We start from the raw sequence: 144,179 nt of genomic DNA, 5'->3' as shown, positions 1-144,179 counted from the left end.
CTCCGACCTGCAGCAGCACGGTCACTAATACCAGCAGCGCCTTACCTCATTACGCCACCCCCAACGTACCCGGTGTGTCTCCACGCATGCAGCATCCAACAGCCTACTACCCCATGACTCAAGCGTCCCTTCAGGAGCAGCAGTCTGTGTTTGTGCCTCCGGGAGCCTCCCAGGAACTCCTCAAACAGCAACAGCCTCCACCTCAGCCCAGCCTGGCTTAGACAGGCATGCCCCCTCCCTCTCTTCCAATGTCCTCCACTATGGGCATGATAAATGGCTCTCAAATGCACCTGCACAGTGGAAAAGCGCAACTGCCCCCTAACTTTGGCCCTGCGGCTATCTTCAGTCACTTTAGCAGCATCTTTGACAGCAACCAGGTGGGCAACAACCAGGTTTGGGGTGCCTGCCATCTACCTGCACGTACCCATCCGGAGCAGCCCTACAGTGCCCCGAATAATGCATACATAAGTGGAATGGGGCAGATTGAAAATGTCATACCTCCTCCTGATGGCTCAAAAGCTCCTGGATATCGCTGTTCCTCGCAGCGAATTGTCTCCAGTCCGATTGGTGAGTGCAGTCTTTACATCAAGGGTGTCATGTCTTGCTCCTGGAGTGCCACCTTCGTGCATCATCCTGCTTCATCACACCTGTCTGAAAAATTTCTAGGGCTGAAGACCTTGATTAGCTGGTTCAGGTGTGTTTAATTAGGGTTGGAGCTAAACTGTGTAGGAGCGTGGCCCTTCAGGAGCAGGATTGGACACCCTTGCTTTAAATAACATGCATTATTGCAGATGTTCTTGCTTCTTTGTTTTGTGATTGGGGTCAATTTTTTAATGTTCACCTTGTATCACAGGAATACACCCGATGGACAACTCTATGTGCTCGTCCACTGCGCTCCCCAGCTTCACCACAAGCATATCTGCCAGCCCTGTGTTCCTACCAGGTCCTGCTAATGTGGGCACACCCTCCTTCAGCCGCCAGCACTTCTCTCCCCATCCCTGGAGTGCCTCCACCTCTTGTACGTGAACGAGTATTTATGATGCAGATGCACCACGGACAGCATAATTTTTTTTATTGCTCATGTGTTCTTTCTGATGTTCCCTTCATTTCTCATTAATTTTAGGTGAGTCTCCAGTGCCCTCCGTGTCTTCCGGGGCATCCTCACCTCTTTGCACATCTACAGTGACTCCCGCTCTGATCCAGGCAAAACCTAGTAGCTCCAACCAGCAGGATCGTAAAGTGCCCCCTCCAATTGGTACAGAGCGCCTGGCCCGTATTCGACAAACTGGCTCAGTCAACCACACCATGCTGCCCACCAGCTATACCCCACCGGTTGGACAGGGTGGCATCTGGTCTTTTGGAGTGGGCAGTGCCACTGGTGCGTCTGTGACTGAGATGTAGTCAACATTTACAAATTGTTCTACATTTTAATAAATAAACATATTTACATATGCAGTAACAATTGTTTTTATGTAACTCATTGCACTAAATGTGAAGTGTTGGGTTTAGAAGTAAATAAATACGTCTCTGTTCTTCACAGAGACAATGTCAGGCTGGTCTCAGCCCCTGATGGGAGGGCCAGTGATGCACCAGCAGATGCAGGAGTCATCAGCCTTCTCTCAGCACCAGGCTATGGAACGAGATGATACTGGGATTGTTGCTCCTTCTAACACTTTCCACCAACCTCTGCCCACCAACTTCATGGATTTTCCAAAGGTACGTACAGTGCAGTTTCATGGATTTTCCAAAGGTACGTACAGTGCAGTGACTCTTCAAAAATAGAATTTCTGTCGTTATATTTTTTTTTTTGTTTGAATTTTTGTTTTTTTTGTTTTGTTATTGGGGAATTTGAATTTGTAGATCTCCTCTCAAATTTTTGGTTTTCTGGACTCTGTAGGGGCTGCCAATGTCAATGTACGGTGGCACGATGATCCCTCCTCACCCGCAGATGGCGGAGGGTCCTGGAGGCCCTGTGTACAATGGTCTTCACACTTCTGACCCTGCCTGGAATCCCATCCTAAAGGTTGTTCCCAACACTGCTGAGAATTCAGACCCACAGCAGGTAATTGCTCTTAGTGAACCCCACCTGAAAGTGTTACAGAAAATTACAGCCCCTTTTGCTATCTAATTCTTTGAATCTTTGTTGCAGGTATGGCCAGGCACTTGGGCCCCACATGTGGGAAATGTGCATCTGAATCATGTCAACTAAACTGATCGAGAGGCCTAGGAGCAGTAACAAGAAACACGTTAAAAAGAACAAGATAATTACCTAATTACTGAGACGTGGTATTAACCTAGATGTGTCCCCCAAAAAATGTTAAACAAGTTAAGAAATTTGAGATGGACACCCTTGATGTGCCTAACTAAAAAGAAAGAATCCAGTGTGGATTTAACGTGTTTACCACTGTCTATGAACAAATCGATTGCCTGTTCAACAGGATACATTCTGAGTAGTATAGCCATTTTGACATTTAAGCCCCACGTATAAGTGATCTTGGTCGGCAGGGCTCAATAGGACAGTGCGCTATTTATACTTGGCCAAGACCTAGATGATTGCTTAAAGAACGAAATCAGACCTTTTAGAGTGGTAAATACCTGTATAATTGTTTACATACTGAAAAAGGGTTAAAAATGAGAGTAAATTTCATGTCGTATAGTGGCTCTACTTTATGTAGCCTGTATTAATGTGAAATATTTACCTTAATATTCAATAAAAAGTTGGAAATGTATCTGGTGTGTGCATTATTTTGATCAGTTTTTTACATGGGTGATGACTCACAATCCAAGTTCTGTATAAAGTTTTGTTTAAAATGTGTGACTTTTTGGTAAGGGTAAATTTAAGGTAGTGCACTTGATGTTATGGTGTTTTGTGTTTTCTTGTTTTGAGTATGTGTTTTTGGTGAGAAAATCTTAAAATAGGAATTAAAATTGTCTTAGGATATGGGCAGCATAACTTGTATGACAAAAAAAAATAAAGGACTGTTGGGATATAGAGCAACACTAATCTTGTCATGCATGAAATGAGAAAATGTACTGCAAATATGGGGAGCCATATGTAAGCAGGTTTTTTTATCATGAGAGGTATATTTGGTCTTTTGGGGTAGATTGTGTTTTGTTTTGTTATATTTCATTTTATTTATTCATATGAATGATTGGTAATATTTAGAGTTGGATTCAGATCCAACTCCTCCCACCTTACATAGACCCGTCTCCACCCATGGTTCAAAAACCCACCCATCTCCACCCCTAGCTAGGGCCACCACGCCCCCTGGATCAGTGTGTTCTGCAGAGAGGGGTAATAGAGGGCCTCAACGCTGCGCGTCAGTGGTGCAATCGTCTGTCCGATTGTCTGGTTTTCAAGGTTTGCGATTTTGGGGCTCGTCGGTGCTACTCTTCGGTGGATTGATCTATTATATTTGCGGGGGTTCGTTAATGTCTGGAGCTTAGATTCAGGTTCATCATGTCAACCAGCTGCGAAGCCTCGTCGACCTGCCCGATTCCAAGCCGCTTTAACCGGTCTCCACTCCTTGACAGCTACAGTCAAACTCCTGGAGGAACCGTGTTTTCAACAACTCCTGGAGGTAAGATGACCTGGTGTGCTTATTCTTAATCGCTGGATGTATTTTAGAGCTAGTAATAGTTATGTGCGAGTTTTTCCCATATGGTATCCGAGCGCACTTTGTTTTTGTGTGACACGAGTTGATCGTTTGCATTACGCGGTCATGACGCCGGAGGCAATGCGATGTTTACAAGCGGCCCTTTGCCTTTTAAGCGATTCCGTGATTTACTCTTGTCAGCGGCAGTTGGATTTAAAGGAGTGTGTGTTTGTTTTAATCATGCTCACATTTGGCCCAGTGGATCTGTACGAAGTTAATTTAAAGCACATTTTACAATATTTTATTTTATTTGTTTTGTTTTGTATGTTGAAAGAGGTTGAAAGTGAATGAAAGGTGCATTTCTGTGAGAATTGTTTTTATTGTTGTTGTTTTTGAAGGGGTTGTGTGATTTTCCACCACATCTCACATCATGTATGATAAGACTAATTCAATAATTCAATGCGAATAGGATATAATATTTTAGTTTTTTAGTTTTCAGCTTTTTTGAATTGTTAAATTGTACACATGTATTTTTTTTTATAAATATAGGTGTTTATCTAACTTAAAATAAATTTATATATATTAATTTATATATTATAGTTTTTTAAACTGTCATATCTATTTTATATATATTTTATATAATGTTTTTGTTTTATTTTTATGTTTTGATAGTTTGTTTATGGTTGGGGTATGGGAGAAAGTAGATAAATATATAAGATTTTTTAAAATAGTAAACTAAATGAAGGCATGATATAACATTGAAAAAAGTTACAATTGAAACGTGCAGTTAATATAAACTTGTACAAAATATAACTAATATAATGTTATATAAACACCTATCCGCAAACTACATTATACCACAACTGTCAACATTGATCACATGATTATTAAAGCTCACATGAAGAAATGTGACTTGCTTCAGTTTTTGAAACCAAGCCAGTGGCTGTTATATCAATCAACCTTTAGTTACAGCACATTATCCATAAAAACCATCCTGTTTTGACTAATATCTCGAAAATATATATGCGTTTGAATGACCAGAGGAGATGTAACACATCATATTGAATTAAAAAGATAATATATCATATATATATATATAAGAACTAATTTCTTAAACTTGCTTATTTCAATTCACGTTTTAGATCTTCTTAATTAAGTCAGACCTCAGTCAGTCCAATCACACTGGGTCCTTGTGCAGTAATGGATGATGTTGCTAAATTTTTGGGTTACTACAGGACATCTATACAGGGGCACCTTGTTTTTGAGTGTTTTTGCCTGCATGCATTTAGAAAGCACCCTAGTCAGCTCTTCACCCTGTTTCCATTACTCTAACATGAGCTAAACTACACTACAGGCTTTCACTCGGGTGACACAACATGTTTTTCTGAATTCTTACATAGAGCAGAACTCAGCAGGAAGAAAGTCCCCTGAAGCAAAAATGCTATGAACCTGTGCCAGCTTTATGTGAGGCTGAACCTCTTAAACTAATATTGATATTTTCCCTGCAGGAACTCGGATCATCTATGATCGAAAGTTTCTTTTGGAATGTCGAAACTCGCCGATCGCGCGCACCCCACCCTGCTGCCTCCCCCACATACCAGGGGTCACCAGACCCTCACTGCAACCAGCAGAGCAGGAGAACGGCAACAAAGATCTCACTGGTAAGTGACTCCTCATCATTTCCATCTTTTTAAAAAAATATATATATATATTTTTTTTGCACTAGCTTTTTGTTTTTTGTTCTTCATCTTAATCCCATTTGAAGTCTCTAACATGTAATGTATTGTATACAGTTTTCAATTTCCAAATCAACAGCCTCAAGCAAAACCTGATGAACTGGTTTAAACATGTTCATAATTGATTGTGTCCATTCTGTCTGCTGTAAGTTGACAAATACACTTACACGGCACATTGCGGTTGTCTACTGGAATACAGTACGTCACCGAGAAAGTCTCATTTGCAAGTTTTATGTATAGTGTGTCAGTGACAAAAGCGATAATAATGAAAAGAATGTCTTATAAAAATCTGTTTTTAGAAATGTACTCATGCTGGTTTCATTTGGTTTTGAAAAACATAATTTTCAAAAATGGTTTTTTTTTTATTTTATTTAATTTTGTAGTGTGGTGTGATGTAGTATTGTATTTAATTTTTTTTTTTGCACCATGAATAACATTTGTACATTTTATTTTAATATTTAATAAATTATTAGGTTATTTTAAGTATTATTTAATAATAAATTATTAAATGTATTTTTTTGAAAAGATCTAAAAACATGTTAATTCAGAAGTTAAAAACATACTCATCATAGAAGAGGAATTCAAGTCACTTTATGTATTTCAAATTAATACATCCAGACACAAAACTAACCCAAATGCATGTATTAAAATACAATTTAAGTGTTTCTAAGTAGAGTAAAAACTGACTATACTGATTTAAAAAAAATGAATTTAACTGAAAAAATTTGCCCTAGGCTGCCGCCTCTACCCCCCCCCCTTCATTCTAAGCTCAAGGTCACATTTTGGTGTGTCTGATGTCAGTTCATGAGAAAAGCAAATAAAAATGCATCTGACCTGCTCAGAGTTTGGCAAGTCTGATTTCCGTGTCAGGGGAATATCCTCAGGGTGTACCGTGCTTCATGTGAAAGGATTGATGTTTTTCAGGTGTGTTTTTTTTGTAAGGGGTATGTGAAGAGGGAGTTTGAACCCTCTAACCCTTCTGTCTCTCATTCTTTTTCTCTGCAGTTGATGACAACCAGTTTGTGATGGATATGTGATGGATGTCTCCAGCTCGTGTGGAAAAATGGACTGACTCGTACTGTTCTACCAGTGCTCATGTTCTGAGGGATGATCACAGCAGCTGTGGATTCATTCATTATTGCCTCCATGCTTTATTTTTACTTTATCTAAATGATGAAATGCTCAGGTCAAGTGTTTCTGTTGTGGGGAGGAGCGTTTTGAGTTTGGTGGATGTTATGGTGAAAGTGCAGCTTCTGCTGCTGTTTGATTCAGTGCCTTCCTTACTCTTTATTTACAACCATTCTGAAGGTAACTATGTGATCTACATTTTTACTATCTGAGGATAGTTCAAATGCAGCTATTTTATTTTTGTAATGGAACTATGACCCTTTAAAGGGCATTTAAGTCATATTTTCTAGAAATAAACCGTTGGGATGATGATTTTTGTACTGTTTGCTGTTCATTCTCTGGATGTAATATGACATTTTGGAATAAAACTAAATCAAAAAAGTATATGTTTTGGACTTGTCTCTTCAAGTTTTTTTTTAAATCGCAGACTTTTAAATTAAATGTTCCCTCTGGTGGAATGACCTGCCCAACTCAATCAAGAGTCCTTAGCCATCTTCAAGAATTGGCTAAAAACACATTTCTTCCATCTTTATTTGTCCCTCTAACTCTAGCACTCTCTATTCTAATTCTATTCTTTAAAAAAAAACACTTGCCCCTTTTAGACTTGCACTCTATTCATCTACTATCTGCTTGTTTCCCATTTAAATTTTTTATTCTCTAAAAAAAAGGCCTCTAACACTAGCTTGCTCTATTCTTTTTCTATTCTATGTTTCCTTTTTTATTTATTATAAAATTTAAAAAAAATTGTAAATAAAACAAATGTTTTTTTTAGCTGTTACAGTTTTTCTAATTCAAAGTTGTTTAATTCATGTGTAATTTTGAAATTTACTAGCAATTTCTGACTAAAATTTGTTTCTAAATTATTTTTATGTAGAGTTAATGTACTCAGATTATTTAAAAAAATATTTCCAGTTCAATACAAATTGCCATCATAATGTTGATTATTATTATTTTTTTAAAGAGGCTGAAAAAGAGAAAAATCGGGATTACAATGAAATTCAATGGAAGTGAAAGAGCCAAATTTTTGGAGAATGTGAAAGAAATGTGGAGCTTATTTTATAAAACCGCTGTGAAATTAAATTTTTTATTCCATTTTTATGGTCATTTTAGGGTTTTTAGGTATCATGCAAAATTGGGTATAACCGGACACAGAAAAGGTTAGCAAGCAAATATTGTTTACTACTTGTTGCTGTTCTGTTGCAACAAATTGACTCCATTCACTTCTATTGTAAGTGCCTCTGTAACCCATTTTAGCATAATTTTAGAGAATGCCACAAAAATTTGAGCCACAAATGTTATAGTCTTGAGTTTAATTTGTATTGCACGATTATTCCTTTAATTTTAATGATGCTTTCCATTTGTAGGATGAATATTGTAAATATGACTTCTTTACCTTCCAGCCTAGATCCATAGTGTTCTCATCAGATCAGTGTAGCAGCAACAATAGATGGTGTTGTGTATGGCGTGTCCTGTCTGATGTCACATGGTGGAAGTTATTGAGAACTGGTACTGTGTAGTAGTGTAATGTAGTCTTTTATTAAAGATTTTTGTTACATGATCAGTGAACTGGACACCTTCACGTCACTGTAATATCAGGAGCATGTTTGTTTGTGGTCAGGATAGCATTTTGCATTTAACCTAGTTTTGGATAAAGCAATATATCCAAACCTTACTAAGATCTGTTTTCTTTTGAAGTGCCACCCATTCAATTAGCTAGTTTAGTGTATGTCATTTTAGTCTTTCCACCTTCAATCCAGAAAGTCAGAAGCATGCACATGATAAGAGAGAGAGAGAGGGAATGTGGCCACACACACCCTGTCATGTTCCTAGAAAGCAACTTTGTTGATACTGAGAAATAAAGTGCTGCCAGGTCAATGCACATTGCACATCCATTCTGTCCCTGAACGATGACCAGTACTGGCCAGGCCTTCTGATAGCAGTTAGTTTCTCATTCTAACTGTGTGCCATTAAAAATGTGACCGAGAATGATACTTAGATGATTGTTTTCTCTAAATGGATTAATGACATGACAAAGAAAATTATTTTCAATATTTTAAAATTCTAATTTAAAAATGTACCAAGGCCACAGAAATGTGCTCCATATAATTTTGAAACAAAACAAAAACTGATACCAACAAATCACAAATGTTTACATTTTATGATCTAAACTAACCAGACTCAAATTATCTGCTATTTTGAGAGACTTCTTTACCCTGACACACAGTTATGAGGCTCTGCTGATTAATGTTTCTCTAGGATGTGTCTTTGTTGGTCACATCACATGATTTTCGATTAAAAATATTAATAAGCAATGAAGCAGCTATGTTAAAATATTTATGTCCAGGAAAAATAATAAAACACTATTACAATATGTTATATCTATTAATTAATATTTATAAACTCCCTAGACATTTTTTGGTTCACAGTCAGATTATTATTGATAATGCTTGATTTGGAAAGTTGGCATGGCTCAGTGCCAGTTTGGCTGAAACAGAGTGATGTGAACTCACTGATAGCGTCTTTGGTACACAAACCACCTGTTATTTTGTTTAACACTCGCCTTATCGCATTCTTCTCGTCATCAACCTTGAGACTCAGTCCTGCAGTTCTTTGTTTCTTGGTCTAACCGGCATGACGTAATGTTTACACCAGCTGGGGCCAGCCTCATTTTCTCATCTTTTTATTTTTTATTTTTTATTGATTTTTTCTGATGTTTTTTTTGATTGTTTATTATTTAGGATTTTATTTTGAATGTTCCTTTTTTGTTTACAAACTGAATGCATCTATCTCCAGATGTGACTTTGTTTATTAATGTAAAGCCTTGCGTATTAAAACAAACTGTAATGTAGGCTACTCATGTTTCAGTCATGTAGCCTATTGTTATATGTCGGTGTGTCAAAAGTAGGAACACATTAAATTGAAATTGAAGTTTTACTCAGCATTTAGACTCAGCATAACAACATTCAACAATATGTCTTGCAATCTGTCCACGCAGAAAGGTCATATAGAGCTATATTATATTATAATATATAAAATACATTTTGTATTAATATAATGTAAGACCTCCAGCATCCTCTCGACCCTACAGAAGACAAGCAGTTTGAAGTATGGATGGATTTATAATGTAGGATTATAGACGTGCTACGGGAATGCATGCAGACCTATTCTAAACACAGCTAATTTAAAACAAAGCTAAAGTGCCTGACAAAACTTGTCCAGTTATTATTTTAATATTTAATATTAATTGCATTATAGTTTTATAGTTATAAATTAACAAGCTACAGTTAGGATGCATGGCAGCGAACGGAAGTTCTACAGTGCCATCTAGTGGTAAAATCAAAGTCTCTTCTATAGTCTATGGCAAAATGAAGTGATCAGGAGTTCTGAATGCTCTATTTTAATAATAAAATAATAATAAATAGTAGGCCTATATTAATTTGTATTGTAGACGCGTTATTACCAAGAATTTAAGACGTCGTTGCTGATGTCTTGTGTGAACATCCACTGCGAAATACAACGCGATGCAAACTTAAAAAAAAACAGTGAATTTTATTGAACGCATGTGATTTACCTCTTTACGTGTTTTGAATGTTTGTTGCGTAAATTATAACCATATAACACTAGATCCCGAGGAGGGTGGGATTCGAGCACATCGCCTTAATGTTAGGACTTGTGTTAGGAACTGCTTCGGATGTGTTAGGACTTGCTTAGAATATGTTAGGACTTGTTTCGAATGTGTTAGGACTTGTTTAGAATTCGTTAGGACTTGTTTAGAATTCGTTAGGACTTGTTATAAATGGTTAGGAATATGCTGGCAGTCGTCATACCGTTAATACATTTGAATGATCAGCTGGCCCCACTGGATAAAATAGATTCGAGGAAATTTCGTATATTTCTTTTTATTTAGTTCTCTAACAAACAAACAAACAGAGCTATGAAACAAATGACACATCAGTTACTGGTTCAATTCCTCCCAAAGTCCCTCTCCTGTTGATCTCAGTCAGTCACTTCCCTCTACTGTGTGTGAGAGCGGTTAATGGCAGCATTCAAGGCGTGGACTCGCCCTGCCTCTCCTGTTCAATAGCTGCAGGGGAACAAGAAGACAGGCTTCGAGAAGTGTTTTAAGTGAATAAAAAGTTAATTGATTTTATTCTGCTTCGAGAAGTGTTTTAAGTGAATAAAAAATTTAATTGATTTTATTCTGCTTCATGAAAAAAAATAACGTTGCATATGGTTCATTAAAAAAATAGGTTTGCATTTTAAAAAAACAGTATATTTACGTTATTACGTATATTTCAAGAGGAATTTTTAAACAGATTACTTTCCAAATCAAATTATAGGAAGGAATTGATGATTCACACCCTGAAATATTTATTTCATTTCATATGCAATTGGTTTCCTGAATTTAATTACTGTCAATTAAACATTTTTTAATTGAGAAATTACCAATATATTAAAAACAAAACAAAATATTGATCATAACATAATCACAACGAGATCCTTAGCCACTGTTTCAGGATCAGATACTCACTTTCTTTGGTTGGCAAGGGATTCTTTTCTTGGGTCTCTGTCTTCCTGAGTTTAGTTTTATCAAATGATGTGATTTCCGTCATGTTGGGTTTGTCAGCCATGTTTCTGCACTATAGACCAAACAAGATGCAAGTTAAATATATGTGATTTTACTCACACAAATAAATTAATATTTGTTCATCAAGCTTAAACAGAACAAAAATGAACGAAAACATCTTCAGGGGAGTTTAGTGAGGGCATCATTTGACCAATGTCTCACCCATTCTTTTTCATTTAAATTGTGTAACACTATAATAATTAATTCTATCTATAAAAAATTACCTAGCTGCTGCTCCCATTTAGGAATGTGTTCCTTAAAATCATTTCCATTCTGCAAAGTCAGATGACTGTTGGCCATCCTGTCTTTATGGGAAATGGGAATGTCTCGCTTCTGTCTTTGTTCTGTGCCCTGCTTCTCAGAGTAATTTCTCTGCTTCTTACTTCAAATCTCTAGACATGTCATACTATCTCTCTGAAAATAAGTAGAAAGAACACAGAGCCACCTCTAAAAGCATCCAGAATATTGGAGTGTAGAAAGTCTTACCGTGATGCAGTGTATGGACACGAGAGCTGTATCAGTCTGTCTGTGTGTGTGGGTGGGTGGAGCAGCAGGTTCTGCCTTATCTGTGTGTATGTGCTGATGAGGAAGGGGTTACACCGCCTGTCCCCTGGGTTATTTGATTGGCCACACCCCCCTTTGTCTTTCTTTTTTCCTCACACAACATGAAATATTCATGATCCTGGAATTAAGGGAGGGGCAGATTTGAGTGTACATCTGCTGACCTTGCATTGCAGAGGAGTGTACCAGATTTTATTCAGTTTGGGAAGTGAGACCCAGTTATGTGAAAGATTCAGGGAGCAGAGCAGGATTCAGCCTTAAGAACAGAAGAAGAAAATTAAAAATTGTGAAATATTATTTCAGTTTAAAATAACTGTTTTCTATTTTAATATATTTTTAATATATGTAATTTAATCCTGTGATGGCAAAGTTGAATTTTCAGCATCCATCTTCAGTGTCACATGATCCTTCTGAATTAATTCTGATATGCTGACTTGGGGCTCAGGAAGCAGTTCTTATCAATTATTATCAATATTGCAAACAGCTATGCTGCTTAATATTTTTTTCTCATTATTTTTATATTTGTGGAAATACACACACACACACACACGTATACAAACTTATATGCACTATATACACATATTTGTCTTATTTCCTTATAATGTGCTCTGTGTAATTTCCAGACAAAAGATTTCTCGACATGCATGACTCTCTGCATGTGGGCAAACATAAGTTTTAGTGTGTACATACATGAACCAACTGCTTGAGACCACAGGGTGGTGTGTGCCCCGGCTCAGCTGCTGTGTCCCATACTCACAGAGTCATCCAACACCAGACACATGGTGCCTCAGAGCAGCTGTATCTGAGCTGATCCATATGGGGAGGAAGTGACCAGAGATCTATAAACACCACACAGCTGTCCCTCTCTAGGCCAAGAGACAGACCTTTGAGCTTCAGAAGGAATAGAGAAAACAAATCTCTTTCAGCATTGTTGTCTGCATTTTTCTGTATTTCAAAATTATAATATTTCCAGCATTAGTTGGGGAGAGTGAGACAGTTTTTACTTATGTTGTGTTTAAAGCGAGCACACGACAGTAACAGGTCCAACTTAACTATGTACATCAATTTCATTTACATTTACATTTAATCATTTAGCAGAACAAAGCAAAGTTCAAACTGAAGGAAAAAAAAAAAAATCAGACTGCAATTAACCTTTCAGCTCAAATGACCCCTCCTACCATTTTAACAAACTTGTATCATCTAGCAGTTTAGAGTTAACATCATGCTAACAGTATAGCCTCATATCATAATTTCTTAAAGCACAATCATGTGCGATATTTTTTCAGTTTTGTCTGTAATTGTTCAGACACAAGAAGCATGTCCTTCAACATACACAAAACACTTTGAACAGCAAACAACATTTTTTAAACCTTAATATAGTTACCAATTATTCCATGTGCTTCTCTCTATCACAGGGTTAGTTAAATTATTAACTCTTCATATAATTGAGGTCATGTCACCAATGTTGTTTAAGGTTGTCTAGAAACAAGGGGTGACTCAATTTCTCCACAGGCTCAAATCACCCCACTCTCTCCTATATTTTACATTTATATTTAATTGATCAAAAGGGACAGTCAAATGTTTATAATATTACAAAACATTTCTATTATATATAACTGCACTTTTTAAAAAAACATTCTATTTGTCAAAAAATCCTGAAAAAACGTTTCCACAAAATATTAAGTGGCAAAAACTGTTTTAACAATAATAATAATAATAAAAATAATAACCATTATTAATAAATGAGCACCAGTATTAAATTGGCATCAAATCAGCATATTATGATGATTTCTGAAGGATCATGTGACACTGAAGACTAATGCTGAAAATTCAACTTTGCAACACATGAATAAATTACATTTTAATGTAAATTCAAATAGAAAACCGTTATTTCAGATTTTATAAAAGATTTTAGATCAGATTTTATTTTATTAAGATCAGATTTTATTTTCAGGTTTTTGAACTTTTGACTGGTAGTATATAAAATTAATTTATATATATATATATATATATATATATATATATATATATATATATATATATATATATATATATATATATATATATATATATATATATATATATATATATATATTATAACTGATCAATTTATAATTCTAGGATGGTTCTTTCTATTTTCTAGACTGATTCCCAAGAAGTATTTTTCTATTCTCACCACCAGATGGACCCAGAGATACACAAAAGTAAGGTTCTCTGTGCTAAACGATGCACAAGCGCCACAAAATATTTTCCAGAAATAATGCATTAGAACATGTGGACAGGATTTAACGCGAAAGATTTTTTAATTGCAGTTTCAATCTTTCTTGATACCTTTGCCCTTCATGATTAAAAGCCCTTTTAGCTTCTGATATTGAAAGACTAAATCTGAGAAAACTGTCTAGTTGAGCCAGTTTGTGTGTGTGTGTTGGGGGAGTAACGTTATAATTTGTGTGTTGTTACTAAGCGCGTGCATCATCTGTACTGAGATCCTCTTCGCCATTCCCATATCAAGGGTATCATTTACTGTTTATGAAACAGAATCAGTTAGTACTGCACGTGCCTTTGGTCTTCAAATGACAGGTGTGGGTGAAGCCCTTGGGAACCATCTGTGTGAAAACAGCCCGTCAGTAGAGGGAGACGAGATGGCAGAGTGATTAAGGTGATGGACTCTAATCTGTTGAGCACTGAATGTGATTGTTTAGCTTTATTCACTGAAAATCTTGAGCTTGCACATTCACATTGACACAATTCACTCCTCATTTATCATCCTGGAACATGCTTCTCGTGTACAAACAAAAATCCAAGCAATATAATCTGCTTTGTGGACAGCTGGTCCAACTGAATAATAGCAACCCTGACTTTTAGTCACAATTAATGAGCTGAATTGAGAAGAGACTGTTTATTCATAACCTTTGAATAACCCCCAAAAGCCCTGGGGCTGCTTTATTTGTCCTCACATTTGCAGAAAAATCACCCCTTTCCTCTCGTCTTTCCTCTCGCTCTCCTTCAAGCAGACTGCGCTCGATGTGCCGCAGCTGTGCTCATCAGAGCAAAGCAATGTTCACCCTTTTTAAAGTCTACTTCCCACATGAACCTGCCTCCACTCATGCACCTTTTCATCCTTACAACATCAAACATCGTCATTGAGAGGGTCAACTGCAGCATGTCTTAAAATTTGATTTATATCCCTTAAACTCCTAAAGCAACAACTTCATACACTGCGAGTCCACGAATCACCTTTCATTGCCAGCGGTAGTCTATAAAAGAAGTGGCATGTGAAACAAGGCTTAATATAACTAACACAGAAACCACCTGTACCTGGAGCAGCTGCAGGATATATGCTTCACACCTGAAATCAGATGGTTTATTTTTTGGGGTATGCTTTTATCCATTGGTTTGACCTCTTCTGTCCACTTTTGTTGAGAATGTCACTTCATCCTCAAGGTTGTTTGTAAATGAGATTGTTTTAAGACCCAAAATAAGTTCATAAATTCATTCTGGGAGTTTAAAGTGTTTGGTCATCATCAAAGAATAATGAAAGAACCATAAGAACAGATAAAAGATTGAAGTTATAAAAGAAACAAACCGACAACAGACATAAATAAAGAGTGCTGAATAGAAATAAACTTTCGAAGCAAACGAAGCAGGAAGCAGTGAAGTGCCTATTAACCGTCAGCTCTCTGCCGCGAACATTTCAATTGCTTATTTCAGCTAAACCAATAAAAAAAGAATGGAAGAGGTTTTCATGCTAGAAGGATTGGGTTCCGGAACAATTACAATTTCATCACAGTAAGTGTTTCATGGACATCAAAATAACTATATTTATTTGTGCAACTATTGTAGTACAATACAATAAGATATTTTGGTAACCACATGTTTATAACTGTTTTGGTTATAATTGAGAAACACTGAGACATTTCTCAAAATGTATTCTTTTGTGTTCTGCAGAAGATTGTCAGTTATACAGATTTGGAACAAAATCAGGGTTAATAAATGATAACATAATTTATATTTTTGGGTGAACTAGAGCTTAAAGCCAATCAGTCTCACTTGTGGCATATTGTTGACCACAAAATTAATTTCAGCTTGAACCTCAAAAAGCAAAAATCTGGGTAACTTTGAGGAACTTGACAGATTGGCCCCATTAACAATGAAAGTTAATGATGTCAGTCAGTAAATGGTAAAATACTCACGTTTCAATAGTACAGCAGTCATAACAACATAATAAAACTAAAGTTATAAGTGCCCTAGATTTTTTTAAAAAAGAAAACAAAGGATGAAAGTATTCAAAAGTATTTTTTTATTGTAATCACCTCATGCCACAAATGCCTTAATTTTTACTGAACCTGGAATGTTCCGTTAACCCCTGTTCTTGTCTATTTTGTACTTGTCACTCAGCATTAAAACTCTCCTAACCTTATACTGCTGAAACAGACCATCAGAAACAGCCAACAGGTGTGAATCACAAAGCGTTCCGCTGCTTAAACTAATCTAGGGCAGCACTGACGTGCGAGTCAGTCTGCGCCAAAATGCTTCGTTTAAATCTCAAAAGAGCCAATAGAACATCCATCCTTGGAAACCGTGGAGAGCTTTCATAAGAGCCAGTTGTCATGGCAACTGTGTACTAATGGAAGTCATGACAAAGGGATTGCACACGCCGCCCAGGTCTGACAGAGTCACAGGCAAGCGGCTATGATTGCGCAAGGACAAAAGCCAAGCGGGGATGGTGAAGAAGCTGGTTTTTGCAAGTCTTGACTGTGTCAAAGGTTGGATGTGTTTGTAACAGTATTGAACGCCCAGATGTGTACAGATGGGGTCTATAGTGGCAGAATGGAGACAAGAATGCATGAGAAACCGTCTGCATCGCAGGGTGTCTGATGGTGCATTCAGTTACATAAACGCGCTGTGGATGTGAAGGAGGTTTACATAAGTGCTTTAGTGCAATGCTCCATTACAATGCTGCATTGTGCCTGATAAATCACACCATGTTCCCTCTGCTTATGAGATGCATACTGTCTCTTCGTCTTCTGTCAGCTGGAGTTACGGCAGTGAGTTGCCTGCCAGAGTATAAGTCAGAGGAGGAACGGTCTACATTTGTTAGGAAACGACTCGTGACTGGCTCAAAGGAGAAAAAGAACTCACCTGCAAATCTCTCCAGGGGTTCAATCTGGCTCCCTGGTCACCTGACTTTTCTTGCTCCCCATGGCAACATTCAATCAGAACATGGGGTTATAGACACATATCTTGGTTAAATAAAGGCAAAAAAATTATCCAGTGTTAAAATAGTAAAATACTACTCTCAGATCTGAATCTGAAATGGAAGCTTAAAACACAAGAAAGTGCTTTGTAATCTCTATGCAATAGTTTTTCTTTTGCAAGCACTTTTTCTATGAATATACACTTTGGTACATTTTAACTGTATTATGGCATTTTTATTTTATTTTATTTTTTATTTTATTCAGTTGGGATGTTTATTTAATATTTATTCCTAGGTTAAACTGTATAAAACACCTTGTTTCATGGGTCATTTGTTAAAAAAGAATTTTTTTTTATTTTTAATGGCAGATTTTGTACTGTACGTGAAAATGCCTTCAAGATGTGATGGATGAGGTGTTTGTTCTGACAGTGTATTTTGCGGTCAGCTATAAGGTCCTTTGGTTGTGTAAACTGACTTTGGCTAATACACTTACACAGATACATCTGTTCCAAGAAAATACCCATAGGGAAACTTGTGTGGCAACATCACAAACACAAGGTCCCAAGAGTTTTATCTTTGTTTCCCCAAGAGAGCCTTATGGTCTGATGGCAAATATGTTCAGGGACTGAGAAAGACAGAGAGGGAGAGCTACCCTGATATCCAATTCAAATCTCCCTGGAGTTCACGTTATTTTACAATTCTAAAGAATAACAACAGAAATATTGCCATCACATACGTAAATACTAGTAGTTGGGCTTGGTTAGTTTGGATTAGATAAACTTGCATGACGGATTAAATGAAGGGAATAAATTAGTGTTGTACAGGATGCTTTTGTTTCAGAAAGCTTTCTGTGCCTTTCAATCCTGATCATTTATAAGCACAGCTAACTTGAATGGCGGCAGGAAAAGGCCACCCTTTTTAAAGAAAGATAAAACAAAAGCATTCAAAAGCACAAATGTGTGACTCACAATAAAGACGCCCACTTCGTAAAGAATCTATGGTTGTTATTATCAAATCAAAATGACTCAGCGTCACAGCTCTCTGGGAGGCCCTACAGGGACTGTGATGAAGAAACATAACAGCCCATCGCTCAATACCTTTCAGCTGCGTTTTTGTGAGATATGCATAATCACTGGTTATAGCATCAGGGTCCTTTGAGAGAAGACAAAGGGAAACTGCGGAAATTGTGACTGCAAAAACAGATTTTTATCCCCCCCACTCAAAAATCACAGTTGTGAACTTCTTGCCACCTACTGCTCCACATTTTTCATTTGACTTCCACAATGGACTATAATCTCAGAAAGAAGGCAATTCTTTTGAAAAATGACAGGAAGAAGTGTGGGTGTGTGAAATATAGACCTCATATTTTATTGTGAAATATGTTGACAGGTGTATGATAAAGCAGCTGTACATCAGTTAACTCAAAAGGTGTGTGTGGTTGCAGGTGCCGTTCACCAAGAATGTGCCTTTGCATTTAAAAATGCACTTGTATCGCTATGGAATGGAAAAGATTGCAGGGTCTAGATTTGAAGGTCTATATGCATCCAAATATTCATACCTCCCTACTCTACAATAGTATGAGAAGAGTAGTATGTATGAATTTACAGTATTTATAAAAAGTAGGTAAAAAGTGCCAGAATGACTTACTACATTCAGCAAGATTCTGAAGTGTCCGTCTAGTGGACACTTGGTTTACTTCTACTATCCCATGAGGCCACGGGAGAGGAGTTGTGAATGGAATGAAGCTAGTATGTCACATGACAACAACACACGACAAATGTAGTATGTCCAGATTACATTTATACTACACACACATTCCTATCCAAATTATTTTGCAACGTGAAGATACGATTTTTGCACTCGATAACGTCCATTATGATTTTGGACACCATTACAAATGACTGTCCCCTCAAATAGTGCCCTATTTCCGGATATTGGTGGCAATTTCGGACACAGCCAAGACATATAGTTTTTAAAAGCTGCTAAGTAATTACTTATCCAAAAGAAGTACCTACTCAGAAAGTATGCAATTTGGATGTAAAATGCTCTGTTAATGCACAGTACGCTGAAAAAGCGGAGAACGCAGTGCAACAGTTAAATGTGTGCATGTAGTGCATATTTACACAGAAAAACTATTCAGACAGAGTGCGATTCAATAATGCATTGTGTGTAACAGTTATTTGTCTTTTATTTTGCCTTTTTGTTTTTTTAACAGAGGCAAGAAATTGATTGATTTGTAGTATATTTTCAAACCTACATTTTTTCATCTTGCCTAATCTTATTTCAATCCGGGCTACTTGGTGTTTAAGTGCTGTGGTTTTCTGGTACAGATCTGTTGGACAGAGGTGAATGGAAGCAGATGAATTGGGGTTCTGAATTGCTTAGCCTCCCTCTGCCCTAAATCGCATGTACCCAATTACCAGACCCATTGAAGCCTGACCTCCAGATTACGAGCAATTGGAAGGACATTTTGTTGCAATTTGGAATGAGGGAGGCCAATTTAGTGATATTTTTCAGAAAGCCGTCACACTTAGAGGTGCCACTGTCTGTCTGCCCTTCATATCCCTCACCATATAAGGCTTGCTTTTCTTTAATATAGATGGAAGTGTTTGTGTTAGGTATATTTATAATATGCAGTGAGCTCCAAAAAGTCTGAGACCACTGGTCAATTTGCTTCTGTGTTTTTTCCCTGTTTTCTCATTTAATACGAAAATGTTTTACAAAGTATATTAGCAGCATAAAGGTGCAAGAATTACATAATATATATTTGTATTTTTGCTTTAATGACAAGTTGTATAAAACCTAATAATCATGTTCTCTAGCATGATTTGGGAAAGATCCAAAGAAAACCTCTGAGTGTCTGTACAACTTGACTAGTAGACAACAGACTTGATGGAGAACCATTGACAAGTCGGTAACCTGCCAGTGGGAATTGCTTGGTAATCCTATTGTGGTGAGTGACAGAGGAATTAACTTAATACCAGAGACTGGAACATGGTAACGTATGGAGCTCACATAATTTGGTTATAGGGACTGAATCACAGGGGTTTATTAGATTTAAGTTAAATACAATACTTTTTCTTCCATCTGCCTTTCACTTTCTGTCACTCTGTCTCATTTTATGTATAAATGACCTCATTTTGTGAAATGTTCTGATGAAGCCATTTGTTGAGGTTCTTTTGGTAGCCTTTGGTATTCTGTGTGCTTCTGTGTTTTTTTTTTTTTTTTGTGCTGCTGTTGTTGCTGAAGGAGGAGAATGCTGAATAAAGATGTTCCCTCATGCCTGCAGATGGGCTATGATGCACTTCTGAGAAGAGCATATGCTTTTCCTTTGCAGAGTCTGTAGCTCAAGGACTGCTGGGGTTTGATTGTAGCAATATTTTCTTAAAGGGAATATATAAATACCTGTATGCATAAAATGACTGGAGTCAAAATAGCAGTTTTTGTCAAGCATTACCTTTTCGTATGACATATTTTATCTTTCACATATGTTTTGTACAGTTCTTTAATTCCAACATGTTTGATAGACAGTTATGCTCTCACCCCAAGATGAGTTGCACATATGTTTCATGAGCATTTAAACTAGAGAATCAAAAGTGAAGAACTATCACATTGATTTAACAACAAAAAAGTATTCCACCGATAAGCTAATGAATCCTGAATGACTGACCCATATTTCCTCTTATTTACACTGTAAATAAAAGTCACCTTTCATTTACTTCTATGGGTCAAGCCATCATTTATCTTTTTTTTTTTTCCCTGGACCTAAGACGTCCCGCAGTAGATCTTCATCACACTGTGTGCTTGTATGTTTTTTTTTTATGACTGACAACTCAAGTAACATTGATTATTCAATTATTAATTATTTAAATATTTATTATATACAAAGACATGTCATTTAAACCAAGTCCTGAGACCTTCCTTTCTGTTACTACAGATTTTTTTTTTTACTGAAATCCGTGAACGTGAAACATGAAATTTCCTGCCAAGCCAAACCCGACTACACAAAAACAAACCATTATTGTTAGCATATTTAATTAGGGTACGAAAAGAACACAGTTTTATGTACTTGTTCAAAAACAGAAACAGAACTTCCATAGTGTACTTTTAAAAGCAATTCTCTTTGCAATTCTTATTTTATTTGGGACACTTTAATTCATTGTCATCTGGGGATTATGCCTTATTTTCTTCTGCTTAGTAATGGAATGTGCATGATTAATTTAAGCTGCCTACCTTCTTTTTAAAAGCATATTATAAATTGGTACTGTGATTAATATAAAAACAGGAAACACTTTGAAAAGAATGATGCCTCTCAACAACTGTCAACAAGAAATATTTATTTAGCCCCACCTTCCTCGTAAATCTATTTCAAATAGTTTGCCATTATGTGCAGTTAATCTGGTTGTGCCTTTTGCGATACTTTGTATTTGCGTGTACCACCATATATTATTTTCAGCTGAGATGAATGAGGGCCATTTGGCACCGCATTGATTTGGTGATTAAGGTAATGAAAATAAATGGCTCTGTTGGTGCAGAGAAGACTATTTCTCACAGATTTACTGAGAGTCTGCAAAGTAGAAGTCATTTTGTTTAGACAATATTTGGATGAGTCATTAAAGTTGTAGGCACCAATTTCAGCGCCGAGTACAAGCAGCCATTCTTCTTTTTTATTGCATTTTCATGGCTGGGTTAACTATTATAATCTTAAATCATATGGTTTACAAAGGGGAGTCTAGACATTTTTCTTTAACATTCCCACAGATCGATGACGAGAGGGTCAGCAGCAATTACATATTGTACTGCGAAAGGACAGACGTTGAATTTACCAATTACTTTGTGAGCAAATTCATTGGATGATGCTATGATGCTTTTTTATTTAGCTTTGGAATTAGCAACAACCAAAAGTGGTGCAGAAAGTACTTTTTGGTGTTGATGCAGAGCTACACAAGAGTTTGCGTGATCTCATGAGCACCTTACAGGCAGTATTCCTGCTACAAATCTGCACGGTGTCTTTTCTTTCCAACTTTGCTTTGAGAGGATCAATTTTGATGGTATAAATGGACTGCGGTGAAATAACTGAGTCATGCTGAAAGCTGCAGAAATATTTTTTAGAGGAATAGATTATATGGGGCCATTTTGATCTCACTCCCCAAACAGTATGCTCCCAGTGAGATATGAATAAAGGAGGAGGAAGAATCAGAATGTTGCATTTCATTTGTCATCTGCATGCTTGTGGGTGAGACTGAACTCTTGTAAATTGAAGCACAGGTATATTGGAGCTCGCTTATTTCTTTTCAAAAACTATTTATTCCTGCATGCTTCTGGTGTGTAGATTTGATTTGCATTTGCTAAGGACAACATTTCATACAGCTGATTGGAGATAAACAGATGGTTTAAACTTTTGGAAAAAAAGAAGTTTGGATTGGACTGTAAAAAACAAAGCAAAACAAAACAAAACAAAACAAAACAAAACAAAACAAAACAAAACAAAACAAAACAAAACAAACAAACAAACAAAACATCATGCAATATTGTGGGATAATAGTGTAAACAGTTGTATTTCATTTGTAGTCACCATTATAGTGATTAGTGTTTAACACATTTTGGTGAAGTCACAGTATAGTACACAGTTGTCCTTTTTAATTTGAATTAGAATAAATTACTATACTGTGAAAGTATGGCAAGATATAGACAAGAATTTTCTGTAAATGTTCACTCACGGTGAACTTCTTCAGATGATATCTACTATATATATAAAAATTCAGAAACTATTCAGAATATTGAGAAGAAGCATGAAAACAACTTTATCTTATGGCAACCACTGAGATGTGTCATCTTATATTTATAAATGTAAGGAAGTATTGAGTCTGAAAGAATAAGACTGACTGTAGCAAAGCCAAGACCTTACAGGCAGTAAGTATTGAAAGTATTTTTGCCAAAGTGATGGAATTTGATTTTGTTAGCATGCTTAGAATGAAGTAACACTCTACTTCATCCAGCTAGCAACTTAGCAATGTGTAAACATGTTATTTAATGCAATTTCATAAGAATAGTTTCCCTAAAATAGCTAAATAAGTGAAATTGTTACTTAAAATGTTCCTAGACTCTCACGTTCCAAAATGCTGCTCTCACTATCTCTCATTATACATTCAGTGTATTAAGCTGCTCTGAAGTTTTCATACTCTGTTCTCTTAACACCCAATGACAGCTGCAAAAGTTTGAAAAGTCACACGGTCAGGTTTGTGTTGTGCCTAAGAGGCTGTTCATTTCACTTTCTGTTATCTCTCTCAAGGGAAAAATGCTCAAAACACTGCCGTACTGCTTAAATCAGCAAAACATTTCCCACAGCTCCCCGTCACCATTTCTGCTTTGATTGTGTGGAACTTGCAAACACAACAAAATAGTGGTTCAGAAAGTGAAATTTGACAACAGACACAAAACCTGAATAGTAATTGCAAATTCTTCCAAAACTTTCTCTCTACCTGCCTTGTCATAAAAGTTGTCAGATAATCTGAATTGAGAGGAACAACCGTTGAAGCTTTCAGAGGCCTCGTCTCTCCCAGTTTCCAGCAGGTTCTCCTTGTTATGTCAGAAGAGGAACAGTATTGTTTGTGTTACAGTGACTGACTTCCTCTTAATATGCAACCTTTATGCATTTTTGTTGTGGTCTCAATATTCTATTTAGTCATGAACCATAATTTGAAACAAATATGTAAAATTTGTATGGATTTGCCCTTGAAGTTCATTGATTGTTATATTTGATAAAAGATTGTGGGAAAGATGCTGGAGTTCAGAATTAAAAAAGATAAGCCTTGTGAAACAGAGAAAAACTGATATTTTCAAAATTATTTGGTGTATTTTGCACAGGATCTAGTTTTGCAGATTTAGCATAGGGGCTACGATTGTACATATCTAAAGGTTTTTTTTTTTTTTTTTAAATGTCAACTGACAATGTACATTATACACTTGTATAGCATATATGGCATGCTTTTGATGACATGCTTTTGACAAGTTTGACAAGTATGAAATGCTTCTCTGAAAATAACTTCTCAGCAGGGTGTTTTGTGGTATAACAGCAGTGTTTCAGCGTAAATCTACACTTTATACTAAACCATTGCTGTCTTTTTGATTCCTCATTTGTTCTAAGGTCACATGTAGGGCATCAGCCTCTGTAGAGTGGAAATAATCAATGACGGCAAATGTCCTCGTGCTTCCTCTTTGCTCAGTCACGCATGTCTTGCTTGTGCATTAACCACACATATTCTTTACGAACACATTTCAAGACCGAGAAATAGGTCCCAGTGGGACTTTCTGATCATAAATGTGGGCTGTGGTCCCAGCATGCCTCTCTATTTTATGCTCTGTTATATGTGTATCAACTAGATATAATTTCTCAATGGTGTCATTGACTTTGTATTGCTTGGTTTTATTTCAGTGTGGGCTCAAGAGCTGGTGACATTATAGGAAAGATGCTAAAGACATGCAGTGATGGCTGTGCATTTCAGCAATGGTTGGTGTTTATTTATTTATATATTTTTTTTTTGCTTTGCAGTTATGCAGTGAACATGGTTTGCTAGAGTATGGATAGATCAATCCTATTAGAGTGTATTTTATATTAATAAACTGTCAATTATTAACATGTTTATATGTTTTAATATTTAAAAAATATTTTATTTAAAAATATATTTTTAAATATATCATTAAAGTGAACATGGTTTGCTAGAGTATGGGTAGATACAATCTTATTAATACATATTTAATCTTGTATTTAATATTAATATTGTAACAAGTATTAATGTTAGGATGATACATTTTTAAATATTTCACATTTTTACAAATTTAATTTTATTTTATTTTATATATGTATATATATGTGTGTGTGTGTGTGTGTATGTGTGTGTGTGTGTGTGTATGTATATGTGTGTGTGTGTGTGTGTTTATGTATATCATTAAAGTGAATGTTATTTTGAATAGATCAAACCATTAATAAGTATTTATATATTATTTAATATTACAGTAATAATATAGCAATTATTAATATGATAATACATGTTAATATATTTCTAATATTTACATTTATTTTGTTTGTAATTTTTTTATATATCATTAAATTAATATAGAATTGCTATGGGCAGTGATGATGATTTTAAGAACTGGAGTAATTATGTGTATTAATTAATAAAATGTCAATTATTATTTGTATATTTAATATTAATATTTTTGATATGTATTATATTGATATTTTTTATTTTATTATTTTTTATTTTATAAATATTTTATTATTATGAAATTTCTTCATTGTGTCCCATTTTCATGTATTTATTTTTACAGTGTAGCTGAGTTAATATTTACCTTAGGCAAACAGTTAGTGTCCACCTTTTAGTTGCCTTCAGATTCTGTTGTAATAATCATACAGTACATACCTATTTCCCTCACTGAAGTGTGGGCTGAAACAAACCTAGAAGGCAAGATGATGACCTGAAAACGACTGTCTGTGATTTCATTTGGGACTGGAATATTTTGCTGCAGGTTTCACTGGAGCTATTTTTCCTTATGCACCCCAGAGAAGTGGTTTTAGATGCTCTGACACACAAGTTCTCCAGTGCTGAAGCTGCTACAGATGTTGCAGGGCTCTGGTCCTCTCAGAGGGCAGCCTACTATCACATTCCAGGCAGGCGGCTAGTGAACAGAAGCTCTGTGAGGGCAGTGTGTGGCCCTGAGGTAGAGCAGAGGATCACAGAGCTACCAGTGTTCATACTGCTCAGTAAATAGAGCATGACTGCTTTTCTGGACCGAAGTCAATGTAAAAACACAATAAGTGGCTTATAAACAGAGAAAATTTAAAGATCTGCTGGGAAAGTCAGAGAGGGATGTCATGAGATTAAACAGCCCGTATCATCCTCATGACTGAGCAGAATGTGCTTTTTGCTTTGTTGTGCTGATCAAAGAAGTGCCAACTTACCCATTCTATACATTGCTTCTGGTTTCCAGTGACTGTAATATCTCTGCGGAGCAGGATCTGGTGCAAATCGACACATTAGAATTGTAAATTCAACTCTTCCCTATGTATTAATGGCAGCACCTAGTGTGGATTAACTTTCACATTTCTCTTCTGTGACAAGTGCTGCAAAATGCAGAGAAAGAGAGAGAAATAAACAGAGACAGGCCTGGTACTGCTACTCCTGAAATATATATGTGAGTCACATCCCTGTGCATAAATATTAAGCACTATGTATCATAATGTGTGTGTGTGCCACTTGCACATCACTGTGTTCCACATGTCCTCATGCAGAATTACACCTTTTATGTTACAGATATATAATATATTTAATGCTTAATATACTTAATATATAAGAACTGTTTTTAATTTGTCTGTTTTTAAACATATATTTGGCCCACTGCAGTCTCAAATGTTTGGATGTTTTTTTACATCGTTGGTAGCACAGTAGAATATTCTATGGTAATTTGCAGTAGGGATATATTTTATTTCTGTACAGGACTTTAATTTTCTTGAGAAATATCTCAATGATCAGTGCCTTTCTTGGTGCTCATAGTCTCACAGCTTGACAAAGATTTCATTTTTTGGGAGGGAATTCAGCCATGTTGAAATCTGCAGGCCTCCATTGGTTTGATTGCGTGATGAAGTCCCTGAATGAACCTGCTGTCTGTTTCCTCATTCCTTTTGTTCCTTCACAAACTATTTACTTAGCACCAGTTCTCAAATCCCCCTCTGATAGCTTATTCTCGTCCTAATGTATAGTAGCCTAATGCAAATCTTTCCATTCCCAGTATTGGGAGATGAGAATTATTCATTGGCTTGAGTCCTTTTTTTTTCTTTTACTCACAATTATTTTCTTTAGAACTACAGTGTGAGATTATTTAATTTCTCGCTCCTTTGATTGCATTTATGTTTACTGGACTGATTCTAACCAACCTGCCCTACCAGACCTCTATATTTGGGGGTTGTGTTAAGTGTAGAAGAATAGACGAGAAAGTGGTAAAAAAGGCCAGTTCGTTTTTATGTGCCTGGGGAAATTGTAGATTTATAAGCTACAAGCTACTCGTAATTTAAAGTAATTAAACTGTTCTTTTAAGTAGCTACACTGCAGGCCACTAAACAACACACTGAAGCAACTAAACACACTGAAGCAACTAAACACACCGAAGCAACTAAACACACTGAAGCAACTAAACACACTAAAGCAACTAAATACACTGAAGCAACTAAACACACTGAAGCAACTTAACACACTGAATCTATTTCAGGGATAAATATCTTTTTAGATTATATGCTCTTTTGTAATCAGAACTGTGTTATTTTAGTGTTATTTCAATACTATTATATTATTTATTAATATTTTCAACTTGTTTTTATTTTTATATTTTCAGTTTTCATTTTAATTTTTAGTTTAATTAATTTACTTTTTTATTTATTTTATTTAAAGATTAATTTTTTTTTTTTTTTTTAAATTTAGGTTAAGTTCTTCATTAATATTTATATTCAAAAGATCAGCTTTAATTCAATTAGAAAAGACAATTTTTGATAGTTTTAGTTTTAGTTAACAATGCTGATTGGATAAGTATTCATCTGACACAAAAACAATACAACTTAAACATTTAGACTAAATACAACTTGTAAATTATAAAAACTTCTCTCTTTGAATTGAGAACATAAACTGCAGCTTTTATCTTCAAAGACAGGACTTCAAACAGATTTCAGTGCTGGGACATGCAATGAATCCATAAATCAGCTTTTATCTCCAAAGACAAGACTTCTAAATTAATTCACATAAAAAAAAAAAACATATAATAATAATAATAATAATAATAATAATAATAATAATAATCTTTAAATATATATTGACATTGCTGAGGTACTTTTACACTATATATAATTGCGCTATAATTTGGAATTGTTGCACTGCTTTATTGACAGCTTCTGTTTTAACCTATGCAGTGTTACATTTTGAGAAAAAAAAATGCTGTGTTTATAATTCTATTAAATCATGAGAAATGATTTGCAGTCCAAATGGAACCATTCCAAAGTTTGGATCTGGACAGGTGACCTCTGAACTCTGATATATGTATAGTTCAGGGCCACAGGAATCTACAGTACAGCAGAACATACTGTGCAGGTGGATTCCCAGTGGCTCACAGCTGTCATTCTGTTTAAATTGCCCTCATAGATTCTGCATAGTTTGTATTAATACTTAATGAATGTCATATGAAGCTTTCACATTCCTCATCGTTCTAAGCACCGCGGCCACCGCCTCTATGACTTGACAAGCATGATTAATGCCTGCTACAGTCACACGACTTAAACGGCACAGATAAATCAGCCGTCAGTCTTCCTCCTCGCCTGAGCTTTGAAAAGCGTCTCTGAATTAGAAGCATGCTTTGAATTTCAGTGAGGGGAGAGGAAATCGTTTGTGCCCTCAATTAAGTCCTAAATGAGTTCTTAAGGAGCCATTTGCAAAATCTCTATGAAGTTTTTAATAGATGCTTTAAAGGAACGGATGTGCCTTTGCTGCCCTCAATTATGAATAGGTTTACATTAGCTTTGATGTCCTCTGTGCATGACCTATGATCTACTGTCACTGATCCTCACAAATGTCAGCTTACGTAAATGCCTGCCAGAGAGGGTTTATTTATATCCAAATCAATACTGTGTTATAAACGACCTCAGGTGGGAGTGGGACTTGTGAAGCAAATGTCTTTCAAATGCGACTTGTGTGTCTTGTTGACTGTGCCTGGAGGACTGCAAACTGAAATCCCATTCAGGCTTTGTCAACAAACTTACCTTACTTAAAATGGTTAACAGAAAAAAAAAAAAAAAAACTATTGTCCTGTGGTGTTGTGGTCAAAAATGGTGAATGGAAGGTTGCTGGTTTGATCTGGTTTGGTTACCAATGTGCCCTTGAGCGGGGCTGTTCCAGAGGGACTGTCAGGTCATGGTGATATTTTTTGGCAACATCTTGTGAAATACACAGAGACTCACTGTCTCACTGTCATGTGGTGTTATTCTATTCTATTCTATTCTATTCTATTCTATTCTATTCTATTCTATTCTATTTTTCCAGGTGTTGTAACGGACAGACGGACAGACAGACAGACAGACAGACAGACAGACAGATAGATAGATAGATAGATAGATGTTTGAATCGCCACCTGTCTAAATATATATTCAGTTTCATTTCTTCAGGTTTGATAAATTATGGTTTGTTGACCAGGGTGTACAATTCAGTAAATTTCTTTTCCTGTTATTCCAAGTCAAATCCCTTTTCAACTTCCTGTGGGGTGTGAATAATTCAATTAAAATTTACACTCTGTATGAATTATAAAGGATCTGAATCTTAACTTCTCAGTTCTATATAACCTTGCTATTCTCTGCCTTGTATCAACTCCAGCTCCCAGAGGAGCAGTGTGGTGGTATCAGAAGTGTGTTATCGGCTTCCTGACACAAAGAGCCTTTTTTATGTGGAGAATAACTGCAGCGTGCAGCTCCGCTAGTCATGTTATGGACTGCTAAATCTCTTTTGAACACACTATTACCACCTGTTGCCAATTCTATGTACTCATCTCCACCGTTTGACCACTGTAGGAGTTCATCTATCCATTCAAACATCTAAAATAGGCTTGAATGTGAACGTCTTCTCAACTCTGCTCAATTATTGGGTTGCAGCTGGTGATGTTGGTGATGGCTGTTTAATTTAATGACCACTGAAGGGCTATCCACACTCTCTGCTCAGATGCTTATTATTCACTCGTTTAGATGCAGCACTGTTTTTTCCTGTTGGCACAATCCAGCAAGCTTTCTGAATATCTTCATTCCTATTTGTGTGGCAGAACATCTTTGACAGTGATGTCTTATCTGGCTGAGGCAGAGGTGTCGCATTTCAAACCATAAGCACTAATGTCTATTTCATCTCGGACTCGACTATAATGCTCTTTTTTCCCGCTTCTCTTCAATATTTTATTTACTTCAGTGTACTTGACAGACACACTATAAAGGATTATAGAAAGAGGCTAAGGGTAGCAAAACACTAAAAAACATGATACAAGCAATAATAGAGAAAAGGAAAAGAGGGATTTTTGCATCAGTACATTTCTGTATTCGTGTGTTAATGGAGTGAGTGGGTGGACAAATGAGTTTTCAGTCACTCTTTAAGTGGCAAGTTTGAAAAGCATTATAACATTAGACAAAGGAAGGCGAAGAAAGGCATTATTAAAATTGAATTATTAATTTGTGATAATGATTGCCTGACTGTGCATTAAGGAAATAGTTCAAACAAAAATTAAAATTCTGTCATCATATAGGCTACTGTATTTACTCTCATGTCATTCCAGCCCAGACTTTCTTTTTTCTGTGGAACATAAGAAACGTTTGGACCTCACTGACTTTCATTTTACGGACACACAACAGAGACAAAACACAAATGCACATTTTCCAAAATATCTTTTTGTGTGTGTGTTTGTCCTACCGAAGATAAAAGTCATACAGGAGACTTTTGAGAATCAACGACTGGCTGACAATTTGAATGTGTTTCACTTCCGGTTTGAAAAGCCCAGTCTCACACCACACATCTGCTCTGATCTGCACTCAACACATACACCTACTCCCCTGCAAACCCCTCCCTCCCTCTCCTACCATTCAACCTGCGCTTAAGGTCTGTGCACAAGAAGTGAACTAGGTCTTCAGAAAACAGAAGACTAAGAAAGCTTCAGGCCCAGGTGGTGTTTCACCTGCCTGTCTAGTAGTCTGCACTGACCAACTGGCCCCGATCTTCACACAGATCTTCAACAGATCACTGGAGCTGTGTGCAGTCCCCTCCTGCTTCAAATGCTCACTATATCATTCCAGTCCCCAAAAAACCCAAAATCAGTGGACTTAAAGACTACAGACCTAGCACGCTCACATCTGTGGTCATAAAGTCGTTTGAGAGACTGGTGTTGTCCTATCTGAAAGACATCACTGGACCCTTGCTGGATCCTCTTCAGTTTGCGTACAGGGCTGGAAGCTCCTTTTCGCCAAGACTAATTCCTTTTGTGTGTAAACATACTTGGCAGTAAAGCTCTTTCTTTCTTCATAAATACCAAGAATATACTTTTGAATGTGTGCCAATTTCATCTGCACATGATGTATCAGCTCAATATCAAACCTGGCTAAATTAGTAAGAATGAATGATAAAAAAAAAAAATTCAGGGCAGTGAAACAATGAATGTAATTTTTTTATGCTTTAATCAACAATTTAAAAGTTGAACTATTTATTTACTTCAGGCATGCTTGTGGTCAGCATAGGTCAGATTTCTGTGAGATAGAGTGCTTTCCTCTGATGATATACATTAAGAGTGCTTAGATTTTCAGCTCTGAGACCCATCTTTGGATGCTTGTTGCTATGGTTACCGTTCTCCATGAAACATGTCTTTTTGCTTCTGCATTGACCCACCAAATTTCCTAATTTTTGCCAAGACTCACAGCTTAGCATTTTGTTGGCCCTTATGGCCTATGACAAGTAATTTTATTAAGTCAATAAATTGACTTTTAAACCCTGTTCCAAACACATAAGCATTTTCTCCCATAAATGCTAGCCTATAATGTTTTTGAGATGCACAGATAAAAATTTAATATTCCTCTGGGAAAAGAGTGAAGTTGAAGCTTGAATCTTGAGTAAGTCAAATATTTATGCGGTTTAACGAGAGGAGTGGTTGTTTGCAAAAACGGTGAATGGTGAATTAATTAAGGATTTGCAATATTTAATAAATCAGTGATATTTGTCCTGATTACTTGTATTGTGTAATCCCATAAATATGTATATGAGTATGTGCATGTGACTCAGTCAGGAGGAGTTCTTGCTTAATATGTCCAACTAGTCTTCATTTCCTGTCAGCTTACTGTTTGAACAGCCATGCCTGTCTTTGGAAAGTTTTTCACTGGCCTATATCGAATGCAATGCGACATCTCAACAGAAACCAGCTTTTCTCTTTCCACCTTAGAGTTGGAGAGGAGTATTAAAAATGTTGCAGATGGAGCTCCTTCTTCTATGCAATTAATTAGAGAGGTGAGGTTTTTGGTTTTGCAAAGAAAAAAATTAATTAAATGAAAATTGCAGAGAACAACAACAACTTTAGTATGGGGAGAAAAGTAATCTAACTATGGAGAGAAAATAACTTTTCCTATTAGAAGAAAAAAACACAAATAAATGGAAATTACGCCTTCCTTGGCCAAAAACAGGAAAAACATGAAGTTGCTAAAAAAGAAAAATGCACCCAGCCTCCAAATTGCACCCCTACGGCCACCTTTTATCTCTATTTACAACAATCTCAATAAAGGTTTTAAAGAAAAACAAATGAGAATTATTATGGAGTGTTTCCAATCTATGGCACCATGCCATTACAAACAAAAGGGTAAACACTTACAACAATAACTACAACACCAGATTCAATCAAAGGGGGAGGTTAGTTGCAATGCAGGTTTAGTGTCTACTGGGTGTTTATCCAGAGACTCATTCTCCCATTGACCAATCACACCAGTCATGTCATCACTGATGTTCAGCAGTGTTATTTAACAGAACCTGCCAGAGGAAAGTGAAATAAGAACCAGAAAAGAGAACAAGCAAGTTGATGCCATAACAATTGCACACATTAAAAACATATAAAGGTATTTGCAAAATTTATTTGTGCAAACAAATAAATAAGAAAATAAAATGAGCACACACAAATTGTAAACTACATCAATTTACTCACTGATACATACACAATAGAATTAAAGGAACAGTTCAACCAAAAATGAAAATTTGCTGAAAACTGACTCATCCTTAGGACACCCAAAATGTAGATGAGCTCTCTTTCATAGGTTTACTCAATGCTGTGTAGCTATGATGCAGTGGGAACACCCCTTGGGTGTGCCGATTGTCTAAACCCTGCATGGAATCACTGATGTCACTACATCATCCACTCTGGTCAACGCGTCATCCACTCCTCAGATTTCCTCCATTCAGAAGAGGCCATCTTCTTTGGTCCCCTCATGGAAGTCCTGCCCTCTCTTCCCAACTAAGCCGTGTAGGACCACTTCTGCTCTCATCGGAAAGTCCTACATCGTGGCTGGTCAGACAGACATGGCGCTTCACACCATAGCCGTCCTTCAGGCTTATCAAGCTGATGTCCTGAAGGAAATGGAATGGGGGGGTGGGGGAGCAGACTCCAGATGTGGTCAAAGATCTCCGTAAGGCTACAGACCTGGCGCTAACTAGGCACAATACATGCGCTGTTGGGCGTACAGTGGCAGGGTTGGTGGCTGCTGAGCACCACCTCTTGCTAAATCTCATGGAAATATGTGAAAAGGATAAAGTTTTTCTCCTTTACGCCCCTATCCCAGTCGGGATTGTTCGGTGTGGCAGTTAGCTTGGTGGTGGACAAATTCCTTGTCCACGTCAATTTGGTCCCAGGTGGTTATGCTTCACTCCATCTGTCCTCCTCCTTTTGCTTCTGCTGAAGACGAGAGGCTTCACCTGCTCTGCCCTTTATGAGCTTTGAAGCTCCATGTGGACCACTCTAGCCAATGGCGCAAGTCCTCCCAACTGTTGGTGTGTTTTGGTGCTAGCCGCAGAGGGCTAGCCACATCAAAACGCTGGATTTCTCATTGGGTAATGTATATGAGGTATGAGGTCTGTATTCACTGCTAGGCATTCATGCACATTCTGCCAGGAGTGAACCTATGAAAGAGAATGTCTCAGGTTACCCTTGTAACCTGTGTTTTCTGAAAAGGGAACAGGATGCAGCATTCCCTGCCAAACTCCTTGCGCTGCTGACAGGGATTCTTCAGCAGAAAACTGAGGAGTTGATGGTGCGTTCACCAGTATTAGAGTGAATGACGTAGTGACGTCAGGGTGTCCCCAATGAATTGGCGGGATTCCATACGAGCTTCAGACAATCGGCACACTTAAGGGGGGTGTTCCCACTGTGTCCATCAAGGAATTTTAACTTTAAACCATAGCCAAAATATGAATCATTAATCCATATTAATGTGCTCCATCCCTTGTTGTTCTCTCACATCAAATTCCACCAACATATTTGTTTAGAACTGTTTTAGACCATTTTTGCTTGTAAATGGTGCTTGATCTGTGCATATTTCTCTCCTGATTCAGATGACACAATTTTTTTAATGGAGAAAGCAATATTATGGAAAGACGACTAATATTTTAGCTGGAAGCAACGGTTTAAAAAACAAACAAACAAACAAACAAAAAAAAACTCTTGATTTTTTTTAATAGAAGCCCACAGTCTTTTGCTTCACTGAAGTTGTGTGGATTACATGTGAATTATTGTGATTTTATCAGCTGTTTGAATTCTCATTTTGACGGCACCCATTCAGTGCAGAGAATCAATTGTTGAGCAAGTGATATAATGATGTAAATTTCTCCAAATCTGTTCTGATGAAGAAACAAACTTATCTACATTTTGGATGGCCTGAGGGTGAGTACATTTTCTGAACATTTTCATTTTTATCCCTTACTATGGTCACATTTGGGACCTTTTCAGAGGAAATATTACAATTTTATTCATATGAGTAACATCTGCTTTTATAATTTTAAGACATTTTAAAAATTCCTCAAAATATGCATTTAAATTCCCAAAGTGATATAAATCTGAGCATAAATTGAAAACAGGACACTGGTGGGACAGTGATTAGAAGGTTTAGTGTAAAAAAGTTTGGGTATTGGTTTTTATGTTTGAACAAAGACTAATGGGTTGTATTTATTTATTCCCAAACAAACACAGGATAATGTGAGTGCGTCTGCAGACTCTCCTTTTGAGGCTGACAGCAAAAATGCCTGAGTCATCACAAAAGACTTCAGCAGAACTGATGTTCAAGGTAGGACGACTCGGAAGAGCTCGGTGCTTCCAGAGAGAGGCAGTGTGAGCTTCTGTCAAAGACTGGTCAGAACGCACTGACAGAACTGCTGCGTGTCTCCCTCCTGCTGTCTATAAAGGGCAGGGAAAACCTAAAGGTAAAGAAGACTATAGCAGGCAACACTGCAAAGGTTTGCATGTTCAATTCAAAGTGGAGGTGATCCAGGAACTGTTATATAAAATTAACTCAAGTTTCTTTAGTAGAAATATGTGAAATATTATTACAGTCTAAAATATTTTTTTTTCTATTTGAATATATCTTAAAATTGCCATTTATTTCTTTGATGGCAGCTTAATTTTCAGCAGCCAATACTTCAGTGCAAGATTATTCAGAAATCATTCTAATACACTGATTTTTGTTCAACAAACATTTCTTTTTATCATTTATTTATTTTTACCTGCCATCAGAGGAATAAATTACATTTTACATTAAAATAGAAAACAGTTCTTTTAAATTGCAATATTTTACAGTATTACTGTTTCTACTGTATTTTTGTCAAATAAATGCAGTCTTGGTGATGTTTCCTTCAAAAGCATTAACATTAACAATCTTTGATCGCTTGAAACTTTTGATCGCCAATGTACTTATTAAAATATTTGTAATATATAGGCTTGTTTAATTGCTGCTGATGTTATGTCTGTACATGACTTGCAGTTTCACTCGTACCTCAACATTCTTTTTCAGTCCAACGAGACAGGTGTACCTTTCGGGTTAACGTTCTTATTGCATATCGATAAGGTCAATAAAGTTGATTAGAAAAAGGGAATTCACGACGGGGAAGCAAGTTGTTCTAAAAATTTGTCTGTCTGTGAAAATATTGCTATATAAATCCGCTGTGAATATCAGTCAGAAACATACTACAAAATAACAATAGTCTTAATGGCTTCATCACCACAGTTTATCACGTTTACAGCCGTTGTTCAAACGGATTTCCTCAGACGCTGGGAGTTTAGTTTCTTTGGTTTTCTGTTACTATTTTCGTGAATTTCCTATGAGGTAAGTAGGCCTACTGGGGCAGCATATGATTGTCTGTCTGTCTTTCCTGGGTAAATACAAGCCACACAAACAATATTACCTTGGAGAAAAGCAATGTCCTCTCCAATCACTACCACTGTTTATAAAATTTGTCAATGCAGTTTATCAATATAATAAAAGCAAGCAATTAGGACAAACAGAATGTTTTTTTTTTCTTTTGGATGAGTTGAAAACAAGCAATGCATCTGTTTGTTATTTTTTAAGTTTTTTTTTATGTTTTAGAATAACTGCATATTACACCATCATTATGTCCCAAATGTCCCATTAACTGGATAACTAACCTTGAGCAATAATTAAGCATGTCTGAAATGGCCTGATCTCCATATTTCTCAGTTCTTGATTACAGTCATTAGAGAACAGGGATGAAATTGCATTCCCTCTGTCAATAGTGCATAAATTTGCCCTCCCTTACATCGTCCTCCCACTTGTGTGACTAAAGTTGTTTAATGAGTGGGATCCAACAAAACCTGAGCATCAAATGAACTAAAATAAAAAGGGGATTACATTTTAAAGTCAAACAAGTTTGCAGTTTGTCCAATGTCAAGATAACATCAGTTACCTTCCCCACATTCTAGATAATTAATGATAAAAAAACAAAAACAAAACCCTGTCACAATCCATTGGCTTTCATCCATCATGGACTCTGTTGCATTATCTTTCTTATGAAATAAAAGAACAAACAGAGCAGATTGATCAAATTTGGAGGGTTTGATATAAGATTCAGATTGGATTGCTGGATATCTGTTTCTTAAGTGTGTTTGTGACTGTTGACTGATGCAAAACGAAAAAGCTCCCTTTTTTGACTCTTTTAAACTGAGTCTTTCTGATTTTGGAGTGCAGAAAGGACATACTGCAGCATATATTGTTGTTGGATATTAGTATAATAGAACAGAGATCAAGTTAAGTAATTCTTCTGTGTCTGTACATTTACCCTCTCTGTTTTTCTTAAAAAAGAGCCAAAGCTTGAAAAAATACTGTCAAGAAGGATATATTTATGATGAATTTTCATAATGTCCATGTGACACTACAATGTTGTTTACCATTTGAATTAAACTTTTGGTTTGTGACTTCACAGTATACGATTATATTCGGTCTTCAAGGTGTATTTTGCTTCATGGCTTCAGGAAGTGTGTTAATAGGGTTTTCTGTTAAGCAATTTGTGCCGCTAACTTAACCCACCTGCCTGCTTGACTCCTTGTGGCACATATGGTGTAGGCTAAAATGTTAAATAATTCAGACGTCAAATTGTCACACTCCCTCTTCAGCTCTCTTTTAAAGTTGAGAGATAATTTTTATAGACCATGCAAAATGTAGGGATGCACAATATGTTGGCACCATATTGGTTATTGTTTTTTTATAGGTTTATATAGGTATAGGTTTCTGATTTTTATTGGATAATGTAGGAATTGTTCACCCAAAACTCATCTACATCTTGGATGGAGTATATTTTTAGATAATTTTCCTTTTTGGGGTGAACCATTCCTTTAATTATGTGTGCTCATTTACAATGTTTGTACATTAAAATTACCTTTGTCATCATAACATTTTCAATTAAGCTAATCTTTAAAAATATGAATACTTTAATAACACTGTTAAATGAATTCATAAAATGAATATCCCATTTCATACTGTACATTATGATGTTGTGGTGCCTAAATTCACTTGTATTTTTCAAAATGTTTTAATTTATTTTTTACAAAATAGTAAAGAATTATATTCACTATCATTTATCAGTTTTTGTCCAAATCATGAAAATAAGTATGGGCTCATTGTATCAATGCATAACACTGTCAGTGTAATTGTAATGAATGAAAAAAAAATAAAAAATACAAATGAATCCATTATTCATACTGAACATTACGATGTTGTGATGTTTAAAGTCACTTTATTTAAAATGATTGATTTGAGGTTTTAGTCTTTTAAAAAAAAATTTTCATTCTGATAAAATAGTGTATGATTTTTATATTAACTATTTAGCAGTTATCATCCATAACATGAAAATAATCATCAGCTTGAATTTTAATATCAGTGCTTCTCTAGACGTATAGCTAGGACATAAAATGCCGTGATTCTTTAGTCACATAAATTTAGCAGTCCGTTTGCAGGTGGCAGTGTCCCAGGGGGTTTATATGAGCATTAACTGTGAAAGCGAACAGCACTGTGGAATATAGTCTCCAAATGTAAGGCTAAATATGGATTAAAGGAATGGGCAGCACAGGGACCTATTACTCATTCTGTCATGTCAGGAAATGTTGCTGAGTGACATCACGTCTCTTGACACACACAAAAAAACATAGGGAGATTCTCTCCATCTGTGAGCAGTGCTGTAACACTTCTAAAATAAAATGTGGGAAAGCCATCAGAACGCCGCCTTGGGGGCTATTTGTCTTTTTTCATCAAATATAGCATTTGGATGGTTTTTGGCAGCCTTTGGACTTCATCTTTCCATCTCTTTTCTGTGATCTTTTTGGCTGGCGAGAGTATCGCTGTCCTCTTTATAGTTCTCACTTCTCCATGGACAGATTTTCTGAGGGTTGGTGATGAAGATGTGTCATGCTGTCAGCAGATGTTCCATTTCCTGTTATGATTCCACTATTTCTGAGTTTCTATCATTGGCTTGACGTGAGGGACAGAGAGCTGACTCGGCTCCAGGAACTGAGGACCCTCTGAACTTCTTAATCAAATTTACGTTTGGCTTATGTGGTGAGAATGCTAACGGCATAAGAATAGCATGTGCCAGAAGCCCAAACCGTGAAACCATTTCATGTGTCTCTAATACTTAGCCCACTCTAGGAGCTAATGGACTTTTACTTTCTTTAAATAATTTTTACATTTGCCAGATGGTTTTATCCAAAAAATCTTTCAGTGTAATTGACGTGTGAGAGATTTGGAACTGTGTACTGTTAAATATAGTGAGAGTAATATGCTAGTAGGGCCTATGTGGTTTCAAAAATGATAATACACTTGATCAATTCATGTGTGTAGCATTGTTAGCAGCATGCTAGTTGAGCTAAAAGAATCTAAGGTAAGATGCAATGATGACCGTCAGAGATAATCTAATCAATTCTAAATAGTTCTGAATTTTATTTATTTATTTATTTTACTAAATGAAATGTTTTTGTAGCTAATATTGCCAGCCTAGGGTGTTTCCAAAACATACTTATTATTGTTAACTAAAACAAAAATTAAAACCTAAAAAGAAAAAAGTTTTGTTAGCTGAAAAAAACAACAACAACAAAAAAACTAACTTTCAACTAACTGCCCAAGGCAACATTTCTCATTTTCATTCAGTTTAACTTGATGTGCTAAAATATCTAAAACTGAAATAAAAATAAATAAAAAATTATATAGACAGTTAAAATAAAACTCAAAAGCTACTAAAATGGCTCCACCACTTTTCCACCAAAAATTAATAAACTTTTTTTTTTTTTTTTATTAAAGTGAAAGTGAAGTGACATACAGCCAAGTATGGTGACTCATACTCGGAATTCGTGCTCTGTTTTTAACCCATCCAAAGTGCACACACACAGCAGTGAACACACACACACACACACACACACACACACACACACACCGTGAACACACACCCGGAGCAGTGGGCAGCCATTTATGCTGCGGCGCCCGGAGAGCAGTTGGGGGTAAATTCAATGCACACAGACTGAAGTAGTATAAGTCTTTGGTTCTTTTAATTGTGATGATTTTGGCTCACATTTAACAAAAACCCACATCTCAACAAATTGGAGATGCAAGAGAGAAAAAAAGATGAAAATAAAATTCTAAACTATGTTGAGGTGAGGTTTGGTTTGGATGAGGGTTGAGTTGAATTAAGAAATTATTTATTAATTGTTTGGTTTATTCATCGTCAGGTGCATTTTGAAAAAATTCTCCATCTTATGTAAGTAAGAAAAGTGTCTCTATTTTCTCAAAGAGTTGTTGTGTGGCATCTTGATGTTGTATTGCTTTTACCTAAGGCTTTTTTTTACTAGTCAAGACTGGTTGAAACACAATGCAATGCTGGCAGGACGACTCATAGCTGTTTTTTCATGTTTGAGTGTTTAGAGCTCCATGGGGCTCCCAGTGGGTTTATGAGGTAGTGGTGTTCTGCATGTGCGGCACTTTCTTGGCATGGAAATACTTTCCAAGACAGTTTCTCGATTATGATTCCTTACATTTCTCCTGAAGGAGAAATGCACACACATCAGCTTTGGACAGACTCTGAAATCCTGTTAGTCAACTGAGCATTGATGCTCTGTGGAGAATATAGAGCACATTGATGTACAAACAGAGAAAGTGGAGGGGGACAATAGGTTAAAAACGTCTGGTGAGTCAGAATAGGAAGCTCCAACCTTACCTTACTCCATCTCTTCATAATGTAAACAGATAAGCACATAGGTTGAAAAGAAACTATTTTAGTGTCATTATGTCATGTGGCATTTACATGATGTTTAGGAAACTACCATGAGTTGTTGGTAGTACGATAATGTAGTAGTACTATATGTAGTATGGTATACTATGCTGTAAATACACATTTTCTTTTCAGTTTCTATGCTTAGATTATATTTGTTGTCATCTAATGTTCACTAAAAGTCAGTGTTATTTTAGTATTATTTATATACAATTATAGTATTTATTAGCATTTAAATGAGCTTTAATTTTTAAATTTTATTTTAGTATATTTTTTTGTTAATTTTGTTGTGCTTTTGTCTTTTTTTTCAAATAGTTATTATTTGTTATTTCATTATACTTATTTCAGTTTTATTATTTTAGTTTATTTTAGTTAGTATTAAATAAGGCAACATTCCTTGCAATTTTTTCTGAGTTTAAGTTTTTCATCTAATATTCAATTTTATTTTACCAAAAGCAGTTTTAATAGTTATAACAATAACAACACTGCTTAAAATCCTTAAACACTGATCAATTAATAACTTTTGAATATAATCTTTATAGGATATTAAAATGAATATAAATTTTTCATACTATATGCTATGTTGTGATACCTAAATTCAGTTTAATTTAATGATTGTTTAAATTTTTTTTAGTATTTGACTTTTATTTTATTTAGACAAAATAGTGAAGAATTTTAATATTGTGAATTAATCAGCTATTGGCCATAGCATGAAAATAATTATGGGCTTATCTGTATATCAGCCAGAATTTTAATACCCATGTATCGCTAATAAAGGTTAACCAGTGATCATTCGATTAAAATGGCATTAACTCCTTAATGTTATTTTAAAGTGTTTAAATAAACACATTAGCATGCAGTCTTCATGAATTAATGTGGACTGTTTACAGACGCATTCAACATTTCAGATTCATTGTAGTCAGATATTTGTATTTTGTAGATCTGGATGACACAAGTTCTCATTTCTGTCTGAGAAAATCTTTTTTGTCAAGTCTCACCTTGGAGTATGGAAAAGTTATATATCAATTTGGAATTGACCCTCTAATAAGAAGAATGAAACCTACCTGTATATAACGTCAACATGTTTTTGACATAAGAGACTTTTTCCAGTCAAAATCCTATATATACTGATGGATCAAAAATGGATAACCATGTATCTGCAGCAATAGTAAGCAGTCATCATCACTATGAATTTCGTATCCCAGACTAATGTTCCGTCTTTATAGCAGAAGCCCAAGCTCTATTACTTGCTCTAGATCATATTGAAAATGCAAAAGAAAGAAACTTCATAGAGTTCACTGACTCAAAATCCTGTTTGCAAGCACTGGAGTCTTTGAAAACAAATCATCCAGTGATTGTTGACATATTCATCAAAGCAAATCAGTTGCAGAGACTCAATTATGATATTGTTTTCTGCTGGATTCCAGGACATTGTGGAATTATTGGAAATGAACAAGCTGCAAAACAAGGTCTTACAGAAAATTTAAATGAATGCCAAATTCCACCTTCTGATGTGAAGCTAGTAATCAACAGATGAATATTGGACAAATGGCAAGCGCAATGCATGGGAAGAATGTCAAAATAACAAACTTTTTGAAATAAATTCTGTTGTAGGAACAATATATATTTATTCTTTTAAAGCCAGACATGACTAAGTTGTGTATAAAAGGTGTCGTATTGGACATACTAGATTAACTCATGGACAGTTATTGATTGGTGAAGAAGCACCAAAATGTCAATATTGCACGACTCACTTTTCTTAAAATTCTTGAAATGTCCCACACACATCATTCTGCACAGGTTATAATTTTACAAAAGAACAATTTGGTCTCAGGCTTTGAGGAATAAATACAGCATCAAGAGAGGACAGCGACTCATTCCTTCCATCTGGTAGCTAAAAAAAATATTTCTTATTGCTTGACTTCCTCAACACAGGCTTTGCTGCACTATATTCACATCAAAGGCACTTTAAACAATCTGTTTTGCCATTTTATATGCATGACAATTAATATTTTTTTTCGTCAAATGTAATTGTTTTGAGTCTTTTGTTTAGAGCGGTCTGAATTCCTCAGTTTGGAAGTGTCCATCACTGCATAGAAAATGCATGCTGGGAATGGCTGAGCTTTGAAGTTGTGTACCTTTGTTCTCTGCTGAACGTTTCCTCACTTAATGTGAATAATACATTGGGTGAATAATGCATTTGCTTGTGATTGCATAAAGTACACAGTGCCACAACAATTGTGGACACAACATAATATCTGGAAAACATTCATCATACATAGTCTGTTCATCATACAAAAATGATACAACAAAGAAACTGACCTTTACTTTAATATGCAATGACCCGCAAAAATGAATATAATCGTTATTAGATGTCCTCATTGAACATTTTTATTTTTCCTAAAAATTCAGAACAGTTATTTTTAATTACATGACTTGTTAAGATCAGAGATGCTCATCATCTGTTCATCCTGTTTCCCCAAAAAGGGACTCATGGCTCTCTCATGGGTCAACATTGATGAAGATGAAAAGACTCTTCTATGGTGTGAGATTCATAATGAAGGACGGTAAACAGCTCAGCTGGGTGATTATTTTTTTTATAGAAACTCCAATTACATGTGGTCACAAGAAAATGTGCACTATATTAGTGAATGGAGAGCCATATAAACAACTCATTAAAATTTACCGGACAAAATGAGTTGATTCATCACTGTGATGACTTCATCCATCTCAAAGTATCTAAAGCATGAAGTCTGTCCAAATACCTTTCTGTGCGTGTATCCGTTCAAAGGTTTGGGGTCTGTAAGATTTTTTAATATTTTTGATATGATGTTTCAAATGCTCACCAAGACTACATTTGTTTCAAAAATGCAGTCAAAAATACAGTAACGAGTAATAGTTTAAAATATTATTAGAAATAAAAATAGCTATATTCTATTTTAATATATTTCCATATGTATTTTTTTTTCTGTGATAAAAAGCTGAATTTTCAGCATCATTACTCCAGTCTTCAGTGTCACATGATTCTTCAGAAATAATTCTAATATGCTGATATGGTTTTTTTATTTTTGCCATGAATATATCATTTGATGCTAATATGGCTTATACTGAAGTTATTATATATCTATATAAAGTATTTATATATACAGTGTGGGTTGAGACGATTCCGGAAGTAACGAACAAATATGAAGGGTTTCCTATTTTTTGACAGTAACATGATCAGCTTTGAACCAATAATCTGAACAGAATTGCTCTGAGCGTCACAACATGGCACTTCCTTGTAGCTCTTCTATTAAGCCAACTTTAGAAATAGCTGTTTCATTGGCATGCTTCTACCTGCAGATGGGAAAAGACAGAAGCAGAATGGAAAGATTTGTTATGATATTTTTGGGCCTCTATCCAAGTTCTGAATGGTGCTATTAGTGATAATGACATAATTATTGGCTCTAGTTGGTAAAACAGATACCTTTGTGAACACACACTGTGAACAAATTATCACCCTTCCTACACATCTTTAAAAATGTATAAGGGTCTCAGGCTGCAGGGCCAACAACTTGATAAATTCAGTTTCTTTTTAGCATATCTTAGAGTATGTGTTGAAAGAAATGATGTTGAAAGAATATACTTGCAGTCTTTCAAGACATTGGATGTCTTGAATACTTTTCATACATATGACTATATCCATTAAATATATTTAATAAACTTAAATATTTAATAATTAAATGTGTTCTCTGTAAGCAGCAAGTGTTTGTGGATCAAAACAAATAAGACATCCTTTGTAGTTGTTTTACTGTCTGACTCCTTATTACATGTGTGATAGCAGAACTCATATGGCAATTAATCACACTGTTTAAAAAAATTGGACTGACTGGCATTTCTAGCATGCCAGAAGCTTTTTTTTTTTTTTTTTTTTTTTTTTTTATTTTTGGGCTGACTGGCATTTTTTGCGTGGCTGAATATTTCTATCTGAGAGCATTTCTCAGCAGCCGTCTGTGTAGTTCTGGGAAGGCCCCCATAAGGAACTGATGGACCATTACATCACAACAGCCTCTGACTGTCAGCACTTACAATAAAACATATTTTTGTCCAATCGAGTTTCTAGACGTGATATTAGTCCCCTGCTATGTTTGTATCGTGACTGATTGGTGTCCAAAATTCTTTAGTTTTCTTTAATATCTTTCTGTCTTTCATTTTTGAAGTTTTGCACGCCTGCTACTTTCTGGATATATATACACACACCAAAAAAGGAAAAAAAAAGAAAAAAAAAGTAAATATCACATATGTGGAGAATATTTTACAGTAAAGCTGAAAATTTGTCAAATTATGCAAAAAGTGTAAAAATATTATAATTGAATTGTATGTTATTTAGCAATGAAACTAGCAATGAAATTAGACAAACAAGTCCAATAATTTTATTTCCATTACAGATTTTTGAGATGTGGTGTACATTTTCATTCATATTCATATTCATAATCATAATCTTCAATCATAATTCTGTTTCACCTTTCTCTAGTACAAAAAGTGGCAATTGTGCAATATTTTTTAAATGTATTTATTTACTAATTCATTTTTATTTATTTGTTTATTTTGTATTAATGAATTTATTTAGCAGTTATAATAAACTCATTTTACTAATTGTTCTATTATGATGGAACATACCTAATAATATATGTATAGTATGCTTACTTTCAAGCATATTTTTTATTTATTACTTATTATTACTTATTTTTATTACAGTAGAGAAAGGTCATGCAGAATTGTGATTGAATATATATATATATATATATATATATATATATATATATATATATATATATATATATATATAGTGAAAAAGTCAAAGTGATGTGACTTGTGGCTAAGTATGGTGTCCCATACTTGGAATTTGTGCTCTGCATTTAACCCATCCAAGTGCAAAGACACACACACACACACACACACACACACACACACACACACACACACACAACACACACACACACACACCAACACACACACACACACACACCAACACACACCAACACACACACACACACACACACACACCATGAACACTCACCTGGAGCAGTGGGCAGCCTTTTTTGCTGCGGTGCCCAAAAAGCAGGTTTGGTGCTTGCTCAAGGGTCTCAACCCAGTCATGGTATTGAGGGTGGAAGAGAACTACAGAGAGCTACATTCACTTCCCTCACCTACAATCCCTGCTGGTAACGAGACTTGAACCTGTGACCTTTGGATTACAAGACTCTCTCTTTCTCTCTATAAAATTATTATATACATACAGTAAATTATAGAAAAAAGATACATATCATTTTTGTTTATTTATTTTGCTGTTTTAAGAAACACATTGTTCTTAATTATGTACTATTTTGATTACTCTTTATAATAATATGTGTATAATATGCTTATTTTTAAGAGAACAAATATAGTATAAGCAAGACTGTGCAAGTGCCTATTTATCAGGCCCATATTACATCAGGACAGAACCCAAAAGGGTTCTCCCTTTATAATAATGCAAAATTATGACAAATCCGTTTATTGCAGCTTCTCATAATTTATCATTAGTTCCCAGCTTTTGCAAGCTTATTATCCAATCTATGAGCACAAGTTCTTTGTTACACCAAAAGTGACAAACTATGGTTTTGCATTACCAAAAGTGACAAACTATGGTTTTGCATTTGAATCCCAGTTCACCAGTTTAGGCTTGTGCAACCAAGTATGACCCAAAGCTATCAGAAGCATCAACATTTGTTCTTTGTCTGCATATAATGTATTTGCCAGTTTACTTGTGAACTCACGTGCAGTGGAAATTGTTTGGAGAACATCCTCTTTGGAATTGTTTTGTCTGTAGACAATTTCACACAGGCTTGATTCTGCTCCAGCAAAGCTATAATCTCGTTGTGATCATGCTGTCTTTTGGTGTTTTTTTGTCTTTTTTGTATTGCTATGATGTATGTATTATATGTGTGATTTGAGGTGGGGGAGATGGTGGCAGAAGGAAATGGGGGATCAAAGTAGGATGCCGTCCTAAAAAAAATCCAGCGGGAAATGCGCACACTTTTGATCTTAACAACAGACGCGTAATGCTAACATGACTGAGTGTTTGAGTGTGAAAGGTCAGTCTAGAGACATTCATTGAAAGACAATAAAGTTGCTCAGCCCCTCTCGGTTTTGTGCCTAAAGGGGCCCTTAATCCATCTTCCATCGGGCCAGAAGCCCCCCCCAACGGGGAACCCAGGGGGAAACCCCATGATCACGACTCCTCCCCCCTAAAAACCTTTTAAGGGGGGGCCCCCTTACCCAAGGGGGCTGTGTTTTATCTGTGGCGAGGCCACTCCCTGACCCACCCGCCCAGTCCGTCCGCCCCCCCCAATGGTGAGTACAGTTAATTTACCCCATCAGTTTTCTCAAACCTAAATAAACCCCAGATAACAATTAACCCCGGAAAAAATCTTTCCACCCTTTGTCCTGGTGGTTTCCCGGACCCCCAACAAATTCATCTCATCTCATTTAGAAACCAAGCACCGTTTTCCCATCATCCAGAATGAGATTTTCCCGTTTCCGCCCTTTGGGGTTTCCCCTTTGGGGGTGGCAAAATAACTAAAAAGGGGAAACGAGCTAAAACCTTTTCTGCCCCGCGGACAGGGGAACAATGGCCCTCCTCGTTTCCCTGCTTCCTTTGGGGCCGTCATCCTGGGTGGGGCCTTGGTGGCCCAACATAACCCACAAATCAACGGGCACAGGGGAAATCCAGGCAGGGGGAACCGGAATGCCAGGTCATTCGGGGGTTGAAAGGCCCGGATTCACACCCCAACCGCCTCTTCGGGGGGCCTCCACCCCCGGTGGGAAAAGACCTTGCCCTTTACTCCTCCTTTTCCCATGTTTTCAGCAAGGAACAAGCCCCCCCGGGTTACCCCCTCATGGGCCCGGGGGTTGTGGGTTCGACCTGCCCAGGTGCCAAACTCCATGGGAAAATATATCCACTCCCCCGTCCTGGGCAGGTGGCGATGGGGGGAATAAATCCAGGGGGCTCTGGGATCGGGGGTTCTCGGGACCCCCCCACCCAAAGCTGCATCCAGTTTTTTTTTCCCGCCCCAAAAAGGATGGGGACCAAACCATGCCCGACCCCCTTTTGAACCCTTTTCTTGCCCAAGTTGCCTCCCCCGGTACCCCTCGTTCGGGGCTCTGGGGGGAACCGGCAAAACCCAAGGTTCCCAAATCGCCCTCCCCCCGGTGCCTCCCTGATCCGTATCCGGGGAGGGGCAGGGGAGAGGGCCCTTCATCACCCCTGCTGGGCACTCCCCAATATAGGTGACCCCTTATGGCCTTCCTAACAGTCCATCCATTTTCCCCGAGTTTCTAAACCCCGGAAATTTTCCCGTGATTATTTTCCCACCAACCGTCATTGTCTCCTTAAAATACCCTGACCCCTACCCGGAACATAGAAAACCAAACCCAGTCTGCCGGTTTTTCCGACCCCGAGCCATCACCTCAAACCTAAAAGCTGAAAGTCGAGTTTCACTGAAATACTGTCTCCTCCTGGAAACTGATCTCTCGGAGGGGTTCATATGGAGTCGGCAGGGGAGCTGGGGCCCCAATGGGGGACCCCCAAAACGGGAAAAAAAACTCCAGGGCGTTTCCCGGTTCCCCAAATTTTCTCCCGGGAAGTTTTTATCAAAAATCCCAGCCTGCATTTCGGTTTCCCTCTAACCCCCTCCAAAAAGGGAGGCCCGGGCCCCAACTGGCTGGACACCCCAAAATACGGTTATTTAACCCTCTTCACCTCAAAAATTTTGACATCCTAAACCCCGTCCAACCCCCTTTGGAAAAGGGGGTTGATGCAAAAACCACGGCTTTGGACCCGTGTTATCCCAATGGTCTGGTAAACCCCTGCTCCTCCACCCGGTGGTTTCTCTGGAAACTCTTCTGGGGAGGGAAATTATGGTGGGGGGGCCGGGGGAGTTATTAGCCATTAAATTCCCCCCCGAGGAGGGGGCCACGGCCCTAGGGGGACCCCAGTTTCCTTAAATTTTGCCCCGACCAAAAAAATCCCCAATATCTCCCAAAAAGCCAAAGCCCAAAAATCCCGTCAGGCTCGTTGGTAAACTCTTCTTTGCTGGGTTTAAATTTTTTCCAGATCCCGTACCCCCCCGGGGCACAAAAAACATAAAGAGATCCCCTTTTTCCCGTGTGGCCTCACCAGAACCAGACCCCAAAGAGCCTGATTGTTTTCTGCCACCCTCCGTTTTCCTGGCCCACCCTCTCCCCAAAATCGGGGGGAAAACCCCCGAGCCGCCACCTCGGGGAGCCTGCACCCCCGGAGGTTCCAATCTTATATTTTTCCCCCAAAACAAATAGCGACTCCCCTCTACGGGGAAAGTCGCCCGCCCAACCTGGCTCAGGACCCCCCCTGGCAGCACCCCCAAACCCCCCGCTCACCCAAGCAGAAGAAATGGGGGCCCCGAACAGGGTTTAGGGGCGTTCCCCGGTACTCCTCGGGGGCTCGGGTTTTTCCCGCCCCACCCACCACACCTCGTAAAAATTCCCCGTAGAAAATTACAACCACCCCACCTAAACCCTGGACCATCTGGGGTGGTTTTTCCCACTAAACCTTCCCCCCCCGGGGGTTTTCCAAATTCTGGTTTTTTGTAGACGTTTTCTAAATCCTGAAAAACTAACCCCCAAAAAAGGTCTTTGGGTTGGGGACCGCGAAGCCCTCCCCCCCCGTTTTCGGAATTATATCGGAGGACATTTTGGGGCCCGAGGTCCTCAGTTTTTTCGGGGTCGGGGGAAAAGGGGTTTTTCCAAACTTCCGGGACATCCGTCATTTTATCTTCTGGATTCATCCCAGCCCAACGGCCGGGCCGAGGGGGTTCAAGAAAACTCCGGTACCTCCTTTTTTCCCCCTTTTTAAAAGGGTTTCCGGGCCAGTATCCGGGCGGAGTATCCCCAAAAACTCCCGCCAAAACCACTCAGGCAACCCCCTTTTTCCAATGTGTTTTGGGGCTATAAACCCCCGCTTTTTCCCCCTGGTCAGGGAAGTCTCTAAAGGGTGCCCGCGGTAAAATCACGGGTTTCCAAGGAGGCGAGGGGGTGGGACTCAGTCACATCCATCCCCAGGGGGTTTCCGGGGCACCCCCAAAAACCCCAACCCCGGCAGTCGCCTAATCCCGTCTATCTACGGGGGAAAACCCAAGGTTTGGTTTCCCCACTCGGGATATCCGCCCCCGATTTGCCCTGAAAAAAGCTGGTCCCCTTCATAGGGCCCTTCCCCATCCATTCCCAGATAAATCCCCTCACCACCCCGGTACCACCCCCACCTTCCCCGGTTTTACCCCGTTTCACGTCTCACTTAAAAGCTCACCTGATCCGTTTCCTCTTCCTCCCCAGGGGAAAAGCCCCCCCCCTCCGACCAACCCCAGATCCTGGGGGGACAGCAAAATTTCCAGGTCCCAAAGGCCCCGACTTGTGGGCCGGCGGGCCCCCTGGAGTCCCCCCCTGGGGGAGGGGGTTGGGTCCCCAGGAGAGGTCGTGGGTACCCCAAAGGGCATCCCGGACCCGGTCTCCCCGGGTGAGTTCCCCCCGACAACACCCCCGGGCCCCCCGGCTCCCCGGGCCTTGGGCATCCCCTCGCCCCCTCTAAAGGGGGCCTGGAGCACCCCGGGGGGGGTGGATGTCCCCACCCCCGGCTCGTTCCCTCAGTCCCCGTTTACCATTGCCCGTCACCATCCCTCAATCTCCCCTGCACCGGCCCCCCTGAACTTCACCTTTTAATATAATTACCTGCCCTGCCGAATCACCACACCTTTTAAAGGGGTCCCTCCCCTCCCTCCCCTCCCGGCTGGGGGAAACAAGGGTTTCATGGACATTCTTTTTGGATCTTCTGCCTGTCTTGGTGGACCCTGGTTGGGTCTGTGGGATTCAACCCCCTCGGGTTGGGGAAAAAACTCTTTGTTGTACCCGGCAAGCTCTGCTTGAACTCACCGTTGATCAGTGCTTGAAAATTCAACCCTCCTTGACCACACTTTCCCGCTCGGTTTTTGGGCTATGCTAATAAAGCTTCCCCGAAAATACTTCCCCCTTTTTCCTCTCCTTGGGGTGGGTGTTTACAGTGTGGGGCTGTTATTTTAGATATCATGGCTATGGTGTTAATTTTTGCCTTACATTGAGCATCAGGCATTTCCCAAAATCAAATGGCTGTTTTGGTGATGTCAAAAATTATTTTCCCTCAGCTTTTGAGCTATTTTTGGATTTATTTTTTGGGTTGTCCTCTTTTTATTATTTTTTTTCTATGTTTTGTCTGAAAATAACCTTTTTCATTCTTTTGAATAAAAAATGGGTTGGGTAACAAATTTAAATGTCAAAATTTTAACTTTTAAACCCGGGTTCAAGACTGCAGAAGGGGGCATGCCAACCCCAAACAAGTCTCGCGTGGCCCGACCTTTGGCGGAGGGTCCCCAGACTCCCTAGCAGCTTTTTTTTGGCCCAAAGGGCGGGCCCCCCGGGGCCCCTTTTTGACATGTTTATTTTAAAAGGCTGTTTTAGAAATCCTTTCCCAAAACTAAAAAACACTTTTTAATGTTGCGGGAAAGTCTTTTGTTTTACCTGGGGAAAAAAGTCATGCAAATTTTATTTAAAAGAAAAAAGCATGGTAAAATTTTTTTATTTATTTTTTTGGGGGGAAAATTATTTTCCCCCCCAAAACATAAAAAAATAAAATAAAGACAAAATAAAGAAAAAAAAGGGGAAAAGATTCTCTTTTTCTTTTTGGAAAAAAAAAAAAACAAAAACTTTTCAATTTCCAAAAAAAAATTAATAATAATAATAAAAAAAATAAATAAGTGAAGGAACCAAACAGGGGGGGTTCTTTTTTTTCACTTGTTTTCTTCTCACTTTAGGATGCAAATTGAAATTGGGAAACAACAAACCATTAGGCGTGCTCTGAAAGTAACTTTATCATTTTTTTTGTTTAGATTTTATTTTTGATAGTAGACTAGCGTTGTGAGAACTTGAACTTTATCTCAGATTGTCTAGACTCCATAGCAGCTTTTATTGGCCAAGGACTGCCCAAGAGGCCATCTGATTGACATGTGTTTATTTAAAAGGCTGTTGCAGAAATAACACTTTCACAAATCTAAACACACTTTTGAATGTTGCTGCAAAGTCATATAGCTTTTACCTGGGAACAAAATGTCATGCAATATTTCATTAAATGAAAATGCATGGTAATATTTATTTATTTATTTATTTGAGGGAAAATTATTTTCCCCTCAAACATAATAAATAAAATAAAGACAAAATAAAGAAAAAAAGGTGAAAAGATTCTCTTTTTCTTGAGCAAAAAAACAAAACAAAAACATTGCAATGCCAAAATAAATTAATAATAATAATAATAAAAAAACTAAATAAGTGAAGGAACCAGAGCTTATGGTGTGTTGCTCTTGTTTCTACTCTGTTTGCATTCTGCACTGTTGAGCATGCAAATTGAATTGTATTAAACACAAACCATTAGGACACACGGATGCTCCTTGTTTTCCTAAAAGTTCTAAAACAGCACTTGTACACATAATATTTTCACTTTTATGCTCTCTTTAATGGAATAAAGGCCTGTTTCAGAACAGTGTGTTTAGTTAAATGGTACAAATGTTGAGGCCAAAAGTATATTTTCCTCTTTTTTTTCTATTAATAAGCTATTATAAAGGATGTAACATGATACAGGATCTAAAATGTGGTCTGTGTCTGAATCTGCTGTGCATATACAGCTACTATTCATTGTATGTGAATTCTAATGCATTATGCATTCACACACTTGCATTATCTGTTTTGTAAGCTCCGCCACAGATGTTTTTGTGGCACCGCAGATGCATGAAGAAAGCTCTTCAAGACACACTTCACCCATAATGTGTACTACCTCCCCAACAGACTGGATGGCAATGTTGCTCTGCATTTTTTATTGTTATGAAAGTTTCTCGTTGGTCTCTCTCCTTTTTGTTTGCGCAACTCTGCATTTTGTTGCTTCGTGAATAAAATAACATTAAAAAAACATCACCTCAACATGGCCTTCATCCTCTGGTTTCAGCCGAGAAACACATTACTAATTGTCAGATTACAAATTATTTATCACATTATTTAATGCATTATGCATTAGATATGCAAGCTTAGCAGAAGTTGACTGAGTGGGGGATTTGGAGCTTTGACTATAGGTGTGCCTGAGCACATCTCTCACATGGACAGGGCTGACAGCTTCGTTGAAGGAGGCTGGAGAACTAAGCATAAAAACACTCTCAGTAGTGCCATTGCTGGCTTTCTAATTGGCCTTACTGACGGATCCTGAAAGTTGTAGCCGTCCCATGAGCAAAGCCGCCTGCTTGTCAATGGCCTCCCATCAACTAATAAAGCTAGAAATAGCCAAGCCCTTTCACCTTTATAAATGCCCTTCTGTCTAAGTGGTAACACGTCTTTAATTGAATCTGAAATATACATGACTCTCCGCATAAAACTCTCCAATTACATGTCATAAAAGATGTGTTGCAGAATGTCTTTAAAAATGGTTGTCATGTGATCTTTTGATCCCCTGATTGTTGGAGCTAGTAAAGCCTGTAACACTGCCTGTTTTCCAATGTTCTCTTAAAATGCCATGCTTTTTGCTAATGGTCAAGAAATATTATTTTGACCTTTATAAAACTGTACCACACTATATATGTAAGTAAAAAGCCCATTTTTCAGTGTGAGTTAATAGAGCTTAAAAAACATTTATGGGTAAGCCTCATAAAGCCTGTCAACATAACCTACTGAGTATTTAATTTAACCTACTGAATATTTCATTTCATTTTATTTTATAATTTGAAGGTACATATGATTAATTGTCATGAAAAAAATACATTAATACAAAGAATCTTAATGGTCTTAAAACAAGCATCCATTCATCCATCCATTCATTGTAGGGACAAAAAGTTGAGACACTGTACAAATTGTGAAAAAAAAAAAAACAGAATGCAATGATGGGGAAGTTTCAAATTTCAATATTTTATTCAGAATACAACATAGATGACATATCAAATGTTTAAACTGAAAAAAAAATTATAATTTTAAGGGAAAAATAAGTTAATTTTAAATTTCATGGCATCAACACATCTCAAAAAAGTTGGGACAAGGCCATGTTTACCACTGTGTGGCATCCCCTCTTCTTTTTATAACAGTCTGCAAACGTCTGGGGACTGAGGAGACATGTTGCTCAAGTTTAGGAATAGGAATGTTGTCCCATTCTTGTCTAATACAGACTTCTAGTTGCTCAACTGTCTTAGGTCTACTGTGTCGCATCTTCCTCTTTATGATGCGCCAAATGTTTTCTATGGGTGAAAGATCTGGACTGCAGGCTGGCCATTTCAGTACCCGGATCCTTCTTCTACGCAGCCATAATGTTGTAAATGATGCAGTATGTGGTCTGGCATTGTCATGTTGGAAAATGCAAGGTCTTCCCTGAAAGAGACGACGTCTGGATGGGAGCATTTGTTGTTCTAGAACTTGGATATACCTTTCAGCATTGATGGTGCCTTTCCAGATGTGTAAGCTGACCATGCCACACGCACTCATGCAACCCCATACCATCAGAGATGCAGGCTTCTGAACTGAGTGCTGATAACAACTTGGGTTGTCCTTGTCCTCTTTAGTCCGGATGACATGGCGTCCCAGTTTTCCAAAAAGAACTTCAAATTTTTGATTCGTCTGACCACAGAACAGTTTTCCACTTTGCCACAGTCCATTTTAAATGAGCCTTGGCCCAGAGAAAACACCTGCGCTTCTGGATCATGTTTAGATATGGCTTCTTTTTTGACCTATAGGGTTTTAGCCGGCAACGGCGAATGGCACGGTGGATTGTGTTCACCGACAATGTTTTCTGGAAGTATTCCTGAGCCCATGTTGTGATTTCCATTCCAGTAGCATTCCTGTATGTGATGCAGTGCCCTCTAAGGGCCCGAAGATCACGGGCATCCAGTATGGTTTTCCGGCCTTGACCCTTACGCACAGAGGTTGTTCCAGATTCTCTGAATCTTTGGATGATATTATGCACTGTAGATGATGATAACTTCAAACTCTTTGCAATTTTTCTCTGAGAAACTCCTCTTGCTCCACTATTTTTCGCCACAGCATTGGGGGAATTGGTGATCCTCTGCCCATCTTGACTTCTGAGAGACACTGCCACTCTGAGAGGCTTTTTTTTATACCCAATCATGTTGCCAGTTGACCTAATAAGTTGCAAATTATTCCTCCAGCTGTTCCTTAAATGTACATTTAACTTTTCCGGCCTCTTATTGCTACTTGTCCCAAATTTTTGGAATGTGTAGCTCTCATGAAATCCAAAATGAGACAGTATTTGGCATGACATTTCAAAATGTCTCACTTTCAACATTTGATATGTTATCTATATTCTATTGTGAATAAAATATAAGTTTATGAGATTTGTAAATTATTCCATTCCTTTTTTACTCACAATTTTTACAGTGTCCCAACTTTTTTGGAATCGGGTTTGTAAATTAAACTAACTAAAAAAATAAAATAAATTATGATTAAATTAATTGTTTTATTATTTTATTCTATTTTTGTTATGTTATTTTATTTTGTTGGATGGAACACATGCTTAATTGTCATGAAAATAATACACAGTGGAAGTCAATGACTACCATCAAATGTTTGGTTACCCACATTCTTCAAAATTCAAAACCTTCTTTTGTGTTCAACAGAAGAAAGAAACTCAAACAAAGTTTGGAATAAGTGGAGAGTGAGTAAATTAATTTTAATTTTAATTTTCAGTTGAACTATCCCTTTTAGTCTGAATGGTCTGAAAAATAAGCATAATTTTCTCCATTCATCCATTGATTGTAAGGCTTTCTTCATGTAATAAACAAAATTATATAAAAGATGTATAATAGATTATATAATAGTATGATGATGGTTAATAAAACTTGTTCCCCCTTGTTTTTTTTTTGTTTTTTTTTGACAGGCATTGGGATATTCACCCTAATGTTGTCATGTTCTTCAGGGACACAGTGGGGATAAAAGTCATCACTTTTCTTTTTTCTTCCATTGCTGATACGATTCTATTCCCGACTGCACTAACAAATGTTGGTCCATCCTTGAAATTAAACAAAAATAATGCAAGTTTGTGGAGGGCTTCTCTCAAAACCAAGTAAAATCGCTTCTGTCCTCACATTCCTCCACATGCAGCAGTTCTTCTGCACGAATCTCTCGGCCCCTGATGTGCTGTGCTTGTGTTCCTGCACTTCACAGTATGTTTGTGGACCCATAAAGCTGAGAGTCATTACAACCCCACCCTACCCAACCACCAAACCCACAAAAGAGTTGCTCAGTTGCTATGACAACTGAAATAAAGGCAATTAAGGATGATTTAAGTAAGAAAGGCAGATCCAAGTTTGCACATAGCCCTCTCAGTTCTGATAGGCATTTGTGTGATCCTTTATCCACGCTTATCTCTTTGTGTGTTATCCTGTTTAATAAGACTAAAGTGCTGACAAATGAACAAGCCTAGTGCTTTAGGGTGCCTAGAGCAATGATAAAAGCAGAGTGTAATGACTTAATGAAGAATTAAATGATATATATGAAAATAATGCTGACTGTCTGCTTTTTCTTTCTGCTAAACCTCACTTGCTAGTCTTGTTATTTTGCCAAACCACGATATCCAATGAAACATTCTAAAACTGATATTCAGGTTTGCTGTTATCAGACATGTATTATGAGGGTGTGGCTTAGATGTCATATGATTGAAAGGATGTAAGGAGGTCTAATACAGTTTTGGAAGTTTGCAAAATGACAGAAATGGCTTACGGTATCTTTAGGCCTGTGCAGTCAGCCCAGATTCATTCCTCATGTTACATGTAATGACACCTGCTGGAATAATGCTGACAAAGCTGCATCTGTCTCATTCCATCAGCCACATAATTTGATGTTCTTACTCCACTGTTAAGTACACTGTCATCCCTGCTCGCTTGTAAAGATTAACAGAATATTTCTGCGGATGTGCAGTATGGACAGGAAAATCCAGTGGGAAACGAGAGCATTTAACTCCTGGTTTGGCCAGAAAAATGCTGTGTTGACTGACAAACATGACCTATTTCAGTTAATGCACTTAAAGGAGTAGTTTGCGTCCAGATTGAAAATCCTGTCATCATTTACTCACCCTCCGCTTGTTCCAAACCTGTTTCTTCTCCATAGTAGGAAAAAAATACTATGGAAGTCAATGGTGCTCATCAACTGTTTGGATAAGAACATTTTTCAAAATATCTTCTTTTGTGTTCAACAAAAGAAAGAAACTCATACAGGTTTGGAACAAGTGGAGGTTGAGTAAATGATGGAATTTTCATTCTGGAAGTGAAAATGAGCTAATACACTCCATTTATATTAGTACAATTTTTTACTACAATTTACAAAATTTTACCAAAGTTAACTACATAGTTTTCTGTTGTTAGTGTAACATTGTTAAAACTATGATTAGGCATGCTTTGCATGAGATTGGGTGGGAAGGGAAAAAGTAGAAAAAATAAAAGTAATCATGAAATTAAAATGGACAATTCTTATTTAATAAAATGTTGCAGTGTTTATTATAAATAATTTGTATGTGCACATGATCTCATAAAAACTAACTATTTTACAAATGACTACAAATGCCCCCCCCCAAACCTAACTCCTAATAGGACGTAAGCAGATTGTGTAAAAATGTACCAATGAAATTGTACAAATTCATACGAATTTGTTATGTTGCAACTCTGAAGAACTGAGCCGACAAAGAGAGGATCCGTCACTCATTTGGTGATACAAACTGCACGAGAATGAAGGAGATCAACGAGAAGTCTTTTAATCAGATAAGTCCAGGAGAACATGCACTGAAACCAACTTAACAGACTGAGAATGGACAAAGACTAAGGGAGAACTGAGGACTTATAAGCATGAACCAAACAAAGGAACTAGGTGAACTGAATGACATAATAGGCAACTCAGGAAAACTAGGTCACAACGGAGAGAACAGAAAACAAGGCATACATATAACAGGATCCAAGTGCAGGTGATATCAATAAATGATAATAAAAACAACAATAATAACAATGATAAACAAAATACAAGAACCAAGAAACACAGGAACAGAACTAAGTAATCTCAGACATGGAAAAATAAGTAAATAAACAATAGAGAAACAGTGGCTTAAATACACTCAGGCTAAAAAAGGTAACAAGACACAGGTAAGAGCAATCATGTTAATCAACAAAGAAAGTAATACAGACTAAGACTAGGACAGGCAAAAATTAGAAGACCAAAGCTTCAACATAGTAGTCTAACACAAGAAATAAAATTGGGAATATGTGACATTATCATTGTGTGGGTGAAGCTTCAGCTAAGCTTAAGAATGGGTACAAAAAGTTAACTTGTTAGCTTGTTTTACTCGTAAAACAGTTCCTATCAGAATGTGACCAGTCTTCCTTGCGCTTCTTTCCTTTATCATATAGGCTACTGTGTTTACTTATGGTCAATTAAAGTAACCTTTAGCATGTATTTTATTATTTTCTGTTTTGCTTGGTATTTTTTCATTTTTCATAGTTTAATTTAATGTTAAGAAAACCCATTTCCAGTGCTCAGCCAACTGAATTAACTTCAGCCAAAGAATTATTTTTGAGTGCAGAGAACAAAACACAAAATCAAAACCTGTTTCTCATAGTCCTAATTCAAAAAAGAACTCGCTCTGGTCTTTTTGGGTCAAACACTTGGCTCTTTCCTTGACTTTTATGAAAACAGGGCATGACAGTTAAGACCCTGGATGAATTAATATGAAAGGAATGACGTCTTTTTGGTTGAGTTGTTTTTTTTGGAATGGTCTATCCACATATATTTGTTTTATGGTTTAGTTGTGTTTTTGTTGCTTCCTTTTGTTTTGTTTTCCTGTTTGTTTTTTAAAGGTGAAAAGCTTTTAAGGTATAATGGAGACGCAAATGTTACTTCCAGTGCTGCTGAATTAGCTATGCCTCATCAAAACGGCCTGGACTGAGGGCTCTACCTGTGCTCAAATGGGCCTTTCTTTGAGAGCACTCTCCTTTAAGAACACAACTGCACAATCAAGGCTTCTGTAATAGTAACAGTCAACTAACCTGAGGTTTAGCTGCATTATTCACTCACTAAATATTTTATTCACTTGTACCTTTATGTCAAAGAATGACTGTGATGTTTTTTGGGAATTGTTGTTATTGGTGGCGTGTATGTGGAATATTTTTTTATGTTTTTTTTCTCGTGTATTATAATATAGCTGTGAGGCTGTCTTATTCATTAGCATTACATTCCTTAGGATCAGTTTATTTGATTACTTTGTCAGGTTAATTTGATTCAGATGACTTTTCAGAAGACGTTTGACTGCTTAAAGATGGAAACCAAATAATGCTCTTTTCTAGACAGCCAGGAGATAGGGATGCTGTCAGGAAAATGTTGATTGTGCATTTCTCTCTTCTAACTCTGGTTCAAAGGTATTTGAATGGAGATTAGCAGAATCAAAAAGCATGGTGGATTTAAGCTCTCTGACTGTACATATTCTAAGCTGATTTTCTAAGATGTGAAGTGTCCTCAGATTTTCTCTGAGGGGAAAATCAAAGAGCAGCAGTAAAATTTGTGCCAGCTCTTACAAGAATAACCAGAAGATTGATCCTCTTGTAACCAGGATGTATGTGTGCTGTTCTGATATTGCGTAGATCCACCAGAGTCAGATTTATGTGACCATGTAGTGTTGCCTGGTTCTGCCTACTATATGTTGTAGCAGACTAACAGCACAGTGTAGCCAGGATGTATGTGTTCTTTTTGACGCAAGTCATGTTTAATATTGATATCATATTGAAGTATTCATACTTCCTCATACATACATTTAACCTGTATTTCTGGGGCTGTATAACAGAAACATCCTAACTCAGAATCTTATCCTGTATGCTTAGGAAACAGCTGATTTTTCTGATTTTTATTCTGTGTTTTTGGGAATTCTTTAGTTTATGTTTAAGTATTTTCAAAAAAAAAAAAAAAAAATGCTACAGTTAAACTTGTTGACTTGATAATGTAAGACAATATGTGTACTTTAAAATATGAACATAAACATGAAAAATGTTTTTACGTAAAAAATTTTGAATTGCTTGACTAATTTTAAATTTACAAAACTAATACGTTTTTTACAGTAAAATATTGTAATATACATATGTAAAAAAAAAATACACACACATACAGTATATAAACACACACACACACACACACACACATATATATATATACAGTGTATGTATATATATATATATATATATATATATATATATTATTTAGTGATAATATAATAATATTATAATATTATTTAGTGACATATACAGTAGTGTTACATACAGGGGGAAGTCGTGTCCTAATGGTTCGAGCTCGGGCTCGCAATACCACGACTGAGGTGCCCTTGAGCAAGGCACCGAACCCCCAACTGCTCCCCAGGCGCCGCAGCATAAATGGCTGCCCACTGCTCCGGGTGTGTGTTCACGGTGTGTGTGTGTTCACTGCTGTGTGTGTGCACTTTGGATGGGTTAAGTGCAGAACACGAATTCTGAGTATGGGTCACCATACTCGGCTGTATGTCAAGTCACTTTCACCAAAAATTTTAATTGTCATTGTATTTTTATGGTAAAGTTCTGACAACTTCTGCTATACAGTATTTAATATTTTTTATATTCTATAAATTTTGCAAAAATAAAATAATATAAAATAAAAATAAATAATTAATAATGCAATCTGTGTGTATAATTGTATAATAATACCAACTCAAAAACCCCAAAGAAGACATAAGATGATTATCCCTTTTTTGTTGTAGTGGACATTTTCCTCAAACAAAGCTAATTAAATTCTGAAGCCACCCAGTTTAGAAACTGCATAACATGTGCTCAAGCAAACCTCACTTATTTTAGTTACAATATTAATGTTTTATTTATGGATGCTCAATAATTCATTCTTTTTTTCTTTTCTTTTTTTCAGATAACTTGCAGTAACTCATGTTCCTGATTCCATAAGGCATTTTCTTGGCACTTGCTAGTGCAACACAATAAACCATGGGAATATTAGTGGAGTTCCTCCTTCTGTTGGTATGCCAAGGGGGACTGGAGCTCCACCACACTGTAATTGGCCATGTCATGGATGTTAATGTCATTACATCCTGAAGTTGATGAAGCCATTTGTGCCGTCTTAATTATAAAGGGCTATGTCACTGTTAATGTAATCTAATCTCAGTGGACAGCACTCATCTTCAACCCAGTGTTATGATTATATTGAACCGCTGTAGTTTAAAGAGTATACTTGGATAACTGAATAGATTAATATAGGTTAGATGAGTGGTGTATTATTTAATTTGATGTGATCATTGATTGTCATAACCAAAATAAAATGTATTTAGCCTAGATAAGTTCATGGAATGTATTGTATTACTCATGCATTTCACTATAGAGCATAAAAAGCCTTAATTCAGAAAGTGCTGACAGTTTCAGTTTGCAATGCATTACAGTACATGTAATATAGATGTGAATACAATGTGCATTTATCATTTATTAATTCATGGAATAGAATCTGTGCAATGCTCTGCTATATTGTTTGCAATGCAATTATTGATTCAAACCTTAGATTTGTAGGTTTCATATCATCTTTTCATTTCACAAGTGTTTTATGGACTCCGCTATGTGATTTCATTCTAAAAGAGAATGAGTTTCATGAAAAGAAATGTTGGGTCAGGGTTATTATTCAAGGCTCAGAGTGAGTATGAACCTTAAAACAATTGTCTTCTTTTACATAGTTATATTGGATAGAATTTGGGTTTTTTTGTTTTAGTTTAGTTTGGAATTGGGATTGGTTTTGTTTGAGTTTGGTATGATGTGATGTGATGACTTATGTTGTGTTTTTTTTGTTTTAATGTTAACTTAGTTAAGTTAAAAGATTGAATTTTTTTATACTCTAGAATGCAAATGTCAATTAGTTAAACTAGATTTTTTTAAAAATGTATCATCATTTGACTATAAGATGCATAATATTAGGCTAATCCCATGTTAGTGTAATTAATTTCTGTAACAAAGAATTACAGAAATATGTTGAAATACAAAAATATGTTGACAAAAACTGATTATGTTGTTTAAAATCATTTTATTTTGATGGCTACTACTTGACATTGACATGATAGTCAAATCAACGTTTTTTGTAATGAAAATATTATAAACTTTTTTTTATATATGATTTTTATATGTGATGTATTTTTTGTTTTTTATTTTTTTTTTTAAGATTTTTGTATTTGTTATTTATATTTGTCATTAAAAAGATGAGGTGTTTAATTTTTTTATATATTATTCTTGTTTGTTTATGTGTTTTTGCACCAACCGTCTCACTTAATTTTCTGTTGCTCATAAACTGTTTATCACACTTAAGGCTTCCATTTAATGCTCCTAATATATATATATATATATTCAATATATATATATATTTATATATATATATATATATATATATATATATGTATATATATATATATATATATATATTATGTAGGTACATTTTATAGCTAGATAGCATAACAATTGGAGAAATCAAGATGTTATAAAATGGTACAGTCTGCGCACAGCTTCAAGTTTACCCAGTCATTTGCTCTTCTACTCTGAGTAGAGTAACGACCTACCGGGAGCGCGCGGTGATGGTGTTAAGAAAGCGATCAAGATCCGCGTTTTCTTTCTTCTGCTGACACTACAGAGAGTGTGTTCATTTGTAAGTAGGGCTGTCAGAGACACGCTTATTCAGTCACCCACCGCTATTACCAACAGGACTGACTGGGATTCACTGCGCTCTGCTGAAGAGACAAAGACTTTGGGATATATATGTTTGGCATTTGGCTTTTTGTCAGTTTCTCAAATGCAAACGGAAATATGTGGCAAAGCTTCGTCTTACTCTTAACCGGTTTGCTTGGGTTGTGTTCATGTTCAAGTTTCCCAAGTAACATCAACATAGGTGAGTACTCAGCGGCTATTGTTTATAACCGTGTCCTGACAGTTATTTAAAGTTTCCGTCGCACAGGATGAGGTACAGTTAGCCATTTGGGTTTAAATATTCCATGTACGTGTTATTGTTCCTGAATGACTTTATTGTAATCTCGACAGGAGGTTTGTTTCCAACCGACTCCCATGAATACGACGTGTTCCGTTTCGCGCTCTCTCAACACAATGATGTTCCTAAACTGGTACCACAAGTGGACATGGTGGACACGGGGAGCAGCTTTGCCATGACATACGCCTGTAAGTTCTGTATTAATGTATCTCTCACAGGTCTGTTACTCTTCGCAAACCAAACATCTGCAGTGCGCACGACCTGTTTCCATCCCGCTTGTTGCTTTGATGAATTTCTGTACGACTCTGCACATGGTGATTTATGTCAGTGAAACAAGTGTAGGCTAAGCGAAGTAGGAGAACCTCTGACATTTTGTTGCTGTAAATGTGTTTTCATTTATACAGTCTTAAACCCAGCTGGATTACTGTCAATAACGTCAAGATGTCAGGTGGAACTGCAAAGCTGGCAAAATTGTCCTGGAATAACTGAGGTTGAATTTGACACAAGCCAGTGGTGGGTTTTCACATTTACAAATGCTTCTTTTGCCAAAGTGGTTTGTGTAATTTCACTCTCATGACCACTTGCCTGTTTTCAAAATAGATTATGCATCCTTCTGAAATAAATACACTTTAAATTATAATGAAAAAAAGTAAATTTGCACCTTAAGTTACCTTACCATATACAGTTAAAATACATTAGATTGAAAAGGACAGTGCATGTAATTGTTTTTTTTTTTGCATGAAGTATAATATTATTTATATTTTGCAAGTCAATACATTTACTTTTAAAATAAAATATAATAGTTTTTAGAAGTCACTAGAAGTCCCTGTGTAGTGCATTACATTTGATTATTTTATTCAAATATTTATTCTTCGTTATCAGTTATGTAAGGATTTGCATTTTATGTTGTTTATTGCCACCTTATTATTTTAGTCGGTTTAGGGTTTTTTTCTGTTGTGTTGTTGAATGGTTGACTGTAGCAATTTCACATCATTTTCTGCAAATTTATGGCACCACAGTTGTTACATTTATCATGTTTTTTTCACAGTGTATTTACAGATTTGACAGCATATTTTCTATCATGAGATAGAATATGAAATGCATCCTTTACATTGCTAATATGAACATTTTTTGTTGATTGGTATGAACATTTTTAGATTAGTCGTATATAGATAAGATGGTTGTTAGTATCTCAGGCAGCTGCCTGTCAGTCACGAATGTTGCCCTTTGATGTCTGAGATTGACACAGGCAACCTTTCCATGTTTGTGTTCAACCCTGCCAGCAACGTGCAACACTGTATAATGCTTAGCATGAAAACAGCTTCTGTTGAAGAGAAGATATTTCAGATGTTTGTGATATTTCGACACAAGCACAGTAGACTGATCATCCTGAAAAGTTCATATGTGCTATAGTCTTTCCCAGATGAGTGTGTGTGACAAACCTCTTTCATGTACACATTAGTGGTGCCCTTTTAAGTGAGTTTCAGTGCTTCAAAGCAGAGTATGCTGTTTACTGGAGGCTGAGCAGAGAAACTGGGGCTGGAGCGATGTTTTCCATTTTAGGGGACTCCTTAGGGCATTTTTATAGGGTGACACCAGAGAGGGTCTTATTAGAGAGAGGTTATCAAAGGAAAGTTTAACACACAAAGTAAGGGCTGAGTCTGTATGTTCTTGTCACAGGGAAGTGTGAAAGTAATTATGTGGAGCTAATTACATCTGCAGAGAGTTCGCCCATCAGGGTGATTGTGCATTGCTGTCTTATCCTCTAATCACTTCATAAATGTTCCCAGAACAAAACCTGAGATCACTAGAGCAGTTTGTGTGCCAGGAGGTGTAACAAAATTCAGTCTGATTATAATTTGATCATTTTCCTTTTTTGCTGCAAGAACAAACCGGAACTAGAGAACAATGAATGGGGCTTTAAGAAACATAACAAAAGAAAATCAGTGTTTTTGTTACTTAATTGATATGTTCAGGAGAACTGTCTTAAACAGTTCTAAATTTCGAAGCGAGAAAACAACAAGGGATGGACCTTTTTAACTGGAGAAAGCATTGTTATGGGCTATGGATTGGTATATTGCCTTAATGATAAATTTGTTTCTGACAAACACACAGATTTTCACTTCACAAGGCGATATTTGATAGACTGGAGTTATGTGGATTACTTATGTGTTTGGGCTCTCATTCTTCACTTCAGAGGATTCAATGGTGAGCAAGTGATGAAAGCAAAATGTATCCAAATAGGCTACAATGAAGAAACAAACTCTTCTACATCCTATATGGTGTGAGGAAGAGTATATTTTCAGCAAATTTTCAATTTTTTTTAACTATTCCCTTTTTAAAAAAATGCCATTTATATTAAAATACTTAAAAAAACAGCATGTTTATAGTGTGCTTATTTCCACAGTTATGCTGTCTTAAATTTCTTTAAACCAGGTATTTCCGTCTTGAATGATCTGATCATAAGTGGTCAGCTGAGACTGAAAACTGTTTACACTTGGTATTAACATGCATCTCAGATGAGTCTCCTGTGAGTCACTTGTGATTGGATTTCAAAGAGGTCAGATGGTCGGTTTCCTTTAAAGTGCCTCTAACTAACACTTTTAATACATTGGCTCTCAACCCTGTTCCTGTAGCCCCCTCCATTTTACACCCACAGCCATTTCCAGGAACATGGGGTGACAACCACTGTTTTTGTGCAATAGTTGATTGACCGATGGATGTTTAGATGTTCACTTCATATGTTATAGCATTTCTCACTTTTTTATAATGTCAGATAATCTGAAAAGAGCAAAGAAAAAATACAGCCTTTGTCATGTTTTACTCATGAATTATGTATATCTTTGTATAACACATGTAAAGGCTTCATCTTTTTTGAATAAGACATTCAGACGTGTTCCCATTACTGTGAATCATTATCTGTTATCATGTTTATAATACTTTGTAAAATAGATGACATGTATGGCAGAAATGGCACACACACCAGTACAGACTCTTATTTTCTTAGATATGTGCCTGAAATGGTTACTGAAGTTGCCTTGACTCTGAAGAGCTACAGTAACCGTTTAGCACGACTCAAATAGATTCATTTAATCTATTATTCATTGCATCATAGCCAAAGTGATTATTTTTCAGGGGTTTTGATGTATGCATGTGGGAGCAGAGCCACAAAGTGAGTTATAGTGGAAAATCTACTTGTGTAGGAGGGAAGCAGGGAACTGACAATATTTAGTTGGAGTAGGACAGGTGTTCTTCTGAGAAGGGAAATTGTTCCCCAAATTACCACATGAAGGAGAGTTTAAACTTCTCTGATAAGTGTGGGCTTTAACTGACATGGCAAGACACTGTACAGTGTTATATCGAGAGGAATGGAGTGTTAAGATTAGACTGCAGTGGACAGATCGTAGAATATGGTCCCCATTATAGTGATAGTTTCTTCAGGAAAGGGAAGTTTGAAATGCGTCACAGTATTTGAAAGTAAACAGTTTATGAGAAGTGGCCCTTAAATTTTTTCAAATGCAATATCAGCCCACATGAAAATGGCTATACAATATTAATGCTGAAGAATTGCATGCACCTTTGATTTAATGTTGAAGTTGAAGTTGTCAGTTGCACTGATGAATAGTGAGCTACATGCAGAAGTTTTGAAGTTGAAGTTGTCACATGGTGAGAGTTGAAAATACCAGTTGGTGTTTTGTAAAGAATGGTGATGAGTGTTTCTCCTCATGCCTTTCTAGTTGAATAAAACCCCATCATCACATCATTTTAAACCTGGCAAACAGTTTTTTGTCTTTTGTGAATAGGACAGATTCATTTTCTTCCATACATGAATTATTTTAAGAATCTGTTTCTGCTTTTGCCCATATCACAAGCCTTTATGACAATATTTTCTTGGCATTAGTCCCATTCGGCCCTGTGGTCCTCCTTTCAGCACGTATCAGTCCTTTCATCACATTGACATGCAGTCAGGCCAAATGTCCACAGCATGTCAATCAGGCGGGCTCCAAAGACCCACTGAAGCACACGTCAGAGCGAGTTCAGGAACAAACACTGTTTTGTGTGTCTTCCCTGTGGAAGTCACATAGACCGCTGAAGAGCTTTTACCTGTGTGGTTGCCTTAATTCGAAGCTTTCTATACAAGTGATGGAAGACTTCAAAGACAGCGAATGCCTTGATGGGATAGCTGGCCTGAATATCCGACGAAGACTGCCAAGGATACCTCATGCAGCTACATTAGCTTCATCTGCAAAGCCATTAGCAAGAACTTCCAGCAATTAGGCATATTTAAAATGAAGCATTGTGAAATATGGATGGCTTTTTTGATACCAGTAAGCTATGGATGCTTCATCGTTGATTATAGATGACAGGTATGTCATTAGCATCATTAGCTGTTAGGAGCTGGACGCAGTTCAGAGTGCAGCTGCACAGGCGGGCTGAGGTTAGCTATGGTGATTTCAGGATATGTGCCTGTGGGGCTACATGCTCCCCGACCTTCACTGGGCTGGAGTGATACAGTGATAAAAATGTACCTTATCATATATTTCATCTTGCAAAGACTGAGGCTACAAGCCGCTTAGAGGACACCAGGGACAAAATCTGATTCTGTTAGGTGACAAAAAGAGCTGGCTGTAATCTCTGAATTTTCTATTTTCTCTCTAAAACGCTAGGCCCTAATGCTGGGCTGTTTGTGGTCTCTGGGTTTTATATTTTATTTCTAAAACGCTAGGCCCTAATGCTACAGGATTCGGCGATTATTATTGACATTTGATTTTTTGGATCAATATTACATTTCCATTTTGTCATTTTCAACACTATTATAATGGAATAATGTGAGCTTTTCTTTGTGAAGCATGGGTAGAAATCTTAACAGATATAGAATCTTCTACAAGCATCTGTGAATGCTGCTGCATTCTGATTTCCATACACTTAAAACATTACATAAAAGTGGGTAATGATTAGGTGCCTATTCCTTATGTGATATTGAGTGACAATATGAAAAATATATTTGACTTTTTTCTGGATAAAAATACAGTGTCATTTTTGATTCACAATTTTAAGATAGTATTTCATTAAACACTTAACATTAATGAATGCATTTTGGAAAACTAATTCGAGCTTTATCAAAAGGATTTAACATCATGCCAAAACAATATGAATATGGGTAAACACCAAATAATGAAAAACAACTCAACTCATAACAGAAACTAGAACAGTGACAATAAGGCTTCTATATTTTCTTATGCATCTTGAATGCTGTGTTTCTATATTTTCTTATGCATCTTGACTTCATTTCAGTTCAGGAAAGAGAGCGTAAGGATGGCTGAAGCCCTTGGCCACGAGACACCTACCACCACCACCACCCGCTACATCACTACAGTGAATATCGGCAGACAACTCCACTTCATTGAACTTTTCTCTTTGGATTGGTAAGTAAGAAAACATTACAGTATTTTTTTTGCCTAGGCTGTTTCTTTAGGGTGTTTGTAGCTAGCTATAACTTACCCACAGATCCGATCCGGTTTTCACCTGTTTTACCAAATCTAAGAAGCTTGAAATGTCCTTCGATGATTTTTTTTTCAGCCAAGTGAGCAATGTGATCACGGTGAATGCTTTCGTAGATACTGGCAATTGATGTTTTGGAAAGATGCAAACTTTGTGTTATACAACTCAAAATGTAATATGAATGCCCATAACTGGTAAGCAAGTGAGCAATATGATCTTCGTAGATACTGGCAATTATGTTGGAAAGATGCAAACTTTGTTTCTGATATTTAATGACTTTAATGATAAACAATGATTTAAACACTTAATTCAGCAGAAATGCACACACTTTTAAAAACTCAAGACAGATGTCATACCTGCTGAACATCTCTGAGCCCTTGGCTGTTATCTACACTTTTTCCACACAAGCGTGAAGCTCAGCTCCCATAGAAATTAAATGCAAATGCTCATTTGCTCTTCGCCAGTCGCATGCACCGTGAGGGGGGTGGCGGAGAAATGGTGCTTTCTGTGGTTTAAAAAAATCACTCACATCGTGATTTTATTACATTCATTCATTTTCTGTGAAGCTGCTTTGCAACAATGTACATTGTGAATTAAGATTTCGATTAATCTCACAGTCCTAATACTGATTTTTATTGCCAAGAGCAAAAAGCAGTCCTCTGCTTTTGCCACTATCATTCAAAAGTTTTTTTAAAGAAAAAAATGCAGTTCTTTTCCATGCATCAAATCAGCATAGAGTGATTTCTGAAGGATCATGTGACACTAAAAACTGGAGTAATAGCTTTGCCATCACAGGAATAAACAACATTGGATAAACTGTAACAATATTTCACAGTATTACTGTTTTTAATGGATTACTATTTATTTTTTAATATTCTTCAGAAGACATACAGTAGTTTTGTGTAAGAAATCAACCAGCTGATAATCTTCTCTGCCGTAGCTTTTGAGACAATTATTTTTTTTTTGTGATTAATCATGAAGCTGATAGTTTTTTTTGCATTTTAATTTTTTGCAGTTTTAATTTATATGGTGTTTCTCACATGAACCTGCTGTAAAAACTGTAAAAAATGTATTGTCTGGTAAAAAAAAAAAAATGTGGAAGTAATAAAACTGGTTTTATTTATTTGATATTATTATCACAGAATCAACCTGACTACAACAACCAAGTATTTTTTAAGAATCAGGTCAGGTAGAAAAAAGGTAACAATTGCCCGTTTCACTTTTTGAGAGTGTATGCAGTAGTATGCCTTTGGCAGACTTGGGATACAGTGCATGAGTCATATGGACCACTTACAGTGAGTATAGAAAAGAATCACCCCCTCCTTTAAAATAATCACATTTTGTTGCTTTGCAGCCTCTAATGAAGACTGACAAAGTTTTGTTTTATCCAGCTGTATTTACTCAACTTATAACATCCAAGTGAAAGATATAACACCAACATGTCAGAAAAAAAAATAAAAAAAATAAATTGGAATCACTGAGTTGGAAAAAGGATCACCCTCTTGTGTTGATGTGTATTTGTTGTGGGACTCGAAACACCTTTTGCTTTAATCCCACGGCTACATCCAGGAAAGATATAACACCAACATGTTTGCTTTAATTACATCCTTTAGACTGTCAGGATATATCTCTACTAACTTTGCACGTCTAGACTTTGCAATATTTAATTTCGAGCTCAAGTTCAGTTAAATTTGATGGTGACCTTTTTTGGACTGCAGTTTTCAAGTCATTCCACAGATTTTCAGTTTGGTTTAGGTCTGGGCTCTGACTAGGCCATGCAAGGGCACTCATCTTTTTCTCTTTCAACCATTGTGTGGTCAGTTTTGCTGTGTGTTGGAAGGTAAACCTTCTTTCCATTGACAACATTCTGGTAGAGGGCAGCAGATTTTCCTTAAGAATTTGAATATATTTTGCCCCATCCATTTCTCCTTCTGTCCTGACAAGTGCTCCAGTCCCTGCTGCAGAGAAACCCCCCCATAACAGGATATTACCACCTCCATGCTTCACTGTAGGAATGCTGTTATTTGGATGGTAAGTTGTATTGGATTTCCGCCAGACAAATCGATTTTTTTCCTTCTGGTGCCTGAAATGGAGGAATTTTGGTCAATATTTTGCTAAATGTGTTTTTGTGCTGGTAGTGCTGGCGCCTTGTCTGGTTTAGGCCTGTCATGGATAAATAATGATGACAATAAAACCGCCAGTAGGTGGCAGCAAGTCCATGTTTTTATAAATGATTTATTGAATCATTCAAATCAAACGATTTGTTCAAAACAGCTGATTCAATTAGAAGAGAAACAAGTGAGTCCATCTGAATGGACTGTTGAATCACTGGCTCACTCGATTCGTTCAAAATCTGATTCATTCAAGGAACGAAACACCATGATGCTGTGCACTGTTGTATAAAATTAATAGCACATTTGTGCTTGTGCACATGTGCTGATATTCAGAAAAGTACTTGTCCAGTGAATATAAAAACGTAAAAACTCATAGATGGGTATTTTTTCTTTCATTGCTTGAATTATAAGGGCATTCTAACTGAATTCTAACAGGCTATCAGTGAAAGCTTTTGGACTCTCAAAACATGTTTTTGTTTGGTTTTTGCAAAGTCTGTGACTCAATAATGTTAGGTGTATTGATGTTAGTTTTTCTATCGTTTATAGTTACACATACAGCACAATGACATAATGTCGGGGAATGTCTTTAAATTGTAATCAAGGAAAAATCATAGGCTTTTCTGTTGCGCCAATCGCCGCTATTTAGTTTGGTGAATTATTTAAAGAATTTTCACAAATTTGCATGATAGGTTGAACCATACTACACATTTTGTCCAAGAGGGAAATGACCAAAAACATTTTTTGCTTCCGCTGCCACCCCCCAGCTCAATTTGATCTTTTCAGTAACGAGTTCTGCATTGATAAAGCCAATCGCCGCTTTTTACCATCTCCTGACTTGTGCCTGTTCACATATAAGTCCCAGAGATTTTTGACAGTTTAATTTGCATGATGAGGTTTGCTTCAGTTTACTACACCAAGGGACTGAAAGCTCCAGGAAAGCTCTTTTCATGTTGGCCTGATTTAACCAAGCTGGGAGCTTTTTGTCATGACTTTTTTTCATTCAGGGCTCATCCCTATGCCCACCCCCCCTCCGGATTTGAGCTTTGAAGGGTTAAGGGTGTAGGGGACGGTTTCTTGAAGTATTCTGCATCTAGGCATTGATACAAGCCAGTTCATGCATTTTTTTTAAACCATCTGGGAGCCTGAGTCTATGTTTGCTTCGAAAATCCTTCACATCTTTATCCCAGAGATCTTTTGACCTTTGGAGCTTGTCAGTAAAATAAGTAAAGAAACCGTAGGTGCCTTGTGCTTTTATTGTCCTTTTGGAGCTTGTCCCTTGTTTTTCTAAAGAACCCATAGGTGAAGGATTGTTTGCTCATCAGTCTCTTTGCTCTACCAAGGACTGAAACTGTTCCAGGTAAAGATCTTTTCAGCATGCTGAGCTGATCAAAAATACCAGCACAAATCCACAGCTGATTAGAGCTTTATGTCAAATGACTTTCCCTGCGTTCCATTCAGAAGGGCTCATCCCTATGCCCTGCACATCCCTTCAAAACACGCTTTTACCCCTCCTGCTCAATAACCAAAGGCAAGTGAGAGGCTGCTGGAACGGACTGACGCAGGGCTCTTCTCATCTTCACTGCAGTGACTGGACAGACACTCCACAACGGATCCACCTTTCTTGCAAGATGAAAAAACCTTGTTTTCTGCATCATCATCAACTGTACATTCTGGTCCGTTTCTCTAGACAACGAACACAGAGATTCAAACCCTGATACTCCTTCCAACCGGCACTGCATGATTGAGTGATTCCTTTTCGTTTCCCTCCTGTTTTTTATCTGCGGAGACCACGTGATAAAGAAGAAGTGCAGGTGTCGCTTGCGTTATCTTTCCAAATGATTGAGATAAATACATTGTGTAGCCTTGCATTGTTTATTTTTTGTCTGTTTTTTTTAAAATATATATATATGTGAGAGAAAGTGTATTTGCATTGACTCTTTATCGCCTGTTTTAAAAGATAAATATCTATGAGCGACAGTGTATTTGCCATGCACTGTAGTAGATGAGAAGCAGTAAAGCATCTGCTATCAGTTTGGATAAAGTTTGCTCTCCTGAAGGGAAGATTTGGAGCTGAAGTATGTCCCACAACTGTGATCGACCGATATGAGTTTTTTTAACCGATAACCGATACCGATTATTTGCATGTTTATGTACCCCGATAAGCAGAACCGATATTTACACTGTTATACTTCTGTTTTTGACAATTATTACACACAAATGGGCTGAACAAACCATTTTATTTATAAACAGAAGGGGTCAATCCAAAAAACTGAATGTTGGCTAAGTGTTTTTTTTAAATAAAAAGCTTTGAGGGGAGCTTGTCGGGGGTAAAAATAACCATCCCCTTGTGTTTTCTCCCAGTTAAGCAAAACAGTAGGTAGTGTAAAAACAGGTGTGAATATGGTGTTTTTTTTATTCTTTTTGGAGATTGTCTGTTATGGTTTTCATACAATTGTTTTTTGAGGTTTGATGTTGTTGCTAAATGGTTTTTTTTGTTTTTTTTTCATTTACTAACACTGTAATAACGAATCATAACAGTCGGCAGGATACAGCTAAAATGCATCACAGTCAAAACATACATTAGCACAAATCCAGTGCTGTAACTCATCTCTGATTGACCACAAAACTATAAAATTGGGCGATGGTGTGGAGACTAATAAATTCTTTCATACAGCTACAGTATAATGCATCGCAGTCAAAACATCACTAGTACAAATCCGCATCTTCAAACACGCTTTTTACCTCAGCTGCTCAATAACCAAAGGCAAGGAGAACAGAGGCTGCTGGAACAGATTGATGCGGTGGAGCTCTTCTCATCTTCAATGGAGTGACTGAAGATCAGACGAGATCACTCACACTGGATCCACCTGTCACAAAAATCTTTCAGCATTGTGGAGATCACCGCAGGCAGGAAACTTGTTTTCTCCTCCCCCAACTATACATTCATACACACGCTGTCTATACCCCAAGACAGAGATTCAAACCCTGATACTCCTTCCAGCCAGCACCGCATAAAAATTATTTGCCGTTTCCCTCCTCCTTTTATCTGCGGTAGGCATGAAGAACGCTGATAAAGAAGATGTGCATGCAGAAATCTTGCATTATTTTTGCGTTTTATTTAGATATGTTTGTTGTGTATGCATTGTGTAGCCTTGCATCGACTCTTTATCGCCTGTTTTAAAAGATAAACATCTACGAGCGACAGTACATTTGTCAATCCTCACTATCAGTGCTGTGGAGGGGACAATGAGGGTGATTATTAAGACTTAAATAGTGCCGACCGTATAGATGAGAAGTGGAGAAAACAATCTGCTATCGGAGTGGTTTTCTGAGGCTGGTTCGAAAGTTTGCTCGCCTGAAGGGAAGATTTGGAGCTGAAGTATGTCACAACTGTGGCACATCCCTCATTCACATGCTCAAAGCCCCAGGGAACCAACATGTCTGAATGCAAATGGTACAAATCTCCCCTGGAATTATACATTAGCTGGAACGAATGGAAGGTCTAGCTTGAAAACACTTTAGAATTTTAGCCGCTGAGATTGAAATTTATGGTAAATGAGGCTCTCGTGTGGTGTTTTATTACAAATGCGCTATAATTGTGTATAAAAACCCTTGCATTACTATTAATGCATGAATTGTGGTAGGGTTTAAAAAAGACAGTGGAGCAGTGAAATGTCCCAGAGGGACATTTATATAATTACAGAATAAAAGCAAGTGGAAGGTGATGTGGTATAGGGTTTGGTTTTGGGGTTAAGGTGTAGGTGTAGGAAACTCATTACCTCAGTGTTTCTAGTGTTTTGGAGTTTTCTCCTTGAGGAGACCCAGATTTGACACTGTCTGCAAAAAAGGACTGGCAAATGCATGAAACAGGCCCCCTTCTGGAGTACTGCAATAAAAATCAATTGCCATGTGCTTCTTAAGCACATGGGGTTTAGCCGGCTGTGAGGGGGCTGGAGCAGAGATGATTGGTGGGTGGAGGTTTTACTGTCACTGTAATTACAAAGAAGAATGCAGGGCAAGACATATTGAGGTCTTGTTTTTCAGGAGGAAGTGCTTTGGGGGTGATCATGACAGAATTTTATATAAACTATTTACTACCCAGCACTTGCTTGCTTCTGTAATGCCTGGGAGTGTTCCACAAGTTTTATATTGATGATGAGCTGATGTTTTATTTTGGAAGTTGCAGTTGCATCAGTGCTTAAAAAAAAGAATATACTTATATATATATATATATATATATATATATATATATATATATATAATATATATATATATATATATATATATAGATATATGCATTTTTTTAAAGTAAAAATATATATATTGTCCTTAAAACAAGATCCATTTTCTTTTTTTTCGGGGGTTTTCAGCCGTTCTGATGCCAAGCACCCTAAATTTGACCATCCTTTTTGTGAAGGACCTTCCTATAAATCTTTTATTATTATTATTATTATTATTATTTAAGATTTACAATAAAAATTAAAGTATAAAGATTTATAATGTGTAAGAAAAATGTAATGCATGTTTTACAATAATTAGATTTTATGTTGTTACTGTAAATCCAGAGCAAGTTATTAAAATATGATCTTCAAAATATTTACAATTGTGTTAAGTATCTTTTTTGTATTTTTATAAATGTAAACATTTTCATTTCAGTTTAAATGTATTGCATATTGTTTATCACAACAAATATTTTTATATTAAATAAATATCCTAAATTACCACATTAAACTTAAATATCTAATCTTTTTTTTTTTTTTTTTTTTAAAATCTAATTTTTTTATTGTAAATAGTTTTGTAAAATCTGATTTTAGATGTACCATAGTTTGAATATTTCTATTTGTTTTATTAGTTAATTTTAAATTTTTTTTTTTTTTTGCAATTTTATTGTAATTTACGTTCGTTTTAAATTTCTGCTTCTGTACTCTTCCCAGTTTGTTCCCAGTTCTCCAAAGGAGTCTACGCCATCATCGGCCTGTATGACAGGAAGACCATGAACATGCTGATGTCGTTCTGTGGCGCTCTGCATGTGTGCTTCGTCACGCCCAGCTTCCCCATCGATACCAACAACCAGTTTGTGATCCAGCTGAGACCTGAGCTCCAGGATGCTCTGATCGCCCTTGTCGAGCACTACAAGTGGACCAAGTTCGTCTACATGTACAGCTCGGATGCAGGTTGGCTTTTTATCCTGATAACGTGTTGTTTCAAAAGTGCAATGATGGAAACTAAATTTATGAGTAGTTCTACGATTACTTTTTCAGGGTGAGGTGAATAATTTCATTCTTTGTTTTTTTCCTGCATCTGCATTGCCACTGCAGCTGCAGTTGTGATAAAATGTTGTAATACTTTGTAAGGTTGCTCAGGATGCCACGAAGATAAACTGCAGATAATTTAGTGATTTGTGATTTAGGAGCTTAAGAAGATATTGCTGGGAAAGTTTGAAAAACGTGATGATTTGGTGTAATCCTGTTGAGGTGCTCTGCTTGGCTTATAATAGGGTTATACTTTGACATTTCCAGTGCCTCGGGTGTAGTAATTTTACTTATGGCTCCCTGATTCCTGCAGGATTGTTCTGATAATCTGTTTGAAGTTCACTGAAAGATCTTTATTTGTGATTTGAGTATGGATGAGCACTGGCTGCACCATGTAAGTGGAGACACGTGTGTGGCTTTCCATCATATTTGCCATATCCAATCATTATCAGACTGTCATTAGAGAATAACTCCAGATCATTATGGCACTCATATACGGATCTTATGACCAGAACAGAGCAAGCGAGTGAATTCATTTAACATCTGTGCCAATGTTGTGCACAGTATTTTCTGCACAAAAACTGTTCTAATTGTTAACCGCCCATAGTCCAGTTTAACCTGGTGCTAAATGCATTAGTATAGTGTTGAGCCATATTTAAATAAAGTCATTGTCATTATTTTCAGTACAAACATGCCTAATTTCTATGTAAATTAGGCTCATTATTGATTGAACCCTATTCATAAAACTCAGTTCTGTAGAACTGTTCAGTCATGAAATCAATTTGTAGACCAACCCGGAAGACTAATTCACCATGGCTTCCCTTGGGAATTTCCTAAAGGAGTTCTAGAATAGCAGTCTTCGATTTGTGATTAAAATAAGGTCTGTGGTTCAGGTTACTTGAAGAGACTTTAATGTTTTGTTCTTCAACATAAATTATACATGGTCGGACCACACTTGTGAATTCCGAAGCCTCTGTATTAGGACTACAACAGTTATCAATTTGTTAAGCATGTAAAGCCATCGGCACTTCTTGCAGACTGGGTTGTCTAAGACCTCATCTTTTTTATAGAATCCAAAAAACATCCACACTAGTGGGTGACCTTTTTTGGGTGCAGGTACAGTGTCCTGCTTTTGTCTGTCAACTCCTCCGGCATGATTTTGTATGGCAGCATTAGCTACACATGGTTTTGTGTTTGGTAGCATTAGCTATTATTTTTTTTTTTATTTGATACTGTTAATCTTATTTTACTCTTTATGTGAAATTACTAATGTAACCCATGGCAAGATAATTCATTTTCAAGGGAATTTTTTGAGATTTGAAACTGAGAAGTGATGTTTGTTTTTTGTATTGTAATTTGAATTTTTAATCATTACCGCTCACAGAAAGCAGTTGGTAAAAAGAACTACACAACAACACAAGAGGTTTCACGAGTTCGCCTTGCAGATAATAAAGCGAGTAGAATAGTATGCGTATTTGTCGTGCTGTCTGAGAAGAGGGCTTGATTATCTGCGCATGCTCCTCTTGAAATTTGTTAATAAAACATCACATCTGTGTACATTTCCTATTGATTATAGTAGGATTTACTCATCAAATAATGGAGAAGATCATAATAACTATATTTCCAGATGAGTGGTATAGTCTAAAGATCTGATTCAGGTGTCTGGATTGCAGTGGTGGAAAGATGCTGCACAATGATGTACAGATTTTGTGACAGCATTTTTGCTGTTACCTGATTTGCATAATTCCTTTAGTGAATTGGCGCTAAAACAACACAAATAGAGAATTTTATATTAATAGCATATTAGAGCTGTGTACATGGTCATTTTTTTCTTTGTGAATCCCCCACCATGTTACACAACATTACATTTGTCTAAACCCCTCCCCCCACTCTTGATTATACAAAGGTAAGGGAAATTAAAACCTCAATCAAAAAACACACATTATTGATTCACATATCATGCAGATGTGAGCCAGTGCTAACTTAGTAGCACAAGGTCACTGAGTGTTTTATCCACACACAAATACAACAACTACCTCTGCTCTCCTGTTGCCTAGATACAAGAGTACTCAGTCTCTAGGTTATTTTAAACCTTTTAAGTAACTCCTGTGTGTGCATACGTGTGTGTGTGTGTGTTTGTTTGTGTGTGTGTGTGTGTGTGTGTGTGTGAAATGTTTATGTCATGTCATGTAGCACATTAAACCCAGAGCTCACAGGTAAAAAACATGGCAGATGTAATCATAACTATCCTCAGTCTAAGCTGACACAAAATCTGAAAGAATGTTTGTTTGTTTCCTTGTTTAAATCAGATTATATAGGTATGCAGATTAGTTGTATTTACAGTATATCGGCATATACTGTAGACTTTTTTTATTTTCCATTATTTAATTGTGCATGTTCATTTCCCCTATTTTCACATTTAGATTATGTTTGCAATCATCTGACGCTCATTGAAAGTTAATTTAATATGACTGTTAAATGTAATTTCAAAATTAATATCCATTATTCATACTGTACATTATAATGTTGTGAAGCCTAAATTGACTTGTAATATATAAAAGACTGATTTTAGTTTTTAGTGATTTATTTCTAATTAATTTAGACAAAATAGAACTGAAATTTAATTTCAGCCATTTATTAGTTTTTCATACTGTACATTATAATGTTGTGAATAAATTCACAAATTTTAGTGATTTATTTCAAATTTATTTAGACAAAAATAGAAATTTATTTAGACAAAATAGTTTAGAATTTTAATACCAGCCAATCGGTAAGAATTTTAATGTCATGCATTACCAATTTTGTCATATTTTTTAATATCCATATACATCAGATGGACATCTTTGTTCACGACATATGCAACAGTTTTTTTTTTGTCATCTTGCACCATTTTCTTTTCTTTTTTCTTACAATTGTTTAGGTTGACATGTTTATCTAGATTTTTTAAAATTTCATTTATTTATTTATTTTACAGTGGCAATTTAATTACCATGCTGCATTTTTTATATTAAGGCAATGTGTCATGTTAAATATAGTCCAACCTTTAGAATGCATCAAATCCCTAATGGATATTTAAAGATAAAGCACAAAAAAGTGTTTCAGGCGAGGTGTTATGGTTTTCTCTACTACCATGCAAAACTACTGCTACAATAACCTGGTCTCACACTAATGATTACTGCGCCATTTGTCAGGTGCTCAGAGATGACATCTCAAAGCCATTGCAGATGGCACGAGCATCATCTGTGGAGCTTACAGCAGTTTAGTGATCACAACCCCCCAAATCTGTCCTTGCCAGCTCACACAGATGTTTACTGAGCTGAAGCATGATGAGCCTGGCGCATGTGCGCTATCTCCTCAAAGACCCAGATAATAGAGTTAGGGCCTGTAAACACACAGCCGGCTTTGTTGAAGGAGGGGAGGAAAACACACTGTGTTGGACTCTAAAGGAGACAGACAGAAATTCAATTTGTTCCTGTGCATGCGATATTTGGAGAAGCACGGCAAGAGTGGGTGATAGCAAGCCGATTCTGCTCTTCCAAGACAATCCCTACACTCATCTGCTTCCCTTTTCCTGCCTTATCACCAGCGGCACAGTCGCGCTAGGCAACACTAACGCACTGTCCATCTCTCCCTCCGTCTTATCTGCGGGTTAATGCTGCTCGGTGGGAGATAAAGCTGGTTTGCTCTGTGGCACGAGACAATTTTACAGCTGCTAAGACGCAGGCGTCAGGAGAGGTTAGAGCGTTGGTATGGCCAAGGCTGTAGAGACGTTTCGAAAGGCAATCTGACACAGTCTTTTAATGAATGCCAGTGAATGCACTGGTTGCCTCACCGTTCTTTCAATGACAAACCTAATTCTGGCTTCTGTTGCATAATAATCCAAGTACTTATTCCATATTTAGCAAATCTCCTTTTAATTTGTTATTTTACAGAGAGATGTTAAATGAAAGCCTTTCAGATGATGGCTCATATCGACAGCAGTGAAAAAAGAGTGCAGGTAGTATGCAAATTATGCAGAATTATGCACAATTTCACCCTAGTGTGACAAAAGTTTCAATGAATACCCAGCAGAAAGCAGTATTTATGTGGACAATTGAACCCAAGAGTCTCTTTGTAAACTACAGTCCAGATTGTAGTCTTGTTTTTAGTTAATGATATGCATTGTTAACGTATTATGCTAATAGTATGCAGTGGGCCAAGATCAGTGTCTATTTTTATAATGTTTCTATCTGCTCATCTCTAGATATAGTTGAATCTCTGCCAAAAGCAATCTCTTGCCTCATTTGGAAAAAAATCATGCAACAGCTTCTTAAGTCATGGCTTTTACAAAAATGGACAAATTTTGATACATATTTTGAGCAACTGTGATGACAGCACCAATTATGAGCCAAATCCATGACTGAAAGTGCAACCAAGCATTCACAACAAATGCAAATTATTTAAATACATAAATTGGCTTATTAATTTTGTCTCTGATTAATTTCTTTGAGTTTATGTCGCTTTCCTGACCCATTTAAATGTGCCAGCAAGTTTGTGCTGAAACATCTCACTTGCTTAACTTTGCATGGCCTAATTTTCCACCAAATCTGTTTTCAGGCTTTATGAGGAGGTTGGTGGTTTGTATTTTTGTACATTTGTGCTGGTTGCAAACACTGATATGTGTGCTATTATAGGTGTCAGTATTGATCTAGCTTTTGCTTTGAAGGCACTTGCCTCTGGTTGAATTGGAGATTTGATGTCTTTGATGTTGAAATTCTGCTGCCTGCAGAATGCGTCTTTCATATTGACCAGTAAGCTTATCGTGACCGAGCACAAGCCAACACTGATCGCTGTATTAAGGCATCATAATTTGGATTTTAAAAATGCACAGGCTTTGATCCTGTTCCTCTGGGTAAAGGCTGACAGGGAACTTATAATTCAGTCAGCATGACTAAAAGAGATTGTCTTTTGAAGTTGGTAAGTGCTGCATGACCACCCAGATCTCATTTTAAACACAGTTCAGCCCTTTTAATCAACTTTTATTTAAACTACTTATTATAATCTTTTTTCTTTGAGTAATAATTATTTTTTTTTTATTTAGTTTTTGTTTTATGCTTTTTCTTGTAATGTTATTTTATATGTATTCTTTTGTCAAAAATGGCTTACATGTTTAACAAAACCATATAAAACCAAAAATGTTTACTAAATATTAAACTAAAGAATACATTTAAATTTATTGTTTTAGAGGTTGCATTTACATTTAATGATTTAGCAGATGCTTTTAACCCATCAAAACTAACAAAAGAGAAACAATATTTAAGTACAAATGACAAGTCTTTGTTAGCCTAATGCAGTACACATAGCAAGGTATTTTATATATGAAGAGTTTGGTTCCAAAACGCTATAAACGCCATTTTAAAAAAAAATTCTGCCAAAATCAGTATTGTATCTGGTCGGTATTGAAATATAAATTTGTAATTTTACGCAAAACGCGATATCCTCCGCGTTATTCTGTCATGTTTTCTCACTTTTTTTTCCAAACCGCGACAAACGCCAGTCTCCTTTCTTTACAGAATGCGATATATCCACTCAACCAATCATAGCACACCATTCCATGCACTCTAGACAATAATGCGGGCGCTTTGAATTAGTGATGGGAAGTTCGGATCATTTTACCGACTTAGATCGATTCTTTTTTTGACTAATTTCATTCATTTTCGTTCATTTTAGCAAAATGTAATTAAAATGTTTTGTTACTTCTCTAACACATCTACTACTTACGCAAACGTTGATCACAATACAAACAATACAAAACTATAATTCTATAAGAAACAGAAAAGATTCATTCATTATTTATCTGGGTCTTTAGCCTATGATTAGTTCACCTCACCTCTTATCTGACAAGGCTTCGGGTTTGAGTAGTTTATCACGTGACAGCCCCGAGAATTGATGTGATTGTCATGCGCATGTCATCAGTAAAGCCGGTTCTGTGATAAATCTCCATCGCGTGCTTTCAGATGGAGCGGCATTTAATACACAGAGCAGTAGATCACTGACAAATTCTGCAATATTGTGTTCATAATCGTAGATGAGTCATATTCGATTATAAACACGATATTGCGTAGCTTGTCAGTGAAAGTGTTTTTATTAATGCCATTAATATTTTGGTTAATACAGCGTATAGCACTAGTCAACTAAATGAATGTAACATGGCAAAGATGAATGCACTTTTGATAGTTAGTTGAATGTAAGGGAAATATCATTTTGGAATTTCTTTGGTCTAATGTGATATTGTTCATGTACAGTATGTTCATGATGATTTTTTTTTGTTGTTGTAATTAATTTATAGCATTAACAAGATGACCTGTTGAATTTATTTTGGGAGCGATGACTGATTGAATGTATTTTTAGTCCAGTACCTGTATATAATATTAGTATTGAGTTCAGAGTTCAGTAAGTTCAGAGCCTGTCATATGTGGATCAACTTATTATGTTGTGTATTTTCAACAGTTTCAATATGAAAAAATAACTTTTATATTGATTCATTGGAAAAAACAAACCATCAAACAAAATGTGTCATGGATTTATTGCATTTTGGAGAAAAAAATAGTAAAAATTTTATTATAAATCTTTGAAAATCAAATCTGGATTTGAATTTTTAATGTTATTATAACCTAAAGATGCTATGTGAAAGTTTGAAACAGAAAATTGGTGGTTTTCATCTTGCCACTTTCTTGGTAAAAAAAACACATTTTTACTCAAATTGATCAAAATGGATTTATTGCATTTTGGAACCAAACTATTCATATATATATACACACACACACACACACACACACACACACACACACACACACACACACACACACACACACACACACACACACAATGAGATAGAATAGAAAAAATAGAAAGCTAGTGTTTTTTTGTAATAAAAAAGATGATGCCTAAGGACTCAGCTGCTCGGATTGAGTTGGTCAGGTCATTCCACCAGGAGGGAACAGATAATGAAAAAGTCAGTGAAAGTGATTTTGTGCTTCTCTGAGATGGCACAATAATGTGTTGTTCACTTTCAGAATGCAAGCTTCTAGAGAGCACATAACTATGAAGTAATGAATTTAGGTAAAGGGGTGCAGAGCCAGGGGTGGTTTTGTAGGCAAACATGCCTTGAATGCCATATTGTCAATGCTTTGAATTGTATTTTTAAGCTTGACACGTATAACAATTTTTCATTTTCTCTATCTGGAAGACTTTTATTTGTCATTTACCCAGCTAAGGTAATGGTCAAATAAATAGAGGAATTTGATTAATAACATTCAATTCATATTCAATAGATTATAGGAGGCTAGGAAATCACTCTCCTTAAAAATACAGATGCTACTAAGGAGCGAATCATCTTTCATTAAACTAATTATATCAGTGCATCTGCTACACAGGAAACAAGCTGTCAGTGTCGGCAGATAGTTCCTGTTTGAAGAACAATCAGCCGTTCTTTCTTTTATTAGTTTCTCTCCATATGCAAGAAACCATCACATGACCAAACCACATGCAGGTAACCAGAAGAAGTCGAATGATCTGAAACGATGCGTGCTTAGTCATACATCGTGTCTCTGCATGGCGAGAGAGGTCCAATAAAATAGTTTGTCAGTTCTAATGAAATTCACAGCAAGGCATCCAAATGTTGGCCATTAATATCACATTATTTAATTTCCTCTAAGAAAAGTATAGCTACAGTATACAGTTCATACAATTGCCGGTAGTGGCTTTTGATCTACTGGATAACAAAAGGCAGTTCCTCAACGTGAGGTTCTAAGATAATAAGCACTAGAGGAAAAAAAAAATCTGAGAATTTATAATGTGTTGTGGTGTTTGGTGTTGGGAGTAAGTAGTAAAGAGCAAGCTAGAAGTAATGAAAGAGCACTGTTTAGTGAAGAAATAAATGTTGCATATCCAAATATTTAATTTAACCATGATTGCTCAAGGTTTTTCTAAAATGTGTCCAGACTAAACAACTTCAAACACGACTCCTTACAAAAACACCCAGAATTTTCCCTAAGATGAAGAAAATAGGAACATTTGAAGTTCAGTGTTTAGCTGTCCATAATTCTAAGCAGGAGATTCTAAGTGATATGAAAGCAGATGTTGATTAGAGCTGGAGCAGAACAGTGGAGACCCCCTGCTGAATGTGGAGACAGAGCTTCTCCTCAGGAGTACGTGACTGAGCATGTGTTTTTTTTCCAAATCAAGACTTTACTTCCCAGAATGTTACAGTACATCACTAAAGTGATATTCACAGAGTTGCATCACTGTCTTAAAATACTGATGCTTTGAAGAGGTACAGATGCTTCAACATATTGTGCTGAAACAAATGTGTATCCATGCAAGCAGCTGCCTATTAAGAATATTCAGTTATAGCCATGTAAGTCTTCTAACTGAGACTTTTTTTTTTTTTTTTTTTTTTTAGGTCTGACTGTGCTACAAAAGATCTTGGACACTGCTGCTGAGAAGACATGGCAGGTGACATCCATAAACTTTGACACCCTGACAGAAGCAGCGTTCTTGAAAACCATCCAAGATCTGGATAATAAGAAGGAGTACAGGGTCATTCTTGACTGTGAGCTAGTCAGACTCAACTCCATCTTAAACTTGGTGAATGCTTCATACGTTACTATGATTGAGAACATGTTTTTCATTTTTTTTTTTTTATTTTGTATAGTGCTTGTTTTTTTGTGTGTTGTATGTTTTTTAGTTTGTTGGTCCATAACCAAAATGTTGATATTTTTTGAGTTTTTTTTTTTGGTTTTTATGTGGAATTAAGTGGAATGGATTGTAAAATGTGTTAGACTGAGCTGAAAGTATTAAGCTAAGCATTCCAATAGTCATACATTGTTATTTACAGGCCTATATTTACACATTATAATTTAAAATTATGTAACAAATAATATAAAAAAATGAGTTTTGCTAGATATTGGTTAGATATTTTTCTTTGTGAGGGATTCAGTATAGTCTTAACACACATAAAAAGTCTTGGTAACAATTAACTTAAAGCCTTTATATATAATGCATTATAAAATTAATTTTAATGTGGTAATTATGCTTTATAATGGACCTTATAATGCATTGAATGAGCTCATGAATAATTACAACCACCTCTGTAATGCATTACCATTCTTATCTATTCATTGTTACACCTTTAGAAAGTAATGCAATAAAACACATCACAAACAAACATTTAAATATTGGTTGCAATTATTTATAAAATGATATAATGCAGTATCAGTTAACATTATCATTATCATTATTAAATAACATTATCAATACCTTTATAATGCATTATACATAAAGGCTTTAAGTATATTGTTACCTACGTTCTAAGTACAACACAAATTTATACCTTTGTTAATCATTTATTTTATCTACAGTTTCCCCAGTTCATTTCTTAGTTTCTAAAGGAATTCCAAGTATTGTCAAAAAGCTCTGTATTTATGTTTCATAATTCACTGTGTATTCTCTTAACTTAATAGCCTATAGACACTAAATAAGTTGCTCTGGGACATCTGCCTTCATTTTTAGAAATTTTATGTTGACTTCATTATGGAACATTACATGTCTTCTTGGATAGCAGATAATTTCTCAGTACACATTAAAGTTATGTCATGTCTTTCGCGGAATGATTTGAGAAACAATGAATTCCTCCTTCAGGCACACCGAGGCAATTACTTTTCTCACCGTTCACCATCCAGACAAGATCTCAAAGAAACCACTGCCAAACCCAATGATCAGAAATCAGCATCTGATACAAGTAACCCTGATGGTGTGCTTCCAGAGGCCCGCTGCTGTTCACAGGTGTTACTGTGGTCTTCATGCACATGTAGTCATTAAGTCCTATAATTGGACTTCCTGTGGTGACAGATGCCAAATCCTTCTTTCCTCCTTTCCATCTCGTGTAGTTCCGACTGCCCCTTCTGATCACAGATATTCCACACCCAGTGAACTTAGGAGGGTGTGCAATTAAGTCCTGAATGATGGGACCTATTCATCACTATTTAGAGAGCAAGGCTAAAAATGATATTTTAATTGGAGTCGAATGAAAGAGGCCTGCCATTAGCTGTGGCGAAAGAGAGAGGGTTGTGCTTTTATGCTCTCATGTGCGTTGCATTTGTCTTTTAGATTGCGGCACAAAAAAAGAACTTGAAGAACTACCATTACATACTAGCAAACCTGGTAAGTGAAGAATCCTGTATCCTTCAGTCCTCTTTGGTCTGCATGAATGAACTATGAGCCTTGAGGCTACTTAAGATGTATTGTCGGTTAACCTCTTGAAAATTGACTGGAATCGCAAGGGAGCGCTCAGACGAATTGATGGTGGTGTTTTACATTGCTTGGCTACTTTTTCTCCCTTTTTTCTGTGTGACTGGGGAGTGTGCATGATTTTAAATCTGACACACAATGTAGACAGATTGCAGATTGCCCTCAGAGCTGACAGAATTAGCATTTGTACCCTTTCTTGAAGGCATTAGATGCCCTTTTTTTGCAGGTGTTATTGTTAGCTCGTTTTGAACTGCAACATAAAATATGGGTCAAACACCATTGTTCAATCAAAACAAAATATTTTATTGTTGATTTGGCTATATATTTTTGTTACCCCAAATAACAAACATAAGTCTAGGGAAAAATAAGAACAAAAAGGAAAAAATAAATCAAAAATAATTCTAACAAAATCTCTGCACTACATGACATAAAGGTACAAGAAAAGTGATCAGTAAGAGGTATGTTTATTATTAAAGGTTTTTTATGATGTGTCTGAAATCTGTGAAATAATACAGCATTTTTGGACTTTGGATATTGTTTTGTTTTAATTTTTTTTTTAGATTTTATTTTGAATCAATTTTTTTTTTCCATTTTATTTTAGCTATGGTACATTAGAATGTTTCATTAATATTTTAGTTTCTAATTTTCATTTTTCTAGTTTCTATGTTTTTAGGATGGGTTTATTAACTTCATATTACAAAATAATAGATATAATTGGCCGACTAAAGAAACTGTAATGCAGCACTGAACTGTGACTTCACAGGAAGCATTGTAAATGTATAATTGGGTTCTGTGATGGGTAGAAAAGAAAATCCTCCATACAAGACAAGTACATAATCCAATTCAGTGATGATGAGAAAAGATGTCATCCCATAACCAATTATGATGAAAGTAGCAGGGATGCAACACTTTGTGTTATAGAGTCTCCTGGGGTTCATCGCCACATGGGTCTGTCACCCAGATGTGCAAACATACACGTAAACACAGATACAGTACAATTAGCTGTTATCACACAGATCCTGTGATATTTACCCAGCATGCATATCTGTGTATGTCTATGCATATCACTGTATCATTAGCTCTAACACTGACTCTCATGTTTTATTTTGTATTGATATATTTTTATGTCTTTGTATTTGTATGTATAATTTGTTTTGTCAATTATTACCATAACTGTGCCATAAAGTGTTGGTTTCTAATAGGTAGTTTTCTAAGATAGTCAAAGTGTTCTAACTTTGAGTATGGGTTTATATTATGTTCTATTTGACTGAATACTATTTTCTGTTCAATTTAACTTATTGCTTCAATAGAAAGTGTAATAGATTTTTAACTCATTTTATTACTCTGAAATCTAACACAATTCTGATATTAAAAAATTATTGCATTTGCTTCTTCTTTTTGCATTAGAGTACACTAAGTGCTGAAACTTGTTATGTTAAATGTTGGTCTGTGTATCAATGCAGAATTGAGAGATGTATGAATAATTGGATATTTTGATGTTTTTGCCTTCAGGGATTTCTGGATCTTAATCTCACAGAGTTTAGGAAGGGAGGTGCCAATGTGACAGGCTTCCAGCTCATGAACTACACAAACCCTACTGTCAGCAGGACGATACAGGACTGGCTGGAGTTTGACAGTAAAGACTTGAAAAGTCCCAAAAGGAGGCTCAAGGTAAAGCAAGGTCTTAGTAATAAAAATATGATTTTAAATGCTCTCATGATGGACTTAAAAAGGTGTGTGCCCTGCTGAAAAGACCTTGAATTTCCATTTTGATCCTGCCTGGTTAATGCATTTAAGAGGTGAATTAAATCTTGCTACTTAAACTTGCTACGAAACATATCCATGTATGCTGGTGACCCTCTATGCTGGTCTTTTCAGCAGGGCAAGTGAAAGCCAAAGGTTGGGAATTAAGTCTTTTGTCCTTTTCCCCTTTTAATTTGGGACGTGTCTGTGGAACATCTCAGTACACTGGAGCGCTCACATATGACGGGGTGACTGTCATGGCCACTGGTTTCCAGAACCTTAGGAAGCAGCGCATTGATATCTCTCGCAGGGGGAATGCAGGAGAGTGTCTGGCTAACCCCCCTGCACCCTGGGGCCAGGGCATTGACATTCAGAGGGCCCTGCAGCAGGTAACCAGACACTTTTTTTTGTTTTTTAACAAAGAGAGGGGGTTGTTAATTTTGTCTTTGTAAGTGGAGATGTAGGAATTGGATTTTGCTTTTTTACTGACTTGGAAGTCGAACGATGAAATAATGCACTGTTACTATATAACCTGCCCACAAACAAACATAGCACATCAGGGTCATCTTAACATCCAAAGTAATTTGATTCAGCCTCTTTATGCAATCACAAACTGCTTTTGTTTCATCCACTATCTGATGAAATTCTTAGCAATCATATAGATGTTGATTTTAAATACATTTAGACAAATTGAAAACAGCTTCTTTGCAGCGCCGCGTACATATTAAGAGGATGCTGATAAGTTGATTGGGCTTCGTAACTTCTCACTGGGCATTTCTTTTTTAAATCAAGTTTCTGTTCAAGACAAAAAGGTTTTAGGGGCTGGTGCAGATCCAATTTTACCACCCATAACTATCTTTTCAGCTTTTAAAAATGCCATTTATTTTTCTACATGCAAAGTTAGGGTTGCACTAGTTAGGGAAAAGGCTCATTGCAATTTATTTTTTAAAGCTCCAGGTTTGCTTATACTCCAGGTTTAAGCTTCTCTTGAGTTGACAACAGCCGGTTTATAAGCACTTTTCATTACAAGTTCGGGAACAAAATTTGAGACACTGAAAACGCAGGATCAAGAGCTGCTTGCGTGTAATGGAACACACAGTACATATATTTATTCAAATAAATAGCAGCTGTTGTGATAATCACACTAAGCCATAATGATTTTCGTTTTATTTTAATTCATCATGTAGCCCAGCATGAGTATCATTTGGCTTCCTGTGCAAAAATGTAAATCATTGTGAAGTTCTGCATGAATGATGAAGATGAAATGATGAACAATCTGATTATGTGTGATTTTCTCTGTAGGTGCAGTTTGAAGGGCTTACAGGACATATTCAGTTTAATGAAAAAGGACATCGGACAAACTTCACCGTCAGCGTGATGGAATTTGGCCCAAATGGACCCAAGAAAGTAAATCGAATCAAAGTTTTTTCCCTGCTTGCACACATGTTGTGTCCATGCTTACCAGCACATCTCAATAATCATACATTCTGACTTCTCACTTGAAATTTTAGAAAACAGATCATGCTTGACATTTTCCTGACATAAATTTGATTCGGAATGTTTAACCTGAGGTTGTACCTGAAACTTCAGCACTGGCTGTGATGAAAGCGAATGAAGTGTTAGTCACAGGCAGGCTTAAAGAGCCGCGTATGCATTTCAAGTGATTACAGCTCCTCTTAAGCCGTCAATATGAATATTTAACATTCTAAATATAGTGGCTCTGAAATTCCTGTGCACTGCTGTGATATTCCTCTTTTCTGCCTGCAGGTGGGCTACTGGAACCAACATGAGAAATACGTGAACACAGCTACTTACAGCAACATGCTCAATGAGACGTATGGACTGCAAAACAGGACCTATGTAGTCACCACCATCTTGGTGAGTTTTGGAAAGATAGTAGATTAATTGTTAGTTGTGCTTTTTTATTGTTGTTTTTTAAAGCTATTTCTGCTCATCTGTTCTGGCAATGTGTCACATACAGTGTGAATTACAAATCATCATTATCATCAAGATGAAATGGTGTGCATGTTTTCTGTGTGCGTGTGTATGCAGATAATGATCCTGATGTGTGTGTCATTAAGCTGAAGTGTGCTATTCTCACTAAACAGCATTTAAAAAAGTATGGTTCTGGTCAAACAAACGGATAGTTCCACTCTAAATTCATGCCATTGTTTGAGCCTATATTACTGTGTCAGGCTATGAATGGTTAGCAGTAAAAATATAAAAGGTTATTGTGAGTTTTATTTTTAAAGTCTTATTACAAGATCTCAATGACCTTTTTAAGTATGAAACGGGCTTCAATAATATTGAGAATGGACAGGAAAAACTTTTTTACAAGTTTTATATACAGTATAAAGCTGACAGATGGCCCTCAGCCATTGTTAGGCTATAGTTGAACGTCTCTCAGCTAAGTTCACTCTGATTGGCTGTTCAGCTTAGCCAACCAGTGCACAAGAAGAATAGCAGAAGTAATGAACGACAAAGCCAAGAATGAACATGGAGGCTGTTCTCATTTTACAACTGAGCATATCCATATCGCATATATTTTTATAATGACATGGCTGACTGGAATGTATAAAGTTAAGACCAACTGATAAGCATGATTCTTATTCAAAATAGTAAGCAAGCCAGTTTGTATATCTGCAGTACTAGTTTTAGCTTCCCTTTTGAATGACAAATATAGACTACTGTCACTTTCTGGTATAGATAGTTATTTCCTCTCTTGCAAACGCAGAACATATGTGCTAGTTGGCCATTGCCTGCAGTCTTTGTGGTGTGTTCAAGCACATTTTTTGGCCTAGATGCAGGTGACACAAGGCGACAACACAGTGTGCTAGTTCTGTTGGTTTGTGTATCACGGCCTGTTCTTCGCGGCGCCTTCAGATCCAATCACTCCCATTTTACTGAGTAACCACAAACTTGCTAGAGCGTACAATAAATTCATAAAAAAGCATTAGCAATATTACTGTCACCATGTACATAGTTATATTTTGGTGTTTCTGGTAGGTTATATCACTTGTTTCATGGTAAAAAAAAAGCAATAGACAAAAAAATAGTAAAGAATTGATAATTTACTCAGAAGATTTTTGTTCCCTGCCTCTGGGGTGAATCACCATCCTCTCAGGAAGGTGAGAGGTAGTGTGAATCTTTTGAACCCTGCTGGGTTTACTGTTCTGCTCATTACGGGCACAGTTTGTGGGTTGACTCAGAGTTTTGAGTGTCTATTAATCTTATTTCAGTGGAACTCCAAAAAGAAATACCCTCATTCCCTTGACTGTGGTTAGACAGCTGTACTATTGATTTGTCTTTTATAATAGACTACAGAACTGTAATATTATATTTGTTATTTTTTTTTGTTTTTTATTATAGTATAGAGATGTGTAATATAGCGCAAGGTTGGGGGTTCGATCCCCGGGAACACATGATAGGTTAAAATTGATAGCCTGAATGCACTGTAAGTCGCTTTGGATAAAAGCGTCTGCTAAATGCATTAATTTAATTTAAATTTAATTATACCCATGTATGAGGAAGCACAGGTGTGTTTCCTCATACAGCTGTACTATTGATTTGTCTTTTATAATAGACTACAGAACTGTAATATTATACCCACACATTTCAATGTATTTCTCTTGTTTTTGTTGAGTGTTTTTTTTTTATTGTATAAGCTGAGAAATATGCTGGAAATGCAGAAAACATTTGATGTAGCTGATGCAAGATTTTCTTTCAAGCCTCTTTAGCTGCTCTGAATCATGTAGTAGCCAAACAACTAGACTGATCTGGCCCTTGCTACCACATGAAATAAGAAATGCAAAATTAATATGTTCTTTATCCTTAGGAGTCTCCATATGTGATGCTGAAGAAGAACCATGAGCAGCTCGTGGGTAATGACAAATATGAAGGTTATTGTGTGGAGCTGGCTGCAGAGATTGCCAAGCATGTGGGCTATTCCTACAGACTAGAAATAGTAGGGGACAGAAAGTATGGAGCCAGAGACTCGGAGACAATGATGTGGAATGGGATGGTTGGAGAACTAGTGTATGGCGTAAGTAGCTATTATCTGTGAATATTATCAAGTTTTATTTATTGTAGTCTTTCCACTATTTCATTTTATTTAACTTAATTTAATTTAAATGGGCATATTAACTTCTTGTATCTCTAGTGTACATTAACAGTCACTTTAGCTTCAAGCTGCATTTCCTTCATTCCTTGGAGGTCCGGTCTGTAACAGTGACAAAAATCTTTCCTGAAATAAGTTGAAAAGTACTGGCAAAGTTTGCCGCAGAACAGAGAACAGGACACAGTGTGTCCAAACCTCAGCGCCTCAGTTTGAACAAAAGTTTTTTTGTCTCTTATCACTTATGAAGTAGATTTTCCCTACTGCCAGAGCATGTTAGTGCAATGCCTGACTTTCTGGCAATTTTGCAACATAACAAAGAGTCCTAACAAAGGCCAATTAGCAAGATATAATTCATAATAGCCAAACTCAGGTGCATGTGAGGTTGGCTTTTGCACACACTCAGTTTTTTTTTTTCAGAGCATTTTTACCCTGAGGCTGTAGCATTAGTTGCTTTGGAATGCTAAGCAGTGTCAGATGTACTCTGTCTTCATTGGGCTAAATGTGTTAGTTGGTTTCAGATGTTTTTTGGTTTCATTTGTCTTCTGTTTTAAATGAGTGATGCGTTTTTATGATGGGTTGATATTAATATTGTGTGAGGTATTGTATTGGGGATTCTGTTTTGAGTGGATCTGACACGCTGTAGTGATTCATAATACTTGAAGTTATTTATATGTTCATTTGCTTCTAAAATGGTGGATAAAGCTTTGGGTTGGTTTGCGCTTGATTTGTAATTCCAGTGTGTTCTGAAAACCTACAGAGGATCTGCCTTGTTGCATGCAAACTGGATCTTAAAGCTTTGCAAAACATATTCTGAATGTTTGATTGCGTCACTCTGAGAAGCTGTTGAAAACATGATTGTCACTCTGCCTCTGCTTAATGATGTAATCATATTGTCTTATAGAAAGCAGACGTAGCTGTCGCCCCCCTCACCATCACTCTGGTCAGAGAGGAGGTCATCGATTTCTCCAAGCCCTTTATGAGCTTAGGTATATCCATCATGATCAAGAAGCCCACAAAGTCCAAACCAGGTGTCTTCTCCTTCTTGGACCCACTGGCGTACGAGATCTGGATGTGCATTGTGTTTGCCTACATTGGTGTGAGTGTGGTGCTGTTCCTGGTGAGTCGCTTCAGTCCGTACGAGTGGCATGCAGATGATGAAGACGATGGAATGGAGCAGCAGAACCAGAACCAACCACCGTCACCAGAGCACAACCAGTCACCAAACCAGCACGGTCAGAATCAGAATCAGCGAGAGGAGAAGCAGGAGAAGCAACCTGAACACACCAATGAATTTGGGATCTTCAATAGCCTGTGGTTTTCCCTGGGAGCCTTTATGCAGCAAGGATGTGATATCTCACCAAGGTAGGTGGAAATGAAAAAAAGCCATTTTCATCATCATTATCATATTTGTTTCATCTTCCACTGCTGCATTTTCTTTTGGCTGACTCATATTCCACAAACAACATCTGTTATGGAGAAAATGGGTTGTAAAATAAAGATGATCTTCTTAATCGTCTGCTGCATTACACCATCCCTGAACTACATCTGAAATGCAGATCATGTTGAAATAAGATGATTCAGAATATATTAAGAAAGGAACAGGGAGATTTAATTTGAAGTCAAGGTAAAGATTAGGTTATTGACTGACTTTTATGACCAAAACAGATTTATTTTTTTAGTGTCTGATTGCCTACATGCAAAACCAATTTTAATATATATATATTAGGACTGTCAATGGATTACAAATTTTGCTCTAATTAATTACACAGTGTAGTGATTAATTAATCTAATTAGATATTACAAAAAGTAGCTTAATTATGTTGTGTAGTGATTAATTAATCTAATTAGATATTACAAAAAGTAGCTTCAGAATGTTTTCTGTTTTCATTTGAGTGAACTATCCCTATCACACGAGTTCTTTTTTTTATATAGTTTATATATATATATACATATATATAGAATATATATATATATATATATATATATATATATATATATATATTTATATATATACCATATATATATATAGAATATATGATTTTGTGATATATATAGCAGTGTTTTTTATGAATGATTTTTTTATGAAATGATGGTGGCAGTAAATGTCTTAATGAAGTCATTGAGTCATTCATTTATTCACTTGATACAAATCGATTAGAGTACTGCCCTGCAGAAGCTACAGAATATAATTACATGTTTCCCAGAAGACAAAATAAGTTAAATTTACCCTGACCTTCAAATTCTTTCCTATCTCTTTGGCTGAACTGGCACTTGTTCACACAATTCTTTGTCGCTAGCATTAGTCATGAGGAAAGTGTAACCATAGGTGAGGCTAGTGTTGACACCCCTGATAGGGTATTCTAGCCTCATTATGTGCAGATTGGCCTTGAGCCTCTGGGTATGCTGGCTCCTCTGCTAGTGTTTGACATTTTGGTTGGACATGTATATCCTTGGCTTGAGGGAATAAAGCAACACACTCAAACTAGATTACACTGCCAGAGAGCGTTCCATGACAGATGTGATTGTCTGTGCCAGAGCACTGTGCCTGACAGTGTTTCTCCATTCTAGCTGAGGACTTCTGTGGAAACTCCATCACCTCTCCGCTTTGAGCTAAAGAAGGAATGCTGAAGTAATGGAAGGTTATGAAGTCATTAAAAAGTCCTTGATGTGTTTGAGGGAGGTCAGTGGGTTTTCATGGTTATAAAGTCTTAGACTGAACTGACATGGTGCTGAGTCATCATGTTCTTTTTACCTAAGGGCTTCAGACAGTGATAGGGAAACATATTCGGTCTTTCATGGCCTCCAAAAGTGTATTTTATACAGTTCTTCTTCCGATTTTTATTTATTTATTTATTTCATGGCCTCCAAAATTCTTCCGATTTTTATTTATTTATTTATTGTATTTTTTTGGTAACAGTTTTGTTAACTGATATGCAGTGCAGATTATTAAGCCTTAAAAACAGTTATAAAACAAAGTATTTGTAATAGAATTAGATAAATTATTTTGCTATAATAAGAATTTATTATTATTTTTGTTTTTTTTATTTTTAAATTGTTTCTTGATCTAAATGGCTAATCTAATATCTAATAATAAATGGCTAATCTAATAATCTAAATTTTTTTCTTTTTTTAAATATTTATTAAGCAATTGTTTCTTGATCTAAATGGAGAAGCAATCATTTAGATCATCGTAGCTAAATCATTAGCCTGTTAAAAAAAAGTTTTATTTTTGTTATAGAATTTATTTAGTTAATTTAAAATCTGTATTTTTTAAATATTAATTATATATTATTTTAGATTTAATGTTGTATTTTTTTTGTTTATCTAATATTATTTTTTTATATTAATATTATGTGTGTATATTTTACCTGTGTATTCTGTTGCGGTTATAGTTATATTATATTCCCTGATTATATTATACTGTATCTGTTAAGTTTAAAATTCTGTCCCTTGCTTATCTTAGAACAAATTGCTATAAAAGTAGTTATGTAAACATGCATTAAATAACTAATAAAAATAAAGTTAACTGTAAACAGGTGGTCATATTAACAGGTGCGCAGACAGATAAGGATGTTTAGATGTTTTTTTGCTTTAATTGTATTTATGTTAAAATTAATTTTAACTGTGAAAATGAATTTACACAGCGTTGGACTTGAGTCCTTGTGTTGGTGGGCAGTTGCATCTGTAATTCTTTTAACTTATTAATTCTCTCAAGATGTTACTGTACATAAAGGTGTTTGTTCTTGGACTTTTTGGACTGTGAGGCTATTTGTCAGCCATCTCGGTATTTGTTATTTAATCTAGGAAAGTGTTTTTTAATGAGGATTTTTTTTGGTAGTGAGGATTGTGTGGGCTGGTTAGAGTATTTATGTCTGATTGGAGTATTTTTCTCTGACAGGAAATGTCAGAGCTGCCACTCAGAGCTCTGACTGTTCACATTGTTATTCACTCCAGCTCATCTGTGCCATTGCTTCATAAAACTCTGTTACCTCATCTAGCCTCTCTGATTCTCTGATTAGTTTCTGATGAGGTGCTTATGAAGGGATTTCATTAATTCATTATTTCTTACAAAGGTGCCAAAAACAAAGTCTCTTTGAAGTCTCTCGAGACAGATAGCAAATAGAGAAGCTACTGTAAGCACGCGGGCAATCAAAGCAATTAACTCGGTTCGAGCAATGCCGTAATCTGAAGTCAGGAGGAGATGGCACAGATGATTAGCAAGCTGCAAAATGTGAGCAGAGAATTACCGAAGCACAACAGCCTGGCACGACTCTGATTGTATATAAATTAATAACTCAACGATTGCTGCTTTTCTTTTAGTGGTTCACCCAGAAGTGGGAATTGCAGACTGTTTACTATGCATGTAATTTACTATTACTGTCACGTCCACTAGCATCAACACTGTAGCATTTCATAGCACATTTGGGTGTTGTAGCACTCCTCTGATAGTAAACAGTAAACAGTGGCTTATGTGAACTGTCTTTTTAGATTCTGACTGCTAAAAGCCACCTGTTAGTAGACACCGTCTGTGTTCATCTGCATAAATTCTTTATTTGAGACACACAACTTGATTGCTGCAGCGTTAATTGGGTTATTCATTCATTAATGTGATTTATTTCTCTGCTCTGCATCACTGAATCTGACATTGTTTTAATTAAGGATTAAGTAACACAACTGTTGAAATAACACCAGCAAGCACGCTCTGTCTGTTGTTCTGTCTATCTATTGTTCTATCTATCCATCTGTCTTTCTGTCATCGTCTATCCATTTTGTGATTGTTAATCATTCTGTCTGTCTGTCATTCTGTCATTGGTTATAATTCTGACTATCGTTCTGTCTATCTGTCATTCTGTCTGTGGTTCTGTCTGTCGTTCCTTCTGTGTAACATTCTGTCTGTCATTTTGTCTGCGCATTGTGCTGTCTGTCTATCATTCTGTCTGTTGTTCAGTCTCTGTCGCTCTGTCTTTTATCCTGTCTATCATTCTGTGTTGTTTTGTCTGTTTATTGTGCTGTCTGTTTTTTATTCTGTCTGTCTGTGGTTCTGTCTGTCTGTCATTCTCTCTGTTGTCCATCTGTCTATCATTCTGTCAATTTATCTTTCTCTCTCTTGCCCTGTCTATCGTCATGCTGGTGTATCATTCTGTCTATCTATCATTCTGTCTGTCTCTCCATCATTCTGTCATTCTGTTTATAGTTCTGTCTGACTATCATTGTGTCTGTCTGTCGTTGTGTATGTCTGTCATCCTGTCTGTCTATCTACCATCATCTCTGTGGTCCTGTATGTCTGTCATTCTTTCTGTGAAACATTCTATCCGTCATTCTGTCTATTGTCTGTCTGTCTGTCTGTCATTCTATTTAGCTTTCTGTCTGTCGCCCTGTCTGTCTGTCGTCATGTCTGTGTAATGTTCTTCTGTCTTTTTTTTTGCTGTGTGTGTGTGTTTTTATTTATGTTTATTTTTGTGTCTATTATGTCTTGTCGTTGTGTATGCTTCCTTTTGGTCGTTCTGAATCATTCGTTTTAAACAATTATGTGTAGTCTGTCTATCTATCATTCTGTCTGTCTGTTGTTGTCTATCATTCTGTCTGCCTGTCGTTCTATTGTTCTATCATTTCTTTTTTTTTATTTATATATTATTTTTATGATTTTTATTTTTTAATTTTAAGTCATAAGATCTACAAGCAGGAGCCAACTTGTCCACGCTAACCGGCCAAATCTTGACACCTTAGAAAATAAAAAATTGAAATTGAGTTGTTTTTGCATTTTGTGTTTTGGTGTTTTAAGCAGTAAAAACCATAATAATTATAGTGAGAATGACCTCCACTGAACAATTGCTATGAATCTCTTGGTTTTAAGAGTGCTCACTGAGGGATGGTGTAGATGTGACTGCTAGGAAAGCTGTCACATAAAGGCCAGATGTATTTTCCAATGATTTAAATTAGCCTGGAGGCCAATGATCTGTCTGTTCACACCTGCTAAGGAATAATCCAACTGCACTCCAGGATATGAGCGTGGAAAAGTGTGTGTGTGTGACTGAGAATCAGAGCGAGTGGTAACCCAGAGGAAGCGATACATGTTGTGAGCCTTAGGAGCATTATTTGAGAGGTGGAGTGTGTTTTTATGTCTGTATGTGTATTATAGACCATCAGGCTTTGCAGCGAGCATGACAGTTCAACCCAGGCTCCGTGGTGCCGCCTTCCTCCCGCGGGCCTCCAACTGTCACTTTAACTTTGTCCAGATTCCCTTTGCACCGTACAAAAATACTCTCCCGTTTACAATCACTTCCATACGCAATGACACTAGCAGGTCACATACACATTACGTTAGGTCACACATTTAGGTCGCAAGGGACGTTAGTGTAATTTCAAAATACAAACACACATACATAGAAGCCTGTAGGGAAGTGTTGCTCTGGCCTTTCCCACTGTCGAGGTGACCTTGCCATCCCGAGAATTTGGAAATGTTCTGCAGTGTTTAACAGAACTGTGACACCAGAGTACGAAGAGACAATCAGCATGTCACAATGTTCCCAACAGTGGCCGTCCGAGTTTCTGTAATGGAACGGACATTTGCTGCATTACAATGAGGAACGACAAGGAGACTTTTATTTTTAGGTTGTTACAGCTCTGTTGTGAGTCGTCATGTCTCCATGGAGATGGGATTGAGGGTGTTTGAAAGAATGTTTGTCCATGGAACCTTTTACTTTGCTTTAAGTGTAGGAGTGACCCATATTCTGTGGATTAGTTTGATAATTCATTTGGAGTATTCATTAGGGGATTTGCACTGCCGGTATTCTTCTAATGTGCAAGTTGTGTGTTTTCAAATACCTGTAATGGTTTTTAAAGGTCTTATTTGACCTCTCGCATACAGAAATGCACACATATATTTATATGCATGCAAAATGGTAAGAAAAACATTACACAAAATCTAATTTTGATATTTGAAGTAGAGGGTAGTTCTGTTAATGGCATTTAAGTTGACAATACTAAATAATGTAGACTTTTATTAGTATTAGTATCATGAAATACGATTTCTGTTCCGGATCTGTATCTAACATTCAACAACATGCATTATCATTCCAACAATGTTCCAACAACTTCCACTTTATAATGCGGAACATTTTGCTTCCCTATAAAAATTCAGAGTGGTTTATTGGCCCCTTTAATAACTGATAATATCAGTGGAAGCTGTGAAGAGAGAATATATTTCCCTTGAAAGTGAAAGGGTGGAATGGTGCACAGCATGTATTGGAAAGTAGAACTTTAGTGCAAGCTTGGCAGAACAGAATCTTTGATTAAATTTAACACTTTCATTCAAAGGGAACCGTGAAAGAAGAACAAGGTTTTCAGTGTTTGAGGCACTCAGATCAATAGACATGCATTGAGAAGTCACAGATCAAACCAGGCCATGTCTTCTGGATAAAAACATGAGGGGTTTATTTTACATTATTTTTTGTATTATTATTCACACAAGCAAGTAAATTTTGCCATATACATCTTAAGGGAGGCATTTTCCTCCATGCGTTTAATTTACTCAGCTCAAAAATGCTGACTTGTGCATTACTTGAGTCCATGAGAACAAGCTGTTTTCTAAATTAATTAAATCACGTTTGTTGTTGATGTTATTGCATATATCCAAAAAGTATAGTAACAATCTTAATTTCTTTGGTGTGTTCTTTAAAATACTTGGAATCATTCTTGCATACTTGCAGCTCTCATAAACTGCTTGTAATTTCTGAAATGTGGCTTTAAAAAAGAATATGTATATTTTCTCAGTATATGCGTACATTTAACTGTAGTGTATTCAGTTTTAATGCATCCAGCTCCTACTTTAAGGAAAGAAACACAATTATACAGTATATTACTAAGATGTTTTATTGTAACCGTTAACGCAGCAGTCCTCCAGTCTTTTCATTTAAGCTCATATAAGTGATGTTCCAGACATCTTACATGAGACAGTTCTGAAGATAATTAAATTCTGCCATACAAAGGCTGAAAATGACTTTACTTTTGTTTAAACTCTGATCAGGATCTGATTTATAACAATAGATCAACCATTAAGGCGGCCTTTCTTCATCATATATGTCTGCTGATAAAGTCATTAATTTATTAATTAATAATTATCTTTCCACTTTGTGCACAGCTAGAAATTAAAATTGTATTAAAAATGTGACTCTTCATTATGAGTCTAATTTGATAGAGAAGATCGCTATAATATTTCAGGCTGTTAACCACCTGTTTTGTTCTGCTGTACTTTTTTCCCCCACAGATCTCTCTCTGGTCGTATAGTTGGGGGTGTGTGGTGGTTCTTCACTCTGATTATCATCTCCTCCTACACAGCCAACCTGGCTGCCTTCCTCACTGTGGAAAGGATGGTGTCACCCATCGAGAGTGCTGAGGATCTGGCTAAGCAAACAGAGATTGCCTATGGGACTCTGGATGGAGGATCCACCAAAGAGTTCTTCAGGGTAAGAGGGAAGTACTTTTCTATACTCTCAGAAAAGATGTGCAAAAATTTTATCAGTACCCTCAAAGATTGTGCCTTAGCTTTGTACCTTATCTTCCACTAAAAGTGCATATTAGTACTTTAAGATACTAATATTCACCCTCAAGGTATTTATATGCACCCTTTAGGAGTAGATAAGGTACAAAGATGAGGGTACTACCCTGATGTGAAGCTGTTGTAGCCCTGAAGGTACTAGTTTTGCACATTTTATATGTACATTAAGTATTCAAAGAGAGAATTGAACAAAAATGGTTCTAGTCTTCCTGAAATGGCACTGTGAAAGACCATGATATCAGGTACTTTGCCTATTTAAAAATCCAAGTTTAGAAATGTAAAAATAGAATGAAGCATTTCAACTGTGACAGCTTTGTGTGAGGAAAAGCCATAAATTCAAGTTGTTATTCAATGATAATTGTCATGTGTGCTGTAGAACAAAAAATTGATCAAAAATAAGGTAAAAATAGTAATATTGTAAAATATTATTACAATTTAAAATAACTTTTTTTTATCTTTGAATCCATTTAAAAAAATGTGCAGTCATTACTCAAGTCTTCAGTGTCACGTGATCCTTCAAAAACTATTCTAATATGCTGATTTGATGCTCAAGAAACATTTCTTATTATTATCATTATTTCTGAAAACAGTTGTACCGCTTAATATTTAACTGTTATACATTTATTTCAGGATTCTTTTATTTAAATATGATTTTTTTTATAACATTATTAATGTCTTTGCTGTCACTTTTGATCAGTCTGACTTCATTATATCCATCTTTAGAGATCGAAGATTGCGGTATTTGAGAAGATGTGGTCCTACATGAAGTCTGCAGAGCCTTCTGTATTTGTGAAGACGACAGACGAAGGTGTCGTACGGGTGAGAAAGTCCAAAGGGAAGTATGCTTATCTGCTGGAGTCCACAATGAATGAATATATTGAGCAGCGCAAGCCATGTGACACCATGAAGGTGGGAGGAAACCTGGACTCAAAGGGCTATGGAATAGCAACACCCAAAGGATCCGCCCTGAGGTACACCTGAGCCTCCTAATACTTCAACCAATTTTTTTTTTTCTTTTTTGACAATGATTATGATGCTTTGAAAATCTGAGAGTTTACACTGGAGAGATGAGGGGATTACAAAATACAGTATTGTAATAAAGTAGCTACAACTAAAGTTAAATTAGACTTTGTCTTTGCTGGAAAGTTCTGTTTGTCCAAACTTAAACATCTCCACTGTAATCTCTCATTTTATGTGTTGACTGGAATTGGTTATAATTGTCTGTGTTCTGTACCATCAACTCTCATCACAGCAAAATTTGTACTCTTGTGTTATGATTCCATCATCAAGAGGAACATTTTTAATGTTTTTGAGTGAAAACCATGTCTCTTTTTACTTTTGCATCTCACTACATTGACTAAAAGCATTCCAAATACTTCTTTTTTTTATAACCTTTATACATGAATCATAGAACACATCCTTGTTTTTAATTGTGCTTGTGAATATGACTATTGTGATTTTTTTTATTCCACTAAATCGTAATTGAATAAGAGCTATGTGCCTGTTCAGCAGAATTTAACTGTATGGAAGAGTTCCCAAGAATTAATTTCAACATCTATACTCCATTCAACAATATACACTATCGTTGCTCACCAAGGCTGCATCTATTTGATCTATTGTTAATTTAAAATTGTTTGATTATTTGTAAATTTCATTACAATTTGAAATAATTGTTTTCTATTTTAATATATTTTAAGATGTCATTTATTCTTGTGATGACCAAGCTTATCCACCTTATTTTTCCTGTAAAAGTGGCCATTTGTAAATTTTATGTGTCTGGCTTCCAGTGTCATCTGCTTTCAGCTGTTTTTAGCAACAGTTTTTTGCTGCTTGATATTGCAAACTGGAGTGTCTTACCATAGTATTTTAATATATTATCTTAATTATGAATGCACTGGTTTGTAGCACAAGCAGTTTTACTGTTTATTGCGCTTTCTTATTCTTCTCGTTATTTCCCTACAGCGGCTAATGAACAGGCCGTCTCACACATTCACAAAAAACTGCTTACTTCCACATTGAAAAATAAGGTGGATATTCAGCAGTCATTGCCAGTGTCACATGATCCTTCAGAATACGCTGATTTGGTGCTCAAGAAACCTTTCTTATTATTATCAGTGGTAAAAATAGTGTTTTTGTGGTTACTGTGATACTTTTTGTTTAGTAGCCTAATCTTTAATAAATAAAAAATAACAGTTCTTTTGAACAGTTACTTTTGATCAATGTAATGCATCCTGTACACATAAAATTGCATATTGATTTTACAACAATGAGGCACACACAGATTATTTAAGGGAATTCTTAGAATACAAATACGTATAATTTTAAGACCTTTCAAACAGTAACACAATTTTTCACTTCTAGGAAAAAAAACAGAGCAGTCTTTTTTCCAGTCCGGAGCTAATAAACATAAATCAGATGTTGACTGTTGACTTTTTCTCTATCTTTCTCTCAAAAATCCCCTCTTATGTGCTCCATTTCAGATGTTGAGATGGTCTTACCAATCATTATCCTTCCTGACATCCTTGTTGTCTTGTGTACCCTGCAGATTTCAGATTAATGTTCATGGATGAAGTCTGGATTTGTTTTAGTCATCCATAAGCACACCGGCCTCTTTCTCCCCCAGTCTCGAGGGGTGCAGAAAGAAGTCAGGGATTTTACAGAGACAGACGCCGTCACAAGTGAGAATGGGCTGCATTAAGAACGCTCTGGGTTTGATTGCAGCGGTGGGATTCCCAAAGTACAGAATGTGCAGTGTCCTTCAACCGCAACCACGGCGTTATAGATTATCCAGAGCTAATCTACAGAAATATTGACTGGGAATACTGGGAATCCTCTTACTGGACCACGCTGTGTAAATCCAGAGCATTGCTAATTCGTCCTGTTTCCTCACTCACAATCTGGGTCTTGCTTGGTAAAATCTCTCATAATTTGGTCACAGAACATTTTTTTGTTTTTTTACACTTTAGCACAACACAAGACAACACAACTAATATCACATCAACAAGCCCTGCGGAGCCAGGCACACAATCAGATCAGTTTTATGTTCTGTTCACTTCCTCTACGACTTAATAGACTCACTTTTATTTGACACAACCTCTGCCTCGCCGTATCATATCACCAATGCTGACCCAGCTTATTTTATTATCATTTCAAAACCCAGTAAACCTGGCAGTGTTAAAACTGAACGAGCAGGGCCTGTTGGACAAATTGAAAAACAAATGGTGGTACGACAAGGGAGAGTGTGGCAGCGGAGGAGGTGATTCCAAGGTCAGCCCCAATATGAGCTATCCGGCGGGTAACCAGCACCTTGGATGGGGTAACCGGCAACTTCAGTTAACAAACACCTCGGCTGCCATTGTACGCTAATTGAAAATATTCCAACTCGAAGTGGTTTATTCAATATGAATGATATGTTTAAATGATTGGCGGTCAATTATAACCTTGTCATTTGAGTAATCATACTCAAAATTGTGCAAATCCGAGTGTTTTCGATCTCTTGCCGGTTACCCAAAGTGATATAGTAATACACATCTTGCCGTAGGGAGAAAGGTCACAAAGCTAGATGGAGTATTAATGCATATCACTTTGGCAGTGACAGTTTTCAAACTCTGTGACTGTGCTGTTTTTTCTTTTTTTCCTGTTTTCTTTTCTATTTATCTGTAGACATTTAGAACACATCAAAACGTAATTATGGGTGTATGTTTGCTTAAATGCTGAATAACATAAGATAACATGGGTAATGTTATTTATGTTATTTTCCTGGTTGAAATCCCCGTAAACCTAGCGGTGTTGAAACTCAATGAGCAAGCCGTCTTAGACAAACTGAAAAACAAATGGTGGTACGATAAGGGGGAGTGTGGAAGCAAGGACTCCGCCAGAAAGGTCAGTTCACTCATTGGTCCTTTCCCTCACTTAGAGATCTAGCTTTAGAGCTTTACTAAAGGCCCTGTCCTCTTCTCTCTCAGACACGCACCACAGCCAACGCTCTGTCTCCAATCTGCCATTTACCCAGAGACTTGTGCGCTTTGTCATCATGTTGCTGTCTGGCCCTTATTACTTCCCACATTACAAAATAGATGTGATGCTTGTGGTGTATTTATAGAAATAGGCAATGTGTTTTTTTTTCTTCACTCACTTCAGTGCTTCTGCATGGGCACTTGGTTCTTTGCTTGCCGCATTTACAAGTTATTGAGCTTTTCTCGCTCATTAGTTCTCATTCACTGCATTCATACATATTTGTGCATAAAACCTGAGTGCAAACCTCTTCATTCAAATCATCCATTCATCAATAAGTTTACAATCAGTTTAAATCAAATCAGTGTGTGGTGTATGGAAGAAAAATAATCATAAATGTGACCCTGGACCACAAAACCAGTCTTAAGTGTCAATTTTTAGAAATTGAGATTTATACATCATCTGAAAGCTGGATAAATAAGCTTTCCATTGATGTATAGTAGCTAATCTTAATTAACACATCAGAATAATATAAATATAGTATTTTATTATGCTTATTTCAAATGCATGTTACCGGTACCTATATTCAGCTCTGTTACTCTGGTGTATTTTATACATGAACTCATAGAAGTAATAAGGAAAGAGATATACCCACCTTGCCTTAGGTAGTTTTTATCAACACGTTTTATGGACAATGCATTTGATTTGTAAACATATATAATAAATAGAATTTGAAATGAAAACAAACCAGTATGAAAAGTAGTAGTTTAGTGTATTTTTCTCTTCATGGTATCTGCTTTCTCCTAAACTCCTCCTTATAACAACAGCAACTTATAAAATCTAAATCCATCCATCTATCTCAGCATGAGTAAATGGCAGTCTGGAGAGAAAAGTGTTGCCATGAAATGCCCTCTAACTGGATTGCTCTTCCCCTTAAGAGTCCTTCAATGCTGTCTCTGTCCATAGACAATGTGCATGCCAATGGATGAGACCTCAATATGGTTGCCAAACAGATGCATGTCACTGACTCCCACCACTCCTGACATGACGTCTCTGCCACCAGAGACAGAGAGAGATGCCAAAGGCTCTTAGTTATGACCTTTGGTTGAGAAATCTTAAAACACAGAAATCAAGAAATTTTATATATGCATGTCATTACAAAAAAAAAAAAACCGTTTATACCTGCATGGTTTTAAGTACTATATATTTTAAATCAAAGGTATAGATATTGTTAAAATGTAAAAAGGGAGATATATTAATTAGATTTATATTTTATTATAATTTTTTTATATTTATAATGCTTTGTTAAACATTAAACCAATATGCAGAGACAGCCAGAATTTGCTGAAAGATTAATGTTTATTCCAAGCTTGCAACTGACGCATGCATTTGCATGATTTAGGCAGTTCTTTTTTATTGCCGAGTCATTTTATATACTGCGACAGAATGAATATTATGAGTTATCAATTTAAATATGTAGTGAATGAATAAGTATGTAGATTTTGTTTATGTGTACATTGTCTTATATCTGTAAATATCATTTTGTGTGTTTATTGAGTAGCTGTGATAGTAAGAGATAATTTATGTTTGTTGTTCTCCTGTAATGTGTTTGTGTGACAGATCTCAGTGCGAGTGTTTGATTGTCGTCTCTGCTCTTCAGGATAAGACCAGCGCTCTGAGCCTCAGTAATGTGGCTGGAGTTTTCTACATTCTGATTGGTGGGCTTGGGCTGGCCATGCTGGTGGCCCTCGTTGAGTTCTGTTACAAATCCAGAATCGAGTCTCAAAGGATGAAGGTGTGTAAAAACCATGTTAATCCACCCTGTTCGGCATCTACAGCCCAGTATAGTGCAATATTTAGATATGTCCACATTTAATTATGGGCTTTGTGTTATGCACTTATAATGTTTTATAACTGCTATCATATGCTGACCTCACTTTCTCTGAGGGATCTGGCAGAGGAACATGTTGGCATTTAAGAGGTAATTGTAGGTGGGTGTAAACATCATACCACCCACTGCGCTTCTCTCTAATCCTGGAGCGGATTGCTCTTGAACGCTTACAAAATTAAGAAGAATACAGTGATTTATTTATATTTATTTAATTAATCAACATATTTTGTGGTTAATAATTTTTTTTTTTTGTGGTTCTTAGGGGGGTGTTATGAGTTGTTTTTTTGAGATGTTTATGAAACACATGGTGTTGCCTAAATATATTTTTCAGGCAGCGTCCAGGAACAGCAATTTTTAAAATGATTACTTTCCACATGAAATGGCTTGGGTACAGTTTCCTTTCTTGTGTTGACATATTTCTTATTGAAACAGGAAGTTTGGGCAGGGACATATTAAAATAGACCTAATGTGACGTTCTTTCTTCTGTGAAACATACAAAATATTTTCAAAAAAATATTAAAAATAATAATAATAATACATAATCTGCAGAAGGAGATTTTGAGTCAATTTAAAGAAATAGTTCACCCAAAAAATTTTTACTCACCCTCAGGCATTCCAAGATGTAGATGAGTTTGTTTATTCATTGGATTTGGAGAAATTTAGCATTACATCACTTGCTCACCAGTGGATCCGCTGCAGTGAATGGGTGCCATCAGAATGAGATTTCAAACAGCCGATAAAAGCATCAAACATAATCCACACGACTGTAGTCCATCAATTATTGTCTTTTGAAGTGAAAAGCTGCATGTTTATAAGAAACAAATGCATCATTAAGGTGTTATAACTTTAAACTGATGCTTCTGGACAAAATTAACGTTAAAAACGTCTTATTAATGCATTTCTTTATTATAAACACACAGCTTTTTTTGTTTGACAAGACATTAATTGATGGACTTAAGTTATGTTGATTACTTGTGGATTATTGTGATGTTTTTATCAGCTGTTTGAACTCTCATTCTGACGGCACCCATTCACTGCAGATGATCTACTGGTGAGCTGATGTGATGACAAATTTCTCCAAATCTGTTTCGATGAAAAAAACTAATTTACATCTTGGATGTCCCAAAGGGTACGTACATTTTTAGCAAAGTATTTCTTTGAGTGTTATACTGCTAAGTATTTTCACCCTGTATTTTGTATCATCTTCTTCAGCTACATGCCACTCTTCAACAATTACAATCACAGAACAACCACATTTAGAATATCACAGCAACAAATCGTTGTTGCTTGCAGGCCAATTAGTCTGCATCAGCCCGAGCAAAATAATCCCCAGCAATCCACTGGTGTGTGCTGGATTTAAATCATTTATTCTTCAAGGATGTACAAGCCAACATCCACATCATTAGCTCCAGTTTCAAGCCTACAGGATTTCATTATGTAAAATTGCTACATGAGAGAGTGGCTCTGAGTTAGTGTGGCACTGGTCTCATCGTTGCAGCACTTGATGGTTGTTATATTTCACCATTTCTTATCATGGATCATTGCCCGCACTGGCTGGAGCAAATCCTCCGATCAAGTGAAATGTGTTTACGTGTAATTGAGGTCAGAGCTGGTGCGTAGAGTAAGCTGGCTTCAAAACAACACCATTTTGTTTGTGCTGCAATGCCTGTGCAGTGTGTGCTGTTTGAGCTTTGTGTTTCTTTTCTTCTAGCAAATCATTGATGCGGCCATGCATAGCTCCACACTGACTAGGATGGGCAGCGGAGGTGAGAATGGACGCGTGATGGCCCATGATTTCCCCAAAGCGGCACAGACTCTGCCATGTATGGGCCAGGCAGCCGCCATGGGCTTCAGCACCACTGGGATGTAAACGGCCATCAGCATCTCCGAGATCAGGGGACATCAGGAGACCGATTGAAAGAGTGGGAGAGGACATGAGAGACACTGCAGCGTACCACTCACCTGCCACTGAAGTACTGCCAAATGGATTCATGGAAACACTCTGGGCTCCAAATCAAATTAGATAAGGAGGGAGGAAAATCACTTTTCTAATATTAAGATGTGTGTTTTTTTTTTTTTTTGGAACTTCTCCGGTGCAATAAGGAGACCATGTGTGAAGTGTTTTTGTATGAGCATCATTTTTGACAAAACTAAGAGGTTTTCCTCAATCTCATAAATTACTTACAATTGAACTGCAGTGTTTCTTTATTGTCTTGTTTCCCCCAAATAATTTCTAATTGTGCTTATTTTATTATTTTCATCTGCCTTATTATATATCTTTGACACACGTCTCTGTTCAAGGAACATTTTTGCCCAAAGTACCCTTCATCCATAGTTACATCATTATTTATCAAATAGTTAAAGGAATAGTTCACCCGAAAGTGAAAATTTTCTGTCTAACGTACTGTGAATGAATCTGTTTCTTCATTGGAATAGGTTTGGAGAAATTTAGCATTCCATCACTTTAGCATTTAGCATTCCATCACCAATGGTTCCTCTGCAGTGAATGGGTGCCGTCATAATGAGAGTTCAAAAAGCGAAAACAAAAAACATCACAATAATCCACAAGTGATCCACATGAGTCCAGTCTATCAGTTAATGTCTTGTGAAGTGAAAAGCTGCATTAATTGATGGACTGGAGTCATGCGGAATACATTGTTGATGATGGCACCCATTCACTGCAGAGTATCCATTGGTGAGCAAGTGATGTAATGCTAAATTTCTCCAAACCTATTCCAATGAAGAAACAAACTCATCTAATTCTTGAATGGGCTGAGGGTGAGTACATTTTTTGTAAATTTTCCTTTTTGGGGTGAACTTTAAGGTGTAATCTCTGAAAAACAATGATCTCTGGCTGCCATTAAACTAAAAAATTAGGTTAGGATGCTGACTAAAAAGTGCTTACTATATAGATGCTGCGTATTAATATGGTAATAGGAAAAGTATTTTAAAGGGACAGTACACCCAAAATTGGACATTTATTCACCCACATGTTGTTCCAAACTTGTATTACCCATTTTGGTGGACTGTAAAAGAAGATATTTTAAAAAATGTCTCTCCTTTTTCCCTCCTTGCAATTTTTTTTTTTTTTTTTTTGATTTTTTTTGTCTGTATTGACTGTATTTGTGTGGAAGAAGAAAAGATATTTGTATTTTTATTTTTCTTTTGCTGAAAATATATTTATCTTTATAACAAAAGAAAGAACACCATACAGGTTTGGAAGGTGAGTATATGAAGACAGACATTTTATATTCATTTTTAAAATTAAATAAAAACAACTACACTTCACCTTTAAGAAACAGTTATGAATGGAATGAAAGTTTGTTTGATGTCGTCGAATGAAAAGCAAGGAAGAATTCTACATCAATGTGTTAGCTTCATTGCACAGTCTACAAATGTCTTCCTTTCCAACCGGTTTGATTGGCGAGCCTCTCCAGGGAAGGTGACTTCTTCCATAGGTTTGGAGAGGCTTATTACCAGTCCTGTCATAGTTACTGCTGTAGCTTACAGTCTCACCCTTCAGTTATGAACACTTTGGATCAATCACTGCTTTCCCGTCCATGCTGCTCGATAGAGTCTGAGAGTTAAAGACGAGAGAGAAGAGGGGTTGTAGACTACGCATGCAGCTCTGCTTTTTGGTTTATTGTTTTGCCACTTCGGTTCTGTCTTCCTTTCTTAGTTTACATGACATTTTTCTGTTGAAGTAGCTGATGACATGTATAGTACAGCATTCCCACACTGAAGAGTTAATGAGGTTGGTGTACACAGATGTGATGGTATCAACAAATTCAAGGGCAGCATGAGCACGCAGGAGACCGTCTACTTAGAAGCCCTGAAGCTTATGTTTGTAATATTGTCATTGTAATAACAGTTGAAATATTGTTGTGTAAACACCAATTCCGTGAGAAGTATTTTATGGAAATCTGCCTAATAGCTGACACGGACAACAACATAAATTGCTCATGCTGTGAGATTAATAGGGTGGTTTAATAGAATGACTCTTTAACAGTCCATTTGAGAGGAACAAAGCTCTGTGGCGATGGCTTGTTTGCTTGTTGTCAGTCGTTGCTTTATGCTGTAATAAAATGAACTCACTTTTGGATACGTAGACAGGAAACAAATGATGTCAGTAACAAATGATGATACTCAAACTTACTGAATTTTAAACTAAGACTCACTTTATGAATTTCGAGATGCCACATCAGGCTTTGTGTTTCTGGACGCGTTGATTCAAGCACAGAACAGGATGTGAGGTGGTTTATCACAACGGATGAGATGAACTCTAATGGACCTGATCATCAGATTAAAACGACTATAAACGAGTACAGAGGTAAAACTGAATGTCAATACTCTTAAGCACAAGATCTTCATTCAGCCATTCAGGAGAACTTTCTCTCACCGGTGAGGTTCTGTGGTGAGCTTTTCTCTGTTTGTATCCTTTCTCAAAACTGTACTGTACCAGTGTACTGTACCTTCAGCGGTTCATACATCGTCTGTCTTTTTTATTGCCAATTCCATTTATACAAAATAGAGAGAATCAACCATAAAATGATGTGGAACGTGTGCTGACAAAACAGTGTTTTGTGGCTTTTGTTTTCCATTCAATGGGTTATTAGTTTCATTTATAATATTTTGAATTATTTGAATTATATTATTATTACTTGTATTCAAAATTAAATTCTGTATTTTGGATGTTTCTTTGGTTGGTTTTGCACTTGTAGTCTATAAATAGTGCGGTCAATCAATTAAAAATTTTAATTAAATGAATCTAGATATACTGATTAATTAGTCATTAATCTTATATTGTATATCCATGTTTGCGGAGAAATAAATAATTTTTTAATTAATTAATGATTTAAAAATACAACATTATTGTGGCATGACAGCTTTAAATATACATTACAAAATGTGATTTATATATTGTCAGCAAGTTGTTGTTTTTTTCATATGACTGAACATGAGCACTCACCTAGTCTCATTTTGCAATTGATTTATCAATCTCTCTGAGAAAGTTTTCTGTTACTGTTTTTCAGCATTGTGTTAATTTTATTATTGCTTATTTTATTTAATCAGTAAAATATCTTATTACATTGACAGCCCTACTTATGAAAAATCTCCTTTTCACATTCACCTCAAAAAATACCTTTTAAAAACTGCAGCAAGATGTAACAGCAAGAAATCAACGTGTTGACAAGGAGTATTCAGAAATAAACTTTTTCTTACTGAACGATTTTTGTTTCCTATCAAAATTTCTGCTTTTTGACGTATGTGTCTATCTATTCTCTTTGTTGCTTTCTGTTCTTAACTAGTTGACATTTGCATTTGTTTTAAGAATGAATGATGCCAGAAAATACACAGACAAGTCATCTACCTTTTCTGTTTCTTTTCAACGTCATCAGATGAATTCATGTCCACGACTGAGCTGCACTGATACAGAACATCTTGTTTGAGCTCTGTTGGCGCTGAGAGTGCTGTATTGATCTCGATAAATGCCACATTTGTTCGCTTCCTTCTGTTTCCCCCATAGGCCTGGCCTTTCACTCAGTCACTCACTTCCAGCAGAGAATGCTCAAGACATGGAAAGTGCCAGAGGCTTTCATGCATTTGCAAAGTGTTCAGAAATTCAACACTATCTGAACTCGGCTAATTGTATGCCTACAGGTATTCATTCATCTCTGAGAGCTGAAGCTGAGAAGTTTTGTATTTAGGGTTATGTTGAGGTGTCTAAATTTAAAGGGATAGTTCACACAAAAATGAAAATTCTGTCATTAATTACTCACCCTCATGTTGTTCCAAATCCGTAAGACCTTTGTTCATCTTTGGAACACAAATTAAGATATTTTTGATGAGATCTGAGAGCTTTCTGACCCTCCATAGACAGCAAGGTAACTACCACAGTCAAGGCCCAGAAATGTAGTAAGGACATCATTAAAATAGTCCATGTGACATCAGTGGTTCAACCATAATATTATGAAGCTATGATAATACTTTTTGTGCGCAAAAAACTAAAATAACGACTTTATTCAACAATTCTTCTCTCCCGATTTAACATCTACTAGAGTACCACAACGCATGCACTTGCTTTACTTTGTTTGTTATGATGGTACAGTACATGCGTGTTCTACGTCATCAGCATTTAATGTATGCGTCGTGTTACTCTCGATAATGGAGGAGGAAACAAATTGTTGAATAAAGTTTTTTTTTGCAATAAAGTTTTTTTTTTTTTTTGCACACACAAAAAAAATATTCTTGTAGCATTGCAAAATGAAAATTTCTTTCTTCTGTTGAACACAAAAGAAGACATTTTGAAGTATGTTGGTTAGAGTTTGTGTTACATAGTACGGAAAAAATACTATGGAAGTCAAAGGCTTTAGCAATTGTTTGGTTACCAACATTCTTGTCAAAAAGTAAGAAAAAAAGCTTGTGAATGCTGAGAGCTACATGACATGCCAGAGACAATGCTTAATTTATACTGAGCACATTCTGCAGCAGAGTGAATCACTGTTTGCTAAAAAAAGAAGAGATCCTGAGAGATAAGTAAAAAGGTTTGATTTCTTTTAAAATAATTGTAAAAACAGCTACTTCTGATTTGCTGCTTCAGTTTTTTGTGATCTGTCACCTATTTCCGTATATAAATAAATAAATAAATTTATTTTAAGTATATTGAATACATACAAATGTATTTATAATTAATAAATAAATATTATTTAAATTACAATTCTACAGAGAAATGGCAAGAGGGAGTACCTTGGGCTTAGATAAACCCCAGATATATATTACTTGTTAATTACTTGATTGCCAAATGCAATATTGTCATTGTATGGTTTTATAAGATTGCATGTTTTTATGAAAAAGGCCATTGATTTATTATTATCTGAAATGCAGGTAATGAGTGGAACACCTATAGCAACATTTCATGGTTTAAAAGCCATTTTAAATGTCTGTATCACAAAGATCACAACATCAAAGTCATATCTGTTTTAAGCCAGACTGACACCTCACCCAGAACTTCATCATTCTGTAAGCAAAAAAACTCCAGTTTTTTCAAGTTATCCTAAAACAGTTGCCATGCCAACCCTAGCAATTCAATTCCTTAACTTGGGAAAGAGCTTCGTTGTTACCAACTTCTGTCCGTAAGCTGTTTTTCACATCATTTACTTCTCCTGCTTTCATATTCAAACAAGCAGATTGCCTTCGAAATGTTTTATTGGAAGCTAAGTGGAAATAAGAACATGAATACTAATATCAAAGTGTCCAGTGTGTTTACTAAGAATCATGCTGGACGCATTGCATTTAAATTTAAGAGAAAAGACTTAATTATAACATCTAACACAAGAGCTGCATGAAATTCACGATCACAAAGGCAAGAGGGGGTTTATACATGCATAATAAAGTCACCTACAGACACCACACTTTCAATGGATGACATGCACACTGAGGTCTGATATCTTTCACAATCATGATTACCATAATTTGCCTAGTGCCCTTGTCATTTAATGATGTTAATTCGTGCTGATTGACATTGCCATCTGACCTGCTAATAATAACCTCATCCAGTGCTTTTCTGTTATTGAAATGATGTTTGCTACCTATCTGTCCTGTAAAAGTGTAGCTGTGCTGGGGAACAACATCATCTCTCTGTGTGGCTGTATGAATTGTTTTTCAGAGCTTGTGTGGGAGGCTGCAAGCAAGAGTTGTGCTCCGTTTTGAATGATCATGGTAATTAGTGCAACGCACACACTGAACAAAAGCCATCTTGAAACTAGAACATGCACAGGCAAATTAAAGCAGTGTATTGCTATGAGTGATGTTTTTTTTTTTTTTCTATTCTCTTTTTTATTTGGGTTGTCTGATATTTGATTTGGATTGAGCATGGGCAGGATGGGAAAGGTATGTTTAGACAACTCAGACGACTCTATATCACATGATTTCATTGTTTGTTGAAGAAGGATGTGCAGGATGGGTATGGTATTTTGGGGTATTGATTTTTTATATTTTTTGAGGTTTTGTTGTGAACTGTGTTGACCCTTTTAACTCTAACAGCATGAATATGGTTTATTTAACCCTCTTTAGCCGCTGTCTGGATCACATTGGAGATTTTGTTTAGATAGACCGGCAGAGCAAAACAAAAGTCCTATTCCACCTTGTGTGACCTTTAAAATGGATAGTTTAAAGGAAATCTCTCAACAAGAAGACAACTTTATCACCTCGTTCGACTTCAGATGATTTTCTTTTGGACAGCAGTTGAATAGTAGGGTTGAGGCTTTTTTGTTTATTAGTCTGCAGTGACATCAACTGGCCATTTATAGAATTGTCCTGTTATATTCATTCCTCTTTTTTGGGTGTTTGATTGATAGATTTTCTAACTTTTATTTATTTATTGCATTTTGAAACTGAACAACTTTTTGTTTTATTCTTGCAAGATTCATTTAACTTAATGTTTGAATAATTGTTGAAGAGTGAATCAGTGTCTGTTAAAATGAAGAGATCCTGTGAAAATGTTTTATATTTTTCAAAATATTTGTAAAAACAGCTACTTGTCACCTCTATTCATTCCTTTTCATCATTTCAAATAAATAAATACTTTTTATTTGTATGTATGTATGCATATATATTTGCATTTTGCAAAATTTTATTTTATTTAGTTTTATTTTATTAAATTTTTTTCAACTGCAAGATTCATGTTAACTGATGTTTAACCCTGCATTTGCACACTCAGTAATCCCCTTATGAAATTCAGTGGAACTTGTGGTTATGCAGCCAGTGTCAAGGGAGTTTTGTATGAGCACACTTGCTCTAGGTTACCAGTCTCCAGGCGGTCTGCAATGGCCCCATGTTGCTCTATTTAAAAACTGATTTTAACACACGAGCGCAACAGAATAACTGCTTACAAATCTGGTTCTAACAGGTCATGGTATTGAAATGTGGAGGTGACAATGAATGATCAGACTGATTTGTAACAACTGATGTGTCTCAAAGTTCTCCTTTTTCATAAGACACATCACATCATGATCCTTCTCCAAATGGAATGGAGAACATAGCTGCAAAGTAACAAACAACAACATATCAAATAGCACTGAGAGATTAAATTTTTATGAGCTCAAGCCCATGTAGTGATCAAAATATAGTAGCCTAAGCTTGCTAAACTGTCTCTTTAAACAACACTTTTCAGCCAATATAAGCATGTCTTTCTTTTTCACCTTTGCTCAAATCCGTTATAAGCCAAACTGGTTCTTCAGCTTTCTGGAGAAATTTATGTCAGCCAGTACCATCATCAAAGCAGTATCATGTATCTGCTGCTCTGAGATTACAGTACAAACAAGCAAATAACAAGTATTTAGGATATAAGTAAATATATGAATTATATTTACAACATTGAGATGAAAGTTATAAAAAAAATTTAAAATTAAAAAAAATAAATAAATACAATAATGCTACAATAATAGTTCATGTTGTAAAAGGTATTTTTAACGGCAGCTCGTGACAGTAACCACGTCCTGCCCCCCTCAATCAATATAAATGTCATGTTTGAATAGGAAGTTTCACATGTGTGTGTGCGTTCTGCATATTGTATTACGAGGAAGGTCATTACTGTGTATCCCTTTTGACAACTGCTGGCTCGTTACTACGCTGCTCGGGCGTGGCAGTCGATAGCCTACCTGCCTTGCTCGTGATCGTGTTTACGTGCACGCGCATCTCAGGTATCTGTGGTTCTGAGTGCTATGAAGTTACGCGCGCGGGAGGAACCGATGCAGAACGTGTATTCTGGCATATTCAAATGAACCGAGGCGAAGTCCGAAAGAAATTTTTATCTCGTAGTTTATTCTGATACAAAATGTTTTGTTTTTAAATGGCTTCATTTCGGTAAGTTTTAACCTGTCGTTTATAGTGTGGGGAAAACAATGAAAGACATACACCTGTCATCCGATTCATGTCTCAATGGTAAGAGAGTTTGTTGTCTTATTTAACGACTATCGTCAGTAAGAGCCTAACTTAAATTGCAATTTGATATTATTATGTTTTTGTGCATGTAATGTTTTATACTGGTGATAGTTTGTTTGTAATAGTTGCACATTTTAGTAGTTATTAGTTTAAACTCATCAATGTGTTGTCCTTTGGAAAGGATACGAATGACATGTTTATTAACATATGATGTTAAGGACAAACATTCCTTATTGTATGATCAGCCTTTCAGTCAATGATTGGCCGTTGGCTTTGGTTGTTCCCTATAAAAACACTATCTAAACACATCTTTAAAAGATGATTTATAAGTAATATTAAAATATAAATTATATTAAAATGTTGAAGAAAAAATAACAAAATGGAAGCCTATAGTGATGAGTTCATTGCCCTTTCTTGCCATGCTGTCAGAGATGAAATACTGTTGTTTTAGCAATGATGATTTAGCTATTTCATGTCATTAAATGTGTTTTTTTTTTTTTTATATTTAATATGAATAAGCTGCTGTTAAAATTAACTAATACATTTTTCTGGGTGGTATTTTTTGTTTTGAACAATTTTGTTGGGCATTTTACTCTCAACAAAATCTGTTTTGGCAATTTAACCTATTGTTGTAACATGTAGTTCCTCTTTTTTCTTGTGATCAGGTTCAGTAATAAGGATCTTCTGTCCCACGTCCGTCTCTGTTTGTGTGTTTGACACGGGGGTTTGCAACACGTCTTTTAGTGTAGACAACTCCAATGTAAACTCTACAGTCAGCACAGCAGGTCTCTCTATAGACAAATGGAGCAAGTACAATTTCTGGATAGGCTTGACGCTGGCCGTGCTCTCAGCTTTTCTTATTGGAGGAAGCATTATCCTGAAGAAGAAGGCGTTGCTGCGTTTGGCCAGTACTGGGGAGACAAGAGCAGGTAAGGTAATTTACATCAGTATTTACATAATACAGAGACGTCAAAAGTGCCATCAAATTCTGATGCAATAAACCTTGCATGGTGTTTATACTTTAATATTCAGAATGTTGAGTTACTGGTTTTGTTTTTAAGGGTGTTTGGATTTAATGCTAATTATTTTACTTGAATGACTAACAGTTGTGAAATTGGTTGAAACTGGTTCCTTCTTTGTTTGTGCTTAGCTATTAATGAAGGAATCATCAGCAGGCTCTGTTTTGTGTTATTTAACAAACTGCATATGTGAAAATGCTTGTCTGTTTAGCTGAGGGAGGTCATGGGTACCTGAAGGACTGGCTTTGGTGGGGAGGCCTTTTGACAAGTAAGTGCAATGCAAAATATGTGTGAGTTATTTTGTTTTTGTGGGTCTGGCTTTCTTAGATAACGTCCTGCATTTTTTCGCAGTGGGTGGAGGTGAAGCGGCAAACTTCACAGCGTACATGTTTGCTCCAGCCACAGTGGTGACCCCTTTAGGAGCTCTCAGTGTTCTTATCAGGTAACAGCACCTCGCCATGGTTTGCTCCACACAATGCTGTGTAAACTTTACAAGTCTGTGAGTGAGAGGACTAGTATATTTTGAAATATATATGACTGTAATGTTAAACATCCTGAATTGCAATATGTTTTACGCAATTAAAGTTTTGACTGAGCTATCAGGCCCAGGTAAGACCCCAAGTAATGCTATAGTATGTTGTACTCTTGTGGGATTCTGGTAAGAATATTAATTGTAATTTATATACAGTTTAGGATTCAAATAATATATTTTGTTTATAGTTGTGTACACTGCTTGTGTAGTTTGTAAACTAGCTTTTCAACCAAGGCTGCATTTATTTAATTAAAAAAAAAGTCAAATGTCTCCCCCAACATGCAAAAACAAAACAAAAAACATTTAATTGTTAATAGTCTCAACAGAGGCTGAAATTATGTTATTTCTTTGGCAAATGTCATTTTGACACATACTTGATGTTCAAAGAACATGCCAATTGATCATTTCAATAACAGTCATTTCACCATGATATGATTATTATAAACAAGTACCAAGAATATCTCACACACTGATCTCCACCTTTATCTTCTGGAGTCATGAGATAACAGTTGAATATCCCGTTCTCATTGTGCGCTGATTCTGTTTATGGCCTTTTGTGTTTCCTAGTGTTTTCACTAGAACTAAATGGAAAGGTATTAATGTTAATGTTTATTTACTCTCTTCAGTGCAGTTCTGTCCTCCCACTTCTTCGGAGAAACAATGAATCTGCTAGGAAAACTTGGCTGCATGCTCAGCATACTGGGAAGCACTATAATGGTTATACATGCACCTGAAGAGGAAGAGGTGACGACGCTTACAGAAATGACAGAGAAACTGCTGGATCCTGGTTAGTGTTTCAATACCTTTAGTTATAGAACTGAAAACATGTTGTAATGGATAACAGCAGCTTTTTCTGCTTCTCCTGAAGGTTTTTTGGTGTTTGCCAGTATTCTGCTGGTTGCTTGTATGGTTCTGATCTTCTACGTCTCTCCTCGCTTCGGTCAAACCAACATATTAGTCTACATAAGCATCTGCTCTCTGCTTGGATCGTTCACCGTGTCCTCGGTCAAGGGCCTCGGCATTGCAATACGCACCATGTTCTCTGACCTCTCAGTGATCGGTCACCCTCTCACCTGGATTCTTTTGCTGACCTTAATTGGATCCATCATCATCCAGATCAACTTTCTGAATAAGTCGCTGGACACCTTCAATACGCTCTTGGTGTATCCCATCTATTATGTCTTCTTCACCACCGTAGTCCTGAGCACCTCTGTGATTCTCTTTAAAGAGTGGGGAGCCATGTCAGGAGTGGATGTGGTGGGCACCATCGGGGGATTCTTGGTGATTGTGATCGGGGTGAGCATGTTACACCTCTTCAAAGACTTGAACGTGTGTTTTGAAGATCTAAGAAGCAACCTTTGTCAGCCACAGAGCCTGTCAAAGATGGAGGACAAGCACATCCTCATAGAGAACATAGAGAGCCTGCCGGCTATGAGAGAGGAAGGGCCCAGAGTGTTCATCATCAGCTGAGATTGTATCAGTTTAGTAAAATCCTCATTTAATTAATGTTAATTGATGATTTCCTCTGTTAAAGGCTGTAGTACTATGATGCAGCGATTTGGATTGGCTGCTGCTGAGTACGCATTTTTTTTTTTTAAAATGTTATTTTGCTGTTACTCAAATTTGTGACTTGAATCAACTTTTAGCAACCTTGGAAATGTTTAAAGACTGAAACAACAGAGCATGACGCAGCAGAACTTCACATCTTGCTGCCGAAAACTGCCAGTGAAGCACCTTACAAAATATTTTTTCCTCTTGAACGGAACTGTGTGGGTTATATTTCCAGAGAAATATCTTGAAATAGACCAGTGAATTGAAAATATTTGCATACATTTTGAATGGAAAATAAAATATATATATATTTCATATTTCACAGGAAATATATTGTTTGTCTTGAAAAGTTCAAAACATTTGTTTTTCACATACTATTAGACAATTTACAGACCCAAATTATTATGAGATTATATATTGCTTATATTATATTATATTATATTATATTATATTATATTATAGCCTATTAATTTGTGTAAGCTGTGTAACAACACAGGTGTGTGGCAAATCAGAAGACTAGTGGTCATATGAAAGGCATGTAAGTACCGGCAAGGCGTCTTGGCTGCCCACGGCTTGTGAACAGATCACCTAAAACACATCTTAGTAGCAGGTGAAAACAGGGCTTTTATTTTGCTCACTCAATTTCCTGCATATAGTGAATCATTTACAGGCGTCAGGAACCTGCTATCCATATGTGAGAGATGGGGATGTCTGAATTTACCATAATGCTGATTCATACATAATGTTTCTAGACCAAACAAGATTCCCGATTAGGCCTTAATCTGTGCTGTCAGGATTGCACAGAACGTTCAAGAATGAAAAGAATGTATTTACCTTTTAAAACACTGGGTCAAATGACGCGGTCAGTAGCCTTTGTGACAGTTGGCATCTGTTTCTCTCAGGTTACATTTGGTTTGATCAGAAAAGATAAGTCTTTAGGACAGTGATTTTTACATTTTAAGTTTTTAAATGTATTTATTTATTTATTTAAAAAAAGACCTCTCCGCCCAATGTTAACTATACAATAGTTGTACTTAACATTACACTAGCATTTCTTTGAGAAAACCGAGTCAAATGCATAAAAGTACATTTGCGTGATAGAATTTAAAGAGTTTATTAAAAGTGTTAAAAAACGTTAACGTGCTAAAGAACGTTAAAAACGTGTATTTCAAAGTAATCTACACAGGATTTTTAATTGTGTGATTCAATATTCATTCAGATTTCCTGCCTGAAATCTCCCATAGTTCATTGCAAGAACAACAATATTTAAAGAACAAAACAATTGTGCCAAATTGTCTTTCTCAGTTGCACCAGCAGATGGCATACTCTACACTCCAGTCAGTGTACTTGCACAGGACTCAAAACTGTTTAAACAACTTATTAGAATCTCACAGAGCTTTGCATAGGTGTGCCTGAACGCATGACACTATTGACCAATCAGAATGCTCATGCTTCTCAGTGTTGCTAAGATACAGTGAAACAGTGTTGTAATGCAAAGGGACTTAAATCCGAAATGGTTAGAATTAAACTTTTTAATCAATTCACACATACATTTAAATGCTTGAAACAACTTTATTTTCTTTTAAATGTAGTTTAAAAAAAAAGCAATTTTATATATTAAGCCACATTTAAAAATATGCATATGAATGTCATTTTGACAATATGTTTTATTAGAATATTAATGATTTGAATTAGAATTATTAGAATGAATGGCTGCTGAAAATTCAGTTTTGCCCTACAGGAAAATAATACATTTTATTTTAAAATAAATTCAAATAAAATAATATTTTACAGGATTACTGTTTTTAATGTACTTCTGTTACAATGCAAAGGTGTGTGTGTGTGTGTGTGTGTGTGTGTGTGTGTGTGTGTGTGTGTGTGTGTGTGTGTGTGTGTATGTATTTTATCAATTATATAAGTGCGGATGTATTTTATAAAACCCTTTATAATATAAAATTAAAGATACGCTGTGTGTGAATTTGCACGTTATAATGTAACTCTTTAAAGTGATTTGCAGGGGCTTTTTTCAACAAATACTATTAAACAAATCATTAAAGATAAGTGGTGTATTTTTAACAAAGTCAAGTACAGTTTTTATAAAATTTGTCAGTCGAACCTCTTAAAGCAAAATTATTTTTTTCAATATATAGAAAAGACAAAAAATCTTCTAACCATGAAAAAGTGGGAGGAGATTTAGAAGACTTCCAGTGTAGTAAAATTTGTCTGCGAGCTATCAATGAGGCAAAGGCAAGAACATTAACATATTTTATGTATTTATTTAAATCCAAAGGGAGACCTAAAATAAAAATTAGGGGGCATGGTTCAAGGGACATATTTAAAACTTTAGAAAACATATAAAAAAATACCAAAAATCTTCCAGCTTTGAACAAGAAAAAAACATATGGGTATGATCAGCAGGAGCCAGAGAACACCTGTTGCAAGTGGCATCCACACCCGGAAATAGCTTACTTAATTTGACATTTGTAAAATGAATTCTATGAAAAACCTTAAATTGAATCAGACTTAAGTCTGGCACAGGATGAAGAAGAGTTCTTCTTATATACAATTATTATAAATGATATATACAAGGCATTTGTTTTCCCATGAAGCATAAACAGATTCTAGAGTTGAAGGAATAAATAAATGATTCTTGTAAATAGAGCCATAAAGAGAAGGAACAGCGAGGTTAAAATGTTGTCTGAATTGCCTCCAGAAGATTAATGTTTTAAAGTTCCGAATATAGAAATATTAAAAGATTTAAATAACTTAATTTATATTTTAAAAACGAAACTGCACCTGCCAGTATTCATTCAATCGATTCGTTCAAACAGCTGATTCATTTAGGAACGAACCAAGTGACTCAAGGCTTGTCCAAATACCCACATTTGCGGTCTTCGCACTTGATCACTTGACTACTTATATGACGTATTTCCTGTATTTGGCCCAAGTGTTCAAGTGAGGATGAAGGAAGTGTGTGTATAACTTTTCATTACCTGATGGGACACACTTATAGTGTTGTAAAAACACAAGTGTTTACAGAGTTTTCATTTTTATTTTCAATACTTTGCATTTTAAAATAAACTTCTAAATGTCTGTTCAGTAGTCCCTATAACAGATGACACAATTTAATTTCTGGTGCTTCTAATTAAGTGATAAAAAGCAGTTGCAAATAATGTACAAAATACATATACTCACCTTTGCACCAATACATTTTGTAGCAATTTGTTTTACTACCAAATTATATGTAATATCTAATTATTATTCATATTTAACTTACATCAGGAAGGTTTCTGTGAACTCTCGCGATCTTGGCAAAAAGTCTCGCGATTTGTTTCCAGAACATGATGCATGATGGGATACACTAAGCCTTGAATACTGCTCTGGAGCAGTATTTGAGATAGTGTGGATTTAGCGTGCATTTAGGGCACTGCGCTTCAGTGTTTTTAAGAGCTTGGACAGTCTTGCACACTTACTTCCTGTCTCAAGCAGCCAAGACCGCAAGTGTGGGTATTTGTACAAGGCCACAGTCTTATTGAACGAGTCATTGAATCATTGACTCATTAGAATCGTTCAAAAGCACAGATTCATTCACAAACGAAACACCGCTGTGTTTGCTTGGAGATGCCCCTTTTAAATAGATGTAAAAGAAGTCTCTGATGTCCCCATGTATGTGAAGTTTTAGCTTAAAATACCTCACAAATAATTTTTTTATAGCTTGTTGAAATTGGCACTTTTAGGGTATGAGCCAAAACTCACCGTTTTTGTGTTTGTCCCTTTAAATGCAAATGAGCTGGTGCTCCTGCCTCCCTATTCAGAAGAGGGTGGAGCTTCAAGAGCTCATGCACCAGCAAAACAGGACAATATCACGCAATCTGACTGTACTGTGCAGTAAATGTGTATACGGTGTGATAAAAATAATGACATAGCTGGTCTCATGGTACTTTCACATGCTATCATGTTATGAGCTCAACAAATTCAAGCGGTCGACTTCACATATGCTTCCATATGCAATTTTTAACTACCACATTCTTATTTAGGATCCTTCTGGTAGCACGTGAAGGCAGCATCAGTGAAAACAGATGGTAGCTTTAGCAACATTAGCCTTACAGAGTGCCAAGAAGCTCTTTTGGAAAACAAAATATGATGCGTGATGCTTACTGTGTCTGGACGTTTGCACATGAAGCGTTGATATCGATTCCTCTTTCAGATGCAACCTTTGCACAACTCCAGCACTGAACTGACCCTCGTTTGTGAGGCAGTCATGTGTTAGTTAAATGATTAGCACAAACATATAGGACTTTTCTTGGACATTTCCTTCGAAAATGAAATTTAACCACCGTGTCCTCAGCGGGATGGAGACCTATGTTTGTTGGTGCATCCCAACACACAACACTTTTAATGCCTCTTTGGCTCTGACATTGTATCTCCAGCAGCTACAGCAAGAAAACAGTAATGGTGGACTGCTGCTGCTCACTCAGGGCGTGGGGTCTATGCTAATAGGGCAGAGAGCGTCACAAATTGGAGGGATTTTCCCTAGTATGATATCATTATAGGAAGAAATCTGGAACCACTCATTTGGAGAGACTATTTATGATTTATTGGGATTATGAAAAATGAGTGGGTGGATTTTTATCATTGTAGGCTGGTTGTTTTCGCACACTGTGACCACACAACTGTGTTCAAACCTTATAAAAGTGATTTTTGCATTTTCATGTAAATATATTTCTTAATTGTGGTGCAATTATTAACAAAAGTAATGACTAAGAAATCTTGCAATTGTCTCAATGTACATTTCTATTCATGCTGTGGTAAAAAGTTAATAGTTTTGTAGCACTGCAGAACCAGAAACGCAGTACCATCATGAAGTGAACTACTAGGCATGTACAGATGTCAGACCCCAAACACAACATATATAGACCAGGCCTATATATATACATACATACAGAGATGGGCATGAATACATGAAAATGTATTTAAAATAAAAATATACAAAATACTGTGTGGAAAATATATTTAAATACTTTATACAAAATGCAATATTTTGTATTTTGAAAATACACAAAATACATGTAAAATTGGCCAACCAAAACAGAAATCAGAAATCACAGAAATCCATCTCGATCTATTCTGAATGCAAAAAATGTAAAATTGGCCAACCAAAACAGATGGATGTGTACAACTGCTTATAAACTTCTTAGGGGTGTACGATAAATAGGCCGATAATTAATGCATCTCGTCAGTAAAGCCGGTTCTCTAATCAGTGGTAAATTCCATCAGGTGATTTCACATAGAGCAGCAGTTACTACACAGAGCCGTTGTTAACTGACAAGTTGCAAATCAACATTCATTATCAGCGTGGATTTGCGCAGCTTGTCAGTTTTAATTAATTTAATTGCATTAATTATCGGCAGATATTTATCGTGCACCCCTAAAACTTCTGTTTCCATTTTACATACTTCTTCCCTTACCCTGCCCTGTAGGAAATACAAAACTAAAAACTAAAAAAAAAAAAAAAAAAAAAACAAAAAAACAAAAAAAAAACTATTTATATTTATTTAATGTAAAGTTTATTGTGTTATATAAAGCTTATTGAAATTAGAAAGTTTATGTAAAATGTAAATGTTAAATTGGATGCAACTTAATGTAGTTCACTTTTATAGTGCATTTATTTTTTATATTTTTATTTATGATGTTTTATGGGGGTTTATGTAGTTCAATTTTTTAGCTTCGTAACGCAATGCTCTACCACTTGAGCTACAGGAGCACATGTTATATGTTAAAATTCATTTGATAGAATTAATTTAACCCCTTATCTGTCACTCACATTTTTTAACATAGACGTGAAAGTGCACGATCCAAACTTAAATTTTCATAATTCATGAATGAAAACATTTTGTTACATGCTTTTGATGTACCATTTTCATGGTAATGCAGTGTCTGATTTTAAAATGAGTTTCAAAGGATGAATTTTGAGATTTTAAGTTTTCAACTAATATATAATTTCTGATGATTTCTAAAGTGTGATAGAGAAAAAGGCAATAAAGACATTTTTTTTAACAAAAGTCAGTACTCCTGTTATTATGATGTAGATTTTTGAGGTGCACTCTTGTCATAAATTAATCTATTACTTTTCCTACATAATTAAAAAAAAAAAAAAACAGTTGTAAAATATATATTTAGGAGTTTAGACCTTCCCAACGATATATACAGGGTTTCTGCAGGATTTCTAAGCTAAAATTTAAGACCTTTTTAAGTATTGTAAAAGTGTGTTTGATGGATTATGAGCGGGGTAGGGCAATGTCTAGTTACCATATTAAACTGTAAAATTACTGTAAAAAGCATAATTTAAAGTTCAGATACAAGTTTTCACATAAACAAAAAGTTTTATAAAATGATAAACTTTACATTTCAGCCTTTAAACCATTTTTAAGAAAATGGATGAGTCAAAAGTATTAATTATTATATTAATTTAAACAATAATTATCAATAAATTATTATCAATTAAATAACATAAATTAGGGGTGTGTGATATTGACAAAAAATGATATCTCGATAATTTTCTGGGTTTTTATCGATAACGATAATTAGACAATATTTTGCTATAGAGTGTGTTATTGTGCGGATATATTTTCTCTAATTGTGTGATTTTTTTTTTTTTTTTTGATATTCTTCATATTCTGTGTGGTCAGTTCACAGCAGTGATAGAAATTAATAATTTCCAAAAAGTTTTATGGACATTTTTACCTTTAAGCCATTTTTTTCTAAAAGTGTGCACCATCTTTTGAGTCAAGTTCTTGCATTTGGGTTGTTACCAAGGAAATTAAATCAGTATCAACAAAATTGTTCTTTGCAATTCAGAGGAAACACAGAAGCTGCATTAGAAGTGTCATTTAGATGCATTTACACACTGTTTTAATGCAGCTCTGAGGGACATTAAATACTTTAACCTGCAGTTACAATTGCATTAATAATGTTTTGATATTTTAAACATAAAACATTGAAAACTCAATTTTGAGATTATTTTCAAAAATGAAAATGTACCTTAAATGTGAAATTAAAACTGCCAGTAGGTGGCAGCAAATCACTGTTAAGTGAGTCATTGCGATTGAACCGAATCATTTAAACGGCTGATTCATTCAGGAAGGAAACACAGTCCTGTTGCTAAGAGACTCAAAACAGCGCTATGGCTGTGTTTGGAATGATTTTTGGTGGAGAAATAGAGCAAAACCAGGAAATATGGTGTCTAAAACGTAAGTCTCTTAATATTAACTTCTTGTTTATTGAACTGTTGTAAGAAATCAAATATCACATTTGTAATCAAGTATTACTCTTGAAAAATGTTCCTCAGGATTTAACCGCCAAAATCTTTTTCTCAGTCGGCTGAGTTCCTTCATTCTAGCAGCGGCCCGTCTGTGATAAAACCAACTCGGACCGAAGGTAAATACACACAACTACACCGAGTGTGGACCTGCCGCAAGTACAACAGATTTCAGAAATAGAGAAAAAGCTGTCTGTCAGCAAGAAGTGTTTTGTAGCGTTGGCGCGGCTCTGGTCCATTATCTTCTAGCCGACAGTGCCGCATTTCAGCCGGAATCGGCCCGAGTGTGCTTACTATTCGGCGGGACCTCTGAACCTGATGCACAAAATCAGCACCCTGATAAAGAGGTTGACTGGCATAAAGTATTTTATGTATTTTTAAAATACTAATCTTAAATGTATTTAAATACTAATTAAATTTTTGCTCTTTCAGGCTTTAAAATGCAAAATAGTATTCTAAAATATGAAATACTGCTCATCCTCGTATATATATATACGGGGATGAGCAGTATTTATCACAGTATTTTTTTATATATATATATTTTTTTATATATAAAGCCCCAAATACCCCCGCGTAATTTCGAAACGAAGCGATAACTTTTGTTCAGATCAGATGTTGATTCAGTAACAACTGAAGAATTCATTCAGGGATTCGTTAAACTGATTCAAATCAGGATTGTGAGTGAAAATGAATCATGACCAGACGCTGCTCAAATGAGTCATTTGTTCATGAATCGGACTCGTTTTATCGGAGGTCTTTTATTACTACAATCAATTTCAGACTGGAAAATGACATTCATAAATCGCGTAAAAATGATTGTTTTTAATACTGTAGCGCCGGAGAGTTCGCATCGCAGCAAACTACTAAAAAGAGTTACAAACCAGTGCATCGACTGAAATCCTGTCTGTACGTGTAATATGACCAAAGCTATTTGTGTCTGAAGTATTTTATTTCTGAGAGAATCGGAGAAAACTTACGAGCTGCTGTGCTGAAATCCGCTGCCTTTAGCCACTAATCTATATATATTCTATATTATAGATCAGTGCCTTTAGCTGACATTCCGTTGCTATGGCAACTGTGGAATTGAGACGTGTCGATGACGTCACAGAGCACGGTATATAAATTGAGGCGAGCTCTTAGAATGTCACAGAGCTTAGGTGAGTTTGAGTGAGCGACGTGACATACAGCCAAGTATTGTGACCCATACTTAGAATTTGTGCTCTGCATTTAACTCATCCAAAGTGCAGTGAATACACACCCAGAGGAGTGGGCAGCCATTTATGCTGCGGCGTCCGGGGAGCAGTTGGGGGTTCGGTGCCTTGCTCAAGCACACCTCAGTCGTGGTATTGTCAGCCCGAGACTCGAACCCACAACATTAGGGTTAGGAGTCAAACTCTTGTGGGTAGTTTACACCTATAGACCAGACGCCAGTCCTTACTGAGTCTCTGGATACAATTTATAGACACAAACAGACAGTCAGTTTGATAACTGTACCTTGTTTAAATACAAATTATTGATCTGTCAGTATCAGAACACCAGACACCAATGTCCAAAGAGGTTAGAGAGGTGCTTATAGAAGTTAACATCAACGGCGCCTTCTACTGCGGGGAAAGTTACTGGGCATCAGATGATAAAGATGTGCAGCTGGAGCTTGAGATCACTGATGCCATCTACAACCATCTCGGCAGCAGCGCATCTCAAGAGATAGATGTGCAGCTGGAGGTTGTGACAGACAATCATGTCTCAGTCGGTTACTGCAGTCCAGGAGAGATGCATGTGCAACTGGAGGTTGATGAAAATGAGGACATCTCAGTTTGTGAAGTGAAAGATTTGCAGCTGGAGATGAACAGGAACGGCAGCGTCTCAGAGCTGAAGAGCCCTGCGCTGGTGTCTGAAGATCTGAGCGACCCAGCAGGACCTTCAGTGAAAGAGGCCAATGATCAGGAGAACAGCCCGACAGGTGAAGACATGCATTTATGTCGTATTCATGTTTATTTTTGTGGTCAGAGATGTTTCTGATAGTGTATTATTAGGCCTATGTTGGCTTGAGAAAGACGTAATACTTGCATTTGGTTTCATTTTACGTTTCCCTATTATTTATCCACTTCTTCTGACACCCTAATTTTCCAAGAGTAACACCTCCTTGAGCTTTCAAGTTACAACCATCTATCTATCTATCTATCTATCTATCTATCTATCTATCTATCTATCTATCTATATGCTAAAAATTGTTGGATACTACATGTTAGCAACAGGACTCATAGTTGTTTGTAAATGTCTAATTGGTTTTTGATGTAGTTTCTAAGCAGTCAGATGAGGTCTAATGTGGTTTAAAGTATCTTTTTGATTTTCTCTGAATTCTCACCTTTTCAAGCTTTTATTTTAAACTGTCAGAGAAGGGTTTGGTCAAGTTTGTTATCAACCTTTACTTATCTATTTTTTGTTTTTTTTTAATTTCAGAAAGCACTGCTGGGTGGATGTTCAAGAAAATAGGTGCAGTCTTCCAGCAATTGACTGCAATCTTCCAGACAAATGCACTGAATGCTGTTGGGGAACCTGAAGTGGATCTTCTTGATCCAGAGGAATCATGTGTCCCAAGTGCTCCCGAGCCAGAACCTGAAGTGAATCTGGTCGATATCAAACAATCCTGTGTCACAGATCCCAGCGTTCCTGAGCCAGAACCTGAAGTGGATCTTCTTGATCCAGAGGAATCGTGTGTCCCAGATCCAAGCGATCCCGAACCAGAACCTGAATCGGATCCGGTCAAAACCGAGCAATCGTGTATCCCTGAACCTGAAATGGATCTGATTGATCCAGAGGAATCATGCGTCAGAGATCCAAGCGCTCTCGAACCAGAACCTGAAACAGATCCGGTCGATACAGAGCAATCGTGTATCCCTGAACCTGAAATGGATCTGATTGATCCAGAGGAATCGTGTGTCCCAGATCCAAGCGCTCCAGAGCCAGAACCTGAAGTGGATCTGGTTGATCCAGAGGAATCGTGTGTCCCAGATCCAAGCGCTCCAGAGCCAGAACCTGAAGTGGATCTGGTTGATCCAGAGGAATCGTGTGCACCATGTCCAAGTGTTCCTGAGCCAGAAGTGACATCAGAGCTTTCAAGGTTGGAAAACTACATCCATCTAAATGTGTTCCAGCTGGAGGATCGTTTGAGGGAATGTACACTGTCCAAGACTCCTGTCACTGAGGTCTGGCCCAGGGTCTTCATTGGAAATCAGTAAGTAGTCTACTTATAAATACAGTGTGTTGAATTAATAATTTATTGCAGGAGTACCAAAGACCAATATTTCTCTTATTGATTTATAAATGCTGTCATTTCATTGTAAATCGAAAGACCAACCTAGGCTGTTTTGTTTTTGTGCAGAGAGACTGCATGGGACCGAGATAAACTGAAGGAGATGGGAATTACGCATATCCTAAATGCTGCAGCGCCCAAGAAGAACCTGAAGTTCTTGTTGGGAATGGCAAGCGAGAATGACCTACTAGGAACGGTCAATACAGGGTCCAGATATTACAGAGGCATGAACATCACTTACTGTGGCTTGCCGTCGTTCAGACACTGGACCAAAATCAGCAAGTACTTCTTGCCAGCAGCCAAATTTATCTATAAGGCTTTGAGGAACCCAACGAGTAAGAGCTGACACACACACAAACACACACACTCAATTTCTCATCTTTTATCAAGTGTCCTACAGTCTGTGAATGAGTTTTTTGACCGTCATTCTGTTTTTCTTTCCTCAGGTAAGGTGTTGATTCACTGCACACAGGGCCTCAGCCACTCGGCGACTCTGTTTCTGGCTTATCTGATGATCTGCCATGACATGATGGTGGAGGAGGCCATTGATCATGCCATAAAGTTGAGATACATCAAGCCCTATTTCGGCCATCTGAAGCACCTGTCCTTCCTCAGTGCTGACCTTGTGCTGCAGCGAAAACTGAAGTTACAAGGCAAAAAACCAGACAAAAAGATGCAAAAATGGCAGATAAAAACAAAATAGAACACCGATTTAAAAAATGGTGCAGAGATTAAAAAATGAAAAAATAGAGCATGGATAAAAAAAATGGTGCATAGATAAAAAAAAATAGAGCACAAATAAAAAAACTGCACAGATAAAAATAGAGCACAGATTTAAAAAAATAGAGGACAGGTAAAAAGAGAGCACAGATTAAAAAAGTGCACAGTTAAAAATATAGAGCACAAATTAAAAATAAAGCACAGATTAAAAAAAAATAGAGAACAAATAAAATGCACAGATAAAAAACAGCACAGATTAAAAAAATAGACCACAAATTAAAAATGGTGAAGATAAAAAAAATAGAGCACAGATTAAAAAAGTGCACAGTTAAAAATATAGAGCACAGATTTAAAAAATAGAGCACAGATAAAAAAGTGCACAGATAAAAAAAAATAGAGCATGGATTTGAAAAGAATAGAGCACAGATAAAATAATAGAGCACAAGTATAAAAATGCACAGATTAAAAAAATAGAGGACAGATAATAAATGGTGCAGATAAAAAAAATAGAGCACAGATTAAAAAAGTGCACAGATAAAAAATACAGCACAGATAAAAAAATAAGCACAAATAAAAAAAGTGCACAGATAAAAAAATAGAGCATGGATTTAAAAAAAAATAGAGCACAAATAAAAAAATGCACAGATTCAAAAAATAGAGGACAGATAAAAAATAGTGCAGATAAAAAAATAGAGCACAGATTAAAAAAGTGCACAGTTAAAAATATAGAGCACAGATAAAAAAACAGAGCACATATTTAAATAAAATATAGCACAGATAAAAAAATTGAGCTGATAAAAAATAGAACATAAGAAATAAATTGTTTAAAATATATATATAAGCTAAATAAGAATGATTATTCAATAAGTACAAACACTAAAAATTCATTAAAATTTATTAAAATATAATTTTTGGAATAAATTGTTGTTGTTGTAAGTGTGTCTGATTTCTGAATTCCATCATTTCTAAGAACAAATACCAAGCTTGTGTAGAAAATAAAATGTGATTTATTGAGACGGGACTTGCGTTATATATATAATATGTTTCCTGAATGTTTATAATTGCTATATATAATCAAAGTAATGTCCAGGTAATATCCAGATAGCACAGGTACGTCTGCAAGATGTCTGTTAAAGATCGCTTCATCTTGAAAGCATCTGCTGTGTACAAACATCTGATAGACGTTTATAAGATGTCAGTTTTACATTAATTCTAAATCATAAACATCTTGAAGACATCTTCTGAACGTCTTCAAACACTCTAAAAAATACGTCTTGCAGATGTAAATGCAAACGTCAAATAGATGTCTCCGTGATGTATGTGTGCTATTAGGGGTGCAATTGACTATATGCATGGTAACTTCCTGGTTTTAGATAAGCCAGCTTGGTCATTTCCGGTCAACTGTCAAAATCAGCTGTGGCAACTTTGGCACATTTTTTCATGTTTCTTTTTTATATTTTTTAATTTAATCTTTATAGTTGATTTTTGTGTATTTAAAGTGATTTTTGGTTTAAAATATTTTATGTTTTTTTTAAAATGTGTTAATTTATAAGTGTTTCAGTTATTGATTATCAAGAATACCATTATGATGTCATTAAGGAGGTAGCATCACTAACATTAACCTAAACAGTTATACTTAAGCAGTTGGAACTGCTCCGTCCATCCCCTACACTACAAATAAAAACAAAAAACCTTGGTTGCTATAGTTAAACCATGGTAACCACAAATGGAATATGGTTTTGATACAATAAGTATAGTTTAACCATGGTATTTGTAGTAAAACTGTCATTATTACAAATTACATGGTTACTATACTTTTACTATAATAAAACCATGGTTAATTTTCGCAAGGGCCCCATTTCCAGCCCTGCCCATATCACTACTGAAAGCTGACCAAACACAACTAGCTGTTTTCTGTAAGCCATTCCTCTGCTTTGCTTGGAGATGGCCCTTTTTAATAGATGTAAAATAAGTCTCTGATGTCCCCATAGTATGTATGTAAAGTTTTAGCTTAAAATACCTCACAAATAATTTTTTTATAGCTTGTTGAAATTGGCACTTTTATGGTGTTATGAGAAAATAATCATTTTTGTGTTTGTCCCTTTAAATGCAAATGAGCTGGTGCTCCCGCCTCCCTATTCAGAAGAAGGTGGAGCTTCAAGAGCTCATGCACCAGCAAAACAGGACAATATCACGCAATCTGACTGTACTGTGCAGTAAATGTGTATACGGTGTGATAAAAATAATGACATAGCTGATCTCATGGTGCTTTCACATGCTATCACATTATGAGCTCGACAAATTCAAGCAGGCGACTTCACATATGCTTCCATATACAATTTTTAACTACCACATTCTTATTTAGGATCATTTTGGTAGCACGTGAAGGCAGCATCAGTGAAAACAGATGGTAGCTTTAGCAACATTAGCCTTACAGAGTGCCAAGAAGCTCTTTTGGAAAACAAAATATGATGCGTGATGCTTACTGTGTCTGGACATTTGCACATGAAGCGTTGATATCGATTCCTCTTTCAGATGCAACCTTTGCACAACTCCAGCACTGAACTGACCCTCGTTTGTGAGGCAGTCATGTGTTAAATGATTAGCACAAACATATAGGACTTTTCTTGGACATTTCCTTTGAAAATGAAATTTAACCACCGTGTCCTCAGCGGGATGGAGACCTATGTTTGTTGGTGCATCCCAACACACAACACTTTTAATGCCTCTTTGGCTCTGACATTGTATCTCCAGCAGCTACAGCAAGAAAACAGTAATGGTGGACTGCTGCTGCTCACTCAGGGCGGGGTCTATGCTAATAGGGCAGAGAGTGTCACAAATGGGAGGGATTTTCCCTAGTATGATATCATTATAGGAAGAAATCTGGAACCGCTCATTTGGAGAGACTATTTATGATTTATTGGGATTATGAAAAATGAGTGGGTGGATTTTTATCATTGTAGGCTGGTTGTTTTCGCACACTGCGACCACACAACTGTGTTCAAACCTTATAAAAGTGATTTTTGCATAATAGGTCACCTTTAAAAAACTGTCACTCAAGATTTTCATGTCTTTCTGTTTGCAAAGAAATTATGTTTTTTTTAGGAAAACATTCCAGGATTTTTCTCCATATAATGGACTTCAATGGTGGCCAACAGGCTGAAGGTCCACACTGCAGTTTCAGAGCTGCTTCAAAGGGCTCTACACAATACCAATCAAGGATTAAGGGTCTTATCTTAGCGAAACAATAGTCATTTTCTAAAAAAAAAAAAAAAATAATAATAATAGTAATATACTTTTTAACCACAAATGCATGTCTTGCTCTAGCTCCGCTATGCACGTCCGCAAATTCACGCATTACAGTCAGACACAGTTAGCTTTTCATCTATGTACTTTGGTTCAAAGAGGTAGGGTAGGGTGAAAAAAACTCCATCTCATTTTCTTCTCCAACTTCAAAATCGCCTGAAATTGCTGTTTTACCTTTTTTGTAAAGGGCTTTTGACTTTGTTTGCACGTTTGCTTTGTAAACACTGGGTCGGTATTCCCGCCAAAGTGCATCCAGGTGGATGCCGCACACTGGTGGTGGTTGAGGAGATTACCCCCTTCTATGTAAAGTGCTTTGAGTGCCCAGAAAAGCGATATATAAATGTGAGGAATTATAATTATTATTATAAATTTGCGCATGACGTTTCCAATGTGACTATGTAATGCGTGAGGTCAAGCTAGTGCAAGACGAGCATTTGTGGTTAAAAAGTATATACATTCAGCGTGAGACTCACGCAATTGACACTTTTCTCACGCCACACGCCCATTTTCTCACACAGAGAAAAGCACCCTAAGTTGAAAATGTAATAGGATATTGGCGAAACAGATTTGATAAACGCTCCAGTGCGTATTGTTTAAGCTCTGGAGAAAGTCAAAAGTTTATATTTACGATGTGGTTTTGTAGCGCTGAGCAATGTAGCCAATCACAGACAGATCAGTTGATTCTTGAACACTTCTGATTGGCCATTCCGTTCAAATAATTGCCAGATTTTGTTCCGCACACTTGCGAATCCTCTCACTGTAACCCAATATACATAAGAGGTTCACAGATTATGAAGGAACGTTGTGAGATCGCGATGAATTGAAGTGACATCTTTTTAGTGATTATGTTTAATGTTTAATGTTTATGTTTAATGTTTATTTAATTTCGGTCCTCACAGACAATCAGTCATACAAAAATAAATAAAGTTGTACATAATAACCGAAAAGGTGTAGGCTGAAGCCTCTGCTTATTAAGCCTACCCTTTGTACATAATTATCAATCAAATGAGCGGCACTTTTTCACTAGTAGCGATTAATACAAGGCACACATATACCAAGTATCTTATTAAGCCTACCCTTTGTACATAATTATCAATCAAATGAGCGGCACTTTTCATTACCCACCTTGTTTTTTAAACATTTTTCTTGAATTTACAAAGTGAATTACACAATTTTAATTCCGTATGCAAATTATTCCATAGATTAACCCCTTTGACAGATATGCATCTATTTTTGTATTAGTTCTTACCCTTATTTTTTTAAACATATGCATTCCTCTTATTCCATACTGACTTTCTCTTATTTCAAACAGCCTCTGGATACAGTTTGGAAGCTATTTTTTGTAGAATTTTTTGGTTGTATTTTGGGAGAGAATTATATATCGTTATATACTTTTTTAAAGCATTTTAAGTTACTAAACACATTGATTAGTTGGCTCGTGATAGTCAACATGTTTTATAATCCTTATTGCTCTTTTTTGTAACATATATATTGGATTTATATTGGTTTTATATGTATGTCCCCAAACCTCCACACAATAGATCATGTATGGAACTATGAGCGCACAATACAAAATATATAATGAATTTTCATTCAGAATATGTTTAGTTTTATGTAATATTGCAATGGATTGTGACATTTTTCTTTTTACATGATTAATATGTGGTTTCCAACTTAATTTATGATCTATTATAACACCTAGAAATTTATTTTCATATACTCTATCTATTTCCTCATTGTTAATCCTAATTTTAACTTTATAATACTCTTTCGATTACCAAATATTATGAACTTTGTTTTACTTAAATTCAATGACAATCTATTATCATCAAACCATTTTTTTAAGATCATCAATTCAATTTCCACTGTATTCAGAAGCTGTTCCAAATTGTTTCCCTGAACAATATAAATTAGTGTCATCAGCAAACAAAACCATTTTTAATATTTTTGACACTTCACAGATATCATTTATATACAGTACAAACATTATGGGGCCTAACACTGAGCCCTGTGGAACACCACAAGTTACTTTCATTAAATCTGATCTAACATCATTTATTTGGACAAATTGATATCTGTCATCAAGGTAACTTTTTAACCAAAAATATTCTTTGAATCTTATATAATATCTTTCCAGTTTCCTCATTAATAGACCATGATCAATAGTGTCAAAAAAGCTTTTTTTTAAATCCAGGAATACCCCCAAAAGTATATTCATTATTATCCATTGAAGTGGAAATCTCTTCTACCATTTCCATCACTGCCATTGAAGTTGACCTATTTGCTCTAAAACCATACTGATGTTCACTCAATAGTTTATGTTTGTCTATGAAGTTGTCTAGCCTACACACAAATAGTTTTTCCAAAATTTTCGAGAACTGGGAAAGCAGAGAAATTGGTCTGTAATTGGAAAAAAGATGTCTATCACCGCTTTTAAAGATAGGAATAATTTTAGCTATTTTCATATTATTTGGAAATATACCTGTTAAAAATGATTGATTACAAATATATGTAAATGGTTTTACTATATATTCTATGATATTTTTTAATAATGACATGTCAATATCATTACAATCAGTTGATTTTTTATTCTTACAATTAAAACAATTTTAAATTATTAAAATTAAATTATTATAAAGGAAGTGCTATGTTTGCACTTTCTAGGCTAAATATAATCTGTTCAGAATTTGAATAAAATATGTTTTTCATGCTAAGGGCCATATAGGCTACTATACAAGCTGACAAGTGACATATCCCTCATCCCTCATCCCTCATATAAATGCAGGATTCATTTTATATACATAAACATGTCTTAGGGGGCGGGGCTCCAAGACAGGTTTGGACCCTGAATTAGATTTTAAAATATTATTTAAATTGTTAGATTTATGCTTTCATTTTATTACCACAGCCTTTGAAATTCTGAAAAATATTTTTTTCAAAATAGATGTTCATTAAGCAATGCAAATGCAGACTAATAAATGAATAGAAAAATATTTAAATTTTCATTTAAATATATTTCTTAATTGTGGTGCAATTATTAACAAAAGTAATGACTATATATATATATATATATATATCTATATATATATATATATATATATATATATATATAAATATATGTATACACACACACATACAGAGATGGGCATGAGTACATGAAAATGTATTTAAAATTAAAATATTCAAAATACTGTGTGGAAAAATTTATTTAAATACAAATAAAAAGAACTGTGTTGAAAAATGTATTTAAATACAAATACAGTATTTTGTATTTTGAAAATACAAGTGAAATTGGCCATCCAATGTAAGCATCCCTATAGGCTATACAGAAATCCATCTGAATCTATTCTGAATGCAAAAAATCAAACAACAACCAAAAAACATTTAGATGTGTACAACTGCTTATAAACTTCTTAGGGGTGTACGATAAATAGGCCGATAATTAATGCATCTCGTCAGTAAAGCCGGTTCTCTAATCAGTGGTAAATTCCATCAGGTGATTTCACATAGTGCAGCAGTTACTACACAGAGCCGTTGTTAACTGACAAGTTGCAAATCCACATTCATTATCAGCGTGGATTTGCGCAGCTTGTCAGTTTTAATTAATTTAATTGCATTAATTATCGGTCGATATTTATCGTGCACCCCTAAAACTTCTGTTTCTATTTTACATACTTCTTCCCTTACTCTGCCCTGTAGGAAATACAAAACTAAAAAAAAAAAAAAAAAAAAAAAAAAAAAACTATTTATATTTATTTAATGTAAAGTTTATTGTGTTATATAAAGCTTATTCAAATTAGAAAGTTTATCTAAAATGTAAATGTTAAAATTAATTTGATAGAATTAATTTAACCCCTTATCTGTCACTCACATTTTTGAACATAGAAGTGAAAGTGCATGATCCAAACTTAAATTTTCATAATTCATGAATGAAAACATTTTGTAACATGCTTTTGATGTACCATTTTCATGGTAATACAGTGTATGATTTTAAAATGAGTTTCAAAGGATGAATTTTGAGATATTAAGTTTTCAACTGATATATAATTTCTGATGATTTCTAAAGTGTGATAGAGAAAAAGGCAATAAAGAAGACATTTTTTAAACAAAGGTCAATACTCCTGTTATTATGATGTAGATTTTTGAGGTGCACTCTTGTCATAAATTAATCTATTACTTTTCCTACATAATTAAAAAAAAAAAAAAAACAGTCGTAAAATATCTATTTAGGAGTCTCAGACATTTCCAACGATATATACAGGGTTTCTGCAGGATTTCTAAGCTAAAATTTAAGACCTTTTTAAGACCTGCACAAATAAAATGAATACCATATGAGCGGGGTAGGGCAATGTCTAATTACCATATTAAACTGTATAATTACTGTAAAAAGCATAATTTACAGTTCAGATACAAGTTTTTACATAAACAAAAAGGTTTATAAAATGATAAACTTTACATTTCAGCTTTTAAACCATTTTTAAGAAAATGGATTGAGTCAAAAGTTATTTTTGTTTAATTATTTTCAATTAAATAACAAATTAGGGGTGTGTGATATTGATAAAAAATGATATCTCAATAATTTTCTGGGATTTTATCGATAACGATAATTAGACAATATTTTGCTATAGAGTGTGTTATTGTGCTGATATATTTTCTCTAATTGTGTGATTTTTGTGTTTGATATTCTTCATATTCTGTGTGGTCAGTTCACAGCAGTGATAGAAATTAATAATTTCCAACAAGTTTTATGGACATTTTTACCTTCAAGCCATTTTTTTCTAAAAGTGTGCACCATCTTTTGAGTCAAATTCTTGCATTTGGGCTATTACCAAGCAAATTAAATCAGTATCAACAAAATTGTTCTTTGCAATTCAGAGGAAACACAGAAGTGGCATTAGAAGTGTCATTTAGATGCATTTACACACTGTTTTAATGCAGCTCTGAGGGACATTAAATACTTTAACCTGCAGTTACAATTGCATAAATAATGTTTTGATATTTTAAACATAAAACATTGAAAACTGAAGTTTGAGATTATTTTCAAAAATGAAAATGTACCTTAAATGTAAAATTAAAACTGCCAGTAGGTGGCAGCAAATCACTGTTAAGTGAGTCATTGCGATTGAACCGAATCATTTAAATGGCTGATTCATTCAGGAGGGAAACACAGTCCTGTTGCTAAGAGACTCAAAACAGCGCTATGGCGTGTTTGGAAGGATTTTTGGTGGAGAAATAGAGCAAAAACAGGAAATATGGTGTCTAAAACGTAAGTCTCTTAATATTAACTTCTTGTTTATTGAACTGTTGTAAGAAATCAATATCACATTTGTAATCAAGTATTACTCTTGAAAAATGTTCCTCAGGATTTAACCGCCAAATCTTTTTCTCAGTCGGCTGAGTTCCTTCATTCTAGCAGCGGCCCGTCTGTGATAAAACCAACTCGGACCGAAGGTAAATACACACAACTACACCGAGTGTGGACGTGCCGCAAGTACAAACAGATTTCAGAAATAGAGAAAAAGCTGTCTGTCAGCAAGAAGTGTTTTGTAGCGTTGGCGCGGCTCTGGTCCATTATCTTCTAGCCGACAGTGCCGCATTTCAGCCGGAATCGGCCCGAGTGTGCTTGCTATTCGGCGGGACCTCTGAACCTGATGCACAAAATCAGCACCCTGATAAAGAGGTTGACTGGCATAAAGTATTTTATGTATTTTTAAAATACTAATCTTAAATGTATTTAAATACTAATTACATTTTTGCTCTTTCAGGCTTTTAAATGCAAAATAGTATTCTAAAATATGAAATACTGCTCATCCCGTGTATATATATATATATATATGAGCATATATATATATATATAGGCCTATATATCACATATATATATATATTATATATATATATATATATATATATATATATATATATTTATAAAGCCCCAAATACCCACTGCGTAATTTCGAAACGAAGCAATAACTTTTGTTCAGATCAGATGTTGATTCAGTAACAACTGAAGAATTCATTCAGGGATTCGTTAAACTGATTTAAATCAGGATTGTGAGTGAAAATGAATCATGACCAGACGCTGCTCAAATGAGTCATTTGTTCATGAATCGGACTCTTTTTATCGGAGGTCTTTTTATTACCACAATCAATTTCAGACTGGAAAATGACATTCATAAATCGCGTAAAAATGATTGTTTTTAATACTGTAGCGCCGGAGAGTTCGCATCGCAGCAAACTACTAAAAAGAGTTACAAACCAGTGCATCGACTGAAATCCTGTCTGTACGTGTAATATGACCAAAGCTATTTGTGTCTTTGAAGTATTTTATTTCTGAGAGAATCGGAGAAAACTTACGAGCTGCTGTGCTGAAATCCGCTGCCTTTAGCCACTAATCTATATATATTCTATATTATAGATCAGTGCCTTTAGCTGACATTCCGTTGCTATGGCTACTGTGGAATTGAGACGTGTCGATGACGTCACAGAGCACGGTATATAAATTGAGGTGAGCTCTTAGAATGACACAGAGCTTAGGTGAGTTTGAGTGAGCGACGTGACATACAGCCAAGTATTGTGACCCATACTCAGAATTTGTGCTCTGCATTTAACCCATCCAAAGTGCAGTGAATACACACCCGGAGCAGTGGGCAGCCATTTATGCTGCGGTGCCCGAGAGCAGTTGGGGGTTCGGTGCCTTGCTCAAGCGCACCTCAGTCGTGGTATTGTCAGCCCGAGACTCGAACCCACAACATTAGGGTTAGGAGTCAAACTCTTGTGGGTAGTTTACACCTATAGACCAGACGCCAGTCCTTACTGAGTCTCTGGATACAATTTATAGACACAAACAGACAGTCAGTTTGATAACTGTACATTGTTAAATACAAATTATTGATCTGTCAGTATCAGAACACCACACAATGTCCAAAGAGGTGAGAGAGGTGCTTATAGAAGTTAACATCAACGGCGCCTTCTACTGCGGGGAAAGTTACTGGGCATCAGATGATAAAGATGTGCAGCTGGAGCTTGAGATCACCGATGCCATCTACGACCTTCTCGGCAGCAGCGCATCTCAAGAGATAGATGTGCAGCTGGAGGTTGTGACAGACAATCATGTCTCAGTCGGTTACTGCAGTCCAGGAGAGATGCATGTGCAACTGGAGGTTGATGAAAATGAGGACATCTTAGTCTGTGAAGTGAAAGATTTGCAGCTGGAGATGAACAGGAACGGCAGCGTCTCAGAGCTGAAGAGCCCTGCGCTGGTGTCTGAAGATCTGAGCGACCCAGCAGGACCTTCAGTGAAAGAGGCCAATGATCAGGAGAACAGCCTGACAGGTGAAGACATGCATTTATGTCGTATTCCTGTTTATTTTTGTGGTCAGATATGTTTCTGATAGTGTATTATTAGGCCTATGTTGGCTTGAGAAAGTCGTAATACTTGCATTTGGTTTCATTTTACGTTTCCCTATTATTTATCCACTTCTTCTGACACCTTAATTTTCCAAGAGTAACACCTCCTTGAGCTTTCAAGTTACGATCTATCTATCTATCTATCTATCTATCTATATGCTAAAAATTGTTGGATACTACATGTTAGCAACAGGACTCATAGTTGTTTGTAAATGTCTCTGAATTCTCACCTTTTCAAGCTTTTTTTTTAAACTGTCAGACAAGGGTTTGGTCAAGTTTGTTATCAACCTTTACTTATCTATTTTTTTTTTTTAAATTTCAGAAAGCATTGCTGGGTGGATGTTCAAGAAAATAGGTGCAGTCTTCCAGCAATTGACTGGAATCTTCCAGATAAATGCACTGAATGCTGTTGGGGAACCTGAACTGAATCTTCTTGATCCAGAGGAATCATGTGTCCCAGATCCAAGTGCTCCCGAGCCAGAACCTGAAGTGAATCTGGTCGATATCAAACAATCCTGTGTCCCAGATCCAAGCGCTCCCGAACCAGATCCTGAATCGGATCCGGTCGATACCGAGCAATCGTGTATCCCTGAACCTGAAATGGATCTGGTTGATCCAGAGGAATCATGTGTCCCAGATCCAAGCGATCCCAAACCAGAACCTGAAACGGATCCGGTCGATACCGAGCAATCGTGTATCCCTGAACCTGAAGTGGATCTGGTTGATCCAGAGGAATCGTGTGTCCCAGATCCAAGCGTTTCAGAGCCAGAACCTGAAGTGGATCTGGTTGATCCAGAGGAATCGTGTGTCCCAGATCCAAGCGCTCCAGAGCCAGAACCTGAAGTGGATCTGGTTGATACAGAGGAATCATGCGCACCATGTCCAAGCGTTCCTGAGCCAGAAGTGACATCAGAGCTTTCAAGGTTGGAAAACTACATCCATCTAAATGTGTTCCAGCTGGAGGATCGTTTGAGGGAATGTACACTTTCCAAGACTCCTGTCACTGAGGTCTGGCCCAGGGTCTTCATTGGAAATCAGTATGTAGTCTACTTATAAATACCGTGTGTTGAATTAATAATGTATTGCAGGAATACCAAAGACCAATATTTCTCTTATTGATTTATAAATGCTGTCATTTCATTGTAAATCGAAAGACCAACCTAGGCTGTTGTGTTTTTGTGCAGAGAGACTGCATGGGACCGAGATAAACTGAAGGAGATGGGAATTACGCATATCCTAAATGCTGCCGCCCAAGAAGAACCTGAAGTTCTTGTTGGGAATGGCAAGCGAGAATGACCTACTAGGAACGGTCAATACAGGGTCCAGATATTACAGAGGCATGAACATCACTTACTGTGGCTTGCCGTCGTTCAGACACTGGACCAAAATCAGCAAGTACTTCTTGCCAGCAGCCAAATTTATCTATAAGGCTTTGAGGAACCCAACGAGTAAGAGTTGACACACACACACACACACACACACTAACACACACACACTCAATTTCTCATCTTTTATCAAGTGTCCTACAGTCTGTGAATGAGTTTTTTGACCGTCATTCTGTTTTTCTTTCCTCAGGTAAGGTGTTGATTCACTGCACACAGGGCCTCAGCCACTCGGCCTCTGTTTCTGGCTTATCTGATGATCTGCCATGACATGATGGTGGAGGAGGCCATTGATCATGCCATAAAGCTGAGATACATCAAGCCCTATTTCGGCCATCTGAAGCACCTGTCCTTCCTCAGTGCTGACCTTGTGCTGCAGCGAAAACTGAAGTTACAAGGCAAAAAAACAGACAAAAAAATGCAAAAATGGCAGATAAAAACAAAATCGAACACCGATTTAAAAATGGTGCAGAGATTAAAAATGAAAAAATAGAGCATGGATAAAAAAAAATGGTGCAGATAAAAAAAAAAAAAAAAATAGAGCACAAATAAAAAAAATAGAGCACAAATAAAAAAAAGTGCACAGTTAAAAATATAGAGCAAAGATTTAAAAAATAGAGCATGGATTTGAAAAGAATAGAGCACAGATAAAATAATAGAGCACAAGTATAAAAATGCACAGATTAAAAAAATAGAGGACAGATAATAAATGGTGAAGATAAAAGAAAATAGAGCACAGATTGATAAAAAAAGTGCACAGATAAAAAATACAGCACAGATTAAAAAAAATGGTGTGGACAGATTCCAGATTAAAAAAGTGCACAGTTAAACATATAAAATGAAAGAGCAGAATTTGCGCAAAAAAACAGCACATATTTAAATAAAATATAGCACAGATAAAAAAAATTGAGCTGATAAAAAATAGAACATAAGAAATAAATTGTTTAAAAAATATATATAAGCAAAATAAGAATGATTATTCAATAAGTACAAACACTAAAAATGTATTACAATTTATTAAAATATAATTTTTGGAAAAGTGTGTCTGATTTCTGAATTCCATCATTCCTAAGAACAAATACCAAGCTTGTGTAGAAAATAAAACGTGCTTTATTGAGACAGGACTTGCGTTCTATATATAATATGCTTCCTGAATGTTTATAATTGCTATATATAATCAAAGTAATGTCCAGGTAATATCCAGATAGCACAGGTACGTCTGCAAGATGTCTGTTAAAGATCGCTTCATCTTGAAAGCATCTGCTGTGTACAAACAACTGATAGACGTCTATAAGATGTCAGTTTTACATTCATTCTAAATCATAAACATCTTGAAGACATCTTCTGAACGTCTTCAAACACTCTAAAAAATACGTCTTGCAGATGTAAATGCAGACGTCAAATAGATGTCTCCGTGATGTATGTGTGCTATTAGGGGTGCAATTGACTATATGCATGGTAACTTCCTGGTTTTAGATAAGCCAGCTCGGTCATTTCCGGTCAACTGTCGATATGCCAGCTCGGTCATTTCCGGTCAACTGTCCTTAACAAATTATTTTTGGCACAAACTGTCATCTTTATAAATGAAAAGTGAATCTTTAAAGTGAATTTTACTGCACAACAAATAATAATGGGTTTAAAATATTATAAGTGTTTTAAAAATGTGTTAATGACTATAAAGGTCAGTTATTGATTATCAAGAATACCATTATGATGTCATTAAGGAGGTAGCATCACTAACATTAGCCTAAACAGTTATGATACTTAAGCAGTTGGAACTGCTCCGTCCATCCCCTACACTACAAATAAAAACAAAAAATCTTGGTTGCTATAGTTAAACCATGGTAACCACAAATGAACCATGGTTATACTACACTAACTATAGTTTAACCATAGTATCTGTAGTAAAACTGTCAATATGCCAAAAAACATG

The 144,179-nt window shown here is 36.2% G+C and overlaps 6 protein-coding genes across 7 annotated transcripts in view; 5 read left to right on the top strand and 1 right to left on the bottom strand.

Annotated features, from left to right (window-relative positions):
* Window positions 1–2,729, top strand: part of ankhd1 (ankyrin repeat and KH domain containing 1) — a 57,840-nt gene extending 55,111 nt beyond the window's left edge. The window contains 6 exon segments of the mRNA XM_042710926.1: window positions 1–567; window positions 854–1,018; window positions 1,124–1,378; window positions 1,541–1,716; window positions 1,898–2,062; window positions 2,150–2,729. The exon segment at window positions 1–567 is cut by the window's left edge and continues 1,088 nt beyond it. Coding sequence (XP_042566860.1) covers window positions 1–567; window positions 854–1,018; window positions 1,124–1,378; window positions 1,541–1,716; window positions 1,898–2,062; window positions 2,150–2,209 — 1,388 coding nt within the window. The 3' untranslated portion in view covers window positions 2,210–2,729.
* Window positions 2,730–3,421: 692 nt separating this feature from the next.
* Window positions 3,422–6,843, top strand: eif4ebp3 (eukaryotic translation initiation factor 4E binding protein 3). The gene is made up of 3 exons (XM_019096871.2): window positions 3,422–3,581; window positions 5,105–5,257; window positions 6,338–6,843. Exons 1-3 carry the CDS (start codon window positions 3,461–3,463, stop codon window positions 6,367–6,369), a joined length of 306 nt encoding a protein of 101 aa, XP_018952416.2. The 5' UTR covers window positions 3,422–3,460; the 3' UTR covers window positions 6,370–6,843.
* A 3,500-nt stretch (window positions 6,844–10,343) lies between these two features.
* On the bottom strand, window positions 10,344–11,714 carry tmsb (thymosin, beta). Of its 2 annotated transcripts, none has more exons than XM_019096866.2 (3): window positions 11,574–11,714; window positions 10,992–11,100; window positions 10,344–10,544 (listed from the first exon to the last, which is right to left on the bottom strand). In XM_019096866.2, exons 2-3 carry the CDS (start codon window positions 11,089–11,091, stop codon window positions 10,507–10,509), a joined length of 138 nt encoding a protein of 45 aa, XP_018952411.1. In that variant the 5' UTR covers window positions 11,092–11,100; window positions 11,574–11,714; the 3' UTR covers window positions 10,344–10,506. The 2 variants fall into 2 exon arrangements, with proteins under 2 accessions (XP_018952411.1, XP_042567474.1); XM_042711540.1 differs by lacking the exon at window positions 11,574–11,714 and adding an exon at window positions 11,312–11,525.
* A 50,154-nt stretch (window positions 11,715–61,868) lies between these two features.
* Window positions 61,869–107,948, top strand: gria1b (glutamate receptor, ionotropic, AMPA 1b). Its single transcript, XM_042710923.1, has 16 exons — window positions 61,869–62,240; window positions 62,390–62,524; window positions 74,887–75,126; window positions 83,648–83,832; window positions 85,354–85,407; window positions 87,007–87,165; window positions 87,459–87,626; window positions 88,540–88,644; window positions 89,005–89,115; window positions 91,073–91,279; window positions 92,256–92,716; window positions 99,621–99,819; window positions 100,635–100,882; window positions 103,064–103,178; window positions 105,526–105,660; window positions 107,468–107,948. The coding sequence occupies exons 1-16, from the start codon at window positions 62,111–62,113 to the stop codon at window positions 107,624–107,626; spliced, it is 2,811 nt and encodes a 936-aa protein (XP_042566857.1). The 5' UTR covers window positions 61,869–62,110; the 3' UTR covers window positions 107,627–107,948.
* Window positions 107,949–115,303: 7,355 nt separating this feature from the next.
* On the top strand, window positions 115,304–119,104 carry nipal4 (NIPA like domain containing 4). Its single transcript, XM_042710922.1, has 6 exons — window positions 115,304–115,698; window positions 116,364–116,627; window positions 116,929–116,985; window positions 117,069–117,159; window positions 117,876–118,036; window positions 118,118–119,104. Exons 1-6 carry the CDS (start codon window positions 115,659–115,661, stop codon window positions 118,717–118,719), a joined length of 1,215 nt encoding a protein of 404 aa, XP_042566856.1. The 5' UTR covers window positions 115,304–115,658; the 3' UTR covers window positions 118,720–119,104.
* An 8,559-nt stretch (window positions 119,105–127,663) lies between these two features.
* On the top strand, window positions 127,664–142,758 carry LOC109061342. Its single transcript, XM_042711472.1, is given in 10 exon segments — window positions 127,664–128,078; window positions 128,579–129,353; window positions 129,501–129,766; window positions 129,878–130,132; window positions 140,358–140,789; window positions 141,187–141,901; window positions 142,049–142,114; window positions 142,116–142,312; window positions 142,440–142,479; window positions 142,481–142,758. Coding segments are annotated over 10 exon segments (3,420 nt in total). The 3' UTR covers window positions 142,740–142,758.
* Window positions 142,759–144,179: the final 1,421 nt, after the last annotated feature.

Source organism: Cyprinus carpio, chromosome A21 (assembly GCF_018340385.1).
Source record: "Cyprinus carpio isolate SPL01 chromosome A21, ASM1834038v1, whole genome shotgun sequence".
Classification (NCBI taxonomy): Eukaryota; Metazoa; Chordata; class Actinopteri; order Cypriniformes; family Cyprinidae; genus Cyprinus; species Cyprinus carpio.
The sequence above is the reverse complement of the archived record's forward strand: the minus strand, read 5'-3'. Positions and strand labels throughout refer to the sequence as shown.

What these genes read in the sequence shown, in the direction of transcription:
- eif4ebp3 (XM_019096871.2), top strand. Translation starts at nt 3,461, where the DNA reads ATGTCAACCAGCTGCGAAGCCTCGTCGACCTGCCCGATTCCAAGCCGC. An exon ending in GTTTTCAACAACTCCTGGAG is followed by an intron (nt 3,582 to 5,104) that starts GTAAGATGACCT and finishes TTTTCCCTGCAG; the next exon opens with GAACTCGGATCATCTATGAT. An exon ending in CGGCAACAAAGATCTCACTG is followed by an intron (nt 5,258 to 6,337) that starts GTAAGTGACTCC and finishes TTTTCTCTGCAG; the next exon opens with TTGATGACAACCAGTTTGTG.
- tmsb (XM_019096866.2), bottom strand. Translation starts at nt 11,091, where the DNA reads ATGGCTGACAAACCCAACATGACGGAAATCACATCATTTGATAAAACT. An exon ending in TCCCTTGCCAACCAAAGAAA is followed by an intron (nt 10,545 to 10,991) that starts GTGAGTATCTGA and finishes GTTCCCCTGCAG; the next exon opens with CTATTGAACAGGAGAGGCAG.
- gria1b (XM_042710923.1), top strand. Translation starts at nt 62,111, where the DNA reads ATGTTTGGCATTTGGCTTTTTGTCAGTTTCTCAAATGCAAACGGAAAT. An exon ending in TTGGAGAACTAGTGTATGGC is followed by an intron (nt 91,280 to 92,255) that starts GTAAGTAGCTAT and finishes ATTGTCTTATAG; the next exon opens with AAAGCAGACGTAGCTGTCGC. An exon ending in CCACCAAAGAGTTCTTCAGG is followed by an intron (nt 99,820 to 100,634) that starts GTAAGAGGGAAG and finishes ATCCATCTTTAG; the next exon opens with AGATCGAAGATTGCGGTATT.
- nipal4 (XM_042710922.1), top strand. Translation starts at nt 115,659, where the DNA reads ATGAAAGACATACACCTGTCATCCGATTCATGTCTCAATG. An exon ending in TACTGGGGAGACAAGAGCAG is followed by an intron (nt 116,628 to 116,928) that starts GTAAGGTAATTT and finishes TTGTCTGTTTAG; the next exon opens with CTGAGGGAGGTCATGGGTAC. An exon ending in GTGGGGAGGCCTTTTGACAA is followed by an intron (nt 116,986 to 117,068) that starts GTAAGTGCAATG and finishes ATTTTTTCGCAG; the next exon opens with TGGGTGGAGGTGAAGCGGCA.